Source organism: Acipenser ruthenus, chromosome 25, assembly GCF_902713425.1.
Source record: "Acipenser ruthenus chromosome 25, fAciRut3.2 maternal haplotype, whole genome shotgun sequence".
Classification (NCBI taxonomy): Eukaryota; Metazoa; Chordata; class Actinopteri; order Acipenseriformes; family Acipenseridae; genus Acipenser; species Acipenser ruthenus.
The window spans coordinates 21590630-21734808 of NC_081213.1; the positions used below are offsets into that span (position 1 = coordinate 21590630).

At 36.2% G+C, this 144179-nt stretch overlaps 4 protein-coding genes across 7 annotated transcripts; 2 read left to right on the forward strand and 2 right to left on the reverse strand.

The window, feature by feature from the left end:
- Positions 1-13956: 13956 nt before the first annotated feature.
- On the reverse strand, positions 13957-25734 carry LOC117414164 (serine/threonine-protein phosphatase 4 regulatory subunit 2-like). 3 transcript variants are annotated; one of them, XM_034023932.3, is made up of 11 exons: positions 25516-25734; positions 24936-25017; positions 22489-22536; positions 20590-20634; positions 18365-18535; positions 17428-17521; positions 17161-17198; positions 16644-16718; positions 16338-16481; positions 15859-16121; positions 13957-15741 (listed from the first exon to the last, which is right to left on the reverse strand). In XM_034023932.3, the coding sequence occupies exons 1-11, from the start codon at positions 25547-25549 to the stop codon at positions 15407-15409; spliced, it is 1329 nt and encodes a 442-aa protein (XP_033879823.3). In that variant the 5' UTR covers positions 25550-25734; the 3' UTR covers positions 13957-15406. The 3 variants fall into 3 exon arrangements, with proteins under 3 accessions (XP_033879823.3, XP_033879824.3, XP_033879826.3); XM_034023933.3 differs by lacking the exon at positions 20590-20634 and having other exon boundaries at positions 25516-25733; XM_034023935.3 differs by lacking the exons at positions 20590-20634; positions 22489-22536 and having other exon boundaries at positions 25516-25733.
- Positions 25735-26994: 1260 nt separating this feature from the next.
- Positions 26995-37497, reverse strand: LOC117413619 (glucoside xylosyltransferase 2-like). Its single transcript, XM_034022832.3, has 7 exons — positions 36966-37497; positions 34349-34538; positions 33594-33725; positions 33034-33285; positions 32781-32904; positions 31337-31509; positions 26995-30450 (listed from the first exon to the last, which is right to left on the reverse strand). Exons 1-7 carry the CDS (start codon positions 37229-37231, stop codon positions 30271-30273), a joined length of 1317 nt encoding a protein of 438 aa, XP_033878723.1. The 5' UTR covers positions 37232-37497; the 3' UTR covers positions 26995-30270.
- An 882-nt stretch (positions 37498-38379) lies between these two features.
- On the forward strand, positions 38380-83603 carry LOC131696580 (protein SHQ1 homolog). Of its 2 annotated transcripts, none has more exons than XM_059000105.1 (12): positions 38380-38457; positions 45776-45930; positions 46119-46183; positions 47946-48068; positions 48663-48814; positions 50039-50151; positions 51338-51465; positions 55508-55662; positions 56477-56530; positions 58110-58233; positions 63999-64119; positions 82177-83603. In XM_059000105.1, exons 2-12 carry the CDS (start codon positions 45788-45790, stop codon positions 82892-82894), a joined length of 1896 nt encoding a protein of 631 aa, XP_058856088.1. In that variant the 5' UTR covers positions 38380-38457; positions 45776-45787; the 3' UTR covers positions 82895-83603. The 2 variants fall into 2 exon arrangements, with proteins under 2 accessions (XP_058856088.1, XP_058856089.1); XM_059000106.1 differs by having other exon boundaries at positions 48666-48814.
- A 29693-nt stretch (positions 83604-113296) lies between these two features.
- On the forward strand, positions 113297-136748 carry LOC117413768 (RING1 and YY1-binding protein B-like). Its single transcript, XM_034906161.2, has 5 exons — positions 113297-113486; positions 113973-114098; positions 131448-131819; positions 132466-132561; positions 133222-136748. The coding sequence occupies exons 1-5, from the start codon at positions 113461-113463 to the stop codon at positions 133472-133474; spliced, it is 873 nt and encodes a 290-aa protein (XP_034762052.1). The 5' UTR covers positions 113297-113460; the 3' UTR covers positions 133475-136748.
- Positions 136749-144179: the final 7431 nt, after the last annotated feature.

Consider the following 144179-nt stretch of genomic DNA (forward strand, 5'->3'; position numbering starts at 1 on the left):
TATTTTTGGGAATGCTTTACACTTTAGACCAGTCCTGATCAGTAAATGGGTTGCAACCGCGAGACGACATTTTAAGTATGCAAAGATCGTTTCAGCCTCAGAAAATTAGAACTCAGATTTCATATACTGCATGCAGCTGATCACCAAGGTTGAAAACGGGAACAGTGTAACAGGTATGATGCACTGCTGTTACAGACTGTGACCTCCCCCAGTTGGTGAGCTGAGGTTTAAAGCTTTATAGCCAAGCCTGCAGAAGGAGACTGGCTCTTGTGTGTGGTGGTTAAGACAGTCAATTGTGGCGTGCATGGTCGTTGGTTCACACTCCCTTAGTAATAGATTCTGTTGACGTAATGTTAGGATGCATGCTTTAAATCCTGTAGAGTGTTGTGGTTGTGGATAGTTTATATGTGTTTGAAAAAGCAGTAATTAGTCCATAAAAGTATGGTATGTGGTTTTAAGACCAGTAGGTGTGTGTAGAAAGTATTAGAGAAGGTAATGGATCCAGTGGAAATTGATATTATACCGTAATAACCGATTTGTGATTTGAATGTGTCAAGAGAGAGTAATGCTGCATAGATGAAAAAGCTGCTTCACACCATCTTCTTGTGTTTATTTCACACATATTTAAGCAGGAGAAGTGGATTTGGTGTTTTAACATCCTTTTATATATATTGATTAAAAACATGTCTGATACCGAACGCATGCTTAAGACCTTTGTAAAACCAGAATTAACAAGCACTTGTGTTCTATGGGGTCTTGGGTTTATTATCCCTGTAATAATTACTATGCTGAGATACCCTGTAAAAGGTGACAATGAGACAATAAAAACACACCTGGCATGATTGAGGCACCCAGCAGGAAGCAGCCTGCAAGACTACTTTGACACATAATTGCTCATATTATTTTAAATAATGGGTCAATTCTACAGTTCCCAGCAGAATTTGAATTGGCGAAACTGGCAGTTGTCATGATTAAGAAGCATAAGGATTGTGCTAATGTAGAAATGTGTCGTAATCCACTCTCCCAAAGGGAATATTCTTCCTGTCCAAAAAGAAGGGGAAAAACCCATAAGCCTAAAGGTTTGAGCAAAACATATAGCAGGACACAATCTGCCTTTTCAGAGGCAAGCAAGCTCACTGTAAAAGAAATATCATATTGTATGTAGTGTATTTTTTTCTGCATTAGTTAAGTACAGCAGCTTCTTTCAGATAATATACTGGTACATTAACCAGCAATCTCTAGTGACCAAATTGAAACATGATTACATTTTTGACATTTGACATCTAGTTGTTTTAACCTGTACCTTTGGATCAATGAATCAATCATCTTGGTAGCTAATCAATTATATATCTGTAATTCTATACGCAAATAACTTTTCAAGCATGAAAATGACAGCTAGATATCCCAATGTCCTTTAATATGTAATGGCAGTACATCTATGGTAATTACAGCATAATGCATTCCAAAGATAACATTGCTGTAATTGACACATTAGATACATATTTTAAATATTCATAAAAGTAGTAATATAATGAATGTGCACATGTATAATATATTATATTTCTACTTAAAATATATACATGTAGAGTTTGGAGTTAATGTTTGCCTATTTATTTATTGGATAGGAATATATTTGATAGTGAAGGATTGTATCTGAGTATGAAACATTAAACACACACAGATGCATTTTTACACTCCATCCTTATGGTTGATTTTAGCTATTATACTGGATGGAATACACATTCATCATTTCCACTATATATCATTTCTTACATAATATTTACAATAAATGAAATAGATTGTAGTTGGTTGGAATCATGTTAGTGTTTTGTTTTTGTGAAAATGTTGAATTGCCTTTGGCAAGACAGTCAATAATCTGTGAAGGATTCACATTATTAAAAACATAGCTTGTGACATATATTTAAAAAAAGATAAACCACTGCTGAAACGAAACTGCATTGTAACTACATTTGTATGTTGGGTGGTAACACTGACCTAAAACACAGGGACTGGAGAACACATTGAATTTAAGCAACATGCGAATACATTTCATGCTTCTTCATTTCTGGGGCATTAAAAGAATGCAGGCACGTCTTTTCTAAACTAAGTTGCAACCACCCTGCTTAATGGAGTTAGACAATTAGACAAGTTGAAAGTATTTTATTTTCTGTTGTACATAGCACAAGAGCAATATATCTGATTTTATTTCTTTGTACTCCTTGGATGCAGGGATCTTTATTTGAAGACAAATTGAATATGTTGGATTTTGTATTGTGTTCGTTTATCAGATATTACATTGCCACCGGCTGGTTATTTCTGTTTAAGAAGCATAAGATTGGATGTCGAGACAGGGCTTTATCACAATAAGTTTTATTGAGCACTGAATGCAGTAATAACTCTGGGGAGGTATGATCTACAACAGGACATTAAACACACGATAAAGGGTCGTAAAATGTACCGGGTTTGACAGCTGAAGCACACGCTGTATTTTCTGCAGTATTGATTTAGCATGCACCCACTTTGGCCCTAAATGCTCTGCATGCAAAATTATGATGTAGCTGTCATTAAGCACAGTTAATAGGATCATAATTTCACAATATGCTGATGTCCAGCATTATGTAGATGAAAACTACAATGTGGTGCACAGAATGTTGAAAAATACCAATTCTGTGATCAACTGATAAAACGTGACCTTCTGAACGTTGTTGGAATGGATTATCTACTAAAAGTTTACATTTACCTTAGGGGGTCTAGTGCATGCAATGATTGCTTAGACCCCCAACACACCCACAAAATTCACACATATAAAAGAATAAAATCAATAGTTTTAATTTTCACACTTAAAAGCATTTTCAGATGTCAATTAGAGTAGCTTACAATGGACACAAGCAATTTATTTTTACTGTTTTAATTGTTTTTAGTCTGGAATCAATAGCAATGATTTTTTTTTTTTTAACAGTACTCTGCAATTTTTTGTTTATCAGATCTATAAAATTGATGTTTAGATTTATAAAATGATAACAGTATTTCTATCAGGTTGTATTTCTACCAGGTTAGTTTTGGTTTTTTTTTCGAAGATATTACTGTGTAATGATCCTTGACTAATTGGTTATTGCACCTTTAGGTAATGTACTGTACACAGTTCTTTAGCGCCACCAACTGGATTGAATATCTCCCAGTTGCGTGGCGTGTGAAAAGTTATGTAGACATGCACCAGATATATACATCATAATGTGGGTTAACTAGCAGGCTAAATCATAGAAGTACCTGACATGTATGTTATAAAATGGAACTGTGGAACAAGACATATATGCTCTGTTCCTGAAACCACAATCCATGTCCGGACTATACTGGCCTGGCTTAAAAAGCAACCTGACCATCATTACAAGTGTATGTAAATGTACCCTAGCATTTTAATTATGAAGTTTCTATCCTCATACCTGCTTTTAAAATGAAGCATATTACAAAAGTATGATGACTGTGTGCAACTACCTCCTACTAACACAGAATCCTGTACACACTATGCCTTTAAACCGTATTAGTTGCCTTTAAACCGGTTTAAAAGTGCTAAATAGGGTTAGTGTCCACACTACACAAGGTTTAATACCGTACTAGAGAACCAGACTCGAGACCACCTCGGGGGATAGTCCGGTTCTAAATTAGATTGCATCAGGTAGTGCGGTTTGTCAGAACTGTGGATGCTGTAATATCAAACTACATTTTTTGTGTATCCTCCAATATCCCAAAATGCTTTTTTGATATGTTTTGGCGCATGGACATTACAAACACAGTACTCAGAACAGGCGCCTGAAGGAGCGGAGAATGACTATCAATACTGCTGTATCGTATATAATTTCTGATGCGTGTTGTAAAATGGTGGATCATGGAGCGACGTGATCAGATGCCGAAATCAAGGCACATTGATATTTGGAGCGATGAAATCGGTCAGGGAGAACTTCAAAGTTCAAAACAGAACACACACATTATGATCAACGTTCATGCTAAGAAGTGCTATGTCTTCCGTGGGCATGGGTTCTGGGATAATGTCATATTAAGTCCCACAGTCCATTGCTCTCCTAGGAACTGTAACCAGACTATTTTAATAGTGTTTGTACGCATTAAGCCCGACTAAACATGAAACAGTAATTTAGTGTGGACTCTGAGCTGGATTAATGAAAATGTTTTTTTGTGTACGGTTCTCGAGATCGGTTATGTAGTGTGGACAGGGCCTTTATCACGTTATCGCAGTTGTTTGATTTATTTATTTTTTGTGATTTCGTACTATAAGTAGAGCAGCACCATCATTTTAATCTAATCCTCTGGCTAGTGTTCATGAAATACGCTGACTGTAGGAAGGCATTATGACAGCTTCCTCTCACAGCGCTGGGCCTCTGTCCAATAGAACAGTGTCAGATTGTGTTGTGGCTTTGTGATCAGTTGAGACCATCAAACTCAAGCTTCAAACCCAGGTTCCAGAAGTGAAATGTGAAATGCTTGTTGCACCTCATATCCCCTCTGGTTACTGACTCTTTTTCTTGTATTTGAATTAAAGAAACGTAGAATTTAGATAGTGCTTGTGGCATTTAGCAGGCCTTCCAAACACCCCATTCAGTAACGGTTGACATTCAATTCATTCCCTGATGGATTCTCTTTCACACATGTACTACTCTGAATCAAAACCTGTATAACTTCTGGGTTTCATACATCTCTGTATTAAAACACTAAACTGTATGTTTAATGTAAATATTTAAAAATACAAATGCATGCATTAACGTCCCATTTAAAAATTACTCAAGTTAAGTTGAGCAAACAGTAGTTTAACTTCACTTCTACAGTCAAGATCACCCATGACCATGAAACTATTTGATGCTGACTTTGCAGCAGACTGCCATTCTATAGTCCCTCAATGTTAAGGGTCAAGGTTACTAAGCCACATTAAAACTGTAAAAACAAAATGAATGAATTAAATACTTGTACTGTATATGGCATGGTATAGAGCAGGGGAGTCCAATCCTGGTCCGAGTGGGCCGGTGTCCCTTCTGGTTTTTGTTCCAACTGTGTCCTAAATTACTTAATTGGACCAATCATTACCAAATATATATATATATATATATATATATATATATATATATATATATATATATATATATATATATATATATATATACACACAAACAAATCTTGATCCATACATTTGTGATTTTAACTAATGGTGTTCTTAAAAAGGGTTCGATTGTACACATTTTACTAATATTTAATTTCTTGTCTGTTTAATACACTATGATTCTACATTTTTGTAACTCTCTATTTTTAATCAGCCATGCTTAGCAACTATTCCTGCAAAGGATTCTTCTGAAAAGACTCCTCAAGATGGATATGTGTCTGTGCAACACTAATATCCCCACCTCAATTCCCCCGCAATCAGCCTTGAAGTCATAGTAAGCCGTGGAAAAAAAAAGACTTAAAAAATGACAAGAGATATTAAACAGATAAGAAATCCAATATTTGAAAGATGATTTAGTTTAAGGTATATTGCACCTGTGTTCATGTTCTCTATATGACAGTCAACTTCACATGAACACCAGTGCTTGAAATAAAATGTATTCTACCTCTGATGTATGCTACTTTGATGTTTCAATGTCTAGCATTCATAATGACAAGAGAGTGGAGCTAACAAAAGCCATCTCAGTCGTGAAATAACTTTCCATCCAACACGCTAACAAGCACTTCACAGATTTCCTCTACCAGCCTTAATGGACAGCAAAATGTACAACAGTACTATCAGCCCACCACTTATGCATAGTACCTCTGGTGTCAGAGCCGAAATTGCACAAATTGCATCTTCATTAGTCTCCCATTCACAATTTTTACAGCCAGATGTAAAGAGCAATGTGCCTCCCACAAAAAAGGTCACTAAAAGCCTTGCCATCCTAATAAACAAAACCCTTCAGATTGCTTAATTGAAGTAGAGGGGGGAAATCTAGTGTCATCTTTACAGTGCTTTGCAGTAGTCAATTGTGTTACATAATTGAAATAAGTGCAAACAACTATTGGGAGTAAAAAGCTTTGAGAATTAGGTGAGAAACAATAAAGTCTCAGAGAATTTTATGTTTTTAGTGTCATACTAGATGTTGGGTGGAGAATGTCAGTGGCAGTACAATATTATTGAAGTTACTGTCAAATTGTTAAATGTACCGGTAGATTTAAAACAAGCTAAACCACAAAACATAATAAATGCCAGTGCATTTGGGTTGTGAGCAGTGCCCTGGTAGCTAGCCTTATCTTTGTTCTATTGGTCGTTAGACTGCAATTTTACAGGACAGGTTAATAATTTCAACCTCAGGCATATGTATCCAGATATAGCCCCCGATTGCCTTTTCAGTGGTTAAGGCTGAAGCTTAATTTTTATGTGACCCGACATGCTTCCTTTCCTGTGGAGCATGCAGCTCAAATTTAAGTGGTTATGTACTTGCCCTTTGTATACAATGGGCTTGCAAAGCACTGTGGGTGACCCAGCATATCAGACCGGTTCATCGGATTAGTTGAGTAAGCACTGCATTAGCCAAACCTGGTAGGTGGGAACTGTTCATTTCCTAGGTTTAGACTCTAATACACTGCTGTCCTTGCTATCCTAGTAGTTGGCTGGATATATCAAAGTATGTGTGTTTCACATAAGGGACTTACGTGAGGATAAGAGGATAGCAAATGTGCATTTCATTAACTCCTTCTGGTATTTTAGATGTTTTGACACTGCTCACTCATCCCTTTAAAACCACTGCAATGCATTATGTAACAATATTAATCTGTACAAAACATGGTGCAGACAGAAGGCTTTGCTGATTGATGACAGTGTACTGTTGCTATAAAGGCATTTATGCACAGCTAAACTTTTTCAAAAAGAGGTGCACTTCGTATATTAATGTCTCTACAGAGTTAAAAAAAAAAAAAAAATGGTTAACAGCAATGACATATAAGCCTTGTATATTTTGCTCAATGACACTCATAGAGGCAAGGTCGGTCGCACACTCAAAAATCACTTATTCTTTTAGACTTGACCGCTAATAATTATATGCATCAAATTCCTCTTGCATTTTACATATACATTTAACAGTAGAGGTATTTGGGAATTTATGATTAGAAATAGTCAAGACACTTCCAAAACTATAGGTAGAAAACTGACCAGAATGTGGAAAACCCTTGTAGCAGGGTTTCCATCTTATCAATCTAAGAAACATGTTGAAAATATATTTCCTGGGCTCTACACACCTTAAAATGAGCAGCGTACTGTTCTTCATATACATTCTTGCACTAAAAAGGTTTTAGACTAACCATTAAACAATCTGAGCACAGGAATATTATACCTGTGAAAACAATGTAAATAACAATTTTCAATGTTCTGCGTGAAGCCTGATTAGGATTTATCAAACCACGTAATCACAAGTGTAAGACAGTGGTCCAGCTGAAACCTAAGACTACACACTGGAATACATTGTAATGGTTATTCTAGCCAAAATAATATTCCATGAAACATGAGAAGCTGTCAGTGTTTTTTTTTATGATACGGTACATAGGAAATTCCCAGTAAGTAACCCTTAATAGCAAGAGCTTGTTGGAAGGGCTCCATAAATTAGGTTTGACTCATTTGGTTTCTTTATGTAAATTTATAAGGGATCAAGAAAATATTGAACGCATATAGGAGAAAAACATTTTCCTGTTTAAATTCAGATTTAATCTGCATGTTCATCCTTGTGGTAACAGGAAAAGGAGACATCATTTTAATGCAATGCAGAGGCAAATGAGATAAGGAATGAGTCTGAATATGTTCACAAATCCACATGGAGCCAGGATGAACAATAATAGAGAAAGTGTTTGCCTTGGGCTGTTAGAAATTAGTTTTTTACAGCTAATTGTGTCGATGGTTCACTCGAGGAAAGCGTCTCGTCAATGCTTTAAGCAAGAAGAATCATTTAACTGCGGCTTTAAATTAAATAAATAAGACAAGGTTTCCCTTGCCCAGGGTCTCATAGAAGATCTGGCAATTGCCATTATTTTGATAGGAACCAATTGTCTGTTAGGGCAAACCTTGACAAGTTTCTAAAGCTGTTTTAGTGAAACATCTCTTTTTGCCCCTTGCTTCTAAAGCTGAATAGCAGCCTTTGGTTGGTCCCTACAGTACATCAATTATCCATAGCTTTTAAGGATGTCACTTGGTGTCAGCACTGGTGAATATGCAAGGGAGCAGGGAAAGAAGTCACTAGCAGAAGGCTGGTTTTCATTCATCAGTTAAGTAGGGTTCAACTAAAGAGAATCTCTGGAGAAAAAAAGTGTTACTACAGATCAGGAGACCAAATGATGTTTAGGCAGAGCATACATCACCGCCACGGCAGATGGCAGAGATTTTTAAAGGGAATTAACATTTTCATTACACGTATATACAATTGTACAGTACAGGGAACTGGGGTTATTATTAAAATGCTTATTGATATTCCTCTAGAAAGATGTGAAATATAAATGTCAGTCCCTAACCTTCTAGGACATCCACAGATTACAGTAAAGAACATCTTTTTTCTCTCAAACATTTACCATTCATCAACATGACATAAACACGTCTATTGGAAGGAATAGTGTACTACTCCATTTAGCAGACATTTCAGCTACACATTAAAACATAGGTGCTTTCTAGATTTGGACTTATTTAGTTAGTTTTCAGCCTTCTTATCGAAAATTCAAGTAGATGTGATTTTTAGAAGTGCTACTACAGCAATAAACACTAAAAGAAGCTTGTGTTTTTGATAACAAAGGTGATGATTGTAAGTAGATCTTGGCAACAAAATTAACATGTGGGGTTACAATTAACCCTTGTCTAATCCCACTACCCCCACAGAGCATCCCCCTGCATCAAGCACCATCTGCTTCATCTTCTGCATGCTGGTCACTTTAAACCTCTGTAACAGGCCTGTCATCAACAGTTTGATGCAGTCGGCTTTGTGGACGTATAACATTGTTGTTGTTTGGATCCGGCCAAACTACAATGCCGAGAAAGGTTAGAGGTTATATACAGTTTATATCTTATATTAGATCCCCCCCCCCCCCCCCCCCCCACAAACACACACACACACCCCACAAGCATGCAAACTGCAACATATATTCAAGTAAGGTCAGATTACAGGTTAACCCTAACTAACAAATGTCGGTATATAGTCCAAGTGCTGATCTAAATCATCTATCGTCTCTTGTGCAATTTTCTGAATAGCTTTTTCAAGCACGTCCTATTGTCTTCTCTTTAATCTGAATGAACATTTTTAAAAACAACACAGGAGGAAAGCGGGCCTTATAATTCAATTCGGTACACTGCTGAGATATCCATCTGATGAAAATTGTCACCTGGTTGGCTTTTCTTACAAGCCACGATGACTGCTGAAAAATACTACACAATGTAAGGTGGACGAATTGAGGCTGAGTAACTAGATTACAGGGAAAAGCCCCTCTAGCACAAGAGCCCTTGGTTTATTTAATTAAAGAGTACCAGATATCTATATTTAATTGTGCACGAGTCAATCAGAATACAGCTGAAAAAACATCCTGCCAGCATTTCAGCAGGTTACATTGTTCTCTATTGTTCCCACAGTGTCAAAGCGGTACAGTATAAAAGGGTAGAAAGCTAGATAAAAACAACAGTGTCTGCCTAACGATAGTGTATAAAAGCGGAACTGTCGAAGGATGAAGTGCAGACAAAGAAATTTATATTTTAGTGAAAAATAAATTGATCATTGTGCAGCTTCAAGTACATTCCTTTTTAAATACCACTGCGTACAATAACTTCAAGCACATTCTGTTTCAGAATCTTCTTGCATATCAGTAACTTTAGTTATTGTAAACCTTTTTAACGTGTTTGGTTGAAAACTAAACAGCTCCCCCTTTTGGTTAAAAAATACATTACAGTATAATTTGCTTGAATTCACAACAAAAGGATAACGACAACAAAAAAATGCGTTGGAAAGCTGATAAGCTACCTGCATGGGCAAGCTGTTCAAATCTTGAATAAGCACAACTGGACTACTGGGTAAACAAACTAAAAAAAACGTGTGTCTGGCCAATTCCATAAAATGATATATCAACCGAAGCATTCATCAGGCAAGCCAAATCAGACATTCCCTATAGTGTAATGATGTAGTGTAGTGTGGCATCACTTTACTGGTAACTTCACACACAGCAGTGTAACACAATCATGTAATCAATGCACAATATAATATACATGTTAATATATGTACTTTTCTACAAGCACTGGAAATCCTGCGTGCTACATTTTCATGTTAACCGTGTTCATTTCCAGTAGATCTTCTGCTCTTTAACACCTCAAATGTATTCAATTCAATGTATGCACAGTTAATTGTGAACAATTTGATATGGTAGCACTATAAAAGTGATTGACTAGTTACCATGTGACATTTCAACACACAGCTTAGGTAAAGAGGAAAAAGTTCCTTTCTCTTTCTGAAACATTTCCCTGAGACAGGCTTCTCAGGGAAGATAGTAGGCATTTCCTAGACTGAGAATAAACACTGCTTATTAAAAAAAAAAAAAGGGGGGGGGGGGGGGGGATTGTGACTTCATGGCACAATATGAAGATTCTCCTTAGAATAAACTGTATGGGCCGTTACATTAAAACACAGAGCCAGTATAATAAGCAGTCTTCACAGACTGTCCCTTTTGTTTAAAAGTTATAAAATGAAGCTGTCTTGGTTGGGACACAGGGTTACAATGAACAATTGAGAATTGATATAAAAATAATTTTATATTCCGGGCTAAAATAAAAGTGCTTCTCTTTTCTTCCGTTTTAAATTAATACATATATTACTGTCATCCCACGTAAAATGGAGTTATGAGCATAATATCTTACAAGTGACTTCAAGGTTATTAAAAACAACATTTCATTTTATATTATCCAACATACTTACAAATTACTTTTGTCATTTATAAGAGGTTACTATATTGTGATTAAATGTTAAAATGAGTCATGGAGTAATTTGTGTATAGTTCAGAATTTCTGGTGAATTGAAATAATCCAATGTAATTATCCTAATTTGTTAGGCACAGCAACTGTCCAAGCTGACAAACAAGCCAGATTTCGATTTGAAGTTCTCAGAAAAGACTCAGAAGAAACAGTAATTGTATTGGCAAAAAAATCAAAGATAGTAACAGGCCAGTATACGCACAGTATACAGCTTTGTTATGGATGTCATTTTAACTTTGTATCACTTTAGCTGTATGGCCTTCTAAATCATCTTTATAGTTTAAATTAAATGCAACAACTCAGCCAGGAGCAATAGAAAAAACCTTCATAAACAAGCTGCAGAATAAACCTTTGTAATACCTGCCTTAGGTTTGACCCCCAACACAAATTTAGCCTAATCCTCGAATTGCATTGAAATTATGTAAACTTTTTGCCTCTCCCAGTAAATAAGCAGATAAGAGATCAACTAATGAAGTCTACCATATTGCTTAAAGCTGTACACCCAGAATAGTTGACCAATTAATTATGTATGTATCGTTGACTGGCTAAATTATTTGACTGTAAAAAGACAATAAATTCTATTGTAGTACTGTGCCAAAGTTATATACAATGCTTAGATCTCAATCATGTTTATTAAGGACCATTTACAGCTACAGTGCTCTTTCACTAAGATGCTTCACTATAAAGCCCACACCCCAATTCACCAGAATACGACACTGCCGTGAATTTGAAAGAGAATTTCTGCGATTTTCACAGGGCCATAATCATACTATAACATTGGTAATAGATTTGAAGATGTGTGGCTGTTTATTAGATCATCTATGATATAAAATCACCAACTTTCAAGACTTTAAAAGTCTCTTCTGGTGTGAATGGAACAACCTGCACACAGATACATACTGTCATGACATACCTGTGAAACTCAACTAAAATTTAAATACAGAACAGGTGGCACCCTCCTCAAGTTGAGCATTAATTCAGTCAGTATTTAAAAAGGGATGGCCTGAACTTTGCCTGTCAGCTGAACATGCAGCAGATATCCATTGTGTGCAGGGCAATGCTCCAAGGTTAGGACCACCTTCGTGTAAAGTTCAGTATTCATACAGCAAACTGTACTTAATGTAACTTGAAAAATAACACAAACTTTCTTTTGGGAAAGAAATGCATTGCAATTGTAAAAAGCAGCATGTGATTACATTTCAGCAGCAATTGCTTCTTTTTAGCTAAAGTATATCACTTTGGAACAGATGGATTTAATGGTTTACTGTATTTTTAAAGAAATTACTCCAGCTTTAACCCAGATTAAGGACAGACTTGGCGATGCCATGAATCTCATAATCTCAGTAATATAACTGCATAGGTTTACAGTCCTGTAATGTTTTTTGTTTGTTAACTGGCCATTTAAAATCGCAGATACCAGTACATTCTATTAGTGAGCATTTTAATGCAAGCAAACATAGGACAATTTTAAGAAGCACCAATCTTTTGGTAATTTTTCAAGGACCAGAAATCTGGAAACTGTTTGTGAAACCCTGGCATAAACATCACAATGTGTCATTTTTAAAACAACATCACTGGCAGAGGGTTCTAATGTTAAGCTCAATGATTTCTTCAAAGACTAGCTAGCCTGAGAAACATCAGCCTTAGAGACATCAATCCTTTGGAACATTCAGCTGTATAAATTGTGTTTCTTCGACAGAACCCATACATGGGATGCAAATGCTTAAATAAAACACAATGCTTAAATCCCCTTTAATTCCCTTCAATAAAAGCAAAGTAACATTATTCTCACAGATATCCAAAATGCAGATTTTCTTATTAAAACAAGATTACACACCCTTTTGCCTTGTGTCGCTTTTAGTAGTACACATGTCGTAAAGGTCTGTACAGGTTTCACAAAATTTATATACCAATAATTAAACTAGGCTTGACAGTTATGCAATGAAAACTCAGTATTACAATGACATTGTCAAACAAGAACTGGTTAAAATAATCGGACAACTAACATTACCAATCTCTTAAAAATTACAACAGAAGACCCACATTCACATCCTGTCAGTATGAAGGATTCAGCCCCTTAATCTCTAGCATTTGCTTATCCATATCAAATTACTACTCATTTTATTTCAAGCTGTAGCCAATTCCCTATTGACCCTATCTTATTTCCTAAGAGATGGGCATTCAAAGACTACAGTTAAATGGCTGCCCATGACGTACTCCATAACTGGGATTTGGAAAATCCAGATTTATTTCCTTTGAGAGTAGAAGCAAATTTCAATATAAATTAAACCAACAGACATCATATTAATTTTAAAGACTTAAGTACATTGCAATACAATCCAACATAAACACTCAAGTATACATTCTATTAATGGACTATTAATTGACACACTGAAAAGGTTCACTTTCAGAGTACTGTTTATGTTCTATGGATGTAAACTTTATTTCCCATTAGCAGAAAAGTAGTGTTCAATGTAAACATCATACATAATCCAATTTAACTTATTTTGAATTAATGCAGAAAGCATAATTGTATTTTAATGGCAGATTAAAATAATATTATTGGATTTATTAAGTAATCATTTGCTTCCATCATCCTGTTCTCCATGCTATATAGATTGCATGTTATATAGGGATAAAGAATGCAATATAGCATATTAGTGTTTTTGCTAATGTAATATACTGTACAAGCAATTCACTGTAACCCAAAGCAGCTCAGTTATGTGCACACTATATCTGGAAGACTACAGCATTATTTAATTTAGCTTATACAAATGGTGTTTGCTGGCTTCCATAGCTGGTGTTTTCAAAGCAAAGCAGCAGTTACTCTATAGACCATAACAAGCTTTAAAGTTAAATTTCCCAAACCAAAATACTGGTTACATAAAAATATATATATATACATTCAAATGCTACGGTTAGGAGGGGAGACACAGAACAAATTATTTAAAAGCTTTTATTGCTGCCAAAAGTAAAATAGTTGTGTCACTGATACAAATAAAGCATACCCAAATTTATAACTTTAACATTTATTGCTTTATATGAATACTGTATTGAAAGCCCAAGCATTCAGTTTACACACAGAAATTATACAATTGTATACCGTTTCACAAAGGCCGTGAACACTTATTACAATCTACAAAATCTACTTTACAGAAATTTAAAAATTCTAAATATATCAAAAAGTACAGTTGCAGAAACAGGTACAAACTTGACAGCCAGTAATTGTAACAAGTGTTGTAGCTGACGGGACGTGGAATATACAAAGTGGGTTGTACGCTGAAAATATCTGGAGACTGAAGCAGTATTTGTGCTTTGAGCTGGTCTTCAAATATGAAACAACCACTGGCTGTCAAAGTAGTATGTTCAAAAAATAATTCAGTTCAAAATTGTATATAAATTACGGTGGTTCAATACACCCCTAAAATTATATATTTTGTATTGGGCTTTTTTTACAACATAATGTTAACATGCTAGATTGCTCTTCCAATACAGTCCGTGGTATGTCTAAGAAATGACCTCTGCATACATAAATAATTTTAGAATAGCCGACTTACATAGTCACACCATTTGAAAAATGTGAGTTAATAACTTCAGAGTTTTTTTTTCTAATCGGTGCAATTACATTTGCTAGAAAAGGCATTCATTCTTTAAATCAAAGCTTCAGTCAAACAGCTTGTAATTAGCTCAGTCCCTCACATTAACCACTCTCCTGTAGCTAACTGAAACCCACTGATACAGGCACCTCAATGTATATGTGGTGAACAGTTTGACTTGCTTTCTTGGAATGTGTTTTAAACCTGGCAATTCAACACATTGTTGATTTTAGGGTTTCACATAGGTTAGGTTTTATGAGACGGAGATATTGAAACCCTGGCTTGTACAGTTTTAGAAAAGTACACCTTGGAGACAGGAAAAGAAAGGATTGTATGAACTGCACCATTCTAACAATGTTAAGAGTATTAAAAATGAAATTTGGAATTCTAAAATGAAACCCTAAAATGTGTTTAAATGTTGAAAGAACATTGAAGTATGAAAAACCTGCCACAAAAGTCAGAAAACCAGACAAAAGCTTGTATAACTAAATGTAATGAGATCCAAAAAGTTGTCAATTATAATTATAACCTTCCAGTTTAAAAACTTTATTCTAAATAAAAATCTATACACAAACCACTGATTTGACCAAAACAAGAATGTCAGCGGTAAGCCTGATCTGAAGGAGCTGGTATTCACAGTACTTAGGATGAGCAACTCTTCCAGGTTTTAACTCCTTTGAGAAGTCATGGAGAACCTTCTCTTTTGAAAAGCTAAATGTCCACTTTTATTACATATATTTTTTACAGTGTAAAATCAGCGCCTCAAGGAAAATACTGCACCAAAAATATTCTAGAATTAGTCTTGTTCCATAGGTTCTTCTGCAGTATCTGTAGCTTCAGTGCCATTTTCCATTGCACTCTCCGATGGAATTTCGGAAGTTTCAGCAGATGAAGTTGTCCCTGGTTCTTCATTCGCACTGCATTCTTCACTGGTGCTACTGACAGGGGCAGTATTCTCACTGGTTTCCCCGGCTCCAGTGCTCAAATCCTTCTCTGGCTGAGTCTGCTCCTCTGACTGGTCCATTTGATTACTTTCCTCCGTAGAATCTTCAGTGCCAGCAGAGACTTCACTCTGAACTTTCTCATCACTGGCTGCCCCATCTGGGGTTTTAGTCTGCGTGCTTGAAGGCTCTGAAAATATAAAAACACCAAGATTAATAAGGTATGTGCTTACAATGTACATTATGAAGTCAGCATTTTCAATTGTAATCTTTTCAACAGTATAAACTCTTAAAATGAATTTATTACCTTCCTCTTGTAACCCTTGTTGGTCTGCACACTGACTGCTCTCCTTCTCCCCCTCTTGATCAGCTGAAGACGTTTCAGCTTCCTCTGGCATTTCAGAAGAGCTTTCACTGGGTGCAGCTTGGGGAGGTTCCTTCTCTTCTTCCTCTTTGTCAAACTTCAGCCTTTTTACCTCATGACCCTCAGCCTCCATAGGGTCCTCTTCCTCAAGGTGTTTATTTTTAACTGGGCTGCCCAGAGCACCTTCCTCTTCTGTTGAAGATTCACTTTGAAAAGAAAAGCATTTTTATTTAGTTAGCAGTCTTGAAAAATAGCAGTTAGAAAAGGTATGCTTTTATCGGATATGCTAAACCACTGTGGCAAACAACAATCAAATACAGAAAGTGTAATGTCAATAAGTATGACAACAGCTTTAAGGCAGCATATTTTATTGAAGAGATTTAAGCAGTTTATTTATTTATTTTTTTACATTAAATCTTTACCCATGAGTCTTTTCCTCTGTCTGCTCTACTGTAGGTTCTTTATTTTCCGTACTGTCAGGTAAACCATTTGTTGCTAAAGGACTTGATAACGAGAGCTTTGGTCTAATCATTGGTCTTGGTGTTCCAGGCCCGTTTACATTGGTTCTGAAAAACAATTACAATAAGTTACTACAGAATATACATCAGCATAAATATAATAATTACGCAAACTCCAGAGTTAACACAGTTAATACAAGATCTTCACTTTTGCCAAAGGCAGTTCGACACTTTTGCCACACTTTCCCTCAAATGATTTGACAGTCTTACCTGTCTGAATACCCAGGAGAATTACCAGGAAACATAACTCCATTCATTCTGTTCAAACTACTGGAACCATTTTTCCTAAAAAAGAGAATGGAACTGAATTACAAAAGGAAATCAACTGAATTGTTATTTCGTGATACTCATAACTAAATGATTGTACCATCTGAAATCTTCAACTACAGAAGATGCAGAAAATAACACTGCCAAAAAAACTCCAGCTGTTAACTGCACACAACTTTCTGCAGTCAATTCATGCCCTTTGGTCAACAAAGATTTTTGCACATTGCGCAAAATCAACAGGAGGTAACCTCCCTCCCTTTTTCATACGCATAGATTTGCATAATGATTTTAAAATGTACATTACTGCAACAGTCAGGAGTATTTTGTACAGAGTAAACATGTATCTAAGCTAAGAGTACATGTAACCATGCATCATTTATTGTAAGGCATAGGACATGAACAAATGTAATATATTCTAAAATTGCTGAACATTTATTTATTTATTTTTTAGTTTACTTACTCTGATGTTGGATAAACACAGCTGACAACCATGACATTCTAAGAAAAAAAAAAGTGTTATTAAGATACTGATGGTACCTTTCTTTTGTATGCTTTTGTCTTTTTGAAATCAATACTGACAACAAATATTCTATCAAGTATTAGGCTATTTAAAAGTGCTAATGCAAGGGCAGATTAAATGTATGAGAAATGTATCCATAAATGCATGTGTTGGATCTCGATTCTTCAAAGAGCATCACTTCCACAACAATGATTTAATCATGCTTACCTTTTCTACACCTCTGAGAAATTTGTCTGTCCCTGCATAATTCCTCTTAGGATCAGTAAGTAATTCACAGAGTCGCTGAATAGTAAAGGGAATTCTGAAATTGACAGAAGAAAAAAAACAATGCTTTATTTATAGATACACATTGCAACAGATTCAAGAATACAATTAATACCCCAGGAAATACATTTCTAATACTTATAAAAAGGGGACATTAGAATTGAATAAGTAGGGTTTTGAGTATATTAAATAACTAGCATATTAAATGGCAGTAGACAAAGTATGTCAACTGTGCATATTAAAGTCTTCAGAGATCTTTCCATCTAAATAAACATAGTCCTTGATTATTCTTCCTGACAGTACATACAAATGAAACACTCACTAACAGTAAACTTGGGGTTTTACTACTGTAAGTGGATAGGCCCATAACTCATACTTTATTAACCACAGCAGATGGCGCTATTTCACTATATGACAAATTTACATTCCAGATAATTTAATGAGTGTCAAATTTAATGCATCAAAGATTCTAAAACAGAAAACATATTAATACATGTAAACAAATAAAGGAAAAACCCTGGGGCAGTATTACAGAACAATTTCCTAACTTGCTTTCCTATCGTATCTTTCATGCCTAGGATAGGATTTTTCGTAAATTGGTACTACAAAAGCATTTCCTAAGGCAGCAGTTTCTACAAGTTTTTTTTCTACAATTTCCCAAGTGCCTCATCCTATCCTAACATTAGTTAAGAAATCCTATCTAACGACAATGTTATCCATACACGACTGATCGAGTCTGAATAGTGTAGGTTACAGCTCAAGCTTCAGATAACTGTCACCAGAATACATAAATTACGGCGTCGATTCAGTTGTGGCAAAAACACGGGGCTCTACATTTTACTTGAAGAGAATAAAGGTGGAATTGGTCCTATAAACGTACCCATTATATCCATCTACGATTTTAAGTATCCGTTCCTTCATTTTCTCAAAGGGAATGTATTCCACATTAGGGTTAGCAGGTCCTCGTTGTTCAGGGGCTGAGGCTCTAAAATCATCCATCACCTTCTCAAGTTTAAACAGGAAGTAGCTTTTGAACTGCGACCATTGAATCCTGGAGAGAAGGAAATAAAAAAACAAACAGTCACCATCAAAATAAACGTACAGTACTGTATATATTTACAACACCGTTGCAATCAGAAATACGTATTCGTCAGAGCAATAAAAAGCAAAGCAATTTATTTAATTATATATATATATATATATAAATGAACCCTTTCAGTAACTTATTTAAATATCTAAAATTAGGAAGTGTGTGTGTGAAATTACAGCTACAAAAGTCCAAGATTTATCAGATGAATATGAAAAGTATTTTACTACACACATCCCCCACCACAGCTGTAACAAAATGAGAGAGGATCAGGAAAGTCCCTGTGACCTACACAGACGCCTCCACTACATTCCACCCCAGCAAGGGATACATTATTTTCTCTTTATAGCCATCAACAGACAGTGAGACGACTTGAACAAGTCAAACACTAAATCTTTGTTCTGTGATGCTCATTGGGAATGCATTTAAGCCTTTGTTAAAATACACTAGAAAACTATGCATTGCTTAGACATTCAGACCGCCAAACCCACACATATGCATTAGCCATGTTTGTGGTACTTAACCCGTAAATCAGTACTTTTATGGATTACAAAGGAGTTTTCAAACTACGGCCGGACTCGGCTTGTCTTTGTTTTCTCTCCTCCAAAGACAGGGTTAAGTTGATATTAAAAAAATAAAATAAATCATTCAGTACATAGCTGCTCTTGAACAAAATACAACCTTCACATTCATATCCACTATTTTCACCTACAGAAATATGGCAGACCATCAGCAATGGAGCTGCCGCAAATGGCAATAGTATAGTTAAAAGCGGAATAGTGACTGGTAACAAAATGAAACCAGTCTTTGTATAAAAAAAGAAAACAATAAATAATAAACTAGACATTTTTGTTTTTGGTACAGTAGTCCTCATTTCAAAAGTGACTGCTTCAAAAAGTTCAACATACATAATTTCCTGATTCCAGGTTGTAGCTGGCACCTCTAAATTATACTGCTCCTTGACCTCCCCGATGGTCCTACAGACATAGGATCCATCCATATATTTAAACAGAAATGCATCCCAACACCGATGCAGCAAAATAACCCACTACACTGTGACTACCATGCACAGGCTGCAGCACGAATTCACAGCTTTTCTTCACTCCAGAAGAATAAAGTTGCAGTTTCTCACCATGACCATGTAATATAAAATGGATAAGAAATCAGTCCAGAAACGTTATTCAACTACCCCTCTTCAATCTCAAATTCTGCAAGGCACAGCAAGACAAAGAATCGTTCCTGTGGCTGCCTCCCCAAAATTCTAATTGTGTAAGGGACTGGTCCTTCACACAGATGTCTGTGCCACACCAGCGTAGCATACAGCTTCCCACACTACTTGTGCCCAGTGATGCTTCCACATGGATTTCTATCACACATTTCAACCAGTAGTGGGATTACCAGACTTGTTTCGTCAGACGTTAAAAACCAGTGATACTTGCCAACATGAAAAACATAAAATGATATACTGTAGAAATACATGAGCAAGGAAGGTTAATTAAGACCCCAAAAGCAATTTAGTAAATTATAAATCAATACCTCAAAACCAGAATGACTAATTTCCTAATTATTTTTTTGTCACAAAATGCTAACTGACTACCATTATTTCTCAGTACCTCACATTTAGTCCAAGCTGTGTTTAAAATTAAAGTTTGACAAATGTACCTAGACTTAACAAGTGGCCCTTCTGATGGGAAAGAATAAAAAAAAAAAAAAAAAAAAGGAATTGCAATGTGTGTCAAAACCTACATTTCCTAAAAATCAGTGTGAACAATCTCATTTTGATCTTTAAACCTCTTTGTGCATGCTTACATCCATCATTTATGAACATTTTCCAACCAAAAAAAAGCAATCCGTTCCAAGTCAAGTGTCATTTACCATGTGTAGTCTTCAGTCTTCCCTGTTAAAGGGACCAGCTGAGTATTTGCTGGGAATTCAATGCAATTCAAACAGAAAACTGTACCCAACTATAGTATTTCAAGGGTACAAAACATCAAAACCTAGGTATAATATTTAATTACCACGCTTGTTCAGAACAAATTCCCTTTTCTTCATTGGTGTGAGAACTGAATAGAGAAAAAGAAAATTATGGGATATTTAACAGGAATTTAAAGACTTTATTAAATTGACAGTTTCATTTCAACAAGAACATAAATTAATTTTAACTATCAAGTGTTCTAACAACCAAATACAAAACTGCTTTCAATGTCAGGAATTGGGAGATGTCAGTGTGTGGACTGTCGATTAATTTCCTTAAAGGAGTGACCTCTATTAGGATGCAATCGTTAGGACATAAACAAACAATGATAGCGCTCTACAGTCATTTTGAAAACCAAACCAATCAGACAGCAATCCATTGCGCTAAACAACCCAAAATCAAATTACAAAAAGGTTTCAGATGCCAATCGTGGTATGGCACGCTGCATTTAAACCTTTCCAGTCTTACTGTGTTCCAGAATTGTTTAGAAAACTGTTCCAGAAGGCTGCACTTACACTTGTATGAAACAGCAGGGGGTACTTCTCTCAGGAGAAGAGAATATGAGCATGCGCACTATGCAAGGTGAAGACATCTGACACTGGTGTAATAACGGGCGCCATCATATGAAGTGCTTGCGGTGGACGTTGAAGAGGATTAGAAAAGCTTTTGGAAAGGTAAGCAACATACATTTAATCTTATTTTACTTTTACTATGTTAGTGTAATGTATAACGCAGTGACTATTTAAAATCACTGTATTTAACGCTACCACCTAGTTAATCAAAGGAAGGCAGCAAGGTGAGGATGTAGCTGGCTTGGGTGCAGTGCCTGCTGGGAATTCTCTCAAATTGTTCCGGAACGTGTCCTCAGCGTGGTTACACTAGCAAATATTCAGGCTGTGCCAATATCTAATCCCAATTTGACAGAATAAGGATGTGTTCCGTTGCGTTTACACCAGCAAAATCTTCCTCAATACGTCCTCTTGGCCGCTCATTCCAGAATATTTGTGCAAGTGTAAAACAGACCTATAGTGTCACATAGCGCGACTCAATCATTCTTAAGTTACAGATTTACAAAAATGTGTGGTTTTACAAATCATAAAATTGATTAAAATGGTCACTGTATATTAGGCCTATCAGACTTGTGATAAAAACATTTGTACCATCAGTAGTGTTTAAAGTTTATGATATACTCCCCCTCCCTTTCCACGTTGTGCTTTTCCAAAAATGTTGACACTGCAAAAACTTCAGGAGTATTTTTTTTTTTTTTTTTTTTACTTGTACTTGAGCATTTAGTTAAAAAAATTCAGGATGTTAACATTCAGCAGCTTCTATTACAAGCCCAGGCAAAAGTAGAGTTTTTATATAGTACACTAGGGTGTATGCTGTGTTCACTAATTTGCATCATATGTGCACAAGCTTTTGTGTTACACATGCAACACTTAAATCCAACCACTAAATTTACAACGTAATTAACTTTTTACAATATAATAAAATTATCTTCATATTATAAACAAGTTTGTGTTCAGAAATGTGTTTTAAAGACAGCTAGTATGAAACTGTAGACATTCAACTTATTTGATATTATTATTATTATGGAGTCATTTAGCAGATGCTTTTATCCAAAACGACTTAGACTAGGGGGTAAAATATGCACCAACAACTGCTGCCGTCACTTACAAATAGGACCTTGGTTTTATGTCTCATCTGAAAGACGGCGCACAAAGAAGTTAAGTGCCTTGCTCAGGGTCACACACAGTGAGTCAGTAGCTGAGTGGGGACCGCCTGGTATCAAGCCCCTTTCTTTAACCACTGGACCACCAAGTCAGCCATCCATATTAAACTTGGCACCCAAATATGTTGTGGAATTAAAAAAGCAGGCCAAAAAAAGATACATCTAAAACTCTACAAACTAAAACATTCTTTAGGTAAAATATTTAGTTACCAAGCTTGTTCAGGACAAGTTCCTCGTTCTTCATCTGTGCGAGAACAACTGAATGTGGAAAAATAGAAATGGTGTAGGTATTTAACAAAAGACTAAAACCAATATCATAATCTGTATGCATTGAAATCATTCAGTGGTTTACACAAAACAGAAAACAAATGATATAATTATTGAAATATGAGAAGATATCTAACATAGTAAGATAAACAACTTTACTAGATTTTTGTTAGTCAGAAAGTTTGGCAAGGTATCCATTGAGCTTTCAAAAATAAACTTTTGAATACTTTTGATGCAAGTTCATCACAGTGCTCCCTCGCTACAACGCGTGTCTCGGGGGACACACAATATGAGCGTTATAACCGGAGCGTTACAAACGGGGGATGGGGTGGGGTGCGCCGCGGAACACATAACACACATCTGACTAAAATACATAATAAAATAACTCCCTCTATAATGCACATATACTGATACAAAAATGTAACTTTCTGTGAATTAATCATGCATAAAGCACCATGTAATCAACGCTATATTTTTTACAAAAAAAAGGTAGCATTCCTTCTCGTGGATCATTTTAGCAGTTTTTAAACTATAAATAGCCTGGCAAACCAAGTGCGAGAAGGAGAGCGGGTCGTGCGAGGGTTAGAGGGAATGGGCTTGCCCCAGGTTCGGCTGCCGGAGCGGGGCTGAAGCAAAGCTGAAGCGTCTCGTCTCCCGGAGAAAACTGCAGCTCCTCTCGCAACAAAAAAGTAAATACATTAGGAAAGATAACCACGTAATAGGCCTAATATTTATTTTGTTGTAAAACGAATACTGAATAAGATGTCTGTGTTATAAAGTGCCAGTACAGCTTTTCTTCAGTTCAGATACTGTATCAAAAGGGAGACAGAAACGGAAGTTAGACTGAGAAGTTGTTGACAGTATGAACAACACCGGTATTGTATTTACTGTAGAAATATTGCATGAATCACTATTGGGGGAGTCGGGACATGCTGTAGGAGCGTTATATCCGAGGCGTGTTATAAATCGAGAGCCTTATAGCGAGGGAGGACTGTATATCAAATCACATTGTCCCTAGGGCTATAGATATATATTGTTTTTTACATTTGGGTTACATTTTGTCACAGACTTCCATGTCACACAGTTTAGCTTGAGTGGTGCATTCAGTTAAGGTACAAACCACAAATGTGCAGTAGCTTATGTCAAGTATGCCATTAAATACACAATTTTATTTTCATTTGAGAATCTTACAAAATTAGCTACAGTATTAATAATAATACTAATAATAACTACATATATAAATAGTATTAGCATAAAGATTATTTTTGGATTGACAAAGTACAACAATTTAGTCTACATTAAGAGCAAATTAACCTGTACAGTAGTTTAAAATAATAATACTAATCTATACAAAGTGATGCCCACCGTAATATAATATTAGAACATTCAGATTTCATAAGTAGTAAGAAAGAAGATCTAGTTTTTTAGTATTGGAAAAAGATCATGCTCCGTACCCAATTTGCAGTTCACTAAAAGTCAGTTCATTGTGCCTTCATGCAAATGATGTAATTATTGTTTGCACAGCTGTTTTTACATTCCAATATAAGATACATTACATGCAGCCTTTATAATCCACTTGTATTCTTTATTTACAAGAACATTTTATGTTTATAGTACCAGGATAACCAGTATGAGGTCAGACCTTGACCAATATTGCTAGTTCAATTACAGAAATTGAGCATCACAGTCCCTCTTATTTGGACCAACCTCTACTAACATTTCTATTTTTAATCTACCTTTACACAGAAATGCTTTGGATTAACCCTATATTCCTAAATCTTGCTTTTAGGCATAAGTTGTTTTCTGACACCTCAACATTGCTGTTGAGGCATGTGCATTACAATAATCTATAGTGTGAAGATTACAAACAAATTGAAGTCATGGAGTAGTGTAATAGCCTGCCTCCTTTGGCATAATGTAGCAATGTAAATCTTTTTGCTCAGCGAATGTGCATGGAGTCACTAAGAAATGTTTTTAGATTAGTTACATTAGATTTTTGTAGCCACAACAGCATTTATCAATATAGGGTCACAGACTTATGGCCAGAATACTGGCAAAACACAACCCCAATACAAATCTGTCATAAAAGTGGTACTGGTGTATAGAAAAGGCTATTTCATGTAAAAATTGTGGTCCTTAAGTGTATAGGGTTCCCTTTTATTTACATGTAGAAAGGAATGGTTTTGCTAAAAGTTATATTTTGTGCATACTCTACAATAAACATTTGATTTAAACCGTTATAATACTTTTATACGTACTGACTGAACAAGCTATAGCATGTTTAAACCTAACTGCAGTTCCCACAGCCCCCAGTGGAGCCAGACAGTCTCTGAGATCTCTCTCACATTCTACCCAGAATAAATAATAGGCCTCTTCTCTGATTGACTCACATTGTCTCTCCAGTTTTTGCGACATGACAAAGAAACTGGTCCAAAACTGGACACACTTCCTTCTTCCCTTCCTTCTCAAAATCTGGAGGGAAAAAATTAAAACAGGAGAAAAATAATTGTAGTGAAATACACAAAGCATTCAAAACAGTCTTACAGCTAGCCTTTAGTACAATATGCTTCAAAAGTTAACAGCAATACACAAGGGAAATGGTAAAACAATATATAGATTACTGCCTGTTTCCTGAAAAAAATAAACTTTCCCGATAAAGAAATATATTATTATTATTGCGGCCTTACGTAATACAATGTTAGTTTACAGTCGCTAAACAGTAACCAGTATTGAGTAAACAACATAACACACGTAACGCATTAAACCAACCAAAACTATTCTCGCATACGACTTTTGTCATCAGAAGTTTAAAATACCAATGTAATAACCCTTTTGTTTGAAAATGATGTTTGAAAAATGAACACACAACATACAGGCACATTGAACACATTACAACACTTGTCGCTTATTTCCCGCCACAATAATTCTTTCTTAGCAAAGTAAAGGTAGAATTATAAAACATGTATGAACCTTTCAGAGCCTCTAGAAGTGTGTCGATTTCCATGATTATGGTGTGAAATGTAGAAGCTATTTTTCTATCTACCTCCCCCTTATTCCAACAGGAAACAGACAGAAAGCTACGGCGACGGAGACAAAAATCAGCACTTCAATATGGCGCCCGTGACGTCACTGGCTACTGCCTTCAAACTCACGGAGCATGTAATGTGCGTCCGAGCCCCCGAAGGAATAGCATGGTACTGACAACTATGCAGAGCCATAGCAAAACAGCATAATGTACACATAACGTCGTCCTACTACACTGGTTAAAGGCATGGCACTGTGCAAGCAGCTGGTAAGAGCAAGTCAGGCAGCTGCGACAGTATTATTCTCTGGTTTACATTTGGATTAGACTGCTATTGTTTTGCAGTACTAGTATCATATGATGGTTATATAGCATTATCCCCAGTTAACACTAACTTTCAAATCGGTGTCTGCTAGAATTTTTTATTTATTTGTTTTGCTAAAATAATAGTGTTATTCACTGCTGGGTGGTATGTTGAAGTTCATAATTGTGTATCATATTTCTATGGATTGTACATGTTGCGCTTGGCATCATATAGTTACTCATTCACAAATAACGCTCATACACACAGCACATATCGGTATGTGTAACTAGTTTAGCCAAGGACAGAAAGTAAACCACTGGCAGCTTTAAATAAATAGATTCATTGTTTGGGTATTGTTAATATTGAATTCAAACGTGGAGCATTTACTTCAGGTTCCACAGACCCCAATTTGCACTAATTTTGGACTACCTAATGCTTCCTTAGGTAAGGTAGTCTGAGATTAGTATTAATCTGGGTCTGTGAAACCACCCCATAGAGACCCATAGTGCAGGCCTAATTACTGTTGGTGTAAATGTTACCTTCAGATAAGCAGAAGTGGTGAGTATGATACATTTTTTAAAACTACCTTGCTTAAAATATGTACATTTACAGTAGCTGTATTTTAGTACCTCTTGTCTATCTAAATGTTCCTCTTCATGATAGTAGCATGTGCTTTTGATAAATGTGAATTAAAGTATCAGTGGAATATAAAATCTCTTGTCATTAGTAGTAACTTTGCCTATGGCAGTGTAGAGCTGAGCAGTTTATGTTTCTTGCTGGCTCTTAGCCACCTGTCTGTTTCTAGGAATGTCTTGCTTAGGATGACATCTATAGAAAAAAAAGTTCTCTGTCTATATATTATATTTTTGTGCATCGTATTTAAGGTTACAGTATACATACTGAATAAATAATTACCAATGTAGTAGAGTGTCCTTTTGAATACAGTATTGAGCATTTATCGGCATTACAAGTATGCAAATAGGATTATGTTAAAGTGAACTAGTAAAACAGTAGTTGAAAATACAATTTTTGCACAGAACAGAGCAGCACAACTGCAATATACATTAATTGGGATTTGATTGTATGTAGCAAGTATCATAGCAACACAATGAAACACAGCAGCTGTATTTAAAACACTTGACATGCATATTTATTACAAAAGCTTTCACAAAAAAAAAATGTTTTAACAAAAGTAAAACTGACAATAAGTTTAAGTTTGTTCTCCTTTGGAGATGTAAATGTTTTGTGCACATTTCACATTTAAAAAAAAAAGTACAAAATACACAAGAATATAAAACCTAGCCTTTTTGTGTATATTTCCAGTTAGAATTCACGACAAGCAATACTGCATTTAAATCACAACATTATGGAATGTATGTACATATAAAAAATCACAACACTATACGGCAGCATAAATATACTCATTTTAGGCAGGAGAACAAGCGAACTACATAGTATTAGTTATTCAGCATTCTTAACACTATGTGCTTCAGGCTATTTCATACATTTTATATAGATTTATTTTAAATTAATCCTTCAACAGTGTTTTTTTTTTAATACACAATAACTACTTCTTGGCATATTTTGATGTCCATTAGAGATGTTCATATTCTTTCAAATATTACTAAATTCTTACGAACACTGCTCCAAACATTAAGTGATACTGGGAGATGTGTTCTAAGTCGCCCTGAATCCTGTATTTTATTATGCCCAGCACCTAGCAGAAAGCCAAGCTGCTGACAGTCCAGTTTGTTTACATTTTACCAATGTAGCTTTAGCTGTGGGGACAATATTACTTATCACTAATAACAACATCTTCAACCTCTGTCACAGCTTTGGAGCATAAGTGGCACAAAAAGGGAATCACAGTCTTTCTTTTGTTAAGTTACACATTTTACAGGAATCACAGAGATAATATTTTCAACATGGGTGTTTAAGGTAATCCTGTAAAAAGCTGTTTTTTTAAAAAAAAAAATGTATATGACGTTCACTGGAAATAAATCATAATATTAAGTAATGCAGTAAAATGAATATATATTTTGCAAACACATCGCAGACCAGCATTAAAGAAACAATCCAGGAATAAGACTTTAGGTGTTAATAGCTTCTTACTAATATGCAAGGTGCTGTAAGTATGCACACCCCTATATCCCTATTCATAACATCTAATAATAATTGTGATCACTGATGTCCTAAAATTGTTTAAGATCAGAGATTTTACTGCACAAATATAAATGAACTAATGCCTGAATCCGGTTTAAAGCTGTATGACAGTCAGGACAGCAACTGTATTTTTACAGAACATAAGTTTTCCTTTGATAAGGCTGCAATGCTGCTGCCACAGATTGTATAGCAGAAATGTCTTTATCATGACCCACAGACCATTTGACGAAAATATTTAATGATGCATGAACAAAATAGTAATAAAAAAGGTTCCAGCTGCTTAGTATGCATTATATAAATATAGATATACTGGTGTCAGCTGTAATGGTTTTCAAATACCAAATGATTTCATTTCTTTCAGGCTCCTATTATGCGAGTTTCACGTATAAGTGCTTGTGGTACATGCTTTATGAAACACACTCTTGCAGAGAACCAGCAAAATGAATATTAGAGCACACTGAAAACTAAATTGGTCTTCAACTGAGCTGCAAGATGCCTGCCTAGTGCTTCTGAGAAGATGGCAAAATGCAGTAAGACACACTGAAATGTTTCTAAAATTGTGCAAATTGATTGACTGAGAGGGACAACAAACAGCCTGCAGTATTTTAGTTTGTCCAGGACAGTGATCTCTCTGAACAACACCAATTGTGGTTGTATATCAATAATAAGAGCACTCCCAAGTGTAAACAAATATCACACAATATTTACATGTGTTACTAAAATATCCATTTCAAAACCAGGGAAGCTTTTTGTTAACAGACATTTTTACCAAAGCAGCTTAAAGATACAATCTAGTTTGTTCTAGCTAAAACACTTTTAAGAGTCCACATTAAACAAAGTTTTAGATGGAATACTGGGGCCTTGTTTGAAATGTCTTTGTTTCCACAACACTGTGACGGCCTTGTGTTGTCACTCCACTGTGACAGTATCAGGCCGGCAATGCGCAATACTATCATAGCACGTAATTTAAAAAATGTTGTGGAAACAATGTGGAATGCTTTTGAGAGTGTGAAAATGTCACAGTGTAGTGGGAAACAAAGCATTATTTATTAACTATTGGTTTTCCACTGGGTCTGACCATGTATTCCTGCCAAAGTAGAATATTTTAAATTATTCTGCAAATTTCTTCATTTAAATGCACACATTTCGCAAAGACTAAAAGCGAGCTATTTGAACACAACAGCTACCAGTAGGTTAAATACGATTTTCTGTCTGAACAAAGTAATTTGGAAAATATAACAATTCCTAAGCATAGTATTTCAAACATTTTTAAATTGCACACAGCTAGTATTAAAGTAGCTACAGAATGTTGCCAGTTTTATCCCACACCCCCCAAAATAGGTATACTCTAGTAATGGCACCATATGTATTAGTTATGAATTATGCATCTCCTCTATCACTTAAAATTTAGCACCAGTTGAAGCAGATCTTACAATTGTATACGATGGGCTTCTTGTATGTGTTTTTTTTTTTGGTGTTTTGAGAACAGAGCCTCAATAGTTTCATGCAACAGGTGGCAGCTTCACTATGTAATTACAATTACATCAAATTCCAGAGGTATTCCTTGTTCTTTCATAAAATACATGCACCAAAGTGTTGCACTGTTTACCAAAGCAAGATCTGTCAATATTACCAGTAATGGAATACAAAAAGCTGCCATTTTTAAAGATGATGTAATGATATGAATTCTCAAGTGTACAGTAGAGACAGTTAACCTGTTGAGTTATTAGCAGATTTACACTCTGCAGTTACACTATTGTGCTCTATTACCAAATCTGGCAGTGTAGCTCAACTGCAAAGAAAAAAATGTATTTATTTAATAAAACACTTGTTTGTCAGTCTTATGGTGTAGCTTACACCATTCTCTGTACACCTGTGGTAAAGCTCTTAAGGCCTGTACAATAGCATTCCCAGTGCTGTTAAGATGGACTGCTTTGAAATACCTTTTCAGGTCTATAAAATGCTGAAAGTGTTGCTTATATTACCTTGCCTTGGCACCATCTCCTGAAAATAAAATCAATGTGTTGTACGAAAAATACTGATTTTGTGCAAAAGGGCGGACAAAATCTGTTTTTTCGGCTTCTTCTTGTTGCACTCCATTTGAGTTCCTCTCTGGGAGAGTGAGGACTAAGTGGTTCCATTCTGAGCTTAAGCAGATGTCTTTGTTTGCAGGCTTTGAAAACAACATGCCTTTGCTTTTGCTTGCCATTTGTGTAGAAAAGTCTGGAAAGTCCTTTCAGTTCTGAGGGTGTTTCAGGTGGACAATTACACGTTGCTCGTACACTTTCCTCATTGTCTTCTCAACCTGTTTCAGAAACACCTGTGGAATCCGACCACACAATGTATTCACAGTTTCCAGAAACTTTGTTTGGAGAGGATAGAACATCGACTGGAACAAGTTATCTTCAAAAGGATACTAAAAACAAAGAAAACGAAAATTAAGATTTAAAAGACGGTTTGGTTATTAACATGTCCATACCTTATTCAGTGGTGTAGGCCTGGAATTAGTAAAACAATTAGATTACAGATAACAAATTGACTGTGCCATTAATAATTAAGTTAATTTAATTTGCTCCATATAATACTAATGTTAAAAATAACACAAATCAATAGTCAATATATTTTTTTTATTATACAGAGTTACACTTTAAGTCTGGGGTAGCTCCAATTAATATTTCTCACTTTATTATAACTTGGTTAACTTTAGAATCCATCCAGTTAAAAAAAAAAATCCTGTTGGTCCCCTTCCATCAATAATCTTCTATTACTAATACTGTACAATTGGGCCAAAACAAGCAGTGTGGAGTAGTGGTTAGGGCTCTGGACTCTTGACCAGAGGGTTGTGGGTTCAATCCCCAGTGGGGGACACTGCTGTTGTACCCTTGAGCAAGGTACTTTACCTAGATTGCTCCAGTAAAAAAAAACCCAACTGTATAAATGGGTAATTGTATGTAAAAATAATGTGATATCTGTATAATGTGAAATAATGTATAATGTGATATCTTGTAACAATTGTAAGTCGCCCTGGATAAGGGCGTCTGCTAAGAAATAAATAATAATAATAATAATACCATTACTAATCCTTATATAACGTGGTGCAGGAAGCTTTGCAAATCACAGATAGCTCATTGTTATACCTTAACAGTTTACTACTATGTCAAAAAAAATTGGAGGTTAAGTGTTTAAACTCAGAGACATGGGATTATTTTCTCAAATAATTTATAACCCTGCCAAATGGAGGTTAATTTAAGAGCCCTGCTGTTCTGGCAGTTTGACTGTCAGTATTCAATATGTTTACTCACATCATGTATTGCCTCATACACCGCTTTAAAGGCTGGCTGTTTGTCGTCATGGTAAACCCCACGGTTTCCATGGAGAATAGACACTCCTTCCTCCTCTGCCCCAGGGCAGTTACTTCCGTACATACAGTGGTCTGGTCTGTAGTTCCACTGACAGGGGAATGAATAAAGGCACTCTGAGGATTAAAATAAAGCACAATAGAATGATAAGAATACATATCACCATTAGGCAAATGAAAAACAAAAAACAAATCAGAAACACTACATACAGTAGTTCTATTAACATTAAAGTAAATCAATAAATACCACTATAACATCCTAAGGACAGATTTTTATTTTTAAAAAGCAGAAGGGCTAAAAGAAAACAGAAAGAGGATCCTCACCACCTCACAGTAACTCTTTATGCAACCAATTGCATAAAAAAAAAATTTCAGCAAGAAAAATTTGAGATTTCACACTTTGCCACAGTGAATTACATCAACTACATATCCAGTGCCAAATATAAATTATTATTTATTTTCTTTTCTTTTAGAATGGGTTGCTCTTCTGGTTATCATTCATTGTCACTCACTGTTATCTGAACTTGAAATAAGTGTCTTAATTAAATCCCAACATGCATCACTCCCAGGCACAAGGTAATGGCTGCCAAAACCCAGCCTGGCACCAAAGGTTTGATAACACTGCCTAGTAATCAGCACCTGCGGTTATCACAATCACACATGTGCGGTGTGGGGGTCTTCAGTATGTAAATGAGGTGTAAATCTGTCACCAATACACCTCTCAGTTAGAAAAACAGGATTAAACACTGTTCATGCTGCCAAACGTATTCAAAAAAAAAAAAAAAAAAACATACCTTATAATCTATGACAGTGTTTTTTTTAAATTAGGAATGCTACCTAAGTTACAGTAGATGCATTTAGAAAAGGGGTGCTAATCAGATACTTTATATCATTTACATTTTCAAAATATTTAATTTCTTACCAGTGTGTTAAGAGTAATTCTCTATTGCTGTTTCTGCTTAGATTTACTGGGCTTACTTACTTATCAAAATGACCCTTTTCAACCATTGGCTCTGCTTGTAAAAAAAACTCCTAACTTCTGCATTTCAGAAGCAAGGTGGTTTTGGAAATAACCACAAGGGGTGTGCAATTTCAGCCCCTTCTACAACGGTGAGTTTCTAAATCTCTATTCAAAAAGGTTGAAGCAGAAACAATGAACACAAATAACATGATTTTAAACAGGTAAGACATTCAAATAGTATGAACATGTGGACATTAAATACCTAGGTTTCTAGTGCACTTATACTGTAAAGTATGGTACATAATGTTTCTCAGTCCTTTGAACCTATTAACATTAATTATAACTTTAAGTCAACTTGCTTTGCAATGACTGCCTGATTACCATCCCTGCTTTAACAAATCTTCCAACAAGATGCCCATACATGTACCTGGATTATAATGGAATATGATATTCAACAAGTCCTGGTCTCCCCAGGTGATATGATTCTTGTACTTTTGATACAGAGGGTGCAGGAGATCCTCCCAGGCCAGCCCACTCGGGATCATGCTATTCTGGATGGTAAAACATCAACAGGTAACATTATCAATTTACACTTTTTATCTTATTGGGCACCATTGTAGGATTTCTCATATTACAAAATCAAAGTGTCCCAAGTGCCTACCTATATTATTACTGCCTACCTTAAACATGGTGTTTCTTATCCGAGTGAGATTCATCAGCATCACCCCCGAATTCACCCCTGTCTTTCCATAAAAAGGATGACGTGCGAATCGACTATACCAACCAATCTTTGGTATTTCATGTTCGGGTGCCATTGCTGCTAGCTGAGTTGTATTGAACTCTTTGAGAAAGCTCCAAATGTCATCCATCGGTCTGAGGAAGAGAACGTCAGTGTCCACATACAGCAGAGAGTCCACCTCCTTCAGGATCACCTGCCAGTTAAAGTGACAAAAAGACATGCATTGCACCTTCTGGATGACTTCTCAGCAAGTACATGACATCGATTTCAATACAAGTAACCAAGGAGTGCTTCCAAGGTGGAGTCTAACCTCCGTTTGAATTGGGTGTTTTCAATGACACTGTCCCGTTAGAGGAAGAGCCTTTTGCATTAGATATAAGGACCTGCCTACTTTTGGACAATAAAGATCCCCAGCAAGGGCGGAACTAAGCTGATGGTGCAACACAGAAATTGACAGAAAAAGTTGAAAATGGGATTTTCACAGTGAGGAAAGTGTCCTACCGGAAGAAAGAGTCGCTGTGCTGCACAAGGCTTGAATAATTTTTTCCATTCCTGGGCATTCCCCACTGAAAACGTGATTGAGTAGATGCTGTACTGAAACTTTAACGTAAATGGATGAGGCCACTTGTTCAGCTGGAACAAAAAAAAGAAAAATGTGTTGGAACATTAACATTAAATACATTCAAACTGACACACTTATGTAGCAGGCATACACAACTCTAGGGGTCCAACGGCATGATGTTGCTCAGCCAACCAGTGCTGAAAGAAAACCATTGGTTAGACCATTAATACACTCAATATGCCAGGCTAAATGGGGCATAGGCATCAACAATTCTACATGCAACATTACTACCAGTATAAAAGAAGCACCTGACCTTAACCCAACAGCTACCAAAAATGCCAGCTTTGAAGAAATATAATAAATGTAGGCCATAGTATCAATGTTAACTTCAGGCATTTACTGTTTGTGCAAGTAGTAAGATGGAGTCAGGTAACAGTAAAGACTAGCATCTTGGTAACTTATTTCCCCCAGCTCTGGGTAGTATGCAAATACACAGTAAATTATTAGAATATGGTTTAAATGGTAAATATTTAAAACAATAACTTAAAAAAAAAAAACCCTTAAAAGAAAAGTACTGCAGTATATTGGGCATAGTCCCCCATTACAAGTTTACTTCATATTTTGTCTCTGTGGATGTAAGATTTGTTAGAAATATTCCTCTACAATAAGCAGTTTGAACACACAGCCTACCTACCCCCTTTTCAAACTGTGGCTTTAGGGAATCCTCAGCAAAGATGTGAAATTTGATCTTCTTGATGCTGAAGAGAAGAGCAGATTTCAGCATGGTCAGTGTCTCGTCCACACGATCCCCACAGGCCACCACGGCCAGGTGCATCCATTCCTCAGAAACTGGCTTACGGGGAGGCTTTGGTTCACCGAGTCTCCTAAAAGTAGAACAGAGAAGACTTATCGCTTTGATGCGCGATTGAGAATGTGGAAGAAAAATTCACAGGTCTAGAAAAAACATTATTTGTTAGATTACCCAACTCATTCTGTAGGGGATCAGAGACCAATACATCTATGCAGTCAGTCAGTATACATACTGCAGAGGAATCTCAAAAATACAATAAAACTGTACAAGTCTGAAGTCAAAGCCTGCTTTTGTGGCTGTATGCACTTGATCAGTTGATAAACCCAGCTATGAACTCTCTTAACTATTGCACTGAAATTCAAACCCCACTTCTCCCTCCCTCTCCACTTCTAAAGAATTTTGTTCAGAAGTTTCGAGGAAATTTCTCATTTAACATTTTTGTTTTGGCTTTATGTTTTCTTAGAATGGTAAGTGTAAGGAAAGGGTTACTAAGACAGCTTTTGCTGAGTCATTGGGACAAAGTTCTATCATCTATGGAATCTAACTAGCTTTTATTATTTTCTTAAGTCCTTAAAATTCAACTTTGTGTTTAACAGTGACCTCATATTGTGTTGGGAGTCGAATTTGCATAGATAAAAAGGGAGGTCACCAAGAACAGAGCAGTATCTCAGATAACACTGCTTAGTTACTGCAATGAGAGAACAGAAGATTTAGACTGTCACGCCAGTAATACTCCAAGAACCAATTGAAGTGTGGGTCAGCACAGCTTCTATCCGTTTTATACCACTAAATATCGTCTGCCAAGAGATTTGAAAACCTTTAGGATATGAGTTTTTTAGAATTTTGAATTGTGACACCAATCATGTGTGCAGCACTGGACAACAAAGCTCCTACAATGAATCCTCTTGTCACATTTGTCATTTGTGACAGAAACTGACTTCAAACAGGGAGATGCAGATTTTATAAACTATAAGTTACACACATTTTTATTTTATTTATTTTTTTCCCTTCAGAAGTAAGAACTTGTCTTATAATTAATCAAGTACATACCAAAACAACCACATTGTAAGGGATACTTAATGCAGTGGGTTAAATTGTTATATTTAATGGGAAGCATTAAAAAGGGCCCAAGGGTGAACTTAAACTGCATGCCCCTGTTCTATTCCATTAATGTTACAACAGATGCAGAACATTATCATGTTTGCAGTACACAGTACACCCTAAGCATATTAGCCTTATAGCATTTTTGGCTGCAGTAACATGATTTATCTTTGTAGTCTTCAAAAGGAAACACAATTTCCTTGAAAACAAGGATCATTCCATTCTCTTAAAAACCAAATAAAGAAAAAAGCTTGCTCCGCAATGTAAAACCAAAAAGCACAGTATTCTGAAATGTGAAAATCTGTATTATAAAAATTGTGATGTCATCAGTCTAATCTCTTGACTGATTGATTAATCTGAATTATGCCATTAGTTGTTCTAGGGATTTTTTTTTTATAGATCACATGGCCTACAACATGAATAACGGACTTAACCAACTACAAATCCAGCTCAAGGTGACCTTAGTTTAAATTGCCATTGTTTTCTTTTGACAGTCAGACAGAAGGTGTGTAGAATGTGGCTCTACACCGAAACAGTTGAAGCCAGCATGCCAAGGTCTTACCACCACATCTTCCGTTTACATATTTGCACAGGATGTAGGCTATTTCTGTATAACTTACCGGTACTTTTACTTGTGTAAGAACATTCTACACTTTGGTATTGCGTCTGACAAAAATATTATATATAAATAGAAATGTAATTATACTTTAAGCAGTCCTCCTCGATCATGGTTTTAATGTCGTTAGTACCTTCCTGTGACAGTCTTTGGTGCAAATTAAAATCTCATGCTGAATCTCCCTCATATAACCACTCTTCATTTATTTGTGTGTTTGGTTGGCAGTTGTGAAACTGTATTGCAATGCTATTTTAGATTTAGACCACAGGTCCATATGTTTTTTTTTGACGTTTGGTCTCTATGGGTACAGAACAGGATGCAAGACTCTCTTTCTAATGGGTGATTGTAATTCTGCGCCAGTTTTCAAAGACGTCCTTGAAAATGAGATGCATATCTTAGACTAGTACAGTTCCAGAATGAATAAATAGATAGGCCTTTACTGGTGTTATTTTTAACTGGAAAAAAATACAGAAAATATTAAGTAAACGATACCGAATCCTATAATTAACTAGTCGTAAGACTAAAATAGCATGTAGTGAACTTTGCAAGGATTATGCCAAAAAGACTTGTCAGTGTTTACTCACCGCACTAATCCCTTGAGGTAATGTGCATGGATGTTTGTTTATTTATTTATTTATTTATTTTATTTTATTTATTCGTATAGTAAAATGCAGTAAATAATGTTTTAATCCAGCACATCATGGCTGAGTTAATTGCAGCCAATTCAGACTGAACTATAAAGTTTTCAACATTTTAACAACAGACGACAACTTTAGATCTTACCTTGGGTTTGCATGATTACTCCCTCTTCTGTTTGGTAGTTTACTTGATTTTCTGTTCAGACGTGGCTGTTTTTGTGAAACTTGAGCCACCGGACGAGGTTTTTGTGCTAACTCAACAGAAACAATGTTTCCCAAACCAGAGGAAGTTTGCACATAGTTTTCCTTTGAAACTTGCGGCTCATCCGCAACATTCCTTACAAAATGATACAAAAGTAACAAAACTCCAAAACAGAGAATGATCGCTACAATCTTGCAGTGAATTCTCATCTTGCAAAACGGCTCCGGTCCCGTGGAAGTACGTCAGAGTCTTCCTTCATGATTGTGGGTAGGAAATTAAACACAGACTTCACATTTTACGAGTATTTTATCTCCCGTGGCATTGTGCAGGCGAATACTGAGCAGAGAGCCTCAGCACAGACGTCTAAACATTACTCAGTGGAGGAGGGCTCTGGACTGTATCCTAATATCTATAAAAGCAGCGTAATAAAAAACCACGTCCTGCATCCTATTGAACAATATGTAGCTTTGGTTACTTTCAATAACGCTTCTGATACATATATTGTGTGAGTGAAAAAAAAATGCAGTAAAATAGTGTATTTAAACCTAGTATGCAATATTAACCCCCAGAGCAACACCATGATAACTACGCAAATAATAATAATTGAACACATACAGACTACTAGCATGTGTAGAGTGAGTAATGTCTAGGGCAGCAGTGTGGAATACTGGTTAGGGCTCTGGACCGGAGGGTCGTGGGGTCAATCCCCAGTGAGGGACATTGCTGTTGTACCCTTGAGCAAGGTACTTTACCTAGATTGCTCCAGTAAAAACCCAACTGTATAAATGGCTAATTGTATGTAAAAAATAATGTGATATCCTGTAACAATTGTAAGTCTCCCTGGATAAGGGCGTCTGCTAAGAAATTAATAATAGACTGGTCAAACTATACCTAACCGCATTTTCAAACCGAGTACCACAATGAATTAGCACAACAGAAACGTTCGCACAGTTCTAAACCAATGCGACCACAAAATAACCACGACCTGTGGTAGCTGTCAATTGTGCATTATGTAACATTTAAAAGCCGATAATAATAATAGCACCCCCAAAATATGTATTGCTGATATGCTCAAAAAAGCACTGGTACTGACAACCTATTTCGTTTTTTTTTGTTACAAAATTCTTAAAATAATGATGCTAGTTCATCTTTGTTTACAAATAATCACACTAATACGTTTATCAATACATCAACAGTGTTAATCTTTAAAGTTTAATATTTGTTCTATGTTATCGTAACTGATTTACTTCAACAGCAGCAATAACAAAAACAACAGCAACAAAACGCGTTCTATACCCACATCTCAGACATGAGCAGTCAAATTAATTGTTAATGATGTTATATTCTAATAAATACGGTACAAGCATGGTCCCTGCCGTAGTCTAAATTGTAATCCACGAGTTCCGGAAAGAACAGAAGCATTTTGCTTGTAAAGGTATGTTTTTTCTAAACGTATACCTTCTCTGAGTATCTTGTTACGACTTTAGGTTGTTTTATTTATTGAAGTAGTTATGTTACGCTGTTAAACGCTATTTTCTACAGATATTTTGTTTATGGCCTAGTATGTATTAAATCAAACACCGTAGCTTCGTTAAGGCAGTGTATTCACACATTCAGTATATTCAGCGTAAGCAAAATGTAGTACATGTAGACAAACAGATTGTGCTCAGTAAGTTTATTTTGTTAAACATTTTCTGTACTACTACTTTGCTCTTCATTGTAATACTACGCACTTGTTAATGTTATCCCTTGACTAGTGGCAGGGAAACAGTCGATACCAACTCAGATGCTATAATATTAACCTCAGTTGTAATGTTGTCTCCTGGGATAAAACCTGCTATATCGAGAAAGAAGCTGACTTCACTAAATCCGTAGACCCTAGATATCATGCGTCCTCCTTCGCTCTGTTTTAGTTTATTTTTATTTTGCATGTGTTGCATGATCTTGAACCCCCCCTGCAGTCTGGAATTAGTAATACACACAATGTTAAGTGACTTTTTGGACGCTATGTGAGCTGATAAGAGAGAGCTGCTTTTCACATAAGTATTTAAATTGTTATAAAAACTGTTGTATTTGCATTTTATATCAACGTACCTATTACACACTGCATTGGTTCTATTAGTATTACCATATTTTGCGATTACTAGACTTTAAAGGGTATTATCTGTGTTGCTTTCTTTCATATAAACAATGTTTAAAACTTGCTTATTGGTGTAAGCGCCACACGGTCTATGGAAATTGAATGTGCAAAGCAGAGAAAGAATCGATAAGCCACTAGAGGGAGATAGGAGTTGCGTACAGTATACTTTGGATAAAAAGAATTAATGTAGCATTTATTTATTTATTTATTTATTTATTTTTGTGTGTGTGTGTAAATGTCCACTCGGGTCATTCCATGAAAAAAAACCACCCCAAAAGTATCATGTATAACCATATTGCTTCAGATTTACACCAAATGCTTTACTTTGGGCTGTTTCAGGCAACATATAAAAACTTTGCAGCCTAATCAGGTCAATGGGTCAAAAGTTATAGAAGTCAATATTTGGCCGACAGGAGACCCTGCCCGATCAACAGTTTCATTTTATTTTATTGTGAATTGCACGAGAATTCTAAAAAATAAAAAAATAAAAAAACCCCAGCACACAAACAAACTAAGCTGAAGTTACCCCAGAACCAAGGTTAGAGCCTCATCAGTAAGTTCTAGCCTGTATAATAGAAGGTTGTTGACTTGCATTCCCAGCAGTACCATACAGTGTTTTGGGGGAAAAGACATTCCTGTTTTTAACATTTTTTTTATTTTTTTTGCCAAATATGTGTAACTAAGACCCTGTTCACACTACTGTGCTGGCCCAGGGCCGCCTCATATTTAGGTCTGCAACCCGTTCACTTTTGCATTTTAAGGCTTCTTTACCCGTTCACATATGTGACTGAAAAGCAGGCCTAAAATGTGGCAGTAATCCTTGATTTGTAGAAAATGTTTCTTATCAATATATTAATGTATTTTTTTTCAATGCAGCACAGTAGCAATTTAATGGCATTTATATTGTAGCGATCTCGGTTAACGCAGGCAGGCGCATCACACAGGGCGAGGCAATCCACACACAGACGGAGGGCGGGAGCACACCCGGCACCTCACGCACTAAAAGCATAGCGACTGACATTCACAAGACAAGCTCACGACTGACCCCCTAATATGACTGCTCCCTCCTAAGGAAAGACAAGGCATTAAATAATAATTAATTATTCAATAACCCGTTACACCCAGGCTGCGGTCTATAGGTAGAGCGCTCTGCCGTGGCGCTACGTAACATAAGTTAGCTTTTATTGAACGATGTGTCACGGAGAGAGAACTTTCAAAGTGGTGGAAAATGGAGCACTAGTGCTGTTTTTGGATGAATTCATGGAAGATTGTGCAGAACATCTGCTGTTAAATGGCTCTATTGCACTTGAATCAAGAGCCAAAACCATGACTTTAGCGGCAGTGAATTCAAAGACATGCAAGAGTCCTGTATGGATTGAAAACTACGTTGAGAGCAATGTTCCTCAGTACTGTGATTGTTCTATATTGCATGTTTTATTTACAGGTGGCTACAGTGCAGTTTACGCTTGCAATTAGGAGGTTTCTATTATATGTAAGTGTTGTTGTACAGCAAAATAAAAAAATAAAACTTTCCAAAAATAGAACAATTTATTTTTTCAACAATTATTCAACCCAGTAACATTTTCATACAGCAAATCAAATAAATAAAAACTTTCCAAAGAAATGATTTCTTCAACGATTCTTTAAATACATCTGTGAATGACTTTATTTTTCTTAAAATGCTGTTAAGAAAATATTCCTTAATGTAAGGCCGAGCGAACAAACAGTAACAAGCTTAGCATTTCAAATGCTGCATGCGATGCTGCAGATTCACTTTGTTTAAAAGGAAAAATAGTTAAATAATTGCGCTGTTAATTTAAATAAACATTTATTATTATTATTATTTTTTACGAAAAAGAAAGCACAGAGATGTGATGGTGAATAAGTCCAATATGTGGGGAAATTACACCACAGTCGCCACACTGGTATTGTACCTCTGCCATTTTGAAACGCCCACCGAGTTAGCGCTTCAGAATGTTAGCTAACGTTACGAAACGCTCTCGGTGTGAAGCTCGTTCAATAGAAAGCGCCACGTAACGCTCTGGAGCGCTCTGCCTATTGAACGCACCCCTGGAATCATTTTATACCAAAATAAACTATTATTCCATTTACACTAAACATTCATATAATTTACACTACACATGTTTCTTTTCATTTATACGTATTTAACATGCGTGGATAATGTCTTTGTTTACAAACACGATCGTTAAACTATTCTGTTTACTTGTTATTGTTATCATTGTCATTATTATTCTCTAGTCCTTAACCATTACCAGTAAAGACTGAACATTAGCATTACCCCTTCGCTTGGAAGATTACCAAACATATGGCTATAATAAAACCCTTGTTCCACATGTAGCTATGGCAACTTCATTAAGGGAAGCGCCCAGATCTAAATATAGCAATACACGGTCATATATCAAATACACTTTGCTCAACAACATATGCATGACACATAATAAACTACTGCTCTATCACCAGTAGAATAACATTAACAATAATAATCACAATAACTGGCATTGAAATATTACAGTGACAATACAAATTGTTACGCCTTCAAATTCCAAGCAAGTTACTTATTAGACAAGTCATTTAAAGCAAAGTTGCCTGTGTTAATGTTTATAAATGGCACGTGTATTGATTTGGTTATTATCAAACAAACCAAAAAAAGCCTTTAATGTTTTTTTGCCCCTCCCCAAATGTAAAACAAAAAATCTCTGACATCATAGAAAGTCTGTGTTTTTCCTTGTTATTCCGCAGCAAACGGATTCCTAGGATCCCTGCTACTGAGCGACATAATCAGATTGGTAAAGTGATATGAAAAGTCTGCTATATGTAAAGGCCGGCCCTGGTCCTGGATTGCAGGCCCTCAAGATTCATGAATATCATTCTCATATTTCTGAAAAATATAATACAATACTGAAAAATGAATTAGAAAGTAATGGAGTCTGAAGTAAACCAATAGTAGAAAAAAGATACTTGCATATTAATATGCAATCATTCTTATCGCTCATGATGGCTGCTACCAATATGTCCTTCTGTTCCTTGTTTTCAAGATAAATTTCATTTTAAAACCAGCTGACCTGAAAGAAAAGTATCAATTTTTTTGATGGTTTGCTGTGGGCCATTAGTTACCCACAGCCTCATCAGCTTCACTGCAGTGATTAGCGTTTTTTTTTTTTTTTTTTTTTTTTTAATTAAATGTTACAGCTAATTAAGGATTTTAAAAAAAGACTGCCAGTAAAACTTGAAACCACATGTCTGGCAAACTTTTTTTTTTTTCATTTTAAAGAAAACCTGTCAGTTTCCTGTAAATAACCGTTTATTGTTGCTGGCAATAAATTATATGAATTTGGTACTGTGGTAACTCCAGTACAGAGATTATAACATATTTCTGCAGGTCGATTTAATTTTGCTTTACATTGATATCTTATAATGGCAATCTTAAATTTGAATTAGCAAAGTACAATATATTTATTGTAATCACTCCTTTGTTTATAAGCTAAGCTTTTTTTTTTTTTTTTTTACAGTAATGAATTAAAATTACTGTAACATTTGGTAGAGATCATTGTCATACTGAACTCTGCCACAAGATGGGGTCGTTGGTATGTGTTGGCTAATTTTGTTGTAGATGTTTCTGTTCCTTGTAATTTCTATAATGCTGAAAAGTATGCTACTGTTAATAATGACAGTTATTCCTCATTTCTGTTAACAGGTAATATTTGGCAAGTTGTTTTTAACCCTTAGAAATAATCTACCGAAATCAAGTAGTATCTATTACAGTATCTAATTCATGCACTATCCATTTCATGACTGGAAGCTTGGGATTAGATTGTGCTTGTGGTCTCCTTAGTTACAGTACACAACACTATAAAACCACAAAACAATTAAAATGCCATTGCATATCCTGGCTTTGTGGGGAATCTCATATTACTGTATTTCGTGCCACAAAATGCAGTTGTCTCGCAAATTTTACCAGCCCTAAATTAATTATCCCCATCCATTAAAAACCAGTAGTGCTAACCAGTAAGGACCAAACTGCCTCCCCTTGGAAATACTAATATTCCCTCCACACACTAGTACTGTGGCATTATTGTACAAGGAAATGTTTTTTTATTAGTTATAAATCATACCAGTTTCATTTATATACTGCACCATACCAGGGTGATTTACAAAAATATACAGCAAGCCAAAAGAGTTCCAAAGTGCTCGCTAGTAAAAGGACAAATCAAAGAAATATGTTTTAAGCTTAGATTTAAAAATACTCAGTCACCTTCCGGATAAAATTTGGTAGTGCGTTCCAAAGTGAGGGAGCTTGAGAACTAAAAGCCCTCGCCCCATAGGGTTTTAATTGTGTATTTGGAATTAACAAACAACCATGATTTGCAGATCTGAATGCATGAGTTGACTATGACGAATAAGTAACGCACACAAATAGGCAAGGCCAGAATTATGATTAACCTTATAAGTGAAGGAGCAGCATTTGAAATCAATGCGCTGCTTCATGGGAATCCAATGTAGTGACCTTAAAACTCAGGGAAATCGGGCAAATACACTTAGTGTGTGTAAGTATTGTTGAAACAAATCGATTAAATCAACAGTGAAAGTTAAAAAAAAAAAAAACACACACACTTTGAAGTTTAACAATCCCAAGTTTTGACACATGACTGAACAAAAGTGTGAATATGATTACTTATAACTGTGTTAAACTTGTTTTGAGTGAACTTAAATGAATTCCCCGGGGAGGCGTTCTCCACGCTGATTGGTGTAGGTCCCCAGAGAGGCGGGCTGGTATCTGATTGCTGTCACTTTTGATGAAGAGCTTTGGCTCGGGGCAAGCAAGCCTGAGTGAGTGGAGAAACACGCTTACTTTGAAAGAAATGATTCTTGACATCTTTCTCATGATCCTGTTGAAAGAGACCAGGCTGTCCTGTTATTACGCTTTAGATGGCACAGAGCAGACAACCGCGTGTTGATATTAAAATGAAAAGTGGCAGGGCTTATGAAAACATACGCTTTCCTTCCTGACAAAATGTATCCCCAATCATTTAACCAAAAAAGAAGTGCCGTATTGCTGTAACATTACTTATTTATTTTTGTATGACGATCAAACAGAGGGATACTGGCATGCAGGGTTTAATTTGGGGGAGGTTCAGCCATTTGTCAGTATAGAATACCTGCAATGGAGTGTGAAGAGATGGGGTTAAAATAAACATGTACTCTGAGTAGAGAGGAGGGGTTACAGGACTCACTGAGGAATTGCATGTTGCAATAGTATGCTGTTTTATTTGCTTGGCCATAATTGCACTGCAAACTGTGAAAATGTTTGTGGTAATTCATCTGGTTTCACAGACCCTTGTTACCTTACATTGTGTACAAATGCAAATGTAAGCCAGAATGTAGCCATGAAGTTCAGTCCTACTTCACTCTGTGATGGTTGCCTTTGGATACATTTTGTTTTGGGTATTAAACAAAGTCTGTCTTTTTTTTTTTTTTTAAACTAGACTATGCCTTCTCAGTCACAGTAAAAGAAGAAACATCTGACTCTTATGCTTTAGTCTACATTATACATTTGTACTGCTGCACACGCAAGTGCTCCCTTCTAAATATGTTTCAAATAAACAGACCATCATGTTTTTCATACTGTATAAGGTAAAGAGGGAAAATCAGACATTTATTTAGATAAGATGCTGCACACACAATATTGATTGCAGTACCACTTATTTATATATATATATATATATATATATATATATATATATATATATATATATATATATATATAAAATACTGTTTGTAAATACTGTTCACCTGCTTCGCTCCAACATTTCCCTTTTTGTTGACACATGGGATCCCTGTGGAGCGCCTGGATCGCTAGATAAGGGTGAGCGCTTCAGTATTCCATAGCCTCGATCCCTGTCATCAGATTGCATTGTATCTCTCAGGATGGAGTTCATGTTGCCCTCTGGGTCCCGTGTTAATCCTGGTGGGGTTTTTTTTTGGATTTTGTTCAGGATTTCCCTGCTGTGGGGATTATACAGGGAGGGGAGGGGGGGGGGGGGGTGAGTAGTTGCCTGCCCTGGCTTGGGAGTGCTATCTCTTTGATCTCATTTCAGCTCAAAAGCCTTTTACAAGCATTCATAATGAAGCTGCAGCTTTTCTTTAGTACACCTAGTGCATTTGATCAAGCATTGATGCTTGAAGGTACATTACCTGGAGCTTCATTGTGGATTCTAATTTTAAATTCTCAAACATTTAGCTACGTCCATTCAACTCTCAGGAGCTGTAAAAATGTGTGCTGAAATGATTCTCTACAGTGTTTGAGCCTAGAATTGAGTGAATTAAAACTAGGAAATGAATTTTAATTACATTGTTAATTAAAGACTGTTAAATGTCAATGAACAATTTTACATTATAGTTCACATTTTAACCACAGTATTTAGAATTAAAATAAGCTCATTTTACTTTCTTTTCATGTCAAATCAACCAGATTCCAAGAACATCCTCACCTGACTTGATCTGGTTTAAACCAACCTATTGTAGTGACAGCGACATGTATATTAAGCAAAATGTTTCCATTTATTGAAGTGTATGATCTGCTTTTGAATTGAAGGGCTGCTGAATCATGATCACTCCAGCATTTGAACTGAGTCAAGAGCAACATTTCCTCACCATAACGGTCCACGTTCCCTACGCAAGAGCGTCAGAGTTTGACCTCTACATCGACGGAGAGGATTTTAAACTGTACGCCAAACCATATTTCCTGAGGCAAGTAGCACTGGGATTGTTAGCCTTTTAGATCTTTTGAAGCGTTTCTTTGCTCTCGTTCATTTTTAGTATGCCCTCTGATCTTTTCTAATAACAAAGCTATTTTGTCAATGAGGGTTTGCAGTGAACCGCATTACAGAATGCCAAACGAATAACGCCTTGTCTTTGATCTACATTTCTAATCACAGATTGACCCTCCCGGGGAGGATTGTGGAGGATGGAAGAGAAAAGGCCTCTTTTGATGTCGATAAAGGTAATGATTTCCATATGAAACATGCTTACATGCAGTCCATGGTGTGGACAGTTTTATTGTACACTGTTCTTCTGTTTTGATAAGAGCAGAGAGAGGTGGTTTGTTGGTTTGTCTCATTCAGTTAGAAATTGTTATTGATGAAGTGAACTAAACTGATGGACATCAATGTTTTCATTTACTTTTGGAATATCTGTGATAGGTTGATAAGTGAGGATAATACTTCATTGGAGCAAGACTGAGGTGCTCTGTCAATCTTCATTGTATCTGATGAAAGAGAGCAGTGTAATTGAATAATTATCTGTAGTGTTGAATACCACTAATAAAGACCATTGGAGATATTGAGGCTGACAAAGTACTACTCCAACTTGCTTTGATTTTTGCTCTCTGCTGATTGAATTGAATGAGAGAGATTTACATCTCAGTATTCCTCCCTGGCTACAGATACAGTGGTCGGTATATTAACCATTGCTGTTTGTTGCATATGCATTGATTTATACATGATCTATGCAGCCTCTGCAAAACAAGGTCCCTGCCCAGGAGGTAGGTTTTTATCTGTTGTATGTGGAGAATACGTTTGTCCAGTGAAACCAAGCTGCACAGCGAAGAATTGATTAAACCACTATCTGCTGCCAGAGTGAGACATTAATCGATTTCCCCCTTATGCGGTTATCTACAAGTGCTTGTTGAATTTAAGTTGCCAGTGCTCACGTTAGTTACAAAGCAGAGCCTTGCTTTTAACAGAGGACGTTTTAATAATCAATTCAATTTCACTGTATATTAAAGAGAGACCATACATATATACAGGTATGTGTTTTTAATTACCACAAACGTGTATCATGGGGAGCATGCTGTATGTCTGGATTAATGAAATAGCAATTTACTATAGGACAGGGAAATGACACTATTTTAAGAATGTTTCCACAGCCATGTTGTCGTCTGCTGTGCGGAGTGAAACTGTTGGAGGCAGCATGCTTCTTACATTCTTTACCAAGTTATCATACTAGTTTACTAAAACTTAAGGTGCCTTTCAGCTCGAAGTCCAGTCCCATCCCACCCCCCACCCCCCTCTTCTCTCTTCTGCATTACTAGGCATTTGGGATTCTAAAATACATTGCGTTGCTGTAAAATCCAGCCCTGCCCCAGTATTCAAGGTTCACCACTGTGCAGTTTCCTAGATTAAAACAAGCTTTTTGATTACAAGACAATTTATTAAGGATTTTAATTATAAAGATTTAAAGATGTTTAATTTGTGATCTTTAATTTCCATATACCTTATTTCCTTAACTCGCAGTTGGAACATGTGTAATTTGTAAGTGGTTCAACGGCAGCTGGTTATAAAATTACTTTACTGGATACTCCTGTTTGCATGTGTAATTAGAAACCATTTAAGTGTTTCTCCTGGACTACTGAAATCTCTTTATCAGCATGCTGCCAGAGCAATCAATTATATGAAGGGGTTTTTAAGGTAAATGCTGTGTTGTAGTAATGAAAGTTTTATAGGCACGTTTCAAATGCCTAATTGCTGTGTGATAGTTGTCTTTGAGCTGTGAAATTGAGTGTTTTGGTTAACCGATTTAAAAACTCCGAATTATCTTTTTTTTCTTTCATTTTTATTCACGTTTTTAGAATGATGAGTGAGGGGATTGTGTTTTTATAAACTGACGCCTCATAATAATGTACATTTATTAATTAACAGTGCGTTGTCTGTGTTATGTAAGGTTCCGTTTCTTTCTGTTAATTTGGTCATTATTTCTCTTTGCAGGACTCTTTACAATCCGGATCCCTAAAGAGACCCCAGGTCAGCATTTTGAAGGGCTGGATATGCTGACTGCTCTTCTTGCACCAAAAGGATCCCGATCTGCCAAACCGTTGGTGGAGGAGATGGGTATGTTTACAGTCCTGTCAGTTAGTCAAGTGTTGTTAACAAGAACAGCACCGGACAGGTTTCTTTTGACAAAGATGGGGTTCCTTTGTACAGAAATTTGCATCTAATAACAAAGCTGTGCTAAGCCTGTTGTAGCCAGCCCAAAGTTTAACTCGGAAACTGCAAAAGCCTAATTTTTCCTTTTTTTATATAATGTGAATGACAAGATTCTCTAAAAAAAAAAAAAAAAAAAATGTATTTCCCTAAGCCGCTTTTTTTAAAACCTAAATTTCAGTTTGACGTGTAATTTGTAAGTATACAGCAGCTAGTGATAAAAATCCTTTAATGGACACTTCTGTTTGCACGTGTGATTGGGCACAGTCAATCATGTGGCAGCCCATAGTTCCGTTCCTTTACAAAACATTATCTCATGATGCGCCTACTTTATTCCGTCATTGTTCTTCTAATGGAGGAAATACCGGTACTGTGGGGCATGTGTTACCTCTAGCAAAAAGTCTCCCAAACCAGCCTCCACCCAGCTCTTAATAATTACTCACAGAGACTGAGGTATCATTTCCAGTGAGTTCCCTCAGTACAACTGGCATCTTATTCTAGAAGGATGTGCTGTGACTGAGGAAGAGGAGGAGGAGGAATTTGACTGGCAGATTGATCAGACCCCGTACGTCGTGACCACAGAGGAGGAATTGAACTCTCTATGTAAATATGGTTTTGGAAATCAAAGAGCAGGCGTCTTCACTCGACTTCAGGTATGTCTTTCAACTGGAAACTGAAGGAAAGCAAATTCAAAGGGGACCTTTTAAGAATGTCCTTGCGTTGTAGAAACATAAATGAGAAAAGGTAATTTTGTTTTAGAAGGTTGTGCAAATATGCTGATATTGTATGTGGTTACTGTTTTGCCTTGCATTGGAACACACTCCCATTCTATGGAAATTTGGCTTCTTAACCAGCGTGGGAAACAAGTAGATGTGGTGTATTGTACAAACATATTGAAGAAAATACGTTTTGGGTGTCACATTGTTACATGTTAATTTACCTTTTTTTTCTATTTTATCATATGGAATTGTATCCCTCATGTAATTTCAGTATTTATTTTAATTACACCATGGAGACATTTAATCTCGCCATTTAAATAAATTGTACAGTCCATGTAAATAAAGACCTGGCCTTCACGGTGTGAAGCTTATTGCTGCATTATTCCCCTGTGTCATTTAGATTTTTCTGAAGAAGGTTTAGCCTTGTGAACTCTCTCAGTAGAATCTTGTAGTGAATACTAAGAAAAACAATCATAAAATATTTATGTTAATTGTTTTATAGGGAGAAGCTGAGCTAGTAGAAGGAACCCACAGCAGGGCGTTCTTACAAGTGTGAATGGAAACTAACTGCTGTTACTGGTCACAAAAAAAGAGTTCTAGTGTGAAGCTGTGAACCCTCTCCTCCCATTTGAACAACTGGTACTTCCTATTTGAGCCTAGTAAAATTGGTCCAGTGCAAATCTTGTTTTTAGAGTAGGTTTTCTTTGGGATGGGAAACTGACTCATGTCCCTAGAGGGAAAATTGTTTGCAATTGTACTGGCAGCTATTGTGTTACTTTCATTTTTAATCCTGTAATTAACGTAGAATTTCAAATAAAAAAAAAAAAAAATATATATATATATATATATATATATATATATATATATAATATATATAATTTATATAATTTTGCTTCATTTAGTGCCCCGGCAGATGTTAACAAATTGGGAGATGTGAGCAGTTTATTTGAAGATTATTGCAGATTCTAACTGAAAATAACTAGAAATGTGAAATAGAAATTAACATATAAAAAGACTAGTATATGACCTATAGAAGTTGGTAATAAGACCTATGGTATGCAAATGCTTTCAACAATGTTTAGCATTACATGGTTTCATTTTGGAACACCAGCCTCACAAGTACTTTGAGCTGTTAAAGCAGAGCTGCGTGTCTATTAGGATGAACTGGGCGACGTCATTGATGTGAAGAGTCCAGACAACACCACCGCAGCTGAGCGGAGACTGAACCGTCTGGCTGCTGAACAGGACAAGTTCGATCCTGATCATTACCTGTAAGTAGCTCCTCCTTCTCCAACTACACCCTTAATCAAACTGTGTAGATGAGAGATCTTTTTTTACTACCGTAATATAATATGCGGTCTTGGGTTAGCAGGCTACATTGATTTGGAACAGTGTGCTTTGCCAATAAATAGCTCTTGTGAATGATCTGTAAAACGACAGCTTTTGCATCTCTTATTTCACTTTTATTATTGTCTTTCCAAAAATTAATTCTACTCATAATTTACTTTAGCTACTTCAGATTACCTTGCTGTTCTGTGTACATAAGTCTATAATGTACATTTAGAAATACAATCTGCAAGTATAACCAAAAAACGATTTTGTATATTCATAATGTGAGTCTTTTTTTTTAACCCTTTAATGTTTTTCTAACTATCTAAAGCACTAATGAAATAGACAGTGTATTTATCTGCTCTTGATGCAGCTCATAAAGCATGACACAGCACCTATAAAAACATGATGGTGTTTACTGCATCGTTTTGCAGTGTGATTAAACTGTGTTTTCTTTGTTCATTTGTCAAGCATATGTAGTAGACAGATACAATGTTTGTGTACTGCTAAAGAAAGAAAGAAATGACAGCCTTTCAGTCTGGAGAAGATATGCCTCCGGCTGCATGATCACTCTGACTCTTGAATGCAAGGTTAAATATGCGGCCGTCTTGCTCGCTCATCAAACATAATTTGCATAGTGAGCGCAAGCTTCAATTGGAAAGCAAATTTGAGTGTGACCATTCAAGATTTCATGTTGACACAATTTTAGAATAGATAGACATATATATATATATACTGTAATCATATGTGCATTTTTTTCCTATGGTTTATCTAAGACATAGTATCTATAAAACTTTGCATGAGGCATGCTTATGAAAGGATGAGTTCAGTTGGGTGTAAACCTTCAAAAAAGACAGATGCATGAAAGGTAAAGACATGTTAACATGTGCCAATCTGAGCTAATTGACACAATTTAATAAATGTGTTAACCTTTGGTATATTTTTAGATAGCTCTTGATATAAAATGCAGCTGATATGCTGCCTTAAAATGCAGACAAATCTGGATTATTTGCAATTTAAGTCTATAGCAACAATGTTGAGAGCTTGTTGTCAAAGTGGTTGTTTTTTATAACATGCTATTGGTATTACATTAGGCATATTATTGTTATGCATTGTTTGATTTTCCAGTGCAGACTTGTTTGAAGATGATTACATCCACCACCTTTTGAAATACCAGCCATGGTGGATTGAAGCTAAAAATGAAAGGGAGAAAAAGCTACGAACATGTCTTGAACAGCATACGGAGGAAGCAACAGGTGACTAATTTGTTATATAAAGTTTGCTGGGGTGTATTTATTAAAGTCAGCAATTTTACAGTGTGATAAAGCAAACAAGGATCAAGGCCAAGTTTACAGAACAAACAACAAAAATACAGGACAGAGACACACAATCAGTGGTTTGAGCATAAACACAAAAGGTAGAAACCCATAGTTACTACAAGTATAACTATTGCAGCTTTAACAACTTAGAAACGCCTAGGCAGAGCTGATGAGACACAGATTCCAGGGATATACTATTGCCAGGAGTGGATTGACACAACTGAGATGTTAGGAACTGGTTTTAAAAAAAGTATTTCTGGATCACTGACCAGAATCTAGAATTTAACCAACATCCATGAGAAAGGGATGCGGATATCCAGGGAGTTGAGTTAGAGCTTAGAAGCCATGTGCTAAGAAAAACTTTAAAAGTAAATTGGGATGAGTGCATGAACTACCATTGTTAGTACAAAATTGAGGGTCCAGGTCTTTTTATTAACCAGGGCCTACTGGTCTGATTAATTAATTATTCCAGTAACACAACTCTGAACAAATTGCTAAGCTTGGGAGAAAATGTTCCTCTTTAGATTTTAACATTCTAATTTGGCCATTGCATCTGGATAGTGAGTGGATTTCAAGAAATAAAGGTGTTCGTCCCAATCACAATTCCCTGACCTCTTTGACTAAAAAGGAAACAGATTCCTTTGTTGTTGGGGAAAGCCTCTCGGACAAAGTTTCAGGTTACAAAGGGATAAAAGGTTAGTGGCTTATCTTGTCTAGCACGCACCTTTTATGATTGGAATGTTTACTCGCTTATGGCTGGCTAATGTGTTTATTAAGGAATAATACTAATTTGAAAAATATGAACTCCTCTCCTGAACCTGTGGGTCATTCTTTTGCGTTTCAAAATTTTTGCGATATCATTTTGTAGTTTCTTTGATTACATGATGTTAAATTAAATATCTAAATTATATATATATATATCTGTAGAATGGTAGGTTGAAAAGATGGAAATCTCCTTTGCAGTCAGAGATATATATGGGATCAAGTTGATAAGCTTAACATGGCACAGATAACCCTTTTTTTGTTTGTTTGTTTTTTGTTTAATAAATAAACCCAGGTGACCTCTTTCAGATTGAAGTGATAAATGTTTCTGTTTATTCATTGTTCCTGTGCTGTAAGCGCATCTTAGGGTTAAGGTTTGAAAAAATGCCTTATAAATAAAACAAGTGTACTAGGACTGAGGTCAATGTGTTTGTGTTTTTTTTTTTTACTTAACTAATATATTTTTATAATTAAAACAGAAAGGAACTTGTTAATTGCAAAACAAGATCCATATAATTTCCTAGAAAATGTGATCAAAACGAAAGAATCCACAGTAGCCATTAAGAGTGTGAGTGACTAATTTAAACTTTGATCCTCAGTTATGAAAAGGTTTACCAGTGTATTGTAAGACAACACGTAGAAGCAAACAGCTCATGAAATCACTGTTTGAGTAGTGCTATACATGGCATATTGACTTTATCCTGTCACATTAGTTTGCTTTTTTTCTGAGATGAAAGCGATAAGGGATATAGGAACTGGTTCACGAAGAAGCTGTTCAGTTGTGCACAGTCTGTTGATAACAGCATGTTAATACTGCTGAGCTTACAGCTTGAATGAATGGCTTACAGTCAGAGCTTATGTTACTATTGGATGTCATATGAGTAAAGTAGGATTTAGATTTAAAAAGATAGCATTATCTCTGTAGGGTGCTTTGGTTAAAAAAAGCGAGCTTGAAATTGAAACCTCCAGGAGCCTGTTACCTGAGTTCCCATAGCAAAGTGACAGAAATATAACTCTGTACTGCACACATTTTCCTTTGAAGAGCAGTCATCGCTGATGAACTAGAAGAGTTTCCCTGGGCAGAAGCAGATGGGTTTTAAATTGTACACCATTAGAAACCTGTATGGTCAACCCTACTTTTAAACAATGTATATAACATTTAAAATCATAAGAGCACAGAGCTGCTAAATATTTAACTAAAGAATCCCACAGTATTTAACAAGAATTTGTAAACACTTGTTCTATACTGTCTTTTTAACATTTTATACTATTAAGCCTCTATAACGTTTCCACAGTTGTATTTATCCTGTAGGTACATCAGACACAAGTTTTCATTTACATGCTTGAATGCGCTGACAGTCACGTGTGTAATTGTGCCCAACCATTTTGAGGTAACCTTACTTAAGGGAGTAAAATAGGAAATGCCTTAGGAGGTGCTGTCTAAACCTGCCACACTGCTGTTGTCAGGTGATTGTAACCTCAGCTGCACCACCTGACAGAAGCAGGCGATGGGGGAGCTGTGTTCTGCTGGCTGTTTGAAAGAGAGGCGTGCTGGCAGGAGAGCTGAGGGAAAAGAAAAGTAACCAGAGGGATTTGTTTTACCTGAACAAACACTGATAAAAGATGGGGGGGGCACAGAACCCATTATGATTCACAAGAGAAAGAGTTGAAAGAAATACAGGCACATGCAGAATAGTACTAACTAGAACTCCATATATTGCTTTCTTGTCTTGTTTTCTAGAGACAGCTTTCTCTCCTGGGCTCTGTGAGATGCCTTTTTTTTATTTATAGTGCAGAAGTTCATAATAAATAGTCATCAATAGTTCATCATAATAGTTCTGTTCAGGAAGAATTCAGGTATTCTCAGAAGCCTGAAACATCCCTCTGGAGGTTGCCTTTTGTGATAATGACTGTTTCATCATGCAGGGAGAATGTTGTTCTCTCAGAAGGCAGGGGGTTGTGCCAAGAATCTAATTGTAAACAGTTGTGGTGAGGGATTGTGGATTACAAAGTGTACAAAGGTCATCAAAGGGGCTGGAGGGTTGTTGAGTATGTTTTCCTGTTAGTCAGGTTGGACATTTTCTTACTTCAGAAGTGGAATGTGCTTTCAGGGGTATAATATATAACTTTATATACAGATGGAGTCGTTCGGATTCATCACAACTTCCTACATCTGCATGTTTTACAGACTGCAGCCTTCATTACACATGTGCATTCATGAAATGTGCATGCACTAGTCAAAGAAAAAAAAGAGACTGTGAAAAATATGCATGCTCAAAATACCAGTTGTGTGATCTATGAGCTATACTGTATAAATGTTCAAATAATTTGGGTCTAGTACTACTGCTGTGCCACAGTGACAGTATTTTACCATTTGGTGGTATTGTGTAGCAAGTTAAAATCCCAAATGAAGAAACCATTGGTGGCACTTTGTGCTAATAAAAATAAAACTGAAAGTGTGTATAAATAGCATTGAAGAGAAATAAGTTTCAGTCCAAATATCTCTCCGCAGACTGTGGCATTATGTGTGCGAGAATCGTCAATATGAGCGTGTAATATGTAAATGGAAGGGAGTGCAGTCTGTGGGGCTCATGCACTCCTGGATGCTTTGTATAGTGATGATTGTATAGTGTAATCCTGCCAGTGCTTCACCGATCGTTCTATGGCACTGCTGTGTATTAAATAATCATTCAGAACAGTACACTAAAGTTAAATGTAAACTTGAATGATTTGCACACAGTTTTATTTTTGCTAGTTGCAAGAGAGAAAAAAAAATGCTGTTCTTGGATTGATTGCATTGGAAAGCAGATAATTGTCTCACCTTGTATTCTCGCTGCCAAGGGCTTGCAGTCAGACTGTATTTCTATGCTAATCCATCTGTGCCACACAAGGTGAAGCTGCTTCAGGCTATGAGAGATGTAGCTGCTGGAAGAGGTCTCTATGCACATGTTGTTTGTGAAGTGATGCAATAGTCTTCAGTACAAGCACAGAGACCTGCCCATAAAAGGTGTTTACCGTATGCATTGAACAAAATGCCATTTTAAGCAGTATTCTTGAATCTGGGGCATGTGCTGGATGTACTGGAAATGCATTAGAAAGACTTTAAGCATCAGAAGAGACTCGCATGCCTGTACTTAAAAAACAAAGAAAGAATATATGATATTCAGAAAGCATTGGGTCTTGTAACGTCTGTGATTGGATTCTGTCTTTGCTTTAGTGACTTTTTCAGAAGAGGAAAAGGAGCAGCTGAGAAAATTCACCAACAAATCCTACCTGTTCGATAAAAAAGCCTCTCAGCAAGTATGGATCAGCCTAGTTGATATAATCCTGGCATATGCCTATGAAGTCCGTGCCACTGAAGGAGAAACCAATGTAAGTGATTATTTTCAGCTCAATTTCATTTGCATGACAAACTTTGCAATGGTACGAGTAAGATCAGGGTCCTTTCTTCATCTATTATGTAAGTATTGCTTTTAGTGTCTCTATACACGATTCCCAGCCCAATAAGACCTCATAAGAAGAACTACTAGATTACTTCTGTGTTTTTAGCACAACAAATGCCTCACTGCCTATGTGATCAGTTTTGTATTCCGTCTTTTGTAATCATTCTGTACAATGTGATTATTCTATTAAAGGAAAACTACATACTGTGCTTATATTATTTATTAATACATTTTAACCAGTATAACTGGAAAATGAAATATGTAAAACCACTCCTAATTTATCATTTTAGTGCAATTAAAAGATAAATGTTGGGCAGCTGAAGAGTTCTCTGAATATTGTAAATAGAAACCCTATGTTATACACAACAGTTTTGTACTTTTTATTTCTTGGAGTTCAGACTCACCTACTGTATTAGATAATTACGTACACTAACGACACAGTCTGTTGTTAAATTGATTTTACAATACAATGCTTCTCTCTTAGAGTTTTTTTTTTGTTTGTTTTGTTTTTTTAACATCTCTTCATTTGGCTCACTGTTAGATATAGATGCTGCCTAAAGAGAAAAGTTAATCGACTGCATTCAAGGTCTTGTAACATCTGTCTCAATGCTATGTTGTGCATTTGGAAGCAGATGTCAGCATTATTGAGCATCTTAGAAATAAAAGTTTATTTGTTCATAAATAATAGATCTATTTTTTGTAGGTTATGTGTTTACACTACTAATGGTGCTGTGAAATTTCAGGTTGAATCAGCGTGGAATATAAGGAAGTTGAGTGGAACGCTCAGCTGGCTGGAGGTAAGACATGATAAAACAACTTGATGGGTGTTTTTTGAAAGTGTGGGTTTGAAAACAATATAAATGAAGTGATTTTGAAAGGGTAGTATTTGGGCTGCTGTAGAGACAGCTGAGTGAGAAAAACCCTCATATTTCATGAAAGAAATGAAAGAAAGAAGCATTTCCTGAGCACACTAGATAATTGAAACTGGAATGAGTGGGTCTGTTGATTTGAGGAGAGGATGGGAAGAAGTATCCCAGCTGTTTGGGCTGGAGCCAGGCCTGATGCATTATTCACATTTTATCTGATAAATGAGACATCATGCATCCTGGGGCCTGCTACCTCCTACACCAGCAGCCTTCAGCAGAACCAAGATAAATTAGCTGACATGTCAGGAGGAGATCTTCTTTTATTGTGAATTCATTTTTAAAAGTAGTTCAATTTATTGTATCTCCTCAGTTTCATATCAGAGCGTCCTGATGCAATAAATTAACTATTGATGTATTGCCAATTCATTTTCATAGTGAATGGGTAGTGTTATTGCTTATACTGTGTGTCATTTCATTTCTACTTTTGCCAGCTTTATAACCTTGACAAGTGAAACAGACAAAGCTGTACGATCCTTGCATTTAATTTATTTAGCAACGTTATGTTGTAATGCAAGCAGACAGAGATTCCGGTCTTTAAAAAATTGTTTAATGTCATATTGATCATGCAGATAATATTAAGGTAGTTCTTATTCACGTGAAAATACAGTACTGTATGACATTATACAAGTTGAATGATCTCATAAACATGCATACTATACTTTAGAAAACTTAATGGTAATGACTGTACCACTCCTAAAACGCAGTCAGACCATGGTTGCAATGATTAACAAATCTATTTTGCAATTAAGTCTTTTATAGAACCATTTTTTTTTTTCCGTTAACGCAAGATAACCCATCTCCTGAAAGAATTGAGCAGATTAAATGCTTCTGACAATTAAAACACAGGCTTTACTGGAGTCTTTAAGTTCTCCACAAGTATTTACTTTCTCTAAAAGGAAGTCATTAGGAGTAATTAGTCTGTAAACTGCTGCAATTAGTTCTGAGTTACCCTGTTTTTTGGTAATCCTTTCATTACTCTAACTGCCAGTGAATCAGAGGTGTTGTAACAGAAATTAAAATGATAAATGCTGACTAATTACTACCTCAATTGAAATATTAGTATTTTGTTGAAAATCTCAGGGACATGGTGCTACAAAATTTACTGTTAATTACATTTTATTTATAAAAATAAAAATGTTCTAATTTACATTTGAAGGATTCCATTCTCAGGCAATACCTGACATCAGATAATAGAAACCAAGTACCGTGTATGAGATGCATCTAGAACCACGCAAATTGTTTTCAAATGGGCCGTTCTCTTTTCACAGTTAATGCGTTCATATTTCATCTGCGAATCAGAAGATAAGATAATGGCATTCCCTACGATACACTGCACTCTGAACCCCAAAAGCTGCAAGCTGGTGCTGATTGTCTATCTCCATACTGTGATTGGATCGGACTGTATTAGCAGCATTTCACTGCAATGTTGATCCTTTGTTTTATCTTTCAGTCATACAACTCAATTCAAAACGTCTTGGAGTCGTGTGGAAGACGAGTGCTGTGTTATCCTCTGTACAGACACTTCAAACTTATAGTGGCAGCAATACATGACACCAGTGTGATATTACAGCTAGGTAAGATATTTATATAAATGTGATTTTTTTTTTTTTTTGTATAAATTTAGTCGTCGCCAGTGGTTTTTACCCTGGTTTTCTCCCCAATTTGGAATGGCCATTATTATTTTTGTCCCGGTTTATCGCTGCAACTCCCGCACCTACTCGGGGAAACGGCGGCAGACACGCCTCCCGAAACGTGTCCCGCCAAGCCGTCTTTTTTCGTACTGCAGGTCTACAGCGAAGCCACCAGACCCATAGTGCCGGAGGACAACACAGATCTGAGTGGCTTCTACAGCAGACCTGCAGGCGCCCTATCGGCCACAGGAGTCGCTGGTGCGCGGTGAACCGAGGATTACCCTCCCGACCTGAACCCTCTCCACCCAGGCGGCACTCGGCTAATTATGCGCCGCCCCTGGGAACTCCCGGCCATGATCGGCAATGGCATAACCTGGACTCGAACCAGCAATCTCCAGGCTATAGGGTGCATCCTGCACCCCACGCAGAACACCTTTACTGGATGCGCCACTGGGGAGCCCCTTTGTTGCATTTTTATTTATATATATATATATATATATATATATATATATATATATATATCTACACAAGTATTGCAACAACAGTAATTTTAAATTTTTTTTTTTAATAATGAAAAAAGTCTCCCTAAGGCTTTAATCCACATTAATCACTGTTGCTATTATCTTAAGCATGCTGTGCAATAACTTAACTGTACCTTATCCGCGGTCCACCATGAACATCAAAACCTCAATAGTTTGTAAAGTTTATAATTTTGTTTTCTAAACCTTAAACCATTTAGACCTGAAATATATTGATATTGTCTTTGATTCAGCAGGACACTAAGAACCAAGCAGTAAGTTTTACTGTGTAAATACATTTAGGGTTTATAAGATTAGCAGTTCCGTCAGTTTAACAAGTGTTTCATTTGCTAAGGCTTTCACACATTTTAAGTGCTGGTTTAGCATTTATGTGCAGGTCACAAGTTGCCTACCTCACTTGTTACATATAGACAGCTTGTATACAGTAAAGTTTAACAATTTTGTAATGCAATCTTTACTTCCCATTTTATCTTTGTCTTTGTGTGTCTCACATTTCAGAGCAGTCAGGAAACTGACATAACCTTGCTAATTTGCTTCCTGACCGTAGGGCTCTGTTGATACCTTTAAGACTGTGGTATGTCTCTTGAACACAAAGCCCAAGGATTAACCTAGAACTAGCGGATGTAACTTGCTGGCTACAAACTGTGCTTAAGCCTGTTCCTAATCAACTACCTATTACAGACTAAGCCCGATGATGGGTGTTGCTTACAGCTAGCCTATCCTAACTGATACATTAAAACCATTACACCCGGTTTGAATCAGTACACTGATGATGGCACTATCTGAAACATCTTTCTACTTCACTGAGGTTTACTTTATACATTTTGAAGCTATGGATAAATTAGGCCTGGAAAAAACGGAGTTGCAGATGTGCATGTAATACCCCAACAATAAATATGTATGGGCTATCACTTTTTTTTTTTTTGCACCAATTGTACAAATTTAATTTCATTCTCCAGTTTTTAATGAGCACTTTGAGCCGACAGTTTTATGAAAGGCACTTTTGCTGTAGGCTATGTGTCTGTGTGTGTCTTACTACTGTAGAGTAAATGTCCATAAATATCCCATAACTCTAGTAGGAGTGTGACAACACTGTACTCTAATGGTCAAAGAAGCTGTTAGAACAATGTAATGCACTACTTGAGTTCTCGGATGGGCAAGATGAAGTCAGCAAACCTAGACCAGCAGTCGATCAGCTGTACACTATGCTGCTTCAGAGTGGGCTGTGATTTCTCCTGGGTCTCATTACTCATAATACATGGATAATTGATCATCAAATGCAGTGGCAGTCAAACTAAATACCATGCAAGAAGTAATATGCAATGTAAGCTTGTAAAGACTAATACAAAGCTGAGGAGTGAACTACATACTCTTACCAGAACTATGCTTTATTTTTTTAATATATTCTATAGTTAAACATCTCTTTGGGGTATTGCTAATTTATACATTTATTTGCCTACCTACAAGTAGTAGCTTTATATTTGTAAACACAGGTTGCAAGTGAAGGTTAAAGTAAACATCAGTAAACGTTAGAAAAGCAAACCCATTAATATCTGCGCAGAGGTTAAAACCTTCTAGGAAATGTTTTATATGCGTAAATATTTGAAGTCGGTTGGCAGGGTGTCAAGTATTTGCGAGTGGCTGTTGAATTAACTGACCAGGCCTGCAGCGGGAGTAATGGGGACTCGTGCTGATGACATGGTGAATGTATTGCCAAGTAACTGGGCAAGAAAAAAAACGTCATCTAAAACCAAGGAGGCCAGCGTGAGAAGTGCTGTGTGCAAGGATCTCAATCAGCTAGTCTACTGTTGCTTGCAGGTGTCATCTGTACTCTGTTTACCGCTGGAATTGTCTTTTTCTGCTGCCAACTTTAGAAATCTGATATCTCTCTCCACTTAAAACCCTTATCTTACGGTAGTCCATGAGGAGTCTGTGAACAGCCAAAAGATACGTTCTGTTTAGTTTGATTTAATGTTATCTGGAAGCTTTTTTTGAAGCGTCAAGATTAAAAGCTCTTATGCGGTTTACTGGTAAAGAACAGTTTTTTATATATATATTCAGTGCAGTAAAAGTGACCAGTGAATTTTCCAACAGCTAGGCAAAGTTGCTGGAGTACTAATCCTCTTTTACTGTTAAGCCATGTCTCCTCAGGATATACATTGAACTACCATGGGAGGCCCATTAGCCTTTAAAGCTGTTTTTCACACTTGTCATTTGTGAGAACCAGTTGAGCCACGATTCCCTGAACTGAATTCCACATAGCCAGAGTCTGTGTGAATATGAGATCATATTCAACTATGAAGTGGTTCATACCATTTTTGTGAGGCTTGATCTGTTTATTAGTAATAACCTTGCAGGTTATTTTAGATACTGATAGTAAGAGCACAGCTATTCTATAAAACACATTCTAGATATTGGGTAAAAAAAACGACACAATACACATTTTGCATTTCACAATCTGGTGGTGTGATGTTAGGACTAAAAAGATTGTAGCCTAGATGCTTGTACATATGTATCTATATAAACATGTGCATTATGTTCTCCTTTCCACATGTGCAAACAATACAAAAACCAGGAACAGTGTATACATATTGAGCCCCAATGCAAATGAAAACCTCAAAGCTTGCAGTTTATATCCTGATCTAATACTGCAAATGTGTCCCAATCTCCATACCATGGCACTGGCTCCAGCCAAATCTCCTTTTGTCTGTCTGCCTTACTTTTCTGTGGTTCTTCCCTAGGGCTTACACACACACGATTAACTAACTCAACTTGTCATCGCAGTAAAAAACAGATGACTGTAGAAATCATAGCCTTGCTAACAGCTTGGCACTCTGGGCCATTGATGAAACAAAACCAGGCATTTATTGCATTCAGATATCCTTAAGGGAGAGGAAAACAGGATCGGATTACTTTGAAACTCTGATGCAAGCTTTCAGGATTTTGGCCAATTTAATGGTGCTCACTCGAAGGTCCTTTTTTAAATGAAAACCAAATGTTTGTATAAGGTTTCCCTGAGTTTACACAGTGTGTTTTTGTATAAACTGGAATGTCACTGGGTAGTGCCAACAGGGGTCTGATTAGGGGGAGAAGGAGAGCAGGATGTTGATCACAGCAGGCGCGTGAAGAAAGAGCAGAATGAAGTTTAGTGTGTTGTTTCGTTTCTTTGTTTGGTGTTGATGGTGTGGCTTTTGTAACTGGTTAAAATCAGCCACTATTGCAGAAAAGACAATTGCCTGCACTTGATCATTTTTTTTTTTTTTTTTTTACAGTGTTATCAAAAGTTCTTTAATAAAAAAGGACATGGTTGATAAACGCCTAACTAAAGAAAACAAAGTAGTCCACTTTTCAACAACCAAGAAAGTATTTGCCTAGATCTATTATCTGTATTAATACAGACTGTGTCCTTTGAGATGCCGCTATGTACATTTATTGGTGACCTTTACTTTTAGATGGCATCCTGGCTTTTTTCACAAAACTATCTGTTGTTAAGAAATAAGAGACGCTGTAAAATGTTATTGACTTGTACATTTTTAGTAGTATAGCTTGGTAATACTCACGGGTAAGTTCAAGCTTTAGAATATTACAGTATTTCATTTTCATAGCATTACACCCTACTGTATAAATACAGTACATTGAGTAATGCACTGCACAGTGCAGTATTCTGAAGGTTGGCAGTGCATTTCAGTGTTTACTCTAAAGGTGGTGTGGTAAAGAATGTTTCTCTTCTAATGTATCAAGCTGTGTGCAATATCAATGTCAGGTTGAGGGCGGAACATTGTTTGATTAAAGAGAGTTTCTATTCATGCTGGATGGGTGTTGATATGCTGTGCAGAAATTGACTACAGCTGAAGATAATTTAATGTTGTTGCAAGACAACACACAAAGTAGGTATTGTTATTCAGTCATTTGCAAGTTAATACTGATTATCTTTGATTGTTCACGTGTGTTAACAACATTCCTAAAAATACTGCTGTTTAAACCTCAACTAGATGGAGATGCTTAAGCCGTGTTTCCATCTGCCACTGGGGCCGACTTGAAAGCGATTTTAAATCGATCCTGTTTGTTTCCATTAGTAGCAAATCAAGATCAAACCGATTATAATTGGGACTCTGTCAGCCCCCCAGTTAGCACTGCAAAACACCATTGCACTGATGGTGAAACTATCAGCAGTAGGTCTAGCGTGTAACCAACATCCTGTTTATTACTTGCTACAGTCTAAAACGCAAGAGAATGTCTGAAACAGTCCTGCTGCCAAAGATACCTTTATCAACCTTGTGATAAGGATCTAATGTGATCTGATCCTGTTATCTGTGGCTGCAGGATCAATGGACCTTGAACAAAGCTAAACTGATACCCGAGCATGTGTTAGAACATGTACCTGCATTTGACGAGTAACTGATACACAAAACATTTTAATCTGCTGCTACCAGTTTTATTTACCTTTGTTTCCTTAACAAGATTTAAAAATGTGTGATTCGTTGAATGAAGTCACTAATTACATATCGGCATAAGTCTGGTAAAACTTGGAACCAGATTCCTAGCAGGTGACCCCTACTTTGTATAATATATTTTGTGCAAGCTTTTCCAGCACTGTCCATAGAATAAACTTGTTTGTTCCAATTCTAAGGGTAACTTATTTAATATATATTTAATGGTTTTTGCAGTGATTTGTGAAGGGGTAGAAGGGGGCAAATGATTAAATGTACCACATAAATTATATTATTAAAATTGTTTCACCGGGAAAACCTCATTGTTTTCATGATACACTAAAACATTAAACACAGTTCTCCAATGCCTATTGGGTGTCGGCTTTTAATTTGACAGTTAACACTGTGAAACTGCTTAATCTGCTGCAATTAACAATGAAGAAGTGTGCTGAAATAGATGGTGAAATAATCATGCCAGTCAACACAGTAATAGCTTTTAAAAGCAGGATTGTCAGCAATACTGTGCCGTAACCAAATAACCATCCTTGCATTAGTTAAAGTATGAATTTTATGTTTGTTTGTTTTTTTAATTTTTTTTTTAGCATATCACAATGTCTTTAATATTGCATACAATCATTTGGGCAGTGAAACTGCTAATACCATTAGCTGATATACTAATTTCCTGTTATGTTGGCACTACAACAATTTCTATTAAGTGATATATTTTCTTTTTATCCAGGAAAAGCCTGCGTCCTGAAGTGCTTGTTGGCTGTTCACAGGATTTTCCGAGAGAATGACCCTGCCTACATCCTTAATGATCTTTACATTTCAGACTACTGTGTTTGGATTCAAAAGGCCAAGTAAGTCATGAACCACTTATAACGCTGACTGACTAATCTGTATAGAATGAACAGGAGATGAGGAGGATGCAGTGAAACAACATTGAGAATGCCACATCGTCCTTGATGGATACAGCTTGACAATTTGATTACTAATCTGTAGAACATATTGTGCCACTGCACAGACAAGCTCCAATGGGTATTAGTATTAGAGGCTGGCACGGAACCGGGTACCTGCCATGGAAAATACCCGGGTACCCGGATCTTTCTCGGGTAATGATTAATGTGTTATTGTTTTCTGTAAAACATTGATATCCTGTCCGTTAAGAAAAGGCTTAATGCAAAGCTTGTTTTAACGTTGTCTTTATTATGCCAGCCAGAGACCCGCGCTTACATCTGTATTGTCATATTTTCTACATTTTCTTTAAATTCTCATATTAATAAATCGATACCCGGGTAGTAAAAAGAGACCCGGGTAGGGTTCGGGTAGAGCAGTTTTGTATCTCTAAAATACTGATTTTCTTACTAAGTACAGTATCAGCTTCTCTTCCTGCACTAAAAACCTATTTATTGTATAAAATCAATAACAGGTTCACTCTCATTCTGCTTAACATACCCCTTTAATTAAGGATGTTTAGCGTGTTTCCACCTTTCGTTATGGTGTCTGCTCATGTGTTTGAAACAAAGCGAGTAAACATGACATGCATGAATGAGATACATTCCTTAACCTGTTAATAATGTCTTGTTCTGGATTTCACCACTCAGTTAGGCATTCGGAGCTTATCAACACACACGATAAACAGTTCAAAATACCCTTAAGATATTCTGATAAACATATGCGCTAGACTGAAGAGGAGCCTGGAGTGAGCACAGCAGACCGTGTTTACACTTGGCTTTTAATATGCAGGCAAGCCAGATGGAAAACTGCATCTTTAACCTCAAAGGTCTTCCTAATATTTCATCTCTTCAGTGGGCCCTTCTGCTAAGTGAGATTGCTGAAGCTCCACGTGCTGCCAGCTGTATATGCAGTTGTGAATACAGTATATACAATGTGTGTGGATTTTTATTTCATCTTTATACACCAACTTCTGTTATATGAAAGCCCTAATTTATAAAACAATGTATTTCACAGCGTAGCCATACATTTAAATATGGGTACAGTAACAAAATGACAATAGCCAATTCAGCAGTCTTGTATGTTTTAAATAAAACAAACATAAATAAGACATGCTTTATTATTAGAGTCCCGCAATTCGCTTATATTATGCATTTGCTGTCTGTGTTGTTGCACTAGAGATTTTAGTTTTCTTGTGAATAAGGGTACTGCACTATGTTGCATTTGATTGCTTATAAGTATGATTCCAGTATTAGATTACAAGATTTATTTCATAATAAAATAATAGGATCTTACATTTTAATTTGAAATAAACAGCTCTAGGTCTATGACAGAGTCATAGTAAAATTCTGCACTTTTGCCTTGAAGGCAACTCATTATGAAATGTGGCATTAATAATGCATTTATTAATTAAACATTATCATTTTTTTTATGTGAAAGAGCGATACGACCTGTTCTTAGCAATCAACAATCTTAAAACCACTTATGCAGATTTTGTGCATTTCTCACTTACAGCAGTGCAAGCTAATGCAGTCTAAAGCAGTTAGTTGAACATTGTGTATAATTTACAGATTTCACTTGAGCCCTGCGGTCTACTACTTGACTGCCCTGACTTATAATTTAGTACTGCATCTGAGACGGTGTAGCGATAATAAATCTTAAAACATTTAGAAAAACTAAAACCCTGTTGCGAAATCGATTTGCATGAGCCCATACAGCTAGCATTGCTCTATGTGAAGCAATGTAAATCTCGGTGCAAAGATTTTATTTACCTTCTGGGTATGTCTTTGGTAAGTATATTTACAGTATTGTAGTGAAGGTATAGATACAGGCATAAATTTAAAAACAAAAAAAAGTGTTGTATCTTACGTGAGTTGTTTACTGTTACTAAAGCATTGTCCATTTTATTGAATTTTTTATATTCCAACAACACTTTTATTCGGTAGTGCAAACCTGAAGGAGCAGTCAAAATAGCATTTTACCACATGTAGTGTTAGGCGTATCACAATTGAAAACAGAGGTTCAGTTCGGTTACAGTATTAAAATCTAGTTCCATTTTGTTCTACTTTGAGAGGGAACCCATTGAAATGCACGCCTCATATTTACAAGACGTCCTGCAGGATAGCAGCAGCACCACCACACAACAGCACCAAGGCTGCAAGCTTGAGAAATCAGAGCATATGTATAGCATTTAAAAATGTGTGAACAGCCTCTCATGCAGCTGAGATTACCTGCAGCGTTGAAAGCTGTAATCAGTGTCCGTGGTTAAACTTCCTCCAAGCCAGCAGAGGAATAGATGGAGGACAGCACATCCTATTGTTACCTCTCCGCTCTTCTTTTAAGTTACAGCCAGCAATGTGAGAAATCAGGTTCCTTCTAAATCTGCTCTTAACAGATCAGACTTACTATAGGTTATCCAACCAGAAATCAATCTCGCCTGAGTTTAATAGATTTACCAGTTGAAAGAGATCCAGGCAACTATATAGGGAAAGCAGTTCATCTTAACCAGTTCACTGCATATTTGCTGGCACATGATTATTTTATTATATTATTTCAAAATACTAAAATGACTACCTAAAACTTTAGTAGAAAAGCCTTTTTGGTATTGCCATAGAGACCAGTCTCCTCAAGAAACTGTATGCAATACTGTGGATACTGTGTAGAGTTTAGCTGATAATAATTGACATAGAAACACAGTTTGCTGGTCCATCAATTATTGGCTGTTTAGATGCATGTAAACCTTGCTAAGTCGATTTAATTCTAACAAAACCCCATTAGCGAGTGTACGAAGTGTGCCATTTTTAAGGATAAAGTGTGCCATATTTAAGTAGAAGGATAAATTTTACAATTTTTTTTTTCAGACAGATTCATGACATTCTAAAAGCAAACATGCATCTGAAATCCCTTTTGAGTTCTGTGGTGCTGAAGGGATGCTGTTCCTGGCTTGACGTCCACTTTGGGGGGCCTGTAACCATTTACCCTGTAACACTGACATTGCATATAAGTCTTAGATAACCTTCAGAAACTGCAGAGACAACCACAGTGGTTCAGTGCCTCCAAATACCCCCAGATTCTGATGTTCTTAAAGGCAGAATACATTTACACAATCCAAAGTGTGCACAAATCATTCTCATCCGTCATTCATTACATTTGGCTTTGCATGACGTTTTTCATAACGTCCTTAAAACGTTAGAGCTGTGCAAGGTTCTACTAGTAAGTGACTGATTTGATTATTATTCGACTTCATCGCCTGTGCAAGCTTCCTGCTGGTTGAATTAATTGCTGCTGTTAACAAGATGATTCAGTGTGATGTCGTGTGTCTGCCCCCCCCCACCCGCCCCAATGTTTAGAGAAAAAATAAAAAATGCTGTAACTGTTAGCCTACGTTTATGTAGCATTGAATCTCAAACAACACAAATATAGGCTAATAGTCATGGCATTATCCTGTTAAATGAAGGATAATCATGTTATGAGATCTTCACTCTGCACTGAACTCTAGTTGCCAAACTGTGTGAGATAATAAGTGTGTCTCTCTCCTTAATTGAATAGACTCGTACTGAGTTGCGACTCTTACTTTCTGCTTCGTACACCTGATTCAGACTAATTACAGTCATTGTTTTTTACAGCCCCATAGGACTATTTTGTCTAAAGGAAGTTTTGCCTGAGATCCAATGAATAGACCCCAATTTGTATATATTCTAACATTAAAACTAGTACTTTATCTGATTGTTTCATCTTTTATCTTCTGCCATTATAACGGATAGACTATTTGACAAATAATTAATAAGCTATTTTTGATTGATGCAACAATAACATTAGTTGTAGTCTTTAATATACATTCTCTATCTCTTTCTTACCATTTGACATAATAGGCATTCATGTCAGAAAAGATATACTGTACCTTATCTAATGATCTATCACTTGTCTTTCAGCCGTGTCCTAGAGGCATTATGCTGGTTTAGTATTCTTGTCTGCCAAGAATCCTTTCACTAATTTACAGCACAGTAAATACTTCAGAGTAATTGAAAAACAGCCATAGTTCCACTCATAGAAGTAGGGAGAAGAGAGAGAGATAGACATTTGCAAAAGCACTGCATCGTTCAGTTTCTGTGGTACTACCTTTTATGTACTGCAGTAACACTTCAGTTTGTACAGCGAGTGAATTACATGATTGAGCTTCACTTGCAATGTTAACAAATCAGCTGAACCCTCCAGACTAATTGCCAGTAACAACCTAAGGTGGTGAATAAAAGAGTAGTTGTTAATCAAACCAATGCATTAATTGAGCTGAAGCATTGTACTGTGCTGTGTGTGAACCATACGTGAAGCCTTTTTGTTTAAATCAAATGATATCTGTCACCATGAGGTATTTCATTGTACTTTTGCAGAAGATTGGTTTCACTGAAGGCAGGGAAATGTAACAGGAAAACCTTGCTAAGATAACACAATTAAAGTTAACCTTGGCCAGATTGATGCATTGAACTGTCTGCAAAAATAAAGCTAGTAAGTATGATAAGCATCCAGCGGTGTCCATTTTATTATATCAATACCCAGCATAGCTATGGATTTCATGCCTCTCTAGGTGTATGTTCCTGTTAGCCCATTGGTGTTTCAGTACTGTATCTGTTATAAATATGTATGTTCTAATGCATCAAAGCATCCATCTTAAAATACAGTCATCACTCACATATCTGACCTTATAAAATTTTGACTTCAGTGACGGTTATTTAATTTTGGCCTGTTCCAACCCTTGTGTCTCTCTTTGTGTTCAGTATTCAAAATTGCAGAATATAGTGCTCGATAAGGCCCTAACATCACAGTTCACTTGCAAATGAAAACGCACAAAAACAACAAAAGATCACAGATAAAAAATAATAATAATAAATACATTATAGTGTCTGAAACTGTTTAATGATTAACTGTTAAATTACCCTAGCTTGTCTCGTTCGCTTTGATTTGTTTTTGTCAGGTGAAACTGGAGGAAGTGCTGTGTAACTGCACAATGTAAGATGGACTGATTTAGCATTAGAGAGATAAAAAAAAAAAACGCAGGCTGTGACGGATAGTCAGATAAATTGTAACATTGAAGAGATGGGCTTTCTATCAGAAAACTTGTGACGGGATTCGGAAATTGCATGACGGGTAAGTGCATTTGTTACATATATATAATGGGGATTGATTTTATTCTTAATACAAGGGTGGTAAAACACAACTGATGTGTACCTGGGTAACGGATATCCGAGTTCTGACTGTAGTAAGAATCATAAAAAAAACCTAAAAAGCTAAATATTTGTAAAGAAAAGTCACTCTAAGTAAAGCAGATTCATACTTTTGAAGCCTTATGTGTGGAAATTTTAAAGTAATCGGTGGTACCAAGTCAAAGTTATTCATGGACTGAACTGATACTGAAGTAATTGCCACAGGTTTATTTGTCTGATTTCTAAATGAATAAAATAGAATTGTGAAACAGTGTGACTTGATTAATAACAGTGTTTTATAGTATAGTTTCTACTTTTCCAGAATATACATCAATGACTTTAGTTCTAGGTTAGGCCAACTAAAATACATTACCAAAGTTGATGTATCATCATACAGTGACTGTGTTTTTTTAATTTTAAGAATAACACCCATCAACACTTTGGAAACAAAATACCTTCGCAGTAGTCTTGAGATGAGAAAGATACTATATATATCAGCTTGTAAACCTCTAGTTTGCCACCATACATTCTACAGGAAGCAGACATAGTAAATATCTACATCTTTAATGTCAGGAAGCATTGGTAACAGAAAATATCAACGCTTGTTCCTAAAATGAAGATGTACTGTTAAATATGCTTAAAAACAAGTCTTATAGTCCTGTTCTGTGGCGGCTGTTATGTTTATCTCTCATGCATTCTCGGATTGCTGGTGGTGATTGCTAGGTGTGGATGCTGTGGTTACTACGGTGTAAGGTTTGGATACAAGAGTATTGCAGTAGCTTTTGATTGTTTTGTTGTTTCATTGTATTTTATTGTTGTTTAAGTTGTTGTAGCTAACAAAATATAGGCCTTCACTGCAAAATGAAGGCCTAAATGTGTTGATGGAGTTTGTTTGACCTTTTTTAAGGTCAGTTTCAGAGATGTTAAATTACTACACCCCCTGTTCTCATTAAGAATCAAACCAGTTTGCAGTGTTATAACATAATGATTGGCAAGTCTGGTGGCAGTGCTTCACTGTGGGAAGTGTGAAGCTCCCTTAAATAAGCAGAATATTAATTGCATTCACAGTGTGTTGATATAAGGATTGTGTTGACCGTTTCTTTAGCTGTGTGTCACTCCTAGCACATACCGTCATACAAACTGATTTTAAAGAGCAAGGGTTTAAAGAAAATCAAACATTTTCAAGTGATGACCTGGGACTGACCAGCAGGGCAAAAAGGGTTCAATACATTCTGAAGTAGATGGCTCCTGCCTTGTACTATCAGGATATCTAATTGGTTGTGTATTTTGACCTTGTCAAGATATATACAGTACAGTGGCACCAAACAAGCGTGTACAAGAACATGTGAGTCTTTACCAGGTACTTTTGCACTCATATCATTTACTGTACACTAGCAAAGTTTCAGCAGTCATAAACTTGTTCATGCATGGTTTGTTAGGTACTGTACCAAAACGAATTATTTTCTCACAGCAATGAGTTACTCAAGTAGTGTTTTCACATTGTAATGATACCAAAGCACACATCACTGCATGATCCTCAAGCAAGTACAAAATTAGGATTTCTACAGCAATTGAACGTTCTAAATCCTTAAAAGCAGAATACATTAACCATGTGCTGCATGCTTAACTCACTCCGAAGATCTACTGTCACTCACAAAATAGCCAACTCTCCTTTTTGCTCAACTTCGTCTCCTGAGTCTTTCTCTGCTGCTTGCTATGCTGTCATACATACCATAACGATAACTACCCAGAAGAGTGAGATTGTGCCTAACCACCTCCCAATCCCACCTCACTGGTCTGTCTGGTAGGACAGGTGCTGGCTGAATAGGATTTACCCTCCTTCACGTATTGTTTGTGATGTATTTCAGTCCTGACATCTATTAATATGGATATAAATAAAATGATATCCACTTTTTTTTCTCTGCCCCTGATTGAATATCTGTTCACCTTGTACTGTACATACACAGCTCATAAGACGTCAGGCAGGTTAGACTTTCCAGCCATTCTTTAATTGAGATATATTGCCAGTAGATGGATTTGCACTGCCTTAATATTCATTGTGCAGACAGAATGGCTAGTCAGCACTGCTTAGATGGTGTAACTCCAAATCTTCTGGGAGGACACCCATCCCCCATAAGCTTTATGGCTTCCTTCCAAGTGCTTCACTGAGCATTAGGGTTAAGGGTTAGGTACAGCTCTGTAATCTACCACCACCTGTGCAGTATTTTCTGTACATTTAATTACACAGAACAAGATACCCAAGTGAAAGCTGTTATGCTAGAAGAGATAGTAAGATGTATCCTCTCAAAAACAGTAAACTAAATACAGTTATTTCAGTAAAGATAGAGGGCTTTGAAGCAAGTGCAAAGGGAGATTTTCTGAGTGGAATAACATTCTCAAACTATCAAGACACAGGTTACTTGCAGGAAGATGTTATCTTTTTCTGAGTAGTTTCTTGCTAGTTTGTGTAGTTTTAATGTGTTGAGAAGATATAGAAATATTGAACTGATACAACATATGTCAACTGTTGGTTATCTATCCAACAGCCCCAAATAATCTTAAACATTAAAATGCCAAGTCAAAATAAGGAGACTGATTCACGGCTGGCTGTGTTCTGTGTGATTGAAAAGAGCAATCGGGCAGGGATGCTTTTCTTGAATAATCCAATTCGGCAGAATTACTGTGCTTCTCGTCAAGAGGAAAGCTCAGAGTAGCTTGAAGCACTATGCAATCTGCATTGAGAAGGGTATCAGCTTTGTGCTGTGGCTCTAAGGTTAATTTCACATATTCATGTATCCAGGTGCCCTGCTGATCAGAGATGAGTAAAATCACTGTAGGTGTTAACACAGGTCAGTTTTACTGATTTGGTCACAGCATGATTTATTTTATACATGAAACCACTAACCCTACCTCGCCACCTTCCTTCCGCTTGCTTGCCATTAGGTTAATACTGCTTAAAGGGATTTTATACCATGCAATAGTGGTTACTAGTACCCGGTTTGACTTGGAACAAGTGATGGACCATTAATCATGTGTCTTTTTTAAAAATAATCTTTCTTTTTTTTTTCTTTGTGGTGAATAAAACTGCAATATGTATTTTTTTACATCTACATAATTGTGTTTCAAGAAGCAAGTCCCTGTATCTCTATTTCACACATTTACTTTTAAGAAGCTCACAAAACATAATGATCTCTCAGTGTTAAACTGGTGTTAGATTATATATATATATATATGTGTGTGTGTGTGTATATCTATATATATATATATATATATATATATATATATATATATATATATATATATATATATATATATATATATATGTATATGTATGTATATATATGTATATGTATGTATATGCAGTAGCAGCTGGTGAAGTCTGAGACATGTTGGGCGTTAATATAAAAAATACACTAACGCACATACACTAACTAATAATTGGGGGTGGGGGGAGTCATTAAAACAAAAAAGATTTGAACACAATAACGTTTCTCTCTTTCACACCCACATGCACATTATGCATCGCAGTTAACATTATACAATCGGGGATTTTAATACAGCACAATGTGTAACTGACAAGTCTGTGTACGAGCATCATCTTCTATCTGAAATCAAACGGAACTCGCCTGCCCACGGCTGTCTTACCTGTGAAACACTGTGCTTGGGCGACGGCTAGCACGCCCCACAGAGCACTGAACACACGCCACAATTCTTTAATTATGTTATATTGTTGGTTTTGAAGACAGTTTCCACTCCGAGGGGCGGACACCACTTTGTATCTTGCACTGATTAACCCCATGAGTGAATACAACACTTATTTGTTACTGACCCTCCCAGCAGGTGGTGCGAATTTGAGGATCCTGATGATGGAGTATATATATATATATATATATATATATATATATATATATATATATAAATGAATGGACTGTAGAGGAGAGCTGTAGTAGACAATTATTGACCCGAGGGAAGACACTTGTTTCCGACAGGAGGCTATAATGCTCGGTGCAGGTAACAATAGTCTTCCTGAGGGTCACTTAACTTTCCGCTATGGCTGAGTCTGCTGTACATATTTCATATATGAATCGGGCAACAAAATAAGTGGGGCAAAGTTTGATAGTAAGTACGACTTTATATATTTTTAAATGTAAGTGATACAGCATACATGAATAAATATTGACATATTTTGTTTAAATGTAGCTGATACAGCATAAGTAAATAAATAAATAACAGAACATGTTTTTGAAGTTTATACCGCATAGTTAGCAAAGTTTTTCTCTGAAACGTGTATTTGTTTAGTTATTTGTATTAATTTTAGTATTGTTTAATTATATTTGTTAATTGTTTTATTATGAAATTATCCCCTGCACCTGGTGATCATTGTAAATTAGAGCCAGGTGCAGGGTATTTAAAGAAAGCAGCCACTCTCTTTGGGGCTGCTGTGTGGATAAGCCTGTGCGTGCGTGCGTGCGTGCGTGCGTGTGTGTGTACAGCCGTTGAGTGTTTTTGTTTGTTTGTTTTGTTTAACAGGTGAACAGCTTAGCTGTCCTGTTTTATAGTTTAGCTTCCTGTTTATGTTTAGTTATTGCTCAAGTAGAGCTAGGTGTTTGTTTTCCTTTATTTTTATTTAGTATCATTAAAAATAGCGTGTCAGTGCTTTCAAAACCTCAAGTTCAGTGTCTGGGTCTGCTTTTAAAGGGGCAACGAACCGCAGAGAGGAAGCTCTGGTTCACATTTTATATATATATATATATATATATATATATATATATATATATATATATATATATTTTAGCTCAAAGAGCCAGCTGCCCAACGTTTCGATATGTTGTACATATCTTTCTCAAGGGAGCCTGTGTTTGAATCCAAACATTGGAGGTATTTATAGGTTTTTGACGGCATGACAACTACTTGTTATTGTTTACATTTAAATTCATGATTTATTCTTACATGATGTAATGGTGTTCTATATATTGTGACATCATTTTTACTTCTATCTTTGAATCTGTATTAATTCCAATTAACACTACTTTACATAAACTTATATTTTTATTATGTCATGCAATGCTGGCTCTGAGGATCAGTCTAGATTTGGCCTCCCCAGCGCATCAGCATGCACAACTTTTGAATGAATTTTGTTTATTTATTTAAATGTTATATATTTATTGAAGTTAATTAGTTCATTCTTTTCTGTTGAGTCCCGCTGGCATAATCGTGTTCAGTCTATTTATCCATTTACTTTCTTTTATTCTTCGATATGTCGCATTGTCTAATTTGAGCTGTTCTAATACTACAAACTTTACATCATTTATGTCATGTCCCTGACTGGTGAAGTGCTGTACTATTGGTTCATTCATTTTTTTATTTCTAATTAACGAAAGGTGGTTCTGAATTCTTTTATATAAAGTAGTTCCAGTCTCTCCAACATATTTGATTTCATCACATTTTTCACAGGCTATTCCATAAACAACATTGCTATTTTTACAGTAGGTATTAGTTTTTAGTGGATATGTGGTGTTCTTATGTTTAATTATATTTTTACGTTTGTCTATATATCAGATGGTTTGTTCCTTAAAGAAAGTGCTGTGAAAGAGAATTTATTTTAAACTGAAACACCAACTGAGGATCTCTTTTATTTATTTATTTATTTATTTATTTATTTTGATAGGAAATTACTCATACTCTCACAAAATGCAGTGAGCTGGATTAGAAACCAGAAAAAGCAAGTGCAAAAGCACATTTTCAAGAAAGGGATAAAGTAATTCTAAGAAAACTAACAAGAATGACACTGCTGTCTCCGGCAATTAGTTTATTTCTTTGTTTTTGTTTTTTCATAGCTCTAACAATTGTTTTATTCCAGTCACAAAATGTGCCTTTGTCTTTGCACTTCAAAGTAAGGCACTGAGACTTGAAACTGAAGAGCACAAAAAAGCAATCCAGATAAGATCTGTCAATGGAAAAAGTACTCATTTAGGTTTTTGTGATGTGGTGGATTTAAATTTGATTGTCTTGGTGTACACAGTATCTAAACCAGGCAGTTAAAACAGTTACTTTAAATACTGTTGCAGGTTCTTGAAAAGTGTGGGCTTTGTGAACATTGATATCCAGGAAAGCAGAATAAAGTCAATATACATATCTGTCAATTTAAGGGCCTTGCATTGTGAGAGTTATCTATAATTATGGGTGGCTGACAGGTGCCATAGAATGTTAGGTGTGATTACTGTAGCCTACGTGTCATCCAAATCCATTCTCCAAAATTCTAATGCTTTCATTCACAAAAAAAACCCAAACAAAAAAAAAACCTACTAATAATGCTTTGATCTGTTGTAGAGGCCTGGATTACATCAAGATTATACAGCAATACAATAACAACTAGTAGCCATAGCAGCACTATACATTTTATATTAAAAATGTGTATGATTGAAAACTGAAGTCAGGCTTTGTCTGCAGTTATTTTGCATTCTAGGTTGAAACTGTCTTCAAAAAACAAACCTGATTCTTCCATTGTTGGCTTGCCATGACACAGATTTACTACACAGCCAGAAGCCCTGTATGGAATATAGATATAGAACTAAACGGCTTTCTTTCCAGTGTAGAAGCAAATCCTTCTGTTTTTGGGGATGTTCATGAGAAAGTGTGGTATAATTGAAATGCCATTATGTTCAGATATTTTTGTCTCATTATGCAAGGGGAGGTTCTTCAGGGCCCCCAAAACAGCAAGCTTTTGAAATGTTAGCTAAATAATGACTTCCCTCTGGGGAAATAGGTCTTTCAAGTCACTCCACTGATCGATGGAATGCTTTTTGTTGATCCTGGCCGTCTCCGGGAGTCGTGTGCTACATTATCAGCTGCCTGCCCTGGTGTCAGCATGTCATGCCTTCGCAGGTCAGTGGAATCTGGCAAAGGAAATTAAACGCTGCAGTTACTGCAGGATTAATAGCAGGCCTCCCATGGTAGGAAGTGGTGAAAAGTTGATTGATTGTCTGAAGTAAAACTACAGTAGGAAACAGGATATAAGGTTTCTATTTTTACTTGTTTTTCATATGTTCTGCTGTGTTAGGAGATGGAGATGGGAAGTTTGGATATATATAGGGTTGTCAAACGATTAAAAAAAAAAAAAAAAGTTAATCTTGGTTTTAATCACATATTTAATTGATACAATTACTGCAAGTCCTGCATCCAGCTTTATTATTATTATTATTATTATTATTATTATTATTATTATTTTAAAGTTCTTCTCTATGGAAGGCCATCTGGGTCAAAAACTTACTTGAAAACGTGTCGATGGCCACTGTTTACTGTGGAGAAATGGCAATGGCAAGGAATGAAAAAAAAAAAGTTAAAAATAAATAAAATGCAGTGTCAACTTTATGTACTGTTTATTTTGGGAATAAACAAAACACTGTGTAACTTGAACTGCTATTTGGTAACCTTTTCTTTTGTAGTTAATTCACTGGGGTAAAGTAAGGCCTACACAACATATTCTTTACTCCTGGGATATTTTTCTACTTTGTGTTACATATTGTAACATCTTGCTGTAAAATAAAGGCACACACACAAGGGTCACGCCCCCCTGACCCTGCCTGCATTCTGAGCAATATAATGGCTTGTATTACTTTTTGAAAACAAACGAACAAATATTTAAATTATGAGCGAATATCCAAACATGAAAATCCTGTGTTTGCCCCAGCACTAGTATCAAGTATTCCTTTCAGCTGATAGTACAGTCTAGAGTCTGAAACTCCGATACAATTGGACCCTTACCCTCTTTATTTATGGAATTTAGTAGAAGAATATTTGTTAGGTAACTGGTTTTTATTCATCACCAGCCTCAAACTCTAAGTTAAAGGACAGGTTTCATTAAATAAAATATATAATCAATTTCAAATAATGCATTCCTCTGCAGTACCAATGTTTATGCTATGAGTTACATCCAGCTTCTTCAGTATTACCTGGTGGACAAAAGCCCAATTGTATTAATTATGTAGGTTATTGATGTGCTGCTTTTTTTTTTTTTTTTTTTTTTTCGTTAAATAGAGGAAAAACATATAGGCTTTTTTGTAGGCATTGTGAATTGTGCTAGAAACACCTTTTAATTGAAGTCTATTAAGAGGTGATCTTTGATTTTAATGCCCATTGGTTGGAAAAAGTAGTTTCTTAAGTAATTGCCCATTTAAATGCTGTATTGTTGTCTGACCACATACAATCTCACTTTATTCATGATAAATTAGGCTGGCCCGGATACTGCTGTGTAGCAACACATAGAGGTCAGCTGTTAATGAAGGGAAATCTGCATGCTGCCTAGCCATTGTACTAGAGGTGAACTGGAGTGATTCAATTATTGCCTGAAAAGAAAATGCATTAAATGTATGAATAATACATCTTGCTTATTTTAAAAACACCGTTTCTTTCAAGGCTGAAGTTCTTTAATCAACTATCCCAATACATTCTGTTGAATCCAATTATATTCAGCTTGGAGAGTTTACATGGATCTAAGATGCATTGATTTATTACTGCATGTATATACTGTGTGATGGATGTGTTTTATCGTTCATATGGAAACTGTTATGTAGACCATTTGGATGTTAGTAAATCTACAATAGTATCTCCTTAACTAAATCAGAATTGAACATGCTAATAGTACATTGTATACTGTGTATGCATATACTATATTAAGAAAGATAAAACATAAATCCACTTGACGTAGAATTCTTAGTGGGAAAACTCCAATCTGATTGTATTCTGTTGCCATAAGAATGTATTGGATAATCTAACAAGACATTGAAATGCAATGCAGATTGGAGATTTGATGAAATATTATTGGGCACTGCTGGTGATAAACAATTGGAGGACTACATCAACACCACGTTCAGTAAAGATGTATAGTATATCTGTTCTCTGCTGGGAATATTGGCATTGGGATGCCTCCCGTGAGGGTTAGTTAAAAGTCAGTTTATGTGATGTTGTACTTTTGAGCCTACACACATAAATCCATAACAAACCTCCTGTCAGTTATACACAGGCTCCAAGACAATCTCTCAAGGTGATGTGAAATATGTAAATTATTTTATGAATTTACCATCTCTAAAAAAAATCACACCAGGCTTCTGTGTAAAAAATATACTCTTTTTGAGAACAACAATGTACATATCCTATTTTTCAAATCTGCATTTCTTTTTGCCAGTGGCATAGACCATCATGTTTTGTAGAGATGAGGCTTAAGTCACCATTAATGATTTATCTGCAAGTGGACTTGATTTAAGTAGCTTAAGCAGGTTCACAATTGGTTGTACAGTTGCTCCGTGAATAATGGATGTTTTAAGGTAATGCTTGTTCTGATTTTTATACTGAGGGCGGGGGGGTTACTTTGGGATCAAGGGTGTGACGTCTTTGTAGGAAGTGAAAACAATAGCTCCCCCTTTTCCTTGACGTGTCTTTAGCTGCACAATACCCACTTCACACACAGGAAGTGATTGTAGTGTAAAGAGAAATCCTCTCATTAAAGACAGGGAAACCAGTCAGGAAAAGATTGTTGGCATGCCTTGTTAACTTGTTTAATAAAGTTTGCCTAACACACCAGGAGTCAGATAATCTGCTATTGCTCCACATTCAGGCAGGCCGTTGCCACTATGGGGGTGTCAATACAAGCACATTTTTTAAATGAGTTTTCTACTGAATCACATCAGGCTGCTTGAAAGTAAAGTCTGTATTACTGAGATGATGGCTCTAGAGGGAAACGGATTGGCTTAGACTAGCCATGCAGTTTAAGCGTAATTATAAATAATACTCTTGGTGTTTTTCATTTGTACTTCACAACCTCTTCTGGGAGTGATTCCCAGTAAGGGTATCTGCTTTCATGCACACCATAAAGCTTGGTGCATCTGGGGCACTGACTGCAGGGCTTGAGTTCAGGAGGCACTGTTGTTGGTTGGTCTTCGTCCAAGACACAGAGAATAATTAGGGCCCAGAGAAAGAGAACAGTTGGAGATGTATGCTGGAGCTCTGGAGAGCAGTTCACTGCAAAATATAAGCTGCAAAAGTATTTTTCAAAGTATACAGAAAAAAAGTGTCATGTGCTTTGAGTGTTTTGTTGCCCCCATCTTTCAAACGCTCTGTACACTACAAATATAAGAGACAACTTTAAATAAAATGAGGGATTTTCAAACGGATTAAAAAAAAAAAAACTCCTGGAGAATTCAAATCTGAATTTGAATAGCTGAATTCGAGACATGGCAGTAGGAGCAGCATGGACAGCATGCTTGTCTCATTATGGTATAATTGTATAACTTGCTATTGTGAACAAGTCCAGTCTTCACTCCCATCAATTGATCACTTAAGTAGATTGAAGCAGTCATGCAGCAGGAAACAGAAAGAGTGGCTTCAGCTCTGACCTTGATGACTGTCGGGGATCTGTGGAGCAGCAGATAAGTGAATAGAAGAAAAGGCACTCAGGGCTACTTCAGAACAATGCTTCTAAATTGGCCATTTAAAGACATAAAATGTGGACCGTGCAAGGAAGGTCGTTTTACATTTTGTCCTTTCAATGTGGGGATGTGGGGGTGGGGAGAGGACCTTGTGCCACTATCCTCCAACAAGTATTGAATAAGTATTGAGAAAGACTGCTTTCTGAAGATAAAGGTTTCCTTGAATACCGTAAAACTTCAAATAATTGCCGGGTCTCAAATAATCGTCTGTCTCCAATAAGCACCGGGTCTGCTGGCAAATACTGTAAATAACGCCGGGTCTCTGTCATTGCCATTGAAGATGAGGAAGATGAGGAGGAGCTTGAGCGTAATGAACTGCTAATAAGTGACAGAGATGAAAGTGACTCTCAGGATTAATAAATAATAATAATAATAGTAATAATAATAATAATAATAATAGAAAACATAATTTAAGGTAGGCCTAGATGTAATGAATATTTGTTTAATACAGTTATTACGTTATTGAACATTTTTATAATTTTAAGCGTGCTGAAAATAGGCCAGATACAAACCTCTTGATGTATTTTAACTTGTTTTGTTGTATTAACAATGTACGAGTTTGAGATTAAACAATAAATTATTTTTGATAATTATACTTATTGCATTTTATTATTATTATTATTATTATTATTATTATTATTATTAACAATGGTAGATCTAATTCCATTTTTAAATTCAAATTCGTATACTGTTTGTTCATTTTCCAACGTTTTGCTTACCGTATCCTTGTTAACCAGTGCATATAAAAAGACTGTAATAATACTTTCACTTTATACTTGAGGGTGTACAATACAATGACACACAACCTTTTAACAAAGTGGCTGGAATGTTTAAATTGAGTTACAACGTTGCTACAAGGTTGTGTGTTAGCGACTTCTCAATGACACATGTGAAGCTAGTGATCTAATATAAACGGCGGTCTCCAATGCATGCCAGGTCTGCTGACAAATATTGTAAATAATCGCCAGAGGTGTTTAATTGAAGTTTACGGTAGATAATTGTCACATCTTCAAGAGAAATATGTCCCATAAGTGTAGTGTTAACCCACATTTTATCCATCTACTATTCATAAACCACTGGGTGGGACATTCATTCTCCAATAGTGACTGCCAAGACTTGAACAAAACAGTTATATAGAACTCAAATGGAAATGCTCTCTTTATCATTTCCGAATTGTTCTTGCTTTCCATTTTTTTTTTTTGTAATGGTAACAACTAAAACCGAATATCAGATGCCTCTAAGTTTAAATAACAAAATAAGTTGCCTACTGGTTTTATGGTGCGACTAAACATGTGAAAGCCAGACTCTCATTCATACCATACTTCAGAGGTTAAGTCTGTGTGATCCGGTGATGCTTGCTTGCTGTCTGTGTGTGTGTAGTACTCCCTAATCTAACTGAGTTCATTATCAGCTCACTGTACAATCACTATCTTAAGGATGATATGGGTTAGGATGAGTTTAAACAGCCAAAGAAAACCTTTCAGTGCTTTGGAAGTATCAATATTACTTGAATATATTTTAAATCGCCCCCTGGGTTATTTTATGATTGCTTTTACAAGTATAAAATAACAGGCATTGAATTTGTGAACAGCTTTTAACATGTTTAGATTTCATGGGTGGTTTGTTTTGATCATAAAATATTGTAAAGCACTTTCAATGTTTGGGCAAAGCATGCTTTTGGGTATTAAAATATGTGTGTTTCTTCACGGTAGAGATGTTTAGGGATGTGTATACAATTATAAAACTTAAACTTAGTACCAGATTAATACTGTAAAGCCATAAATATTTACAAGCCTTTTATTATGTGTTTTTTTTGCTTATGAAAAAAAAGCAAACATGTTTGGCACCAATATCAAATTCCACTAACAATACATACTCTGTATATTGCAACAGGTTGCCAACATTTCTGGAGAAAAATAGGTTTTATGGGTGTGATTCACCAAATATTTTGGTTTCAAATATTTATGGCTTTACAGTATTTGTCTAGAAACCTAAGGCTTGGTATGCTTTGCCAAATCTTCTTTATTGGAAGTAGAAACACTGATGAGGTTTATGTAGCTATTAATCTATTTAGTAAAATAAAAGATTGTGGTAGTAACTAGCATGTCAGTAGCCTTTAGGTATCCCTAGATATGTTTGAAAACCAGAAGGTTTCATTTGTTCATTTATTTTTAATTGAGGGAGCTATTTAGTTAAACTCACAAACTTAAACATTCTGTTGAAGCTGCACAGGATTCTTGTTAGAGTCGTTGTCTTAATGTTGTATTTTTTTTATACACAGATCCAAAAAAGTGGTTGCTCTCGCTGAGGTCCTCCTGAAAACCAAGCTCCGAAAGGCAGACCTAGGTTTTGAATTGGAGGAGCTGGAAGCAGCAGCTCTGTTAGTGCAGGAAGAAAACCGACTAACAGCAGCTTGTCAAGTCTCCAGGCAAAGGCAGAGCTCTTCAGAGAGCGAGGAGGAGACGGGGGACTCTGGTGAATCAAGCAGCTGTTCTTCAAGCGGGACAGACGAGTCCGATTCAGAGAAGGGAGATTCTCCAGGCAGAGCTAAAGACGTACAGATCAAACAACCAAGTACTGTGGAGCAAAAGGCTGGTCCTCCAGGAGCAACGATCATCCCTGTGGCAAATCCTAGAGCTGAGCAGTTAGACTGTGCAGCAGAACTGCTAGCTGATGAAAATGCAGCTATTTCAGATTCCGCTGTGAAAAAGGTTCAAAGTGCCTCTTCGTCGATAACCAGAAAACTAATAGAAGAACTTGGGGAGCAAGTGCACTCAGTAGTGAAGATCTCCGAGTGGTCTGAAGGGGCTGCTTCTGAAAGCTGTAACATGCTGCAGGATGAACAAGCAAAGCCTTCTGTAGAAAGCACAGAGCACACAGTGCCGGGACCAGCAGCAGCTCAACAGGGTAATTTCTTAGAGGTGTGTCCTAAGAGAAGCCCCTTGCTAATCATAGCAAACTGCCATGAGGATGTAGAAGATTCTTGGAGTGTGACATGAATGCAGAGAGAGATAAGAGACTTCAAGACTGGTGCCAGGAGGTCTTAACCCCTTCCTACTGCTTGCTTGCAAAGCATGACTAATTAGCAGGATTAACTTGATACATAATTAAATTAACTTCCACCCATACTCATTGGCAGTGTCAGTCTTTTGGAAACCAGCATTTTAGAATTCTGTGAAGCATGAGAAGTAAGCATTCGATTGTCATTGGTTTTTTTTTTTTGTTTTTTTTGTTTTTAAATATATACTCCTTGAGAGAGAAAAAATGTTTTGTGTTAACAAGATTCTGCAATTACCTCCAACATAAAACTCATAGAAAGAGTATCTAGGTTAAACATTTCTGTTTTCGATACTGTAGTTTAAATTTCACCTGACCTAACTTGTTTCATTCTCTCAGATCTTTCCTAATATTGTATTTGTATGCCTTAGGCTGCATTGATCAAAGCAAGTTTTGTGCTTTTTCTCTTTTTCTCAGCCATACAGGCTAAAAGTAAATCACGGTGCCAGGTGGATGATTAATTACTGTAAACATCTGTTACAGTCATAAGATATAGGAGCACTAAAATGAAACTAATGATTTTAATGTAAAACCATAGACTCATATTTCAAGTTTCGTTTTGGGACTTAATTTAAAATAAATTGAATTATTTTTGTCCTTGCATAAATCCGTTGTCAACATATTTTGGCGGGAATAAACATTATGAATGAAGTACTGTACTTTGAAGTTATTTTGAGAGCTTTTGACATAATATCAGTCAATGGAAAGTCTTGTTTACTTTCACATGGGCACATCTATAAATTATAATGTTTTGCAGGACCTGTACCAACTTACTTGTTTCAACGGAATAACATTTTTCTATTTCTATAAGCGGCAATAAGTATTACAATACACTAATCCAGAAAAAAGAACAGATTTTGTTAGCAGATTGACACTTGAGACGCAGTCATTCAAATGTAAATACAAAGAGACCCAGTCTACTGTAACCTAATCCAGGATATGATTTGACAAGAAGGATTTACTGTTAGAAATGTGTCCCTTTTGTCTTTTCATCTTTATTTGCCGTCAGGAGTTTATGAGCACAGATCATGTGTTTGATGTAAATGCAAACAAATCCCTTTCCTGTCTGCGCTGCTGTCTGGTGCTGTTAGGGTTAAATTACCACATTTATTTCTGCAGCGAGTGTTCCTTGGGGGCAAGTCGTTCAGTGCTCAAAATGAATGGTGACATCAAAGGTGTCGGGCTAACACCTTTCTGTGTCCTTAAGGAACCAGATTTCAGTTACTGTGCAAGATGTTCATTTTAGATTTAGAGTACTGTATTCATTTAGCTGATGTTTGGGTGTTGCTGCAGAATATCACTACAAGGTTACAGGCAGGTTACAGGCATGCCTGAGGGTATGTAGATTCTCACCAACACAGAGACTGCAAGGCAAGTCCAGCAGAACAAGATTCAGAACATCCTTTTGGAATCTTAAACATCTCGGTTAGTAAGCTTCATGAATTGCTCCGTTTAGTTCTAATTGTGGGTCCACATTGTTCCAGTACCATTACCTGATATCATTGTATAAAATTATTATTGTGTAAAACGTACCAGGACCAGGAGAAGTGGGGGTGTATTAGAAGAAGATGTTCTTCCAAGGCAAGTTCACCTACCTCATATCTTTTGAACTCGGATGACAATTTTAGTGTCAGATGATGAGACCAGCACAAGGTTTCGGCTTATTAGACAAACCATTTTAAATCTTAGTCAGGAGCTGGAGGGGGAAACAAAGAGAGAAACCTTGTGTAATTTTGCAGCGCACGTGCTTGTAAAAATGACTATTGCCCTTGGATGTGCCACGATGTTGCGTGGATTTGGCAGAGGCGTCATGACCTCCTAATCCAGTAATTGTTTTAGGTGGAATTGTACTATATACAGCTATATACACACACAAGACCAGTGGAATAGCCACTACCGGTGCCAACAGCTTCTCTGTGGAGATGTGCTGCTTTTCTTTGTCCTGCCATCTCTTTTGACAATCCAGCATGCTTCATTTTACAACCCAGTCAGCATTGCATGTTCTGTTACCTCTGACCAAATTTATGTTCTTTGTTTTATTGATGCACTTTTTTCTCCAAATAATTTCTCTGCATTTGCCACAACCTCTTCTCTAAGACTATTAAGTTCTTTGATTGGAGGATTGTGGCTTTCTTTGCCATCCTCTCAGACTGGTTTGATTTTCACTGCCACAAGATACACTTTCTAGTCCGCTCTGATGCAGTTAAAGGAATCGGACAGGTTAATTGTTGGAAAACTGTCAGTAATCTTCCATCAGCAAAAAACAGGATTGTAAAACAGGATGGTCACTATATGAATTGGTCGTTTTTTGAATCGGATTAAAAAAAAAAAAAAAAAAACTGTGTATTGACGAGACAATATGGAAATACTGCCTATTTTTATGCATTATGTCTAGTCGAGTAACTGCACTTGTAGGCACCTAGTAAGGCTGCCTTTTAGCCTTGTGCATTCTCATCCAGTAACCTTGTACCCTGAACCTCTGTGATTTCCACCTGATGCAGTCAAAAGAGCTGTTACAATCTCACAAAGACAACCATCTCACAAAGACAACCATCTTTCAAACCTTTACAAAATTGAATTTCCACTAATGAACTAGTGCGTCTGGTATTCAGATTTCTTGTAATATATTTATATATCTGAAAATAAATAGATATTTATAAATAAATGTATTAAACTGATCCTGAGTTATCGTTTATATCTGTTATGTGGAGTCAAAAATAATCTTTTTATATCTTTTTTTTTTTTTTTTTTCTCCTGGTTCTTTTATTATCACAATCATGTCAGGTTTGCAAGATAATTTCAAATAAAGTAGCCATCAAAATGCTTCAGCATTCAGCTTCAAGTTCATCAATACAAGTTTCTGTTTTAATTTGAGAAGCTCCAGCATACATGTGTATGATCATCTAATAAGCTGATTTTAATGCAAGCTGCGGCCTCAGTTCCAAGTTCTGGATTCCGAGCATGTCTGTTCATTGTATCAGCACCCTCATTATTCATGCATAACACAGTTTAGGCTGAATCACGCTGCACAGCATTCCTTCCACCCAGTTGTGACAATTATGATTACTCATACATTTAGTTGCTGTATGGCTGACCTTCTCAAGAGGAATATGCCATGCTTCATGGTGAGAGACTGTTTGATGAAATGGTTTACATTGCCATTCTATCCTTTAGTGAATACCACAAATGGGGGGGATGGGCTGGGACTTATTACATTCTATAATTTGTTAATTCTTGCTGTTTGATAATTTCGGTGAAAGTAAAAACTTTTTGTATTCTGTACCTATGAGACAAAATCACCTGGTAGTGGTAACTAAAGTTGACATTTTAAAGGTAACTTTTCTAGTAGTTTTTTATCAGATATAAATTTATACTGTATAAAACTGGTTGTTTTCTTCCTGAGGTTTTGGTGTGTTTTTATGACAGAAATGGGTACAAGCGCACATTGCATATGATTTTAGAATTTTGTGTTCAAACAATACTGTGCACTAGGTTTTAGTACCCTACAAAGAAACCTTCCTCCCAACAAAATTATGAGATGCCTATATCACAAATGTGTTTCATATACCTCAGCAATAGGTTTTGTCTTTGTACAGCTAATGTACTGAACTTTCCTATTCCTTGGATTTATATAGTACTTTATTTAAAGGAGTCTCAGTTTTGTCTGATTTGTGGCATGGTCTGCTCAAGGGAGGAACAATGCATAGAAACCACCCAAGAAGCAGTTTCTACTCCCTCAATGGTGAACCTAACCTTTGTTGTCAGGAGACTAATGATCCCCATTCTGCCCTGTAGCATAATACAGTTTGAAATTCTTGTCATGGAGAATGGCTGTCTTGATAGAGGTTACATCTGCAGTGTATGGGAATTGCAATCGTCAGTAATATCAAAGTGATAAAGTGAGATGTGCTTCACACACAGTTTTTCATCCCAAAGTGGTCCCTGCATTTCCATATTTCCCATCATGCTACCAGCTTGCTCCAGAGTTCAATAGCCATCCCACAGGCAGAGGCAGAAGCATTCATTTCAGTTTGGATGTTTCACTGTGTGCTGACGGAATGTGGGATCTGCAGAAACAAGGTAAATTATTCATGGCATGTGGTAAGCAGTGTTATCAAAACAAAACTTATTGCAGAGTCGGGACAGCAGTCTAAAAATGCTATGAGTTAGCAGGGAGTAATCCACCTCCAGGCATCAACATGTATCCTTAAAAAGGGAAGGTTTTTACCCTTGAGCCAACCTTTAGTAAAATCTATTTCCAAATAGGAAATGTTTATGCTTAAAACAACAGCCTCCTGCTTTTATCAGATGTGAAAAACTTGTGATGTGATATCTATTACCATCATAATTGCACGGTAACTCAGAATATTAGTAAAGGCTCCAGTCTTTAGCATGTTTCTTTTTATGTATGTAGGGAAAATGGCTCTAATCCAGGTTTTAATGTTGAGACATGCCTGTACACAAAGGTAAATACAATAGCATATAAATATAAACACTGATAAACTGATTGAAAGTTGCAATGGAAGCAATAGTTAGTTGTAATGCCTCTTTAACCCCTGTTGTTTCTGTATTATTTTGCTATTGAGTTTGAATTGCTGCATAGGTCTTTTTCTACATACAATAGAACTGACCATTTGGGGACTGAGGTACTTCAAGTCTCGCCAGGCTTTATCTAAAGTTCAATATTAATCTACAGCCAGTAATGGCACAATGCAACAGAGTAACACTCCATGAAAGCACAGGACTCTTAAAGAAGGTGTGGGAAAATGGAGAATATAAAACCAGCTTGCTGCCTTTTGAGTTCTACAAAAGCATTAACTTGCATAAACTATACCTCAATTTTATGATGACAATTTTACAAGTTAAAACTAGCAAATGACATTGCAAGAATGAACAGTTAAGGTATTGTGCTTGAGTACTTCTATTATTTTTTTATGCCATTTAATATTGTTTTATTTTGCTTTCACCTCCTTCAAAACAGGACTTATAGATCCAAAACCAGATCCGGGGTTAATATTCTAATGTATTATTTTAACTGTTGTTGTTTTATATTGTAGTGGACTTCAGTTTCAGTCATTAAAAACTGTTTTGAGGCCATCTCTTCTGAGCACTACCACAACGAAAGGTATGTCTATAGTGATTATTCTTGCCACATTTTAACGGCACATAAATTGCTTGCACTGTGATGGAGGTTCACCCTATGCAAGATTGCTGTCCCTGCAGCTGCATTTTCAGTATTACCTCTGAACAGTAGTCTTGGAGCTGTGATGAGGTTGGTATTCACTCCTTATTTTGAGCATGCAGCAAATGTCTATTTAATCTTTCACACCAGGAACATCCATCAAAAACCAACAATCTCATGTCCAGTCTAGAAATAATATGATAAAAGCAGAATGCATTCAGCTTTGCAATATTCTTCCTTATTCCAACCGTACACATGATAGATTCTGTTTTTTGAGTACTGCTATATCTATTGAGAAACATGATTGCTTTAGCTTTAATAAAGCAGTATTCTAAAAGGTTCACAAACTTAATGAACAAAAACAGACATTCAATATTAAGATTATAAACTTTCAGGTGACTTAAGTTGGGAAATGCTGAGCTAAATTTTGGCAATATATTTTGCCCAGGTCTAGGTAGATCCATGCAGTTTCAGTTGAGTCTAAATTCCTTGGAGGTTAAGTGATCCAAGAAAAGATTGATGGCCCCAGAGAAGGAATGAATCAGTATTGGGAATACACACCAAACTGATGCAATTGTTGCAATATAGCCTCCATAATGCTGGACAACCAACATAGAAAAAACAATAAAACTAGAGCTTTAAATATTGAAATATCCCTAGTTTTATATTGGGTTGGAAAGAGAAAATATTGTGTTTTTCTTTTACAAAGTTATTTCTCCTGCAAGTGTTTAATTCCCCATAGTAGAAAAAGCAACAGGCAGCCTGTAACATTGTTTTCCTCCCAAATAATAATAATATAAGGGATTTATGCATTCAAATAATACAATACTACCCTGAGTTATGATAGATAAGGTTCCTGTAAAAAAAATAATTTAAAATAATGATCTTAAATTTTAATTTAACATTACATATAGCTTTCCTTGGGGTGTTTTTGTTTTTAAAACTACAGAACCTTGATATATTGCCATTTTTCTTCTTAATGTTCATATTTTTCCAATCAAAAAACAATATATATATATATATATATATATATATATATATATATATATATATATATTGCATGCTAATATTGTTTCCTTTGTGGCTGCTTGAGTAGAATAAATGGAATTTAGAAAAAAAAAATTTCATCCCTCAATTTATTTCTCCCTTTGGTAATGATAACTGCTCCTGGTTGATAAATATATATTTTCCTGCCAGTTTACAGCAGTGGATTAGCTCACAGATGAGGGCAGTCCTATTGGACAATCTTATCAGTCTTGACCCTGTACACTTACTGGCGAGACAGCTGATTTATAAAAACATGACACAGGTTTACAGCACATGCTGTTAATCTGTTTCCCAGTTTATTTAGCAGTATTTACAGTTAAAGATGCCGTGCTCAAATGTTACTGATTTTGGAGCACTGAAATCCAGTTTGGTATGTCATTTTTTTGCTGGTGCTTCGTTTTCATTAAACTCTTCTCTCATTGTTCCCTTGTGTAAATAATTATCAACAATAATCACTTGTTTACGAATGGAGACACTTGTTTTTTTTTTGTTTTTTTTAGAGCACAATCACAAACATATCTCAGACAAATCTGTTTCAGTTTGTATTTATTTTTTAATTAATGTTTTCAGTTTTTGGCTACTTCATCTATACTATTAAATATCATTGGAATGTATGTATATTTGGAAGAACTATACTCAAAGCCCTACTATCAGATTTTACAGATTTTCAAGTTTTACAACAATTAACAAATATTGCAGATCAGGGTACTACGATATTTGCCAAATTATGCAAATGCTCATTCTGTATAACAACCACAATATTAAAGTCCTTAGCATTACGATTCGAATTGCTCTTTTATTTTAGTCTTTATCAAGTGAAACTAGTTGGTAAAAGTGCTAAACGGTACTGCTACAGCAAAAGCCCCTCTTGACTCATTTAGAGCTAATCAAGTGTAAATCCTTCAGATTGCTTCATGCCACAGCTGTCATAGTGATTTATATTAACTGGAGTGATTAGTACAAGCCCTCAATCACTCCATAGTCACTGTCTGTCTTACCATTTCAATACGTTCCATATTGGACACTATATATATTGCGTGCTGTGTGTGTGGCTGAATGAAAATGGCTAATTAGTACTGCCAGAGAGCTTTACACTGCCCACTGTCAGGGCGATCTACAGCATTTAACACGTTTTAATCTATCACCATTTACTGCATGAAGAGTAATCCGCTTCGTAAAAGCTTCAGCAGAGCATTTTGTTTTGATTCTCAGTTGGCCTCAGGGTGCTGAAAACTGGGGTAGAAGTAGCACGGAATTGGTCTTCCATGACATGTTTTGGAGGTGTGCCGTCTCCGATTTTGTAGCTGTAGGAGAGCTTGCTCATTATCTGGATGATGTTGTGTCATTCGGAGTCGATCAGCTGCTAATGATGCTACATTTTCTGTTTTCATTTGCAGCTCTGAATACTAAAGACAGATGTTCATTGTACAGGTTGGACTTAAGAACTTAAGTCAGCTACCTGGTGCACTGCTGCATTTACTTAATCACTCCTGTCAAATACCTGTGAAGAGTGAAATTATCTGTACGAATGTTTGTTTTATTTCGTGAAAGTTTTTTAAGCCATTTAGTTCAAGCTAAGCTCTGGTAGGGAGGTAATTCAGCCACTGAATTCAGACCCTAAAAAGATATAGTTTCATTAAATCTACCCCTTTCCAGGCAATGCTCAATTTGATTTCCTTTTTGAGAAGCTGGTATAACCATAGGCTTGACCATCTGTTCTCAAACAGCAGCCTAACCCAATATCCAACTTTGCACAATACAGCAGCGCTTTGTATTCTATGCTTACTCTACAGCTAAACCCCATGTTGAGTGCACATTAGATGTTAAACATACTGATTAGCTGACTGGTATAGAATAGGTAAATCTCACATGTACACTCATCACTAAAGAAGATGTATGTGTTGTATATTCTTGAAGTACTGAATCAGGGGCAAAAAGCTAACCAACATTTTACTTAATATATGCATATGTATTGGTTTTACTGTGTATCACAAGCAACTCTTCTTTCATAGTCACGGTAAAACACAGAAGCGTTATGCTGATGTGTCCTGTGGGTATGGATTTGGGTTATGTTAGAAAGGTACTAAATACATGCTTTGTTCTAAGAATGCAGGAGGTTAATCTGTCCCTGGGCCTTTCTAGATGATGTATCACCTTTTATCTGTTAAACAGTTTCATGCTGGCTTGACTGCAACAGGAACATCTATTTAGTAGACCTGGGCAGTTTTACAATCACCTTGATTTAATACAGATATATTAGAAAATATTAAGAAGGCATGTGATGCGAAGGAGCTGAACTATACGGTATATAAGTCCACAATGTTGAAACTGTTTTTTTTTTTTTCATAAATATCATAAAATATGCTAAATAATGGATCCTATTCTTTAGAATGCTATTAATATGTGTACAATTTTGTAGATTTTCAAATTTTATATTAATTACATTTCTCTGAAAGATATTAAATTCAGTTTGCTTTTTGACATTTAAGATCATTCATACCATGTCCCCTGAACAACTGAAGAGGTCGATCTCACCCTGTGCTGCTCTGCATAATCTAAGAATCCCATCATCTCCTTGTTATTTACTGCATATCATCAGTGTATTAAAGCTGTCAGGAGCAGAGCTATTTCAAAAATAGCCTGACTGACAATTAAACATGAAGTTACCAGTTGATTCTTTCATGGTGTCATTAGCACAGGCTACAACAACGCAATTACATAACACAAATGTAATTAATTCCACTTAAGAAATGATGACTAAATTAGTGTTCTTAGTTCTTATTTTTATGAACAACATAAGCATAGATCCCTCTTAGTTTTTATTATGCTTATTTGTCCATCCAGTCCTTACTCTTGACTAATTCCAGACGTGGAGGGTATTGTTGTGATTTAGAAATGTTTTTGACATATAATTAGGCATGCAGATTTTGCATCAAAAGCATAAAACATATATACTACAAGTTGCATGCTTTAGCAGGTGCCATTGTAGAAATTCTATATATACAATTTATCTTGCCTTCTGTAATTACAGTACTATTATTTACTTTGATATTTATTAACCTTCTAACCAACATGTAGTTTAATAAAATACTTTTCTAAATATTACTCAAACCATTTTTAAGCATAACTGCTTTTGACTTTGTTGCCCGCTTGATCATCAAGTATCGCTCAGTCCATTTTGAAAAGCATATATAAACACTGTGTAATGTGAAGCAAGCAAGAAAGTGGCAAACAGTCAAGATAGAAGAATATTCAACCACAAGATGCAATTACAGATAATCTATGTAGATTCAGGACAGACCTATAAGAACATGCTAAGGAATAGGGATCATTTTTTTGAAGCAACTGGCCTGCCCCGTTTACATGAGGCATTAGGGGATAAGCTTTCTAATGACATGGTGACAACCCCCATTACTTATAACACCTTGTTTGTTTAATGGAGCTCCCATGATGACTGGTCATTAGAAATCATAGTGAGCTTTTTTTCATACAAGAAGCCAAGGATTATTAATAGCCTTTCAGGTCTATTGATTTTTTGTCATATAATGTAAATCTGGCTATAGCAACCCCCCCCCCCCCCCCCCAAATACAAATGATACGCTGACTGCAAAATTAACAACGCTGACCCATTTTTGAATTACTTTGTTTATTCATATATGTTATGTTTACATATCTGAAGATGCTTACATTAATCACACTCAACTAAATCAATATGTATTTGGGGCCTTGTGCAGAGTGTAAAACTTAAATTGCTTTTATAGATCTTGAGGTCTTTTCCTTCAGAATAGGCTATTTTTAACAAGCTCGGATTACGGTTTGGGTCAAGGTGAGGGTTATGTACAGCATCTATGGATGCATAGATATTTCCTAGCAGATGTGATTCATTTGTATGCGTTTTTTTTTTTTTTTAGATCTGCAACGGTCACCTTTTGGACAGTGTTTAGTGTGATTTTATTAAAGTGCATTTAAATGCATGCATTGAATTGCAATAACAATGTGAACAATTCAAGCATACAATGACTCTTTATGACAGTTTTTTCCCATATACAGTCAACTTAACAACCTACATGTAAAGTAGTCATGATATCCTGCCTAGTGAAAATGGGAACTGATTAAGATCCATCACACGTCATTTGAATGAGATTAATGCTCAACAAGTCTTTTGACTTGTAGCATTTGAGATTTTTAATCATGCAATTATAACTTGATTCTATAAAATATCATTAAGTAAATATCCATTCATAATGAAATTTTCATACATGTTGTACATTACAGGGTTCAGTAGTGGCATAATTTAAGAGATGTCAGATCAATACTGTGGCTAATATACAGCATATATATTTTTGATATGTAGGGTGATTGAAGAGGCTAGACATTTACGTGGAAGAGAACAGTGTCTTACTCACAACTATAGCGTACTGTAGTACTTGATCTTGGCATACAATTATTTACATTTTTTCCGAAGATTAAACATTCATCATGGTACTTTGATTAAGGTTTGATATTTATGTAGCTATAATAATAATAATAATGTTAATCATAATAATAAGTGCTCCCCCTTTTATAAAGCTGTAGCCATAGTTAAGAGACTGCTATTTGTGTTCTGCCTTATAATGAGAATACTAGTGTTAGTGTAATTATTAAATGGGAGCCTGATAACCTTTTTACGCTGTATAAAGGGCCACCTTATAAAGGGGGAGCACTGTATTTAGGTCATTAGAAAAACTTTTACATGCATTAGTAGAAGCATAACTATACAGCTGTTTTATATTTACAATAACATTTTGGGTCATCACTGAATAAAACCGTAATGCCATGTTGCCGGCTTGTTTGGGTTTGTGGTCGTTAAGCACATTGCTAAGCAAATGACGCATGTTATGTAGTGCACACATTGATGATTGGTCAGTTGCAATGTCTTTGCATGCTGCCCGCCTTCTGAAAGCCGTTTTCTTTATGTAGAAAGAGAGCAGTGAATGATTGACATTATTTAAAATATGTTTCCAAAAACCATTTTTTATCAGTTTAAAAATAAAAAATAAATCTTCTAAATAGGTCTTCAGGGGTGTTTTTTCATTTAAAACCTGAAGACTTCCAGCTCTACTCACAACATTATCTATCAACGTTGTTATCTAGCCTATCAATCAAACTAGCTCAACACACATCTTGAATGTCTGTGTTTTGGCTTGCTACTGTGTTTTTCCAAGCAGAATCTCCCCACCTTGTCCAACGTATTCACCATGTCAGGTTGCCCTAAACTTAACATATGCTTTACTGGCACACTGTGGCTTAGAAAATGTTGTACATCTGGCTATATGTCACACATTCTCTGAATGTCTTTCTGTACAGATTTACTCCTTGTTCATTATAGCATTAGTTAACTCCAGCATATTCAATTACAAACATGAACCAGTCTCTGAAGCCAGGAATTATCACTCATTTGTTTTTACGGTATGCAAACTTAGTTTAAGGAAACACATGAGCTCTGTTTAATCTTACATAATGTCTGCACACATCTATTGGATGTACTGTCCTTTACTGGCATTACAATAAACCCCTACACTAATCTTTGATGATTTATTCTAAGAATTCTCGCTGTTCCCATATGAAAAAAGAAATTAGTCCTGTTGAACGTATATTGGGTAGATCCCCATTTCTGGGGCTTCCTAATAAATCTGCCACACACCTAGGTAACTCCTCGCACACTGTTCAGTCAATAGAGGAGGCTGTGTGGTCCAGTGGTTAAAGAAACGGGCTTGTAACCAGGAGGTCCCCAGTTCAAATCCCACCTCAGCCACTGACTCATTGTGTGACCCTGAGCAAGTCACTTAACCTCCTTGTGCTCCGTCTTTCGGGTGATGTAGTTGTAAGTGACTCTGCAGCTGATGCATAGATCACACACCCTAGTCTCTGTAACTCGCCTTGGATAAAAGGCGTCTGCTAAATAAACAAATAATAATAATACAGCTTGCTCACTCCCTGCCCTCGGTGTCTGGGTTATTGTATGTATTGATTGATGCTTTTCAGATGCTTGGGTAGATAATTGTCTTCTGGGATGTCTGCCATTGTTAAAAGCGTGTGGTATGGCAGACCTTGAATTCTTGCAGGATACCCATATCCTGAGTTTGGAACCAACTGTCTCCTTAAGCTGCAGAGCTCTGGTACTGAATTAATTGTTTTCCTTATTTACCTCACTCAGAATACGCATGTGAGGTGGACATTTGTCTGTGCTAAGATCTTTCAATGGTTTTACCACATGTCTTACAATGTGCTTCTAGAAAAACTATTTTAATGTAATCTTTTTATTGTTTTTTTTACAAATTCTGAAAAATGAAGCGAATATGAGTACATGCTTTCTATGTTATGTTCTTCTCTAAGAACATCTCTGTAGTGTTTTATCTTCAGAGTGAAAACGTTTTATGCTTTTCTAACCCATTCTTAATATTTGTAATTTAAAAACGCCCTCCCTACTCTGATATTTATTGAATTATTTACAGGGGCATGCATGGGGATTCTTTAATTCACTTTCCATTTATCTCTGTCGTCAGCCTGTCATGTTGGCTGATCTCCATAGGCTATAATAGCCCTTCACCAGCATCCCTGGACTTGAAACAGATCTAATATATCTCAGATCAATGCCTGGTAAGTGTTTGCACAGCAGGACTTGGCTGAATATAAAATTCATGAATGTCAGTTGGACATGAGCCTGTTTTCAATTATTTTTTTTAAGTATCTGACCTGAATATACCAACAAAAGAGCTTTGTCCTTTCAAAGTGGTTACCATGTATATTAACATCATCAAAAATGGTTGATATTTTACTGGGTGTAGAATACTAGTATGATTATACCTGTCTTTTATTTTGCATTTTGTACTTTCTTTGTACAAAAACAAACTGGGTAATTATTTATAATAAGTGTTTGTAATTAAAATGTAATTACACACGAGTTAATATATTTCTTAATGAATTAAGTTATTATTTTGAATTATATTTAAGTTATTAACAAGTTGTGATATATTCCTCACATTTAAAAACTTACTCTCACATTAATTCATTGTGAATGGTGAGTCTTTTCTTACTATTTTGTACAACAGAAAACGGTGTAAAAACTTGTCCTAGTAAAATTTCTTGAGTTTCTGAGCAATCGGATGTTAATTGCTCACTTTTCTTGCTTACATACATACCTTGCCCAGACAATCTTTGGTTACATGGTCCCAGTATGGTACTTTCTCCACTTACAGACCACACATTCCTCAGTAGATTTTGGCAAACTGTGTATGCTAGAGTGCAACAAAGGGAATTCCTCTTCTAACCACATCTGTATGCAATTAGGAAGGCACAGCCTTTTGTGCTGCTTTTATGCTTCACTTTTAAGTACCCTAGGATTGCATTAGGAGTGTATTTAAACAATCACTGAGCACAGATCGTTCATGCTCATAGTGCTCCAAAGACACTTGACAAAACTTGACCTGAGCCTGAGAGGAAGAGGTGCGCTCTGGGTGCTGTTGAAACGTAGTTCCCTCCATACTGGCTGTGTGAACTCATGCAGAATCATGGGAAGGTGGTGGAGGGAGGGACATTGTTTTGACTATTGCAGGCCGTGGATAAATCCAAGCAACACAAACAGAAAAGCAAATGAAACACATGTATGCCGGCTTATTCTATAAAAATATGTATCTCAACTTGGGAAGATCCTTCAAAAAGCATTATGCCTGTATTAGAAATTACCTGCTGGTCGACCCATCCCATGCATGGTCATTGGTAAACACAGCTATCAGACCCGCTTGATGACAGCGTGTGAAATACAAGCCTGTAATCAATCAAGGGTACGCTAGCTAATGTCTGTATACAGTTATAACCAGCAGCCAAACCCCATTGTAAGTTGCATATGTTTCTTTCTAAGCTGCTAGACAGATCTGTTGTCTAGTCTAGTTATGTACCACTATTTTTTAGTTACGTGAACACATATTTTTCTCCAAGGAAAGGTAAACATTGGATTGTGTTAAGCCTTTACTTTAGGCTGTAATGGAGCAAAAGATTGGATGGATAATGCTGTATATCTGGCATTTCAGCAGATGTCTTTATGCCAGCCACTGTCCAATAAATTGTATTCTGACTACTAATTATTTGACTAACATAAGGAGCCATGCTGAAATTAGTCATAGATAGCTATCCAGGTCTTTTTTGGAGAATACAACGTAGATTGGGAATTTGATTCCCTACTTGGGAGTTTCACTTTCAGGCATATACAGTACATGAAATGAGCTATGAAGGGCTGGTCATATGGGATATTTTTTAGTAGTTACATGGATCAATGCATTTCACATCATGGTGTTACAGCCCAAGGCACACATTTCAATTTTGCAGCATATGAGATAACAGATACAGGTTTCAAGCTGTGGTGAAACTGTTTTACATGTCTCCAAAGAAAATATTTACTTTTTAAAAAATTGTTAATGCAAGCATATTAGTGTTAGTGAAGGAGGGAATTATTCCTTCATTCTGAATAGCCTGGTGCAAAATATGAATAAGGATAGGATCCGAGAAAAGCAAATTAAACAGCCCAGGTTAGGAATACATCTTCATTAGGCAGGAAGCTATCCAAAAGAATGAAATCAAGGCAGGTCATTTTGGAACCAGCTCATTACCAAGATTATGTACAATAGCAATATTTGTCATGACTTCAAGGCATTCAGCAAACTCAAGACTAATGAAAATAAGGCCTGTCTCACAGGAATACACATTTCATGTGGAAATGAGATGAACGTGTTACTAACACTGCATTGTTTCCTTCTAGTGTAGCGCCTAACACTCCACTTTAGAGTCTGCATAATGAGGGTTACCGAAAACAGGAGTTGGTATATAATGCTTGTTTTTGTTATTCATTTTAACTTATTAAGGACCATTGTTCTATGCAACACAACACACAATGTTCTTGCTATATGAACAGGAACATCTGTTCAAGATGAATTCATGTTGATTAAGAGTCAGCTTTAAATAAGCATCATGGGGTATGTCATGACGAGATATCAATTCACCAGGGAGCATGTGCAAATTAATACAGCATTAATAACACTATAACAAGCAGTCACAGCATTGGTAACCTTGACAACAAATTAACAAATAAATATGATATCTGACATCAGTTCAAGTTCTAATGATAATCCACATTTGACATTTGGTTACTTTTATTATATTTTTTTATATATATTTGTATTTCAAATAAATATCTAAATTGTGTCATTAAAGGTATTTGAAATATTAATGACATAGCTCATTACAAGTGTAATGCAGAAGCATGACACCGAGGTTATGTAATATCTTACCCACGTAATTCAGTTGTGAGTCTTGCTCATGGAAATTAACACCTCAATGCAGTCTATAAGTCCTGCATCACTTTGCGGCAGTTTGGGAGACTACCAGGTCAGCTGATCAGCTATAGAGAAATCCTATACTCATCTGAACTGAAAGGATAAAAATAGCATTTCTCTCACAGAGAACCAATGCAGACTTTCTTACATTACAACAATGCAGCTCCATGCAAAGCATCTGTTAACAATGTAGAATTACAAAATGCAAACAAGCCACTTTACATGTTGCACGATATACAAATATTTTAAAATAAGATGATTTAAAAAAAAAGTATGCAAAAAAATACATTGTGTAAATCATTATAACAATTATAAATATGGAGTGCAACAGCTACAGAGCAGTGTGATTTTTACTGGGACTGACAACATTTAAATGCCACAAGAAAGTAAATAATATAATGTTTGTTTCATCATCATCATCATCATTATTATTATTATTATTATTATTATTATTATTATTATTATTATTATTATTATAGCCCTGTACACTGTGATTACAAGCACATCACATCATGCATTTCATTCCAATTTCTAATTCCTCCTGGAAATTCATGGATACTCTGCAGTTGAGTCTTGTACAACAAAAGGCTTTTGAAAAGATAGAATATGAAAATATCTCTTTCATACACTCCCTATGTTTTTTTTTAGTAGGGAATTCATTAATAAGATTCTCATTGCCAACAAAACCCTTCCAGAACTGGTTCCAGCCAAAATACAATGATGCTTCTTTTTCTCAGGAGAAGAAAAATACAGCATGGCCATCTCTTTTTCCTTTATTATCCTTTATACATAATTTACTTAACCTTTAGCCCATAAAATCAGATCAAACCCTCTGTGTTCATAAATGCAAGGTTGAAGGTACTAATTAAAGGAGATACTTTTATAATCTTAGCACTCATTCAAGCCATATTTACCACAGAGGGTGTGGCTGAGGTCCCAGAAGGTGTCAAGATTATGCACAAGACATTCAGAATAGACCAGGTATAGCGGTAAATCTGAAGGTACCAGAACGGCACTAAAATATAGATTTTCCTAAACAAGAATTATTATACAAATTCACATTTTTTTGTACACTGAACTTCTAGAAGCACATATAATAGGTAATGCCTTTATCTAATTTCTACAAGTATTTCCACAAAGTGTCTTTCAGAATGCTTTACTTTACGTGTCTGTGTGTCAATGGCAGAAAAGATGAAGTCTGTGCGCATTCCACTCTACCATTGACCAGCTAGGTTTTGCAAGTTTCCAGTACATGTTGAAATAGCCATTGCAAAGGCTGTTTTCTTCTATTCTTTCACTATCCTTTACTTTATATGCTCATCAGAATCCAATGTTCATACTTGTGCTCTAATTCTTAATATTTTACTGCTCAGTGAGAAGGAGAATGGTGCTAAACTTGTCAGAGAATGATGCACAGCCTGGCTGATGGAGAGCGCTGTGTCTTCTAATCATGTGTCAGGGCTCAGGGAAGGCAACGTGTCCACATTAGAGTGAGGAGGTTGTGGAGAGTCTGAGACAGTTATCCTTTCAGTAACCGCCATCTGCCATCCTTATCATTACTCCTAAGAGCTCTTTAGTTGTGAAACGCGCAGCATTTCTCAGGTTCAAAACTGTAGCCTTCCTTGGAGACCCAGCTGACAGATCTGACGTGCGTGTCATGTCCTGCTACTGTTTAGAACAAGATCTTTATCATTGTGATTGGCAGCAGTTGTTAGCATCTCTCATGTACATCCTGGCAAGAGCATGGAAACACAAGTAAAACTACAGGGACCATACATTGCAATTGAAATACAGCATTAGCCTGCAATTTAACACAAAGAAATATTAGTATATAACTTTTTAAAAATAACACAACTTACACAGATACACATAATATACAGGTTTAACTGGCATAAACTGCATTTTTTTCGTAAATGACTAAAAGTTGTTGCTAATTAATAGAATTGATCAAACTTTTGATGCAGTGATTTTATTTTATTTACTTAGACCCATTAAATAGTAAATATTATTTAACACTGCTGTAAACAAACAAAACATTTTTCTAAGCTAACCGACAGCTTCCAATTTCAAAATTACTATGACGCATTGCAGTTACCTGGCAGAAAGTTATATCTGAATGTTGCACTAAGATTTGGGCAGTGACAGGGCTGACCCAAACAATTTAAATACTGTAATAGCAACAGAAAAATGTGCATCGTGGTTATATTACGAGGATCAGCCCATTGTAATGTTAGGTTACTTACCGTAACCCTGGTTCCTTGAAAGAGAAGACAACCACCAAAACATTACATATGGGATATGCCTGCTTATTGGTAGGTATTTTCTGAGCTCTCTATACCAGAGCTGCCGATAGGTGGATGGAAAGACTCCATTTCCACAGACTGGTTCATGTGGAAGGCTGTGATCACCTTGGGGAGGAAAGCAGGGTTTGTACACAATGACACCCTGCTGCCGTCGTCCCAAATACGCATACAGGAGCTGTGCACCGACAGCGTCTGCAGCTCATTGACCCCATCAAGGGCCGAGCACCGAGTGCACTGAGCACCAGGTACTGTACTCTCTGGGCGCTAGGCGCACCTAAGGCACAGAGCACTGCAGGACTAGTAAAAATACAGCCCCGTGGAAGACAAGGCCTGCTGTTGCTGGGTAAGGTGAAGCCTAGCCCCGTTGGCGTGCTTCCACACGAGTGAAGACTGGAAGGGTGGGTGCTGAGGAAAGATAGAAAGAAAAAAGGCTAAATCAGGAGTCACTGATTCTGTAAAATCGGCAAGCCAGCTTTCAGCCTGAAAGGCAAGGGAACTGCAGTTGACTCATGCTCTTTTTTCAAAAAACGCTCAGATACCAACACAGAGGGTCTTAGCTTACTGTCTTGAGAGGCGAAAAGAGAACTGGCTTTCGTGGAATGACAGTTTTAATCCCTCGGTAGGCAGGACTGAGGGCGTCATCCCAGGAAGGGGCCTATTGGCAGCTCTGGTATAGAGAGCTCAGAAAATACCTACCAATAAGCAGGCATATCCCATACGTAATGTTGTTGGTGGGCGTCTTCGAATTGAAAGGGAACCTACTGTATTGTTTACTCTTGGACTGAAACCATGATATGGTGAACAGGATGCTATTTCCGTAGCAGCAATTCCAAGTCACGTTTCTCACAATGTCTGTACGTTTTGCTTGCTCACACTCTTATCGAGCTGTTAATTGTTCCCTTCCTCCTATCTCTTTCACCCACAACAGCGCCAAGCACAAAGGCTCTATAATCCACAGTCCTTTGAGGAATTATAAAAGGCATGTCCTTTCCCACCCACTTGGGATGTAGTGCTTTCTTCATAGTCACTGCGCACAGAGAAGCCTCTACTTACACGTTGCCAATACCACCCCAGCTTTATCTTTCAAAGAAAAATTGTGTTATTATAAATGCTGTAAAAAAACGGAAAGCTTTGTTAGCATTTGATTTTAACAGAAGTTTGACTAGAAGTAGCTCGTATTTATAAACGCTCAAAATTAGTAGTCTACGGCATTTTCTTTTATCTGTAATATAGATATATTTATATATTACCAGTAATGTCACTAAACTATTAAAGAAAAAAACTGCATGTGGAGCATTTATATCTTGTTTTATATTAGTACAATTTTACTGTCTGGAATAAAAGCATAGTAAACTTGGTCCATATTCATTTTGACCCTTTGTCCATGCAGACACCTGGACAACAAATATACTCCAGGGTTTGCCAAATTTGTAATAATAGGGCTTTTGCACATGTGTTGTAGATATTTATTCTGTGCCTTCCAAGTCTGTAACCTATCCTCCTGTAGATGCCACTCAAACTGAAGTAAAGGCCAGGTCTTTAGGATGGATGTGTGTCTGGCTGGATTCAACCTTCTAATTTATGTTAATTTTGAAGAAGAAAAAAAAAACAACCGTCTCGTCACTGTGTTGTATGCAATTACGTCATTGATCGAATTCGATCAAAATTATAATGGGCCATCCTTAAAGGAACTGTGGCAGATGGGGATCCTCTCCTACTAGGTTTCTAAATATCTATATTAAAAGTTTCCTCGTCATGTTTTTTCTCAGGCCCTCATGCCTGTTCACTACACAGCCGTATTGATCTTGTTGGAGGCGAGACACACACAGCAGAAGAACCTCTTTGAAACTCAGGATAACAGTTCCACTGAGCCCTTGCACTACTGAGATATATCAGAAGAAATGCATAGATGTGCTCCACAGACGAAGCACACATCTCTGTGATGTTTGTACTTGTATACCACAAGACGAGAGAACAGAAACTGCTGGACCTCCGAAGGGATTCTAGAACAGCTTTTGAACTAAACACATGCAGCGAAGAGCTGTTAAAAATGTTGTCTTTTTTTGTCAAGGTAAATTAGTTAACTTGTCCATTACCCATTTCAAAGTGACAGTAATCAATAAAGCTCTCCAGAAGTGGCATTTTAATGGACAGCTTTTAAAGGTTCATTAAGTTGAATTGGATACAATAAATAAATGTTCCCTTGTTAGTCGTAACAGCTATAGTGAGACAAAGAAAACCAAACACAGTTAATTTATGGAAGCATTAGGAGTTGCATCTTTTGAAAGTTAAAAAAAAATAAAATTAAAAAAGATCTTACAAACAAATGGACTTCTGGTAAATTTAACATATAATTTACCTATATACTGGCAGGTATGCTGATATCCTTGATTCTTGGTTCTGAGTGAACCAAGAATTGGGGGGGGGGGGGGGGGGGGGGGAGTAGGCACATGCAGTAAATATGGTCTTAGTACAATACATAAGCATATTATTCACCTGTTTCCATGTGAATAAATGCCCCTATCCCAAGAGACAAATTATCTACCAGTTTATACAATAACCATGCTTGCTGAGCTGCTACCTGGGATTTATACTAACTTTTGATACAAGGGCAAATTCACTAAGAGCGGACTTTAATTCCAGTGCATTTATAAGTTAATGTAAAATAATGTATTATTTATTATTTATTTCTTAGCAGACGCCCTTATCCAGGGCGACTTACAGTTGTATACAAAAAATACATATCAAGAAGTACGGCTTGATAATTTCACACGACTCAGTCTGCCTGACCTTTGTTAGCACCTGCTCTCAGAGTTGCCTGCAGTCCTGTACTGACTGCAAAATGAGTTGGTCGATGTCGATAAAGAACTCTCCTGTAACAAAGAAGGACTGAGGTAAGCACTGTTCAAGTCTGGATTAAATGTTCTTTTTAAGAAACATTTAGAACACTGAAATGTTGTTTTATAAAATATATGGCACTTTTAGTTAATTCCAGTCCAGGGCCTCATTCTTCCATTGATTATTGAATTGGGGTTTCCTCCAGGCCTTGTTCAAATCAAGTTGTTAATTGCTTAATTGGATGCTCAGTTTTAGTTATACTGCAACCTGTAAACAGTGGTGGAGTCTTACAATTCCTCAGAAATGATTGCATTGATTTTATATGGTTAACCACCTGAACAGACAACATATGTGCTGTATGTGCTACAGAACAGCTGTTACTTCTTATTCTGCTCTGGAAGTCAATCAAGGAAAACCCACCCAATGAAAATCCTGTCAACAATGCAGATTTCAAAACTAAAGCTGCTTTTGTGTGTTATACTATCATCTTTATTGTTTGTTTATAAAAATTTTTTAAAAATTCCCATAGTTTAGCCTTCTTATTTCATTTGAATTCTGTTTACATTCTAGTCCTGACACAATAACAACAGTAAAAGGTTATGTACAGTATGTGATCTACAAGCAGAGATTCAGTGCCTACTACTTTCCTGTACTCTGAAACAACTCTAAACAACCTTAATAACTGCTTGCTGACCTTAATTAACTTCCATTTCTGAAGTTGTTCAACTCTCTCAAGCCTTTTTCAAGTTACATGTCTGCAAAACTAGAATTAAAAAATACATACAATAATAATTTACAACCTTTCTTGTTTGTAAACAAAACTTGTAGGTTCCAAAAGCTACTATGCTACGTCAATTACTGTACTGTGAATCATGCCAGTGTAAGGCATATCAATTAGAAAAAAACCCTTAAAAAATTCCTTGCGTCATTTTACAGCACATTTGAGTGATCCCGAACAAAATGACTATCCCTACTACAGCTTGCTGTTTGTGCCTCACAATGCAGATTTGGGACGACCCCTGATTCAGCATCCCGCCGAGATCCTGTGTGCTGCTTGATTTCGAGCCACGTCCTTTCAAGTTGCACCAGCTGTCAGAGATATGAAAGTGTTGTGCCCTTGGCTTTTTAAACTTTCTTAACACAATCCAAGGGGGGTTAAAATAGCAGCAAGAAAGCTTTCTAAGGTTCAGCATCTCCACCCTTCCTAAACTTGAAGGAATTTGTGTTCTGTAATTTGTTGCCTTCAAACTAGTGCTGTTACCACCTTCTTTTTACTTAAGTCTGCTTGGTCTACTTGTACGTGTAAGTTGCTGAGTGATCTCTGTTGTGTTTGGTGTTTTATATTTGATTACTTATTTTCACAGGTATCCCCCTTTGAATTCTGGTATGGGTCTAGATTACTGCTGTGAGTCTATTGGTGGTGTTTTAATTTTGAGCGGTAGATATGATGTTTTTTAAAGTTATGTAGTACAGTCTGTGGTTTATACATTGTTATCTGGAGGGAAAGGGCTGTGTATTGTCTGAAACACAAACTGACACTATGTTCCGTAGCAATAATTAGTATTAGTGCAGCATAGTGGTACTGTACTGGACGTTAACATCTGGTACAAGACAACACTCTATGTAAGCGTGATCTTTTCCAGATTGAAAAGGTATCCCTTAAGGCAGTAATTTATAGTACATTGAGCCTAGGCACACAGCAATTGCTATGTAGGTCTCATTCAATAAACTGAAACCTCCCCAACCTATTTATTCTATTACCTAAGCAAAAAGAATTGTCAATGTTCCGCAGACTACCAAACAAACCTTGCTGCTCAGATTTTGGATCAAAGCTATAGGTATTCAGGTTTAAATGTGAATTCTTAGAGAACAAATGTATTCCTTTACTAAATATAAGAAATAGCATTATTCAATAAGACTTTAAGAAATAGCTATTGTCTTTGTCAGTTTATCCTATACAGACTATACTATTTACCATAGATTGTATTTCAGCTCTTAAGAAATCTTTATTTGTTGTAATGAACAGCTGTTCTGCCGCAACATAAAAACGCAGAATATGGAACAGCAATCTAACATCTCTGCTGGCTCTTAAAACGCAAATGAACTCCCATTAGACAGAGAGACACTAATTAGCAAAACAGCTTCAAACCTCCTACACAAGAATAAAGAACATTTATGCTGTATATATAAACTAAAATCTATTCACTGTCTCTCTCTGTAAATATATTTTATTCTCCTACTTCCTGAAACCACAACTTTGTTTCTTTTGATAGAATATTGAAATTCCTCTCGTTCCTCACCTGACTAATCATTCTGCTTGACTCTTGTTTTAAAGGTCTCCCATGCAATATCTTTCCTTTCAAATTTCAGTTTTGTGGCTTCACAGCAACCCTAAGGATTATGCTCTTCCGAGTTTCTATTTCCTCTCCATGTGGTTTCTAAGATACATGCAGTAAATCTCTGCTCTGTTGTTACAGAAGCACCCCACTGTTGAGTAAACGACTGGTCAAGCTGACTGCAAATGTCATATGCTGCCTGAAACTCTGCCAAGTTCTTGAGGAGTAATCTCAGCTCCTGAAGACTTGGCAAGCATTTTGGTGCTCCTCCTCATCTGTCCCTTATGACCAGTTTTTAAGCTGCTTCTGGTTTTCTGCCAATTTTTTTTGGCCCTTGTGTTTCAATGGTCAGCAAGTGAAACATGTAGGAACATATGTGGAGAAAGCTAACTGGCTGATAAATCTGCACGCTTGTGCTCAGTTTGAGGGTATTCAGACACTGCTCCCTTGCCACGTCATTCCCAGGGGACCTGACCTCTGTTAAACCCACACAAAAGGGTCCGTCCTTACTCAGTTTACAAGGAACTAGCTTCGTTATGCAAAATAGAAAGCCATGCTGTTTTAACCCTGTCACCTGGAGGCGTGCGTGTGTTTGGGGGAAGGGGGTTAATGGGGATGTGTTAACAACCTGAAAACTGTCTTCCCATGATGCACCCATCAGAACTAGTTGCATTCTGCTTTATTTGAGGTGCAAATAGACACAAGTACCTGCTTTAAAAGGAAGAATGCAAACTGCTGTGCATAGTTTAATTGAAGACACTGAAAGTCAAAACATTATTTAAAACGACAAATACAAGAAAGAGACGCACAATCACGCACGACCAATGCAAGATATCGATATTTGTTTCCTAGAAAGTGAAACTCAATAAATAATTAATCCTATCAGGAATATGACTAGTATCCCCTGAGACTTGCAAAAATGCAAGATCTGAGTGCATATGTTTGTAGTGGGATAGACAATTTAGTGTAAAACAAAGTTAAAGTCTGATTTTAAATATTTGATTTATGGTTATTAATAAACAGGAATGGATAACTGTTGCAAACTTTTATCAAGATCAGAAAATGGAAAGAACTAAAATGAAAAGCACATTTACTGTACTGATTAGTTCCTTCAGATTTCATAAATGTTTATTCAACTGCCAACCTACCTATCAATCTTTTTATTCTTTTATTTGTACTCGACTAACATCTTGTTTGAGATACTGTAAACAAATTATAAATAAAATGAAATCATAGATACAGACTCAAATAAAAAATCTTAAAGCTAGTTCCACAGACCCAGATTAGCACTAGTCTTGGACTACCTAATATTACTCTAGGTAAAGTGGTCCAAGATAGTTAATGTAGAATATAATCCCAAAGAGGCTGTCAGTCATTTACTTGGAGGTAAAACACGTTAACATCTCTGGATAATGTATATGAAACATGTTACAGTCAGAACCTCTTTAATCAAGTCTCTTTGGAAACTTAAAACAGAGGCATACTTATTAAGAGAGTCTGAATTAAGGCTGTATTATACTATGGAAGGTTTGATAATGTTGTCAGAATTACCAAGTAATTAAAATGCATAGGATTTTATTATACAATCAAAGTTTTATCAGGATGGGACCAAATTATGGTCTATTTTATTATGTGAGTTGGTCAAAACCATAGCCACTCAACACCACAACTGCAATTACCCATTACAGTCTTATTTTTTTTTTAAAAAAAAGGAAATGAAAACGAATTTGAGTGGTTAAAAAAAAAAAAAAAAAAAAAAAACATGCACACATCTGGTTCTTGTTTCCCTTAACCACTTAAAATCTGTTTCTTATTTTTAAAGCTCTTATCTGGCAAAGGTGATATTTGTATATATTTAAGGAAACTTTTAGTTTTTAAAGTCATTTCATTACATCTGAGCTTTAAAAAAAGAAGGGTGTAGCAGTTATTCAAAGACAGTTTTGTGTCTAAAACCCTACTGGGATTATGGAAGACATGTAACAATATTAGTTCAATCTCATTAATTACAGGGTCACAGGACATTGAGTTAGGACACCCCATCGATTTGCCCCAAGGCTTTATCTGTGAAGGCTGATGCACATCAAGTGACTTGATCAGGTGACATGTGGCTTGCAAAAAAGCCACACAGGAACCAAGTACAAGTGTCTAATGTCCAAGAGGAAAACTTAATGATAGTTAGATTGCAACTTGCAAGTGTTTTGGTAGCAGAAGCAGACAGAGTGACAGTCACATCCCAGCTGTTTGTCTTCCTTTTTTGTGTAAAAATCGGTGGAAGGAGGGAGGGAGGGGGAGATGGGGGGCCATCACAAAGACAAATGGTGCTCAGAGGAAATTATCATTCTGTGTCGGGATAAACCTTGTATTGGTGGCATAGGCATACTTTAGCAGAAACAATGACAGCCCGGTTAAACAGCATTGTCTGCAAATCTTTTTGACCAAAACCTTCCACAGGGAAGAAAATTCAATGGGAATAAATAAGTGGTTATTGGGATGTCATTTGCTGACTATTCTATGGTGCCAGGAACATTCATAATGGAATCCTAAACAATAGGTAATGAGGTCCAATGAATCAAGTTTCCCCCTCTCCAGAGAGCGTGTGACTCCACCTGCATGTAACACAAGTTTGTAGTGATGACAGCTCTGTGATCGTGTGGGGTCTTGTTCTTCTAGAACTTGGATTGCCATTTGATATCTGAATTACAGTCAAACTGGCTTACAATGGCTGTTCAAAGTCCATCAAAATGTGGGAGCGTTTTTCCCAGATTTAACATAAGTAATATTGTATATAGTACAGGAATTTGTTACAGTGATCACTAAATAAAGGTGGTTCTGTAACAACAGTATTTATTATCAGCCCATGTCAACCAGCGCCATTTATGTTCAGTTTTGGCAATGGGTTTATCCAAGAGGATAACACAGCCATCCATAGAGATAATGCTGTTCCGGACTGGTTTCACTATATACAACACTAAAATTCTCTTCTGCGAAACCTCAGTTTCACTGAGGATTAATGGGAGGCTGCGTATGCCACATTAATGGAAGAATGGACTGCATTACAGCTTACCACCCTACAGAATATTGTGGAGTCAATGCCTTGATGAATTAAAGCCATCATAACAGCCAAAGGGGGTCCCAAAGCATGAATGTGTTTGATTAAATATGCAGGCAGTCTAATTTGTCTTATTGGTTAATACGTGACAAAATCAAAATGAGTACATTCTTCTCTTTGCTACCAACCTAAGATCATCTACTGTTTTTGCCTTTTTTGGTTTACTAGCTTCCCTTCCATATGTAGGATTTATACTTCCTATACTTAACCTCTAGGATTTAAATCAGAGAAGGTAAAAAAACTGCCAGTGTTAATAGGAATAATGTGTATGTTAAGATGAATAATGTGTATTTTTGATATTGTACTATATTACTTTGAACAGAAAATCACCTAGCGTACGAAAAGAGGTTAGCGTTTTAGGATGCAGTTTTTAACAACGTAACTTGCCTCTTCAGTGCAAATTGCCAGAAAATGTAGAAGTGTGAGCGTGTCATTCAAATGCTTTGTAAAATATGAATTCTTCCCAAATACTGAGGAAGCAGATATTTGTCACATCGAGTAGCTGTCAATGGAACTCCAAAGAGACCAAGCTACCCTGGTGATTTCTGTTTGTCAGCTTGTTAGTGTTAAGCTGATTACCATACCGGTTATTAGACATGAAGATTTGTGGGAATGTGTCTAGCAGTATGTTAATAGGCTTTCATAGCCATCATTCAAAGATTTAATTAGGTATATATTTTTTGCATCTGAAGTACTTACAAAAATAAAAGGTTAGCAACACTCATTTGTCAAATAAGCATTCTACATTTTAAACAATTCTAGTTATCCAAATAAGATATTTTTTTTTGCAGATGACTGAAAATAGATGACAAATTCTCAGTGCACAATTTTAATTTTAAAGCTTTTTTTTTTAAAGAATATCAGGGTATAGCGTTGTAAACCAAGATACATCTTGTATATTGATTATATACACTCCTTGCAATAGGGCAAAGAGGAACTTTAATCGTTTGTGCTGTCTTCTTAGTTATTAATTGGCATCCTGTTCTGCTTTTCATGGGTTTTTTAATTGTCTACTTATAGGCTTTTGGTTGCATGGAGTTCCATTGAATAAGACCCAGTTTTGGAAATGCACTAGCTGAAAGGGTAGGTGCCGTATTTATTATGATTCAAGAATATCTTTTGGTCAGTGCACTAAGATTAGGTGTTGTAAAGCTAGGGTATACTCACATATTTCAATATAAAGTGTGAAATTATTTAAAAAATAATTAATAAAAAAGTTGTTTATTAGCAATCGTTCATTTTGTTTGTACAACCTGCAGTGTACTCATGAAGCGATGCTTTGAAACTTGCTGTCTGTTTTCAACAGCTTCCAACAATAACAACTATAATCTTTCTGTCCCACTTGTCTTCATACGAGAGCGCACCCATGCTAAAGCACACATTGCTTCTTTTAAAATCGCTTAGATTCAAAAGAGCTAGGATGATTCAGTGTAGCACAGACTGCTGTTAGACAATTACCTTGAAATGATTCAGACAGGATTGTGATTAATCAAGGTTTAAATGCTGTCCAGTGTTGAGTGCTTTAATAACCCCCCCCCCCCCCATTCTAAATACAATTCTTTATTCTCCATTTTTTTTTTCTATATATTATGAACATTCCTTTATATAATATTTTTGCTGAAATTTTACCCTGGCTTATTTAATACTATATGGATCGTTTCCATGGGCAACACATTTAACACTACACAGTGTATGTAGTATTGCATTGGGTAGGATGCTTCAAGCTTTCAAAATATCTTATCAATACACTCCAGTGCTATTATCTTTCAATGTAACATCATCACAGTTATTGTTGCTACTGTAAATGTACTGAGCTCAACAGAAAACAATTGTTCTTGTGAACTGTTTCTTGGTTCGTCTTGTGTGTTGTCTGTACCAAACTATTATTTGCGACTTGTTATCTGCCCAGTCTTTATCTTAGCTGACAGACGTAAACTCTAACCTTGTATTAGTCTGTCATTCATTTATATTGTTATCTTTTTAAGAATAAATCAAGCTGTTTTCAAACATGATGAACCAGAGTAGATACAATTACAGATGACGTCTCTTTCCATTGCATGTGTTATTGTATTCTGTATTCTGTTTGACTGCACCATTGTATTTACCCCAAATAATCTCAATTAAATATACAGTTCACTCTATTTGTATTCCTAATATGTATGCTCAATGAGCCAAATAAGGGTGCTACTCTTACTACCTGCAGCAGTGATGTAAGAGGACTTGAATGACATCTTTAAGCTCTGTAGCTCAGGAACAAAAACAGATATTTTATAAATGCTGTTTAAGGAAGGCTAATAACATTTTACAGCAACACCACAGAAGTTATAGTTTTTAATGTCAGCAGCAAGAGGGATAAATAGATTCATATTCACTTCAGGGTATAGCATTATACTGCTCATGTCTCTATGCTAAATATCTGCTACATAACACAGTTTCTTATGTGTTACTACAATCTTAACACCTCTTCATTTATATTACAGTGCTTGATCTTTCTTTATACATTCTCCCTTAACATTATACAAATAGTGCTTGCATTCGCATCATTATCACTGGTCCACCTTTTTTTTGTCTTGGGGATATTTTGGTCCTTTGCAATGTTTTTTGAGAGTGCAGCACTAGAAGTGATTTCATACCAAGATAAAGCAGCAACTTCAACTTCTTTACTGCTGCATTTGAAATTCCTGCACATTTCTGAAGTATGGTACATCCCACCCACTGTGGTCCAGTGGTTAAAGAAAAGGGCTTGTAACCAGGAGGTCCCCTGTTCAAATCCCACCTCAGCCACTGACTCATTGTGTGACCCTGAGCAAGTCAATTAAACTCCTTGTGCTCCGTCTTTCGGGTGAGATGTAGTTCACACACCCTAGTCTCTGTAAGTCGTCTTGGATAAAGGCGTCTGCTAAATAAACAAATAATAATAAAGAACATTAGTTGGGAGGGGGGGACAATGATAATGCTACTTATGCTAATAGTTATTTATTTAAACAGGTACAAAACACACATGAGGTCAAAAAATATTAAGGTGTGACCTTTGGGGGAGAAAAAGAAAACTAAATAGGTTTAGCTAACAAAAATGCTATCAAATTGTTGTTTCTACTTTCTACTGTAATGCCAAAGTGGAAAACCCCACCCAGATCTGTTTAGTCTGTCTCTTAACCTTTTGGTTATGGATTTTGATACGGTGTTATTGCATATTAAAAACAATTACTAACCTTAATATGAATGCACTTCTATTCCAGCATAATATAGGAGGACTACATTAAGTATCAACACTGTCACCAAAAAGCAAACACACTATTCAGAAGGGATGTTTGAAAACGCATGCTCCAGTTTGCAGAACACAGCTATATTAAATGACAACCCATGCATTTATATAGGTTATATATTTACATATGTGAGAGGCATGTGATACTGTTGGGTGGACCTCTGAAAACACAGATGATCAAATTTGAGACTTTATTCAAAATCGATTTACCAAACCTTCTTGTGCATCTGTTGATCTTGTAACTTTTTGTATTATTATTATTATTATTATTATTATTATTATTATTATTATTATTATTATTATTAGATACAGGCATCTAATCTTACTAAAAACACTGCAACATCATTTCTCTAGCATGCTTGATAAAAAAATATTTCTTAAATGAAAACTAAAGTGGGCAGGCGGATAAACTTGGTATGTGTATTTACGAATTTCTTTATAAGTAATAAAATATATGAAGGTTAGCATTCATAAGGAAATAATATTAAGCAGAAATATGTATACACTATTAAGAAGATAAAACAACTTTAGTATATCTTGGATACAATGTTACTGTATATCAATAAACTGTATTTTGAGTTATTTTACTGTCAGAAAAGGTGAAAATAGAACAGGGGGACGTCTCTGAAAATATGCATACAGTATAACATTGAGAGGAACCAGACGTTGTACTGCCTATCCAACCAAATGTAGCCAACTGATACCCAGTTACTACCAGTGCTCAGTAGCTGTTTTATTTTTCACGGCAGCACTGAGGTTGCGAATCAGTTATGTTGCTCATCATAACCTGTTCCCCCCCACCCCCCCATTTTTCGTGGTGCAATTGACCCCACACCTTTCGCAAATCCAGGTTACCTTTTCTCATATACTAACCAGACTTTTAAACCCAGGCGGTCGGTGATTGGTCGGTTGATAGTCACGCGGTGCGCAGGAGCCTTGCCCTGCTCGAGTCGGTCAGTGAATGTGAGACTGGCAGGCAGCTTCAGCAGCAGCACTAACTGGATACTCTGCACACTTAATTACGAACCCTTTTCTTCTTTTGGAAGACAAATTCCTGATCATGGGCGACAAGAAAAGCCCAACAAGGTACTAAACCTTTTAGCTCAGACGTTCATTTGTCGTTTTATGCGGGTTTTGAGTTAATTTCATGCCGGTAATGTGTCGATTTTCGGACGTTTTCTCAAGGATTGTCTCTCCCTTTCTGTTTTTTTGTGCCAGTGCTAATCTCGTATAGTGCAGCTATGGCGGCTGGTCTCTCATTCTCTCTACTCTCTAGTCACTTTCAGACAAAGGGAAATTTGCAAGGGATACGCCTGGTATTATTTAACTGAAATGGGGTTATACTAGAGGTTAATTAAAACACTGTCGCCGAAGGTCGTTTTGGGGTTCGATTTACGTTTTTTATTGTAAACTGACAAAGGGAAAACCTGGATGAGATATGTGTAGTTTATTATTATTATTGTTTTAACATGGGGAGTTTATTAATTTAATATGTTGATAAGACTCAAGTGTTACTGGGTTTCATGTCCAGGAATGCTTTTTATTTACCCGGTATTTTGTTAAATTCCCAAGGCCAAAAAGACAAGCCAAACCTGCGGCAGACGACGGCTTTTGGGATTGTAGTGTCTGCACCTTTAGGAACAGCGCTGAAGCCTTCAAATGCAGCATCTGTGATGTCAGGAAAGGCACATCCACTAGGTATGTTTTTTGTTGTGGTGTGTGTGTGTGTGTGTTTTTGTTTTTTTTACAGTATACTAAAAGAAATGCGTTGTAAGCTATAAACGTTTGTATTAATTAAATTCTATTTATACAACGTAATCAAGTCTGCTATGATCTTTGACTTGTTGATTTATGAGATTGCAGGCACCTCTACAGTACCAGGATATTATTGTACATTAGATTTTGTTACTGTGGTTAATACTTTAGGTAATGCAATTTGAATGTGTACTTAGTTACTGGTTTGTTTTATGCAATGTTCAATATTGACAGGTCTTTATTTATTTATTTATTTATTTATTTATTTATTTATTTAAAAGGTGTTTTGCCCATCCTATCTACATTTACTGTATAATTTAAAATCTCATCTTAAATCCCAGAGCTGAATGTGTTTTTTTTTTTTTTTTTTTTTTTTAATCCTGTAATTTAGAATGGCTGAATAATGCAGCAATCCTAAATTACATTTCTGTTGTGGCAAGGTTTAGTTTTTAGACTGATAAATACAGTACTTTTTTGAGACAAGTATCTTAAGTGGGTGTGACATTTGGCAATAGGTGAAGAATGAATATTAAGATTAAAAACAAATGTGAAATATATGCCATTTGTATAATGTTAACAAAAAAACAACGAAACAAGCAAAAAATTCAGCTAGCACAATGATCAGGAGGAACAACTGAATTGCAGACATTTGAAGCTGTTCCTCCTGGCTATCTGCAGGGTGGGTACCAGTCAAATAAGGTTCAGCTTTTAATAACATTGATCAATGACTTCTACATGGTATAGGCATATTAAAGCTATTTGTTTTTCTTATGAAAAGGCCTTGGACAGTAATTACTGGTCATAGCAAACATCACAGTACCCTTTTTATGAATGGGAAAGTAATGTTATATGATTGTTTTTTAATTAACATAAATTACAAGAATGATGTATTTCATTACTAATTGTTTGGGTAAGTCATGTGTAAGATTAGACCCTCTTTTATAACAAAACAAGATTTAGTGTAATGCAGCGTTTATTTTTCCATAAGACAGGTGTATGTTCAATGAGTGCTAATACAAGGTTCTGATTCATACTGTAGAGGGAGTCCCACATTCATAAATTCTTCACTGATACATTAACTTAATATTAATGCTTTTATATTTATTTTTTATAAATAACTTTTGAATTGTATACAAGTCAACTGTACATTATATCTACGTGGCATATTATGTATTGATTTGTCAAATGGGGTATAAAACTTGGCCAGTTGAATTTGAATAGGCAATATTCTGCTGTACCTGTTAAAGAATTTAAGCTAAAAAAAAAAAAAAAAAATCCCAAATACTGTTCAAATAAATAACACTAACTTGGGAACCTGTTGTAAGGAATTTGTAATATCACTGTAGATTCAATCATTTTAAAATGTCTTGCTGTTTAATATTCTTACCAAACTATTGTTCAGATATTGTGGTTTCTTTTACACATTTCCACCTTGCTAAGATAATGGAATAGTATAGCGGAATATCGATAAACAATTGGCCATTTTGTGATACGTTTATGAACGACATTAGGGGAATTGGTGCACATCATTCTATGTGGGAGGTACTCTGAGTAATTTATAACCTAATTTAATAAATCCCATGTATGAAGTGTTTCATGTGTGGTTGTGTTATGACTGTTGGTTGACGCACATGTGTGGGGAGGGGAAACACTTCAGAAAGTCTTATCGCCTTGGAGAATCTATGAGATTTTCTATTTTTTTTATTTTTATAAATGACTGAAGCAAAACAGCTGATAAATTTAAAAAAAAATAAGTTTGTTTACAGTAATTCTGGCATTAGCAGATGGAGAATTGGCATGAGTGGGCTCTTTAGCAGTTTAATGACTTGCTTCCAGTTACCTCACTCCAGTAAGTATAAACATGAGGTATGATTATACAGATTAACTTTCAGATTTGCACTGAAGTTTCACTTCATAATATTTTAGTTGATTCATACCTGGAAGCAAAGGTCATATAATTTACAGTAATATACAAATTGCCTTTATTTCTGAATCTTAATGTACTTAAAGTATCTAGTATATCTCTATGTAATTTTAGTGTATTGTGAGGGAGAATCTCTGTGGCATGAACATTAAAATTCACAAGCCCCAAAAACTTAATTATAACTTACAGACAATTTACAACAGCGGTGGGAGGCATTTAGTATAGGCAACCAACACAGGATGATATGCATGTAAGCCCTTTTCTTCCTGACTGTACTTGATGCTGACCACGCCAGTCAGTTTCGTATAGTGGTCCATGGTTTTCAGCAGCAGCTTGCTTTGCCATCGGCAGCTCAGTCTCCATGCGCTGGAGCATAGAAGGGGAGTGAAGAAGTTACTTTGTCAGCTGACATAATGTAAAATCAACATGTAAATTTTATATCGGTATAGGGTGCATTTATTTAGTGTAGGGCTCCTCATTTTTCTTGGGAATGGCAAATTCCGTTTTCCGTTTTTACCAGTTTATTAAGAATTAACAACGTGATTTGAACATAAATAACATTTTTACATTAAAAATCTATTGAATTCATTTTTAAGTCCCTGAGACTGTATGTATAATTTTCATGAAAAATCTTTCTTAAAGCAGTCCACTAGTAACAATGTACAGTCAAATAAAGCAAATAAAGGTGTTTTGAAAAAAACAGCTTATTGCTGGCATTACAATATACAGACTAGACAAAAAAGGGACATAATTACAAAAATATACAATTTTCATAATTACAAATTAAATACAATGTTCAGGACACTTATCTATCCTATCTGTAGTCTCATCTGCAACAAAGCAGACTGGTTTATGCTGTACTTGCTGTAAAACTGCTTGCATGTGTTTCTCTTTACCCTGGACAGATAGAGTTGCTTTAGTTAGAGCAGAGCTCTTCAACTAGTTTTTTTTTTTGTTTTTTTTTTTTAATTTAAGGGGGCCAGACTGGAAAAAAGTTAGGAGTAGGCGGGCCAGAGTATTTTACTCTGCACATTTTTAAGCAATAATAAATATTACATAACTTCATGTTCATATATTGAACAAGACTTCCACATTTTACCATATGAATAGTACATTTTAAAATGTATGTGACATATCAGTAGTATAACTTAAGAAGAAATCAGCGCTTCTACTTTTGAGCTTCTAACTACTGAGCCCTCTGGATACGTATTTCTCCTTGTTTTGGGGGGGGGGAGGAGTTGACGATTGTTTGTTTCAGGTACTTTTCACTTCTCTGTATATACAACTCCAAAATTATTCCACAGAACAGAACTCTCACAAAACAGCTAGTTGGTTTTTTAATCAACTCGACTCACACAGCACACAGGCAGCACCACAGCAGAGACACAGTCCATCAGCATAGCGCCCACAAAACCACCTGTTTTCTCATTATCCAATGATCCAAATAAACATGCACAAACGTTTTATACAAGCGTCATCGCTGGGCTTCTGGGCAGTGTAGTTTTCAAAGCAATCCATTATTTTTTATAGGAGAATAACGGGTAAAAGACTGCAAAGTAGAATTCCATTCCCAAAATGCCTAATTCCTTTCCCAATGCCTAATTCCGTGATTCCGTCCGTGATTCCACAATCGTGGAAAATCAATAGCCCTACGTTAAGCCGTGACTTAATTTTATTGAGATGCGTAAAAACTCCAGACTCCTAAACCTGAAAAGTCTGTGGTCCTGCAATCCTTAGTGACAAATACATAATGATTTTGATCTGTTTTAAATGGACGTTACCTGTCTACAGGTATGGGCAAGACCTGGGACTTGAATACACTCGGAGCTAGAGCTGGAGGTGGAGGTGGAGGTTCCTGACTAGGAGCTTAAAATCCTGTTTCATCTGTTTTGTTCCTGAACTAATTTTATACACCCAGAAGTGGTGGTCTAGCTACATACCTATCTTTTGTTTCAAATGAATCTTGCATTCAAAGAACTGTCTGGCTTCTACATAACCTACATGCTACTATATTTATATCAACAGAACACTTTCTCAGGTTTAAATTGTCTTGGGTTTATAGGGACAGCATAAGGTTGCTCTGCACAAAGCATATATGCTACTATACTATTTTGTTTAAAGTATTACAGCATATTAAAAGTTCCAAATGAATGCTATCAGGCTTGTATAAATACTGATTGCAGATGAGTGGAGGCATTTGATTGTTTGCAGAAAAAGGAAATGGGTTTATCCTCAAAACCATTAAGAATAAATTAAAATGCTGTCTAGATGAGTATGCATGCTCTAGCCAGCGGGACTCTCTAAATTGTAACCGGAGAGAGGATGTACACTTTTGCTGCTCATTTTATGTAATGATATTTTTCCCTGCATGTGTGAGAGTGCACACAAGAGCTGTTTTCTCTTGCTGGGATTGTGAAAAGAAAGGCTGTGTTTTGATGGACGGCAGCGCTGTGATGGACTCAGTCAGCCAGTGGTCTCCTGGGGATAGGAGGATGGAGCACATCATTACTCTAAGAAGGGGGAGGTATTGCTGTGAAATACTAATACAGGATGAGGTCTGTGAAGTAGTGCTTTTACTGTGGTTCTGTGACGTGGATATTTTGCAACAAGGATCACTTCAATACATTTAAAAAGTGAAACCTTCCAATGCAGTGATGCAAAAAAATCATAATTTATCCTTGAGCAGTTTTTTACCTTGATGGAAAATTAAAGGAAAAATAGCCCAATATAATACATTCTACATTAAATTATAACAGAAAAAGACCCACCAAATAAACATGCCTATATTAAATGAGACTGATGTGACATCCTGACTTATGGTGCTTTTTACATATGGTGACATACAATCTTGTCAATAGTATAGATGATAAATGATATATTAAGAATTTAAGAGGTAGAACAAAGTAAAAGCTAGTCAGGCACCATGCTAAATTTAGCATGTTATGTTGTTGTAGTAACCGGAGGCTGCTTGTCTGCTGTTAAATTCTGACTCTTCAATGGTTATGATAAATTTTCATGGATTTTTTAAATATATGTACTGTGTTTCAAACCATTGCTTGTTGTACAGTACAAAAACACAGTGCGATGGCATAGAGAAAGTAAAAGTACTGTTTTACAGTCTATAGAAAACCACTGTATTACAGTTAAGAAGCTTGTGGCTAATTTGGCAGTTAATACTTTGTGCACAGTGTGTAAATGAGATGTAATCAACTAAGTAATATTACATTAGAAATTAAAACATCATTGCAATGTGAAGTGTGTACATATATATATATATATATATATATATATATATATATATATATATATATATATATATATATATATATATATATATATATATATATAAATTACACACACAGAGAGTAGTCTCCGCGTATAGGAACATCTCTTAAGAGAAAGCTTTGCCTAAGGGAACACCCTTGTGGTGTAACAGATTTTTTCTATTGTAAATGCTCCGGATAAAGGAACAGGAACTTTGTTTAAAAGAACACCTTCTTGGCACCGATAGCTATTTGTTCACAATGGATATAGTACTGTTTTGTAAAAAAAGCAACTTGTCATCGCGAGAGTGTCTTGAGGGACATTGGTTTATTAAATCTTTCCAGAACCGCCATCATATCATAGAATTAATTTGTATTATGATTTCCACAAGTGCACCTCATCGCTACAAAATGGCATGTAAACAGCCTGCAAAATGCACCGCTGTTTCTTTTGCTACACAAAGTTGGAAATTGTTTGAGCTCTTGAAAAAAAACCTGAATCAGACCCAAGTAGCCGAGCAATTTGGTGTTTCCCATTCTGGTGAGTTGCTTCGCGCTTCTGTTAAATAATGTGCATGTCTTGTATATTGCTGCTGCACTGTGTTACTTTAGTTTTACAGTTTATTAACATTAAGTTAACCCTAAGTAACACCCATTATTTTTGCCTCTGCCATTGTGATAGACCGAAACTCCCACCAGCTAATTTTATAGTGCAGGGGTCAGTAACTCCTGCAAATAACTAGGTGCTAATCCATTCAGGGTCTTGTAAGTTAACAGCAAAATCTTAAAATCAATTATATACTGCACAGGGAGCCAGTGTAAAGAGGCCAGAACAGGGGTAATATGTTAACTTTTCCTGGTTCCTAGCCAGAATTCTAGCAGCGGTATTTTAAACAAGCTGCAAGCGGGATACCACACCTTTTGGGACACCAGAAAAAAGTGCATTACAATAATCAATTCTAGATGAAACAAAGGCATGCATTAGTCTCTCCGCATCAGGTATGGAAATAATTGGTCTAAGTTTGGCTACATTTCTCAGATGGTAAAAAAATACTTCAGTAACTTCTCTAATATGAGTCTCAAATGATAGATTAGGATCAAAGTTGACCCCCAAACTCTTTATTTCTAGTTTAAGTTTTGATGAGAGACTGCAAGGGTCGAGCTCATGTAATCCCACATTTCCTTTTAGTTGGTTCTGTGAGCACACTAGCATAACCTTGGTTTTATCTGAATTCAACATTAGAAAGTCCTGTGACATCCAGTGCTTAATGTCTGTAAGGCAAGTAGCTAATAACACCCAGGCAGAAGAAATTCATGGATTTAGGGACAGATATAGCTGGGTATTATCAGCGTAGCAATGGAAGTTCACTCCGTGTCTGCGGATAATGTCACCCAACAGTAGCATATATAATGAAAACAACAAAGGACCTAGAATGGAGCCCTGTGGAACACCACAGACAATTTCTGATTTAATACCGATATTACATCCACAAACTGAAACCGATCAAAGATAAGATTTGAACCAGGATAGGACAAGGCCAGACAGTTTGACTGCTTTCAAGACGATTCAGTAGGATGGAATGGTCTACATTATCAAAGTAAGCACTTGGATCTAGAAGAATTAAAACTGATGGAAAGCCCGAGTCAGAGCTTATCAGCAGATCGTTCACAACTCTGACAAGGGCCATCTCGGTGCTGTGTGCAGCACGAAAAACACACTGAAACTTCTTGAATATTCCGTTAAGAGTTAGAAATTCTTGTAATTGAATTGCAACAGCTCTCTCTAGAACCCTATCTAAGAATGGTAGGTTGGAGATTGGCCTATAGTTATTGAGGACTTTAGGTAGCTATTGGAAAAGCCTATGCTTAAGAAACACAATTTGGACCCTAAAGTGCTGAGGGAACTGTTTCAATTAAATTAGAATATGATGATCTAGCCAATTTATTGATTCATGTTGTGTCTGGTGGCTAACTCTGTCTTGTAGAACAATTCTGCTTCCCGAGGGGTGTTGTCTTAGCTGGAGACTACTGTGTGTGTGTGTGTGTATATATATATATATATATATATATATATATATATATATATATATATATATATATATATATATATATATATAATATATACATATATATAGTACTCCTTTGTTTTAACATTTGCATAGCATCTGCTTAAACCAGATGTATTTTTACACCAGGCATCAGCTTTTAACTATTTAGCATGGATTTCATTGAGTGTTCAGGAAATACATTGACACATTAACATGAAACACATTGTTGTCAATATTTGAATTTTGTAACCATAGTTTTACAAATAAAATACAGGCTACATTAGAATGCTTGGATAAAGGTTTCCAATAAGTCAGTTAAATGGTCTGAAATTGAGAGACCCTTTACCACTCAGATTTTTTGTTTTCTGATTATCTGTAGTTATTGTCTGGTAGTTTAAACACTGACATGAGAGGTTGGAGTTGAAAATGAAACCACTACAACTTCTGTGTATTGCAGAATGACCCCAACCCAAATCCATTATACAGTAGTTATTGTCCAATTAACTATTTGCAAGCTGGTTTGTTATAACCTGTAACAAGGGGTGTACTTCGTGTTTTGCTCAGTATGCCAATGTAAACATACATTCAGATCACGGGAAGTCATGAACAAACATGCAAATAATGTTTTGAGTAAATTGCATTTAAGCAAAGCCACAGTGCCATTTTCAATGGTTTAAAAGCACCAAAATGCATAGTAGTTCCTCATACACTAGGTTTCCCTCTTATCTTTTGTTTTGGTGGCAGCATAATTTAACTACTCTAAAAGCTAAGTTATACTGTACATATTGACAGATTCGAGACTATTTAGCACTGGATTAAAAAAAAATGTAATCTTCATTCAATACATACATTTTTTGTTTTTCGTTTAAGTCATGAGTGGTATGTCTAGGCCCAAGGAGCATGTACTGTAAACCTAGAAGTCTCCGCCACCATGTATTGTTACACTGGGATTTAGAAGATATCCAAAAGCTGTGTCTGAGAATTTGACCTTTGTGGGGTCAAGCCCTTTTTGTTCCAGCATGTCTGCCCTCTGTTTGGTTAAAAGGTTAAGTTAATTCTTTTGATTGTGCTTAAGACAAACTGCTAAGTGCAGCTAAAGAAGCTGTTTTTCGATAGCCTTTTTTCCCACCAGGTTAAAATTGAACCCATCTGGAGGAGTTTAGGCTTTGGCTTCTCTCCTAACATACTAATTGTTACTTTGAAACTAGAGGAAGCAACAGAAGAAAGCTTTAGAAAGTATTATCTAGGTACTGAGGTACTAACCTCATTCCAATGGTCAGTAGTGATTGTTCTCTAATTCTTCTTGGGATAAAGATGGGTGCGTCTAATTGCGTAAGAGAATTTAGAACAGTGTGTGCTGAGGGACTCAATAGCCCCAGAATCAGAACTGACATGAATTCATTTCTTGCCTGCGTGAGTATGATGGAAATGAGAGAAACTGCACTTCTAAAAGTTTACAAGGTTTTTAACTTTAGTGATAACACTGTCTGGCCCTTTGTGTTAAACATATTTGAAAAAGGTCATTCTGAGTTCAGAGTACCACAGACTGTAGGGCTGCCCTGACACTATAAAAATCAAGAGATTTTGGCGATATGTTTTTTGTAATATTTGATTGTCATTTGAATATACTGTAGTACATACAGTACTGTAGTCTACTATAATTTAGTTCAGTAAAGATGCATTATTTTGTTATAGCACACGCTTTTTATTAAGAAGCTAATTAGGAGGTACGTTTAAATACTTAACATACATTTGAAATTATTATTAATGGCTTGTTTAGACTGTTTAGCTGATATATATTCAGCAGTCACAGAAGCCTACTGAAGATTCTTCTCTGCCCTACTGTAGCACTGTACATTGAGTGTATCTGGCAGTGAGTAATTGCTGGTCCTCTACAATATACCATACTTGAAAAAGCAGTCCACTTAATTGGGAGTTTCCTGGTCTGCTCTTGGGTGAAGTGTTTGATCTTACGCTGTTGATCGGAAAAACTTTATTACCCGGAATTATGCATATTTGCTCTATCACTGCAGTGTGCCTTAGCCATTGTAAACTTGGTTGCCTTTTCATTCATGTTTTGATTTCGTATGTGAATGTGTTCGAAGTTATTGATTTGAGGTGTAAAGCCGAATTCATTCCCTAATTGTATCACGGGGGGGGGGGGGGGGGGGGTATTTGAAAACTAAGTCATCGTTGGAGTATTTTTCATGAAGCTTGTAGAGTTGTAGGAACATTTTCTCTTTTAAAGAGAACTATGCAATTTCTATTGAGACCGTTAAACATTTAACATTAGGCTTATTAGAAAAGGTCATGATGCAGCATTTAGCTTTTTTTTGCTGCATTGAAGCTTTATTTTGGCTGTATACTGTAAAAACAAGTGTGTGTTGTTTCTTTTGGTTTTCAGCACCATTCCATAAACAAGAGTAAGGTTCCTCACTTAAATTCTGGGTTTTCTCCTTGACATTCAGCCTTGACCATGTTTGAATATCCCATTTGGAATCCAATCGCATTGTTTGAATGCTTCACAGGCGCAGCATAAATTACACCAAATTAATTGTGGCAAGCTGTGAGGGGGGTGGGGGTGCTTGAGGAAAACTTCCATGATGGGATACGCAATTAAAGGCTTACATTTGCACTTATTTTCTACATAAACCTACTTCAATTACAATAATTATGGTCTGAATCCCACTGAGTAAATGCTTGTTCTGTCTTAACCTGTGTGCAGCATTTAGCACTATCTACTATAATCTGAGTCAACAAAAAACTGATATGCCCTCTGATTAGGCATCATATGAAGTTCATTATGGAATGATCTTATTTTGTATCAGCTCTATTGTATTTCAACAGTTAAATCATTCAAGAATGTTAAGGCTGGCTAATTTTGTACAGTAAAGTGGCTTTTCATTTGCAAAAAGATCGATTTCATAAATGTAAACATGATTGGATGATTATGGAACAATGTCCCAGAATGATTAAGGATCAATGTTTTTTTGTGTTCTTAGTTTTGCAACAAATACTATACACTCAGTATAGCACTAAAATGATTTATGTACTGTACCGCAGTACAAACTGAAAATAACTATTAAATATAGCCTATCTGGTCAGATGCATAAATTGAGGAGATGTTATTTAGCCTAGATATGCAGCCAGGTAGCCTAAATGGGTAAATGACAAACACTCAAACGCACAAAGATAGCAAAATGCATGAGCCGTTGATTATCCAAGCTCAGCCAACCCAGTTATAAGTAAGTGACGTTGTCTTTTGGTGATCAAGAATGCATCTTGCTATAACAAAAACAGAAGCAAGCCTAGACACAGTAGATGCATAAATAACATTTGGACCACTAACTTTGTCTGCCACCTTGGGTATCTCCTATTTCAATATAGAAAACTAAGGTTTTTAATGGAAGTGCCATTTAATCGCATACTGCACTTTTAAAGAGAATTAAATGGATGGGCTAAATATTCAAGTTTTCTACCACCCTGCCCAAAGGGGAACTATTTTTTTAGGCGTATGGGATTTTGAATTTAAAAGTAGAGAACTGTTACAAATCTTGCACAGGTACCGTAGCCTTCTCATGTTGATGAATCCTCTTGATCACATTCTAATAACTGTTTAATTCACTTCAGTAAATTAAAATATCCAAATCACCATCTGAATAGTCTCAATATAGTTTTATAGTAATCTTAAGTAAACTTAAGGTCCTCTATCAGATGGACAATATGCACAGCTTTACTATACAGTAGCTTCAACTTCAGAGGGTTGAAGCTGTGTTGCTAAGCAGGAATCGTTTTAGCTTACTTGAGCGTGAAACACTCCAGATGACACATTGCGTTTTGGCTGATAATTCCACACGTGTTGTGGGTCAGGCACACAGCCAAGTGCACAACATTTAGCCAGGAGAAAGAAAGCATTAGAAATTGCAATAATCTGCACATCAGTCTTCTGTGTACGCTCTGGTCAGTGGAGACTGAAGGAGTTAGCTTTGGATTGTGGCTATTCAGTGAATTGGGTAATGAGAGGCTGGTTTGGCACCCATGTGAAACTTTTTGACTACAAACTGACTTTAAGTGCGGGTGCTTGGAATGATATACTGGCATTGTGGTTTAACTGGATACCCTAGGCAAGGATCAGCTTGATATCTACTGTACACATCAAACTAAGCTCATGCATAAAAAGTAATATCCGCTGTTTACATGCACAGAATTGTTTTTTGATAAATTCTCTGAAGACATTTTGCAATCATACAATACAACATGTCTACATGCAGCAATGAGGAAGCATTACACTAGTATACAGCAACCTGCTGTATTGTGCGAGTGCATATTAATACCCTTATTGCACTGTAATATTTGTAAAGAGAAAGCAATCTAACCCAGACTGTGTTGCATCATGTCAAATTAAAGCATTTGGATTGTGAGTTGCGCCAATTTAACTTGTCTTTTGTGTCAAGGCTAAAGATAAGTAGTTTCCGTTGTCGGAGATCTTTTGATAAACCTCAGTCGAAGAGGGAACGATTTCTGCCAAATACAATACAGATTCCTTGTCAAGGAGAGTTTAACCACTAAAATGTAAGGACATGAGGCGTTAAAAGAACGAATAAAAGAAAACTCATTCTGCAGATTATGAAAAAAAAAATCTGTGGTGTTCTGCAATTAATGTAAAAGGCTAAAACTGAGTACCCCAATAACATTCTAAGGAATTCTGAGGAAGTTACAAGCTCACCAGTGCCATCAATCAATAATAAAAAAAAATACCATTTTACTTTAAACATTACAAATATGCCTGTATAGTAATAATACAAAAATAGTATTCATATTAGTTGATCTCCGAGTTAGTCGTTGTCACTGGGATGGCTATTGCCAAACTAATTAACCTGATCTTTAGGGGTGATTTTTTTAAATCGCTTTCAGCATCTTTAAATGGCTTGTTCAGTAGTAACAACGCACTGGGTACTAAAGTAAACTGCAGCTACGCTTCAACATGAATCTGACAGTGCACCTCGTTCAACCTTGACCACCTGTACACCAGAAGCAGTTTTATTGAACATGTATGCTTATTAAATTTAAAGCAAAATTGTTTGAGTTGAATATATTGATTTGGTTATAACAACAACAGCCTTGCATGTTTTTTGCCCCGCCCCAAGTGTAAAACTACAAATTCTCAACAGCACAGAAAATCTGTGTTTTTCTGCGTTGTTATTCCGCAGCAAACAGATTCCTAGGATCCCTGGTTATAAGTTATATGGGTAATGGTAAAGTATACTGTAGGCCTATCACAGGTTAAACAGTGTTTTTATTGCAGGTGTTGCTTTAATGAAAAGGTATTTACAAATGATTTTGCAGAAACAGATTACACTACTATACACTTGTACTATATTTGAATTAGTTTATCAGGTATTAATTGATTTACAGTGACGTACGTGATTACCTTGAGTATCAAGCAGCAGTGTTAAGTCCAGTGTGTACAATATGTTGTACTTTAAATACTCTCCTGAAATCCAGTTTGCCATTACTGTACAGTATCATTGCCAGCCAGTGCCAGATGTTTCCCATTAATTGCAGGAAGCGTGCATTGGCAGTATGACAAAACACTGCTCTAGATGCCTTTCTCAGCTCTTAATTAGATTGAAAAGCTTAACTCTTAATTAACTTTACGTTGTGTATGAAGTGTTTTCTATAGGAGTTTCTGATTGAGTATCTGTCATGTGGTAGTATATTTACTGCAATAAACTGAAATGGTGTTTCAGTAACCTGACTTGACAGTTGTATTATTATTATTATTATTATTATTATTATTATTATTTATTTCTTAGCAGACGCCCTTATCCAGGGCGACTTACAATCGCAAGCAAATACAAATACATTCAAGTGTTACAATACAAGTCATACAATAAGAGCAAGGAATACAATAATTTTTTTTTCCAAGTGTGACAAACCACAATTCAATAATACAGCAGATAATAGTGAAAGTTACATCAGGATATGATTAAATAGTGATAGTTACATCAGGATATGATTAAGTACAAAATACTACAGGTTAAACACTTGGCAGATTACAATATTCTGAAGTACAGGATTAAATGTAGTAAAATAGGGGGCAGATAAGAGCAAAATAAAGCATATTTAAATGAAGGGTGATAGTGTCCCAGGATACAACAGAGGAGTTCTACAGGTGCTGTTTGAAGAGGTGAGTCTTAAGGAGGCGCCGGAATGTGGTCAGGGACTGGGCAGTTGTAGCTGAAGATCTACTGTTGTGCACTACTGAAACCACATCTATTTATCCGTTTGCTTAGTCCACCCTGCAAGAGATGGCTATGCATGTGTTGTTGAGCTGGATTGCTCCTCCATTATCTCTGTATACAGAAACAGTGCCTTCTCCTTTTTTAGCACTCAAGAATGCCGCAGGTGGTGAGAGATCTGAGCTTATTCCCAATGACTGCACCTTCAGTGTGTATTTTTTAGGGTGTATAGTTTTATTTTACCGTGTCTGGTTTGCATACATTGTATGGCCTTAACTAAAATTCTCTGCAAAAAAGTTACATAACCATGCATAGTATAAACTGTTACTATTGCCTCAGCTTTTCACCATACTGTTTTATTTAAAATGTATGATTTGTTTTGTGAGTTTCTTTTGGTAAATGTTAATATTGTGAACCCTCAAACTGAGCACATTTCATTTATAATTGACATGATGCTTACCTACTGTTGAAACAATCGAGTCTTTAAATCATTCCATTAAAATGATGTAGAATTGCATTCAAAAACGCCAACAATAGAAGCATTATTAAAATAAGCCATTCAAATGACGCAATGGCATTACTATATTTCAAAATACCATGTGGCCATGTAAACAAAACAAACAAAACATTTTCAATTAAACAATGTGGGTTTTTTTGTGTTTTTTTTTTTTTTTTTTCTTATACACGAGTGTCTCAGTATTTCCAGGGGAGATTTCAACATTTGCTTTAAACAACTTGGATTATCTGCTGCCTTTTTACACGTCCCCCAGCTGTTATGAATTGGAGCAACTGGGACTCCGCACTAATTATCTCATCAACTGAATGCTGCCCTACTGCGAAGACAGGAGGTCTAAAAGCTGCCAAGTGTGACAAACATTCTCACTCGGCTCCAGAGCAGGGTTTTCAGAGAAACCCAAACACATCTATTCCCTCGTGTTTCTATGCTGAAATATATTGGAAACACCTGAGATTTCAGAGTAATACTAAACGTAGCCGCTCAAGTCTAATTCTTGTCTGTGTGTAATTTGGTAATTTACAGTACAATAGTTTTAGAATTGAAATCATCTCGGCTATTCCAGATTTGCCTAAAAGCTAAGTTTTTTTTGTTTAAAATATGTATTCTGTATTATTAATTTATTATTTATTTATTAGCAGACGTCCTTATCTAGGGCAACTTAGAGTTTGTTACAAAATATCACAGTACAAAGTGTCACATTACAAAATATCACATTTCAGAATATCGCATTACAGATAAGATCGGTTGTAAAGTACAATAAAATCAGAGCAAAAAGAGCAAATTCAAATAAGAGCAAAAAATAGAGAATACAGTAAATAATTACATGCAAGAGTGGGTTCGACTAAGATCAGTCAACTTATATTAAAAATATTTGCTTGTATGAGAAGTCCAGTATGAGCACGTAGTATGTACAATAAATGGATGAGAATGATTTCAAATAAGAGCAAATACAAAAAAAAAGTGAATACAGATACCTGTAAGAGAAGTCAAATACACGATACAGGAAGTAGTTATAATTAAGAGCAGTAGTACAATACGGCAAGGTATGGAGCAGTTCAGTGCAAGTACAAGCTGATGGAAGTACTGGAAGAATTGGGCGCCACATAGTCCAGTATAGTGGAGAGTTGTGTGGTTTACAGATGCTGTCTGAACAGGTGTGTCTTGAGGCACCAGAAGGTGGTCAGGGACTGACCACTCCTGATATCAGTGGGAAGGTCGTTTCACCACTGCAGGGCGAGGGTGGAGAAGGAGCGGGCTCTGGAAGCGGGGGAGTGGAGGGGGGGGTTGCACATGTTGTTCATGTGCAACATGTGTTACAAGTAGGTTGAAGCAAGATTAAAATTGTTTGGATATGGTCCAGTTCCTGTGACCAGGGCGTTATTTCAGTTTAGCTTGTTGGTCCTGCAGGTGCTGATATTATTGTGGAGTGCTGTTTATTATTCAGCCATTTGTTTCTGCTATCCATTCATAGTTTGTGTGTGAATAGAAATAGAAAGTGAAAAGTGTCTATTCGTCAGGGTCACAGTAGTGAAAAAGGGAAATTCTGTAATGTAATTTATTGTTGGGCATTAATTGCATGTGGAAATTGTATCAACCATATAGTAGATGTTTAAGCAACCATTTTCTGAAATCACTGCATAATCACATGGGTGCAGTTTATACAGGTATCAGGCCTAATCAAGTAGTTTTTCTGTGTCAAAAACAGTTGAAAGTACAATATTTCAAGTTTATTGCGTATGACTGGCGAGCTACAAAAGAAACTGACACTGTCCACCCACACAGCTTCTGATATGAGTTTGATACCTTTTCACCGACATAGTGTACTTCTCAAGCACACCTGACCCAGGGCAACTAGGAGAGTTCTCTCTTACTGTGAGTAGTACCTTGATAAATACCGCTACCTCCCTATTCCACTTGTAATTGTATTGGTTTCCATTATAAAGTAAACATAGGCCTAATGTTGCTTTAATATATTACTGTACAACAAGAATCTGAAATGTGTATTTTGACTTTTTAAATACAATTGCAAACTTAACCAATACAGACTTAACTGGGTTATGTCCTGGCCAGTTTATTTTATTTGCCTTGGCTATGGAGCGATATGTTTAATGATTGTTTGGCTTGTTTATCAGAGTATTTTAGTATTTAAGAAATTGTTGCTCCTGTTTGAAACTGTCTTGCTGTTGGCTCCAGAGTGGCGCATCCAGTAAAGGCGCTCCTCGCAGGATGTGCCCTATAGCCTGGAGATCGCTGGTTCGAATCCAGGCTATGTCACAGCTGACCGTGACCGAGAGTTCCTAGGGGGCGGCGCACAATTGGCTGAGCGCTGCCCGGGTAGGGAGGGCTTAGGTCGGTAGGGGAATCCACGGCTCACCGCGCATCAGCGACCCCTGTGGCCGATAGGGCGCCTGCGGCTCTGCAGCGGAGCCGCCAGATCTGTGTTGTCCTCCGGCACTATAGGTCTGGTAGCATTGCTGTGGATCTGCAGTGCGAAAAATGACGGCTTGGAAGGAGCACGTTTCGGAGGACGCGTGTTTCAGCCTCCGTTTCCTGAGTCGGCGGGGGGGTTGCGAGCGGTGAGCCGGGGATACAGATAATAATTGGGCATGCTAAATTGGGGTGAAAACCGGGGTAAAAATAATTGGCGACGACTAAATTTATAAAAAAAAAAAAAAAAACCTGTCTTGCTGACGAGTGATGCAACTCTCAAGCTACAAGTACAGTAGCTTCAGAATCTCAACTAAAATGTACAGTAATGCATATTCCAGATTGAGGGCAATCCTTGAGCCATCCTTTGGCCAAGTCATTGTATTCAAGGTCCTGAAACCAATAAAGTGTGATCTACTGTAATTAGTCACCCGATAGAAGCCATCAAAATCTACTAGCAGTAGCTGTATTTACAGTTCTTGTCATCTGGTTTCAAGTGCAACTTCTAACCGCATAACTTTCAGACACGCAGATTAATTTAAATTTAAAAACCTCAAACCGTCAAAATGACTGCCGTGGCAGTTCTAGTGTTAATGTAGGTTGTAACTGAAGACTGAAGTAAAGTCCTTTTCTTTTTAAAACTGATAGGGCATTTTTTGTAGATCATGTTTAGAAATCTAAATATCATTTGGTTACAGTATAGCTTTGTGCTGTACAATTATCTGATGACAGAATTGGTTATGTATCTTACTAGGAAAAGGGTAGATACTATGAGCATGTGAAGCAAAGAATCCAAGTTCATATTGTTCATATTTTGTCTAATGGCTGAAGTTAATATGAAGGATAAATCTCTTTTTTTTTTTTTTAACAGGAAACCCAGAATAAACTCTCAACTGGTGGCACAACAAGTTGCACAGCAATTCGCCACACCTCCACCTCCCAAAAAAGAGAAAAAAGAAAAGGTTGAACGGCCTGAGAGGGAACGGCCAGAGAGGGAACAGCCTGACAAAGAAAGACTTGAGAGGGAACGGCCTGACAAAGAAAGACTTGAGAGGGAAAGGCCTGACAAAGAAAGACTTGAGAGGGAAAGGCCTGACAAAGAAAGACTTGAGAGGGAAAGGCCTGACAAAGAAAGACTTGAGAAGGAAAGGCCTGTCAAAGAAAGACTTGAGAAGGAAAGGCCGGACAAGGAAAAAGAAATACGCCCAGCTGTGACCAAAAAGCCTAGCAGCAAAAAGACAAAGTATGTATTGGCGATGGTCATGCTTTGTTTTCAGTTATTAGAACATAAGAAAGTTTACAAACGAGAGGAGGCCATTCGGCCCATCTTGCTCGTTTGGTTGTTAGTAGCTTATTGATCCCAAAATCTCATCAAGCAGCTTCTTCAAGGATCCCAGAGTGTCAGCTTCAACAACATTACAGGGGACTTGGTTCAAGACCCTCTCAATTCTCTGTGTAATAGTGCCTCCTATTTTCTGTTCTGAATGCCCCTTTACCTAATCTCCATTTGTGACCACTGGTCCTTGTTTCTTTCTTTTTTCAGGTCGAAAAAGTCCCTTGGGTCGACATTGTCAGTACCTCTGTACTAAAAACATCATGTACCTGAAACTCTTTCAAATGTTTGATATCAAATAGATGACAAGCAATTCATTTAGTATCTGTTTTAGAGACCAATTTAAAAAAACAATACTATAAATTGTGGCAAGGGATGCTTTTATGTAAATTTCAATCAAATACTGTCATATTATAATTGTTTTTTAAAACTACCAAAATAAATGAATAGTTCCATAATTTAAGGTATGAACTACTGAGGATTACCTTTTATGTTGCAGAAAGTACATTAATAATGGAACTGTACAGCAGAATGACACTATTTTTGTATTTCATAGACCCAAGGCAGACATCCTACAAGGCCCACCCAGTGACGTCAACAGTATACAATCTGGAAATGCTGCAAGAAAGACAGACATTTCCCACATTTCAAGGTATTCATTTACATTTCTTTATAAATCTTGATAGAACTATAAGAAACAAAGTCAAATAGGCAAACATAACACTGATGAAGGTATTGGACACATGTCTGAGAACTGCTTCTTCTAATTACAGCATTTTAAAATAGAATGATCTTAATCTAGGATCTCCATGTATCATCCATCTAATTTCACAGCAATTTTGCATCATATTTGACATCAGATGCAGTAAATCGCCCTTATTTGGATGAGCATGTGTGGTTGAGTAAGATTTTATCTTTCAACCACTTGTCATTTACATTTGCACTGTGGTTTTTCTGTTCAACAGTGATCTAGCATTTAATGTAGGTGGCTTTGTTCAAATGTTAATTCAAATGTTATAAAGTGAAGGGGAACTGAATGAGTCATAACTTTAGTCAAAATAGTTTGGAATGTACATTTGCCCTTGTTGCATCAAGCTAATGGACTCAAAGAGCACATTAGGACACATTGAATTTTTTTAAACATATTTAATAAAACTCATAACCCAAACACACACACTGTTCAAAATGTTTAATAAATTAGTCATAGAAGGATAACTGTAGGATATGTTATTATGCCTGTAAATGTCTGATGTAATAGCTACGGAGAAGGAAATTACAATTTCGCAATTTTAAATGCTTTTCTTGTTGCCAGGCCCAAACTGAAAAATGTGGACAGAAGTACTGCACAGCAACTTGCAGTAACAGTGGGGAACGTCACAGTAATTATCACAGACTTTAAAGAAAAAACACGTTCCTCTTCCACATCTTCATCCACAGTGACGTCTAGCACAGGCTCAGAACGGCAGCACCAGGGTGGCTCTGGATCCGAAAGTACAGACAAAGGCTCATCGCGTTCTTCAACGCCAAAAGGACACATGTCTGTAGGACACGATGAATCCTACTGAGCATTGCACATGGAAATGTCAGAAATAATCAGGGTATGAAATTCAGATCCTCCACCTGCCTGCTTCTTGGATACTTGCTATTACCCTTTCCTGGATGCACCTGTTTGGATATTTCTTTGGACCCATTCTCAACATGTTCAGGCCGAATACAGATTTACGTGGGCTTCTGGTCAAAAAAGGAATTTCGCACCCTGACACTTCTGTATTTCATTGTTTTATATCATTTTCCTAACAATCATTTGTAAATGGATCTGCGGCTGAACCTACTTTTTTTTTTTTTTTTTTTTTTTTTTTTTTTAATTATATAAAATCTGCTGTGCATAGTTTCCCATGTACATTTTAACTATTTTCTTTCATTATTGGCTTTATTTATTACTTTTGCAGATTACATCCCTTTCAACACAACCTTTTTATAGGTTGTTTTTCTGCTAGCAACGATGCTTTTTTTATATTTGTAGTCAGTTTGTTTGATTAAAACAAAGTTATTTACATCTGACATCTAAAACACTGGTGCTTCCTACACTGTGAAGTAAAACCAGCTTGGAACAGTTACATGACTGGGACTGTCCTGTTTACAAAAAAAAAAAAAAAAACAGACGCTAATTCTGTGTAACACCATTTATTTAAAGTGGAATTATTGAGCAAAAAAATCAACAGGCCGTGAATGCTCAAATTACAATATTCTTTTGCAGAAGATGCAGAAGTTTTTGGATAAAAAAAAATAAATAAATAAAAAAAAATTCAAAGTCTTCACGACATTATCCTTTAAGAAATTTGGACTAACACAATGGGGATTTACTCTTGAAGCAAATTTCATGTTTGATCCATCAAACGAAGAACACACTGATATGGTTGCATTTTTCGGTCCATGTTCCCTGTGTAACTTGCCACCCACTGTGTGTTTCTCTGTTCCTCTGTGTTGGAATTGTATATTCACAAAGGAGAAGCTGGAGGCATAATTTTCCAATCTTGGAATGTTCTGTTGGGTCCATGTTTTAAAACTAATGGATGATGGAGGAGACCGACAGTTTTTGCAGTTTGTGTGGATCTCATTTTGTTTTGAAATTTTAAATAGCCTTGTATGTGGAGCAGCCATTGGGATACCTGCTTTTAACTTTTGAAATGTATCTACATGTTCACGTGTTGGCCAGTTTCTTTTCAGGTCTCTGGAGTAAAACTGTGTGACTCCACACATTTATGTTCTAACATTTCTTAGAAGCTGCTGTGGTGCAAAACAACAACTTTGTTTCAACTGGACAACTATCTGATTTGGGAATGGATTATTAAGTTTGGTCATAATTGAGAACTCTGCTGGAAATGAAATGAAGATGGATAAAAAATATCAGAATAGAAATAGCATTGCATTAGCTTAGTCTAAAATACCTTAAAGGCATGGGTCCCATCTACATTTACTTTTAAGTTACTATTATTAAGTTTACTCTGCCATTTAAAAGGCGTGATTTTATTTTATTTTTTGGGGCATTTTTATTCATCTTGTATCAAGAATACAAGTATGTTTGCTTTTAAAATGATGAACTTAAACGTTTAATTATTCATTGACGGACCAAAGGAATTTAAGTGTTTAGCACAAACACAGAACAAAAATAGTAGGTTTTCAAATGAATGTAAAACCAATTAAAATATAAATGGGATTAAACCCATTAAAAACCTAAATGCAGTTCTTGTCCAGTTCATTTAGTAACATAAGTGTAAACACTTAATAAAGATAACAACACATATTCACTATAACTTCAAGATAAAATACATGTAATGCCTACTAAATCTCACTCTAACTGTATATTTTGCACAGCTAGCAATTAAAAAAAATTAAAGTGAAAAATGTACTCTTGTTGTCAACATTCATGTAAATTAAACAGACTCCTAAAGCATTAAAACAACTATATTACTTTCAAAGGTGCTGATCTTTTGTGGTACAATAACCAGGTACTTGTAGGCTGTTGGGTCTCGGTTCATTCATGCAGAACCTTCTGTAGCAGCCTTTCAGTAGTGCCTCCTTCATACACTGTAAGAACTTTACAGCCAAACAGGCAGAATACGACCGTGGAGACTTGGGGGACAAGTCACATTTTAACAAAATACTTGTACTGAATTTGTGCACAGATAGCATAAACGTATTGTTCAAATTATTCTAAATTCCAAACCTCGTTAATTGTCATTTATTTCTAACCAAACAAAATGTCTGTTTGAAAGTAATGCCTTTCCTGTAGTTGCTCTTTTAAATTACATAAATTGTCATGTAGTTTTATAAAACCATGCTCGGATTCAAAATAGTTATTCAACATGATTTTTATTTTGTATCTGTCTGTCCATAATGTTATGTCATCACAACAGTTGAACAAGCCAAGGCTTGGTCAGATGTGATGGGCAATAAGCTGTATTCATGACAGGATTTACACAGGAAGATAAATACTTTCCATTCACTTTAATTTTAAAATGATGGGCCATTTGTTGGAATCACTGACTCAACTGCTTAAATTTACACTGCAATACATGAAATAAAGCAGCCTAGTTCACAATCCACAGTAAATGGCGTTTCACATGCCTTACCAAATCCCATACTCTATCTACTTTTGTAAAAATGTATCAATTGTATCTTAAATTATTGAATTTAATATTTGCTGGATATATTAAAAAAAAAAAAACTGCTTGTATGTAACTTGAAATGGTTCATAAGCCAACATTTAGAGTATGAAAATGGAGCTTTACAGTTTTTAACGCGCAAGCAGTTCTGTTCTTGTGTATGACTTGTAACCTTAATTTACTGTGTAAAGATGGTTACATTATTTTATTTTATTATTTCTTTTAGCTTTGTTTGTTGGAGACCCAAATACAGAATGCTTCTTTTAAATCCGGCAGCACATAATCTTGTTTTTATTTTTTTATGTTAATGTATTATACAAGCTATATTTTTTATTTGCCCTAAAAAGATGTCTTGTACAATGCTTTGGAAGTTTTTGCTCTGTAAATTATGTAGGGTCAACAGCCTGTTTTATTTTATTTTTTCCACATGCTAAAGTGTTATTGGTGGTTTTGTGAGCTGATTTAAATTTCCAGGTCTTTCAATGTTTTTTGGGAACTTTTAATAGGTCCTGCTGTTTGTCTAGCAAATAAAATGTTAATATATTAATGTTAACTGGCATGTGCACGACTGTTATTAGAGGCCACTTTATCATTTCTCCTGCTACAAATAGAAATGTCTATTTATGAATTCTGCTTGTAGTTTTTCACAAATAAAATGGTTAAATTTATTTAATTCATGAGGTTTTGATTCTTATTTTCCCATATGTTCAAAGATAAAGCAGATTTACTGTTTAAACTTTAGAACGTTACACAGGCAGTAGTTATATTGGAGGACTCGAAGCATTGTATTATGAAAACGGCGTCTGTGTGGCCATTAACCTCTTGCAATGTGGCAATACCACTTTTTACACTTTACTCCAAATATAGGACGTCTGTTTTCTGACAACCATCCGTAATTTACAATCAAACACATGACACTATGTACTATGCCTATGCAGGAATTTACCATATAAACAATAAATATACAGACCAAATATTGATGGCAAAAACCAGGTTGTAACCTCAGAGCCCACTTAGGTGGGTATTATTGCAATTAGTTATTGCAAAGTTACAAGCTTTCTTGAAACTGTTAACTTGCTTTGTTTGTATAAAAACAGATGATACCCAAATGCTTTCTATAGCCAAACTAGAATATACTGACATTTCTCTGTTGCTTTCAACATGCAGCCAGTGATAAATAAATAAGAGATAATAGGTACGGCTACGATTTTGTCACAGAATTAGTGAAAATCGTGAATTTGAATAAAGTCTGTGATAAATGAAATGGTAGCTGTATTAGTCCAGAGATGATAGTTATTGGACTAACTAAACACTAATTAATCACAAGCTTTCAAGACCTCAAAGGTCTCTTCAGGTGAAAATAGGAAAGAGAAAGAAAGCTAAAAGAGATCTGTCTTTCCTACTTTCACCTGAAGAAGAGACCTTTGAGGTCTTGAAAGCTTGTGATTAATTATTGATTAGTTTGTCCAATAAAAGGTATCACATCTCCTTTGTCTAATAAAGTCTGTGAAATCTTGGAAATAGATGTAAAAACACATTTGATTAGGCGCTTCCTTTATTTCCTTTAAAAAATGCAGTATGACATGCACTGAAAATACTATACGAGTGTCTGTAAATTGTTTGGTTGCGTATGTACGCAGCTTTTACATGTAGCTATCTTGTAGGTCAGTGAATGAGATAATGTCACAAACAAGCATGTAAATGTGAGTGAGCTGTTTTCTATAAAGACCCTTTAAAGCGTGCACTCTAAAGTAACATTTAAACTTGTCTGTAGTCAACAGCAATAGTCTTTATATTATTGGTTTTGGTGTACTGTTTTTTTTTTTGCTTGTGAAATGTACAAAAAATGACAGTGCCAAAACCGTAGCCTTAATAATATGTTCTGGCTAGGTGTTAAACCTTGACACAAGAAACATGCTTTCCAGACATTCTTGTATGGTCTAGTAGAATTCTGGATCTCTTCATCATAATTTCCTCCTTACTCAAGGATTAAGAAAAACAATCACATCTTGCAAGGGGGGAAAAAAAATGTGTTGCTGATTTAAATGTTGTTTGATCCAATTACTACCTGTTAGGAGAGCAACAAATATTAAATTGAACATGAATTGCTAAATATGATCAACAATTTGCTTTTCTCCTTTATACATGTTAACTTCAGTAATTCTCTGTGCTATTTGTTAATACAATCTTGTCTGTCTAAATAAATGAAGTGTTTAATTCTTGTTAATCATTAGAGTGGCTCTGTTTGAACCAATTAACTTTATTACAGCTTTTAAAACTGGTAAAAGGCACCTATGACGATGGCCATTCAATTAACATCCATTTAATGACCAGGGGAATTGAGATGTGAGTATGTATGGAAGATACCCAAGCATACTTTTTATTCTAGAATTTAGAGTTGAACATTTTTAGAGAGCTTTCTCTGCCCAAATCTAAGTCCGACTGTTTTGCAATGTGAACCTACCTGAACAGAAAGTTGTAACAAATGCATCATATTTATTTTATTGGCTAAATTAGTCTTCGTGACAAACTAAATGTGACAATCAGAAAATCAGAAGTGAAAGCATTGTTTTGAGGAAGTCTAGGAAACCCAATTGACACCTGGATTTTACTCCTCTTTTCCCACAGACATTTTGAAAAACTAAAGCAAGGATTGTACAGGAGTGAAACAAGCAAAAGTGTGATAGTAACATGCAACCACAGCTGGACAAGAAACCAAGCTCAGCATCATAAACTAGTTCAGCATGTCATCCATGCAGAGAGGTGATCCATATAGCACTTACCAAGTTTCATCCTCACTGGATAAACAGTTCTCCAGATGTATGTAAAAATGTAAGTGTGACAAATACAGTATGCATCCACTATTTTACCGAAGTAGGGGATAGACATTTAAATGGACAATGTTGGTTCTTATCATCTCTATTGAGCCAGAAACTCACTGGAGAAACAGTCTCAGCCCTGTAGATGAGGGCTGATTCTACCAGATGGTATCATTTTAGCTGTTATCACATAGTAGTCACAGCAGTATTACAGTTTCTTGACCTAGTGCTTATCTAGATTCACATAAACCTGGCAACAAGAATGTATTTTTAGTAAAGCATGCCCTTAGCAGTGGAGAAATCCACTCACTGGATTGTTTTTGGAGATGATGTTCAGTCATGGCTGCTTATGACACAACTACTCTTGTGGAAGGAATACACAGGGATTTAGTTACCTTTCAACATGTAAGGGCATGCAATAAATGCATGGTAGAAGCAAATTAATTTACCAAATTTAAATAAAAAAGAGAAACATATGCCTTTCCTACAAATGTACAAACACTAGAAAAAAGCCGTTCGGAAATGTGCTATGTTTCTTTTGAGACGTTTAACTGTCAGTCTTGATAGTTGGACTTTTACCTTTCAGAATAATTTTATATAGTACGTACCCATTAAGTTAGATGATCATCAATCAGTGACAGATCATCAACCATTGAGATGTCATTATGATGAGCTTTGACTGCGTGAAAAGGCCTTTTCCCCGTTCGTCTTTCTGGCAGTCTATGCTAGCTTTCTACTAATCATTAGCTAGCTGGCTGACTGCTGAGAACCATATTTGTCAGCTCTGAGGTTTTCAAATGCATGTGTCAAGGATTACTAGACATTTAGTTCTGTGCCACCGCTGAAATCAGTGACATTCCAGCAGGGACTTCCTCTGATCAATATGTTGTGTTATGTGCTGAAAAGATTTTCCCTCCTTTTATTCATACCAAACAGCTGAATCCTTTGAAGCAGCGCAAGGATGCAATTTACAGAGAAGTGGTTGTTCTCTGCTCTCGACGGCTCTGTGCCTTTCATCAGCCATTTATTGAATTTTTTTTTGTTGTTGTTCTAAAGCTTGCACATATCCACTTCAGAATGATAAAATGGCAGTTAAAATCCAGCCCTAACTGACTGCTTACCAGCGTTACTGTGTTTTATCGTATTCCTGCATCTGGTTAATGTAAACCCAACATCATCTATTATCTACAGCTCATTATGTTTTATGCCTTTTACATTAACCCGTTGTTAAGATGGCAGGTGTGTTTTTTTGTTTGTTTGTTTTTTAAATAACTTTTAACTTGATCTTTGGTAATTTTTTTTTTATTTTCACATAAATTCCCATTTATTGTTTAGGGATTTTGAACACTCGAAGGTAATAAAAGTATGTTTTGTTTTTCCCTGCCAGACAAAACAATGAGCTGCTCTGTTTGTAATGTTTTTAAAGCTATAGCTACAAATTTTTTTGTGATGTTCCAAATTGTTCAGTTATTGAGATTTTGTAAGTCATTTTTTTTCTCTATTCCTTATTCTAACTGTCTGCTATCTTGCTTTCAGGCATGTGTGGTTTCCAAGTGAATATCAGAATAAAACTATTGTCCTATATGCAGCTTAATCTTCTATGTGTCTTTTTTTTTTTTTTTTACCCGGTTGTAACTGAAGTGAACCACAATAGTATGTAATGGTTCGTTTAAAGCATAAGTAGTCTACCAGCCACGGTAATGTCTGGAAGCATGGTTTCTGACAACATGAAAACACTTAAGACTGTTCTGCTCAATTTAACAGTAAAATGATTTTGTAATGGTCTGTCTCCCTTACCCACTTATCTAACAAATGTATCTTAATAGATACTTCCACTGGAATTCCAGAGAACTACTGATCACAGCACAGCTAATCATTGTAGTAAAGCTTTATTTGAAGTGGATTCTATGAAGCTCTCATAACCCCTTTTAAGGCAACAAAACAGCAGCATAATCTTTTAGAATCACTTTAAAAACGGGTGTAGCATAAATTCCATTACATGTCACAACGTGTTACTATGATGCTGCAAAAATTATATTTCATAGATCACAAGAACTACAGTAGAAGTATTGGCGACGAGTCATAGAAATACACGTCGGTTTTGTTCCAAATGTTATGACAACATATTTTAAATATGACTCAAGGTTTTTATGCTTGACAGGGAGCTGTTTGTCTCTAAATACATGTGACAAGTCCTCTAGCTAAAATGTGATGGGTTTGGACTTTCACTTTTACTCTTCCAGATTTTAATTTAAGAAAAGGCAGTTATACACTGCTTTCCGGTCTGAGTCCCGCTTCCACCAAATCAATCATTCTGTGGCAGGCTGTGAATTGGATCCTTTGTGATGTTTAACTAAACTGTACCGCGTCGTTCTATCACAGGATTTGGTATACCATTGAAAGTGAAGACCAGTGTAAAAAAAAATAAAAAAAAAATAAAGCTGAAATAAAGTAATGGTTGTGATTCTTTAAAACTGTGGTTAATGACACGTGTGTTCAACGTAAAATACAATAACTGAGTTGGAAATTTCATGTTGAGCCATTCTGGTTTCCCTTTAAAGTTTTGGTTTGTGGGTGTGAGCAGTTATTTCCTGTTGTAACTGTGTTTTCCATTTCTCGTTATGTTCTTATAGAGAGTTAGATGGCTGGATGTGTCACATTAACAGCAGTTTCTCTAAATCTCCTGGGAGTGATAGTGTATGTCATGGTAACTAAGACAATAACAGGGGACACTAATAAGCCTCATCGAACAACCGATTACAACAAATACACCCATGTATTATTTTAAATGTATTTATCCACACATAAGAACAGAATGCAGCATTCAATTTCCCATATAATAAAATACTATAGTACCATCCAAAAACACTAGTTTCTTCTAATAATGCAGTAGACTGTAGGAGACCTGATGTTTTTGGACGTTTTTCAATGGGATAGCACATTATAAACCATGGTTGCCAGCTTTCAATTAAATATGTTTCCCGAATGGGCAATAGAAGTTTCTGGATGCATATGTTCTCTAAAGGTCAGTGCTGTCTGGTTCAAACACAGTAATAACATTAAGCATATTGTGTATCTTGTTATTTGCCTGATAATCAATTGGATAGTGGGAACTTGTGATTAATTAACTGCCTGCTTTTAATTTTCTTTTAAAACAATACCTGTCATCAGGCATTCTTGTCTCATCACATTTTGTATGTATTGAAGGAGAACTGGAAATGACAGGAATGCTTATGCTGTTTTGTAAAGCTTGAGAGTGATTTGCCACACCTAAAGCAACCAGACCCTGCCTGTTTAACCAATAATTGGTTTCTGCAAGCCATTAATATTTAAAACATCTTTGAGTTGCTTGAACGTTTCCACAGTAGAACTGTTGAATTTGACCTTTTTATTATTTTGTATTTAGTATGGTTCAAGAAAATAGTTTTAACAAGTCATTTAACCAATTAAGGTACTTGAGTGTCTCCCAGCTGTATACAAGAGAGAGGCTGGAAATGAAGGTTAGCAAGTAAGAGGCAAATGCACAAAACAGCCCAGAACCTTTGTTAAGGAGCTCATACTGAGTTTCATGGTAGGAAAAGGTTTGGTGCAATTTAACCTCTAGAGTTTCCTGGTGTAATGCAGTAGCAGGTTTTTGTTTTTTTTAGCTGAACTCACATTTTTTAGCTTGACTAGCTGAAATCAAATTGGTAGCCCAAGTTCAGCATACAAACATACCAAATCTTAGAACATAAGAACATAACTGCACTTTTAAACAATAGACATTAAAAGCTAGTAAGATATTTCAATGCCATAGGCGGCTTAAAAGATTTTAGTTTATTGGCCATTCTAGCACATCTTTGCTAAAAAAACAACTGCATTAGATACTTGGCAAGTGTTTTTACTACAAAGTTTTTACAAGATACTTCACACTGCCTAATTCCATGTGGCCAGTTTGGTTGAGGTACACTCTTGTAATAGCAATGGTTTCCATCGATGGTCTGAGTTGGACTGACAATTCATAATGTGCTTTTTTGAACAGCACTGGTATTATCTCCCCTCCAGCTTTCCTTCTACAATGCATACAATTATTACAAATACCAAGAGCTTTTTTTGTTTCCATGGAGATTTTCCTGTTTCGTTTTGTTTTCTAAAGGCCATGACCCATCCCTATTTACTACTGAACTCTCATTTAGCATGACAATGTTGGATCTTAATGCTTCTGTAAATAGAAATGTTAAATGATTGCATTGTAGCATCAGAATTTAGACTGTGGCACACAACATACACATATACAGGCTACTACTGCTAATAGATCATGATCAGGAGTGAGGAGAATGTTTATAAGCTATTTGTTAAAATATAAAAAGGAAGAATAACAAACAGCAAGTACTGTAATAAGAAATAGGTTAAGAGCCCAGGCTTTGCCCGTTTTCAAGAGTAGCCTTGTCCCCTCTATCTATCAATATTGACAGAAAGACAGACAGGCAGATTAAAGGAAGGCTCCACAGTAAACAGTCTTCTTAGGGACTGAAGTGTTTATTTAACAAGACTAACAGTTAGCACACAGTGATTGAAGGCCATGTGACAGCTGCCTCCAACACTTCCGCTTAAAATGGTGTCATGTATATTAGGTTAACAATGGTAATGCTTTATGCATGTAGGCTATCTGGTTAAGCCAAGGTTGAAAGCATTTTTAAATAAAAAAATAGGTTCAATGTTAAAATTTGAGCATTTTATTTCATATAATAGTCATATCATCGCCGACAGTCACTGTTACAGGAAATGTCTGTTTTGTTGCAGATTGATGTTTGACAACCGCCCTGGAGCAACAGAACATCAAACACGAGAATATCAAGTAGACAGCGACACATATGATACTTTTTTAAATTCACATGCGCTGTATTTTCCTTTTTTTTTTTTTTTTTTTTAAGAGTGAGTAAGGTGTAGGAAAGCAATGTGTTCATGTATGGTAAGTATAAAATGTTGTGCTTATTGAATAAATATCTCCCAGCGATGAGATGTGCTGATCACTCCCGTTAACCCTAATATTGGGGGATAATATCATTGAACATGAACTATAAAATGATATTTTATTAGCAACTGAAAGGTTTCCACATATCGGATGTATCTCAATGCCGTTTGATTCTGACACGCTGCCTATTTATGATTAATTTCTGTTCGTTATGGTGCAGATGGTGTTCATCTCTTGGGGGTTTGTCTTAACTCTGTCCAGCTGTTAATGTTTAAAGCAATGCATGTATATAATGTATTTTATACCTTCTCCTGCATTTATGGATATCTCT

Bases quoted from the DNA above. Each gene is read 5' to 3' on its own strand.
- LOC117414164 (XM_034023932.3), bottom strand. From the start codon at position 25,549: ATGGAAATCGACACACTTCTAGAGGCTCTGAAAG. The intron at 22,537-24,935 runs GTGAGTCAATCA...TTCCACATTCAG, and splicing joins GCAAAAACTGGAGAGACAAT to TTGTTCTCGCACAGATGAAG. The intron at 17,522-18,364 runs GTACGTTTATAG...TGTCAATTTCAG, and splicing joins ATCGTAGATGGATATAATGG to AATTCCCTTTACTATTCAGC.
- LOC117413619 (XM_034022832.3), bottom strand. From the start codon at position 37,231: ATGAGAATTCACTGCAAGATTGTAGCGATCATTCTCTGTTTTGGAGTT. The intron at 33,286-33,593 runs GTAGGACACTTT...TTTAACTGGCAG, and splicing joins CACAGCGACTCTTTCTTCCG to GTGATCCTGAAGGAGGTGGA. The intron at 32,905-33,033 runs GTAGGCAGTAAT...TTTACCATCCAG, and splicing joins TAAGAAACACCATGTTTAAG to AATAGCATGATCCCGAGTGG.
- LOC131696580 (XM_059000105.1), top strand. From the start codon at position 45,788: ATGATCACTCCAGCATTTGAACTGAGTCAAGAGCAACATTTCCTCACC. The intron at 50,152-51,337 runs GTAAGTAGCTCC...TTGATTTTCCAG, and splicing joins TTCGATCCTGATCATTACCT to TGCAGACTTGTTTGAAGATG. The intron at 56,531-58,109 runs GTAAGACATGAT...TTTATCTTTCAG, and splicing joins GAACGCTCAGCTGGCTGGAG to TCATACAACTCAATTCAAAA.
- LOC117413768 (XM_034906161.2), top strand. From the start codon at position 113,461: ATGGGCGACAAGAAAAGCCCAACAAG. The intron at 113,487-113,972 runs GTACTAAACCTT...TAAATTCCCAAG, and splicing joins GACAAGAAAAGCCCAACAAG to GCCAAAAAGACAAGCCAAAC. The intron at 114,099-131,447 runs GTATGTTTTTTG...TTTTTTTAACAG, and splicing joins AGGAAAGGCACATCCACTAG to GAAACCCAGAATAAACTCTC.